Source organism: Serinus canaria, chromosome 1, assembly GCF_022539315.1.
Source record: "Serinus canaria isolate serCan28SL12 chromosome 1, serCan2020, whole genome shotgun sequence".
NCBI lineage: Eukaryota > Metazoa > Chordata > Aves > Passeriformes > Fringillidae > Serinus > Serinus canaria.
Genome location: NC_066313.1, coordinates 33540407 through 33684585, shown reverse-complemented (window position 1 = coordinate 33684585; position 144179 = coordinate 33540407). Strand labels below are relative to the sequence as shown.

At 42.1% G+C, this 144179-nt stretch overlaps 1 protein-coding gene across 1 annotated transcript; it reads left to right on the top strand.

Annotated features, from left to right (window-relative positions):
* The first annotated feature begins 26599 nt into the window (after positions 1-26599).
* On the top strand, positions 26600-143921 carry ME3 (malic enzyme 3). Its single transcript, XM_050978644.1, has 14 exons — positions 26600-26794; positions 90292-90425; positions 91761-91910; positions 108758-108833; positions 112519-112680; positions 115548-115651; positions 126848-126957; positions 137937-138034; positions 139218-139331; positions 139995-140100; positions 141281-141423; positions 142132-142305; positions 142738-142836; positions 143649-143921. The coding sequence occupies exons 1-14, from the start codon at positions 26600-26602 to the stop codon at positions 143808-143810; spliced, it is 1827 nt and encodes a 608-aa protein (XP_050834601.1). The 3' UTR covers positions 143811-143921.
* Positions 143922-144179: the final 258 nt, after the last annotated feature.

Below are 144179 nucleotides of genomic sequence, written 5' to 3'. Positions count from 1 at the left end.
TCTGTAAAATGAAATGGCAAACAGAGCTTCATTAAAACAAAGCAAGACACTTCCTTGGCTGGCAGGTTTGGAAGAGTAGGAACCGAGTCCCAGGGGCTGCATTTCCAGCTTCATCTATGAATAGATGTATGGGGGAAAGAAAGGACAAACCATCTGTACCTCAGTCCACACATTCATGGAGCAGGGACACACACTGCTGCTCAGAGTCATCTTAGAATGTTATGGAAGTGAAATACAATTTATAAAGCAGTCTGTGATGCTGGGTGGATGCAGATACCAAATTCTGGTATTCCAAAACCATCCAGATTAGCTTTCAAAGCTCTAAATGTTTTAATTGGTTGCCATTATTTATTAGCGATACCAGGACATGGGTAATAAAACCAATATCAATCAATTAATTAATTTATCATCTGAGAGAGTACAAGGGAAAATATGCTCTCAGGTCTAATCCAACACATCTTGGCTTGCCCAGATTCCTCTGCCCTGGCTGTGCACCTACAGCTGAGGCAGCTACTGAAGAATTTAACACCCAAGTCTTCCACTGCAGAGAGACATACAGACACCTTCAGGTGTGATTGAGACCCTGGCTGGGCTGACTCAGACTCTGAAAGTGCCTGTATCTTCCCAGGCCCTAGACTTGGTCTATATTAGGAAGTTAAATGTGCCCAAGCTCTAGGCCTGAGCCCAAAGTGCACCATAAATCTGCAGGAGGTGAATCTTCCTGCTCTCCTAACCCAGGTGTCTGTGCTGGGTCATGGCAGGTTCCCAGGTGGTGAGAGGGCACTCTTTGAACATGGCCAGTGCCCTCCACTACACCAGTGTCAAGGGCCCTTCTGACACTCCAGCAGCACTTCAAATCCTGGGCTCTGCTGCATTCCCTGGCTTGTTTAATTTCTTAGGGGAGGTGCACCCTTAGATGTAGGAGATAAGTTTCTGGAGTTAGCTGAGATGGGCTGGGACAACACTGCTATGTGAAGGATGGGCTAACTCTTTCCATCCTGTAGCCATGTGACAATCCTGCTTGTTAGGAGATTGGGACAGACCAACATCTGAGTTGTCAAGGTAAGTCTGTGCAAGCTAAATGCTTCAAAGGGACTGCAGAGAAGCTCATACATCTCCCAGGCTCTGCACACAGCTGGAGTGCGCTGTGTGTACCTGATAGACAGGTTCAGAGGATTCTGGGTACCTGGGACTTGTCCCTAGCCTGACTGTGAGTCAAACCCAGGAATGCAAGTCAGGATGTCTGAGCCACAGCCCCCTGCCTGAACCAGGAGACTGCAGTGCCTCACAACTATAGCCTGAGCTCGTTTGATCCCACTGCTATAACCACCCCCTAATGAGGACCAGATACATCAGCCTCCACAAGGAGACAAGGAAAAGGAGGGAGGATTTCCTCCCTAATACCACAGAAAGAAGAGTAGTTCCTGGAACATTAACCAAGCCACTGAACCAAAACTTTGTTTTTGTATTTTGTTTTTCAGAGCTTTTCAGCTCCTCTTTTTACTTGATAGCTGTTTCATAGCCCAAATCCTTGAGTTGTTCACTAGAAACCTGTGATGCAAAGGAAACGTGGCCACATCTGATGTCCCAGCATCCAAAAAGCAGCTGCTAGTGGAAAATCATATGAAGTAAGAAGTGGGGGAGTACTTGCATGTATGAGGCTAGTGTCCTTAATGCTCAACATTTAGAATACTGCTTCTATTTTGCCTTAAAATATAAAAAAAATAACTAAAACTTTACATCCAAGTAAGAAAAACTGCACTATATTTGGCCTGTGAAGTGCTTTGATTTGATTTGAATGTAACTGTTTGGATCACATGGCCAGGCAAAGGCACATGCCTCAGAGTGGCAGCTTTTATTCTTTTGGGGCAACCAGCATCCCCTCTATGCAAAGGATTAAATCAAAACTAAATTAAATGGCATACTACAGAGAAGGCTGGCTGTGTACTTTTCAATATGGACAAAGCAATCCTTCTCCTCACTGGTAAAAATTCATGCTAGTGCAGAGACCCAGCACAAAGCCTAGACACCACTTAACATCCTGCTGAGGGTTTAAGTGTTGGCTACGCTTTGTGCTAAGCCTCAGTAATGGATGGAATATCACCCACAAGAAAGAGCAGGGACAAACTGCTTTCAGATTTTGCCTGGGTCTGATTCTGTACTTCCAAACCCTTTTTAGGTGGGAATTTGTAGTCAACATGAGATATAGGATGTGGCTTTACATTTCATCTCATACCTGAAACCTGTCTTTGTAATGAAAGGGGCATACAGATATATTATCCAGGATAATATTTCTTCAATGCAAATGGACACTGTGATAATCACATCTCCTCTGAACAGAGAAAGGCATAGCTCTCCCAGGATTTTCCTGGGAATCCGTGAGAAGCTGTGGGAAAGCTCAGAGAAAGAATTAAAACAATTATTATCTCAGTCTCTGCACTTGGCAGGCAATCTCTGTTTGTCTAAGATGTTTACAAGGAGTTGTCCCTTTTTGACCAATAGATGAGAGAAGACTCCTAAAGGCCAATCGGGTCTTAGATCCACTATTGTTTCTATAAAAACTGTAGATTTCTAATAGCTTTCCAATAATAAAGTGCCTTTTCATGCCTTCTGATGATGGAGCCTCTGTATCACCTTTGTCTGTCCCCTTCGGTGCCAGGACACTGCACATAAAATATCTGCAGACCAACTCTCACCCATCACAGACCATCACACTCACCTTCAAGTGAGTGCCACTCACCTGAAGGAAATGGTGAGACATGAATAATTTTGGCTCAGGGTCTCTCATAGGAACTGCACATTCTCTGTCTACATTCCCACACTAAGAAGCATTGTGCCTGTACCATGGCCATGCAAAATGATCTGTGCATGCAATTCCCTTGGGATCTTGCTACAGGTGCTACTGGGAACTACAGCTCAGTTGCCAACACTGGTTCTTCACTCAGGTATCACTTTATTTTTTCCTCTAATGGCTATGTTTGTGTCCCAGTTTCTGCCCTCAGGAAAGAGGGCACAGATGATGTCTGTGGCTATTCTGAACTTCCCACAATCTATTGGTATTTCCAGCCAGGGCAGTCATGTGGGTTGGCTGCTGTAAGAATGAGTGACTGGGTTTGCCCATGGTGTCATTTCTGCACAGCCCCCTCTTCTACAGTGTCTGCTTCTCATGGACCCTCACAAAAGGAAGCTCAGCTGGAAGTTAAAACTCCCCAGCTCATCACACCACAGGCATGTTTGGAAGAAGATACTAGATACCAAGCTGAAACCTGAAGGCAAGAGAAGGGAAACAGAGGGCAAGCTATGGTATGTGAGCATGGGGGAGATTAAACATCTTTGTTCAGGCAGGTTTAAATAAGAAAACAAGAGAAAAAGCTTAACTGGGGGATCAGTTGCAGAACTGACTGCAAAAATGGTGACAGACACAGCTAAGATGTGTACTTCCCACAAGTATAAAGATATTAGGCAGCAAAACTGCCTTACAAACTCAATGCACATTTGTTTCAATGTACCATCCCAGGTGTGGGGCAGAACAGCTTCGCTCAGCAGGGCCAGTGCACTCAGGCCCCCTAATCTCACTGGAGCCCTGGGCAGAAGCCAGCTGTCAGCTTCCAGCTCCAGGATTTTCCCTGTTCATAGCAGAGAGTGAGCCAAGGAAATCAGAGGGCATAAGAGGTATTTTCTCATTTTCCCCATAGATTTTACCACAAATGTAACAGTGTGCAGCAGTTAGCACCAGGATTGACAAAGCAGAGTGGACAGAGGGCTGTTGTGTCCAGCATCCTCCTCCCAAAAACCTGCAGCAGCAGATGCTGCTAGGGAGGATACCAGAAACTCTGTGTAATCTGATCCCAGAAGAACTTAATACTTTTTCAGTTCCAAAAACCTGATTTTTGTTGGGTTTTTTTTTTTTTTTTGGCTTTTGAAATATTTTTCCCATTCCTCTAGATATTCTCACTGGCCATATAAATGCATTGGCTCTTCCAAGAATCCTGCTGAACTCTTGGTATTAATGGCTGTGTCTAGACCTCTAAATTAAACAGGGCCACGACACCACTTCTGACACTGCTCCATGCTTGTCTATGTTGTTTCATGGCCCCTTGACATGGATTAGCATCAGCCAGCAGAAAATACATACCTGTTAGCACAGTGTGGAGAACAGCACATTCTTGGGACCATTCCCAAAAGGTAGGCTGGGTGTGGCCACCCTGTTTTTAGGGGTAAAAGAGTTCAGTCAGGTGGGTATGAATCATAACATGCCTCTGGCTTCATGCCAGGCAGCAGTCACTGGTCTGTTGCATTTAGTACTACAGCTGCAGCCAGTGGGACTTCTAAATAACAAACTCCATGGACCAGTTCAGCACACTGGGAAAAGCAGCACTGGGTAGCTTTTGAAGAAATCTTATGATACATACATAGTAGCTTGGTCACCTTCAGGGGAAGAAACACTTCCAGCAAGGACTTGGTGCTGTGTCAAAGTACATGCTGTGCAATGAGGGTTTTGCCACACTTTTCAAACGTTATCAGCAACCTAAACACGTACAAAGAAGGCTTAGCACTGTCCCTCCCAAATACCTCCCATCCCTGTGGGCATGTTCAAGGCTTGTTCAAAACAGCTTGGCTTAAATCTGATCAGTCATCTTCAAGACAAACATAAAAACCTTCTAACCTGAGGTGCTTTTACACAAGTTTCCAAACGGGAGGGTTGGGATTGCCTAGGCCAGCTGCCACCCTGAACAGCACTCTTCAAACTGGCAGCAGACAGGAATTTTCACAGAGTAGGGAACACCTCTTGGAGTGCCACAAGGCTCCTCAGCCTGGTCCTGCAGTCCACTCTGAACCCAGTTTGAAATGTCTGCATCCTAACCACACTTGCACATACTTTTCTAAGAACAGAAGGAAATTGTCCACAAGGTCTCTGTTGACCTTAGTAACACAAATACAGAAATATTTGCAGTCAAGTTAAGTAGCAGAAAATGTGTCCAAGACAGTATTGAGTAACCCTCCTTGAGGAGGGGAGTGTCTGCAGAGTCACTGGGAATTGATACTGATGTCTCACAGGACTTGGGAGTACCGTGGACGAGGCACACCAAAAAAGGCATAAGTAAATATTTAACTGAAGACTGCAGGAACTTTCCCTTTTAGGTAAATCACTCTCCATATCTGAGTCCACCCCAAGGTGAAAAGGGCAGAGGGCAATTGAGTGGGCATCACCCAAATAATTCCAGAAACAAAGAGTATTGCTTATGGGAAAATCGTTAACTCAGAGTGAAAAATAAGCAGTTTGAAAAATAATTGGGAGATAGATGATGCTGTCTTACACAGAGATGAGAAGTGGATGTTCTACTAACCACATCTGACTTGAAGCAGTCTGCTCCCTCTGGCATGTGGCCCTGCAAGCACTTTTCACCAAGAGATAGAGATAGGTATGTTTGGAAGAAAAGGTCCTAAGACATACATCCAAATCCGGTTCCTCAGGAGATGACAGTGAATTTTGCCTCCTGAAATCAGTGCACTGAAACATGCATCCATTTCCATCCATCCATGGAATTCTGTTGGGTTTCTCTTTGGGTTGCATCCAAATCCAGGCCCCCACAAGTGGATGGAGCACCAGCAGAAGAAATAGGAAGCCAGACAGGTAGATCCATGCCTTGCCTTGATTCAGCAACAGTTGCAGGCAGGTGAGCAGTGAGTTGTGTGGCCATCTGGAAAATCAGTGCTTAGTTTCACTCATCTATTAGGATGGCTTAGGAAAAACATCTGTGACTTATTTATTCACCCTTGCAAGAGAGTGTGGTTAGTATGGTAGGTACATAGTTCTTCCCAAAAGAGTAGGATGGTGATAATTCAAGACTCCAAAAAACCAAAAAGTGAAAAAGCTAAAAGATGTATCTCTGTCTAAAACTTAAGCACCACTGAAATCAATTGGAAGGTTATTGCTACCTTTGATAGGAACAAGAGTTAACCTTCTAGAGACCTATTTCCTTTTAAAGAATTTCAGATGGCAAAAAAAAAAAAAACCTTATTTTTCTCCTGCTGGATTTAAAGTTTCACAAATGACACTTTTACAAGAACTTATTTCATTACAGTGAAAAACTCTTCTACTTCACTTTAACATAAAACATTGTGCAAACTCATTCTGGCTAAAAGGGTGGTCATTTTTTATGTTGGATAGTTCTTATGACAAACAACTAAAATATGCATCTGGAGCTCTTGGGCTTGTGGGACTTAAATCATTAAAATATTTTAATGTGGAAAAATTATGAGTGCAAGATGGAAAACTACACTTTTGTTCTGAGGGAAAGTTCATTCAAGTGTACAGTATTCAGGGCACACAGAGCCACTACTTAAGCATACATATGCCTCAGATGCGCTACTTAAATGTACATTTCCCACATATTGTGAGTGTGCTTGTGTGTGCAATGTTTCCATGGCCTCTATTGCATTTGGCCACATTTACTTTTTTATCAGCAGCCCAGTTTGAACTGGAACCCACTGCTTTTTGAATATGTAAGGATCAAACTCCTTAGATAGACAGAAGAATGATAGAGCCTTTTTCACACCAGAAAGTGCCATGTAAACACAAAGATTTTTTTAGCCATGAGAAAGATTACTACTGGGCATCCTGCAGCTTTGGTGCTTCCCTAAACTGAGGAACAATGCAATGATGATTTTTAAAACTACCTCTGCATAATGAACTGAATGAACATGTTCAAAAAAGGCCTAGTGACACTTAGCTGCATTCTTGGCTTTGTAGCCTACATTTCTGCTAGTTCTTGCTAACAGAGTGGGTGAGTGATCTCACCATACACCAGCAATGCCAATGACTGCTTCCTCAGGATGGAGGGTATCCATAAGGCTCATGAATGTTGGAAAACATCTGCTGGAATGGTTTAGCTGAACTCAAACATCTGCCTGCAGCACAGAAAAAAAGGAGGTTCCTAAACTACTCAGTGCACAGACCCTAAAGGGAAAGGTTAGCAGTCCCTAACTCCTCCTCCACCTAGGAAGCCTAAGATTTATTTACATGGAGTGTTTTATAATACATGAAGGGTGCCTTGTCATCTGGGCTTGGATTTAAAAAAAACCCTGTAGCTATTGGTATGAAACTCAGCCCTCTCTCTTTTTTCCAGGGCAGTTTAATAATATTCTTACTTCTTTATAATACAGGGTCCGAGAAAGGAGAAAAAAACAGTTTTACAGTGTGTCTTATAAGAAAAGTCCATGAAATATATGGGGAAACCACTGACTGCAGACTATCAGTGCCAAACCATGGTAACTTATATGGCAATCTGAATAAAAACAATGTGAATACTGTGACTGCCATATGTCCCATAACATCACCTCAGGTTTGGTTTAAGTCATCTGGGTTTAAGTCATTAAATTTCAGCAAATGCACTCAACATGCATTTGCTGAAACTTCTCTCACAGTGCCTTGGAAGGGATCCACCTTCATCTCAGAGTTAGTTCACACATTTTGGCTGGCAGATATGAAAGGTGAAGATGTTTTATGTCGGTGTGTACAGCTGATGGGCAGTGATTCATCAAGCTGTAGTAACACAGCCCTCTTGTTGCATTCCTGCACTCTGGTTTGGATGCCTGAAATGGCAGCCCCATTTTCCCTCCCAAAACCCAAAGTTCAATGCCTCAGTGCTGTTCTACAGCATGAAACCATGAACTTTAGCCTCTCTGCAAGGATGCCCAGATGATAAAGCCCTTAGTACCACCATTATCTAAGTCTGTCCTTCTCTTTTCCTTCTCTTTGCCTAGCTATAGGATGAAGCTGCTAGATTGACTGGTCTTTGTCCGCTTGCTTGCACTGGTATCAGCACTTCCAATGCCTTACTCCTCTTTAAGATGTTTCTACTGCATTCATCAAGACAATATGTAGAAACTTACTTTCTATACCTTTATCTGTCTTTTTTTTTCCCTCTCCATGCCTTCTTCCAGGCATGTGTCACCATCCTGTTGTTGCCATACCCTTTCTCAATAGGTATCACAAGCATTTCTCCAGAAATAGTCTCAGGCTCAGTGTGTGGTTTCATCATGAGTTCAAATAGTGATGTTGGAGTCAGGAACCAGTAAGAAGGAGCAAGGCATGGAGAAAAGTAGAGGTGAGGACAACAACCAGTGACTTTCAGCAGTTGTGAAAAAAGGTAACCTATGCTGCACCAAGCTGTTTGCCTCTGTGTAAATCATATCTTAGGGTTTTAAAGCATGCCATGGAGCTTGCTCTTTATAAGTAGGTAACAGGAACCCAGGAAAGCATCTATTAAAATGCAATCTCAGTACCTGCTGGTCCCTTTACCCTGAAATCTCTCAGAACAGATGTTCCCTTCAAGCTGTAGTAACTTAAAATTTCACCACATGAATGAACATGTGGCTCAGAGAAAGCAGCCTCTAGAACACGGGATAGTCCCTGTTAGCTGCTGGTTTCATAGAACTCTAACTCAGAGTTCAGGTTCCATCTGGTAGGAGTTGGTGGCCTGGGCAAATGTGGGTAGATTTGCACCAAGAGGTTAATCATTGGCCTGTTTTACAGTGACTCCTAGTCTTTGGAAGAAGAGGAGCAGTCACTATTAAAGTAAATATTGTTTTCTTCAATGACCTAAAAAATATATTTTCTTAATTCTTATCTAACGTAGGAAGATCTTCAAGTGCATAAATAAGGCAGTTGGCTTCTGCCAAGTTATCTTACCAAGTACAAAACCAGCCCATTTGTGAATTGAATGTATTAAACCAGAATTTTCTATAGTGTGATTTTTTTTTGAGAGATAGTAACTGGTCCAGTTTAAATTATATGATTTATCATTTTCCCATGCATATTCCTGATGAGTGTACTCTGTCAAGTCTAGCTGAAACTCTGACAAGGGATGGAGTTTCCTCTGGTTCCTATGGATAATTGTTGAGCTTCTTGCATGAGAGTGAATTTTGCTATTACTCATTTTTGTTATTCACCACTGATCTATATATTAATCTTTATTCCATTTTCCAGTAATACATTATGCAACAAAACATCTGGCATTTGGAATTTGTTCTCCCATCCTTTCCCTGCGGGTAAAGGTGAACACACCTCAGCACGTTCCAGTGGCAGCTGGGACTGAGTATGTTCAGGTTTTTGGGTTATTTTTATTTTCTTATAAATGTTAATAGTCCCATGGATTTACATGATTCGATGTTTGTGCTTCTTTTTGTTTCACTCTGTGACATAATACCAGTTTAATGTTTCTGCCTTTTGGACACTTGTGACGTTCAGGCCTTGTTCAGTCAATGGGAGAAGTTCAGCATCTGCAACCAGCGAACAGAGGTGGCTCTGGCTGCTGGGGCTCCTCAGACCATGCCCAAGGTCCAGCTCTGCCACATCTTCCTACATGGCCATGGAAAAACCACTGTGTAATGGGAAGGGATAGCATCCTTCTCCCACATGCTGCTTTATACTCCATAAGTTTCAGAGGACCACACCACACTTAATTGCCAGTCTTATCTCAGGCATTTGAGTTACCCTCAGAGCAGGACAGCAGCAATGTGTTTTTATACATGACGTTCACTCTTTTAAGCTTCTTGGGACTCTCTTCCCTTCTCTTGTCATCAGCTGCATCTTCCACTATTTACCATTGCAGTTTCCAATGCACTTACCATTCCTGATCCCAGCATTTCTTCCCAGCACTCTTCCCCTCTTTGTGTAGAGATCCATTATGAGGTTGTGGCTCAGCTTTAGGAAACTATTCCCATGTGAGTTTTGTGTCAGTGTCAGAGAAATCCTCTGGCTTTCCCAGATGACACACACATCGCTGACACACTCAAGAGCAAAGCAAGCTCAGTGTGAACACAACTCACAGATGCCAGGCCAGGTTACTCACACTGCCCCGCATTTTTCTCTCCCTGTTGGGGAGATTAGAACCTGTCCCAGTGACAAAGTAATCCAGGAGAAAAGGTGGAAAGGACAGAATAGCATGTGCCCACTTCTCAAACAGCTTTGCAGAGTAAACAAAAAGGCCTTCTTCCATCTTGATTGTTTCTCGATGCTGGCCCATAAAAACAGGTGTGATCTCTCTTGCTGTCTCTCTGCCAGGATTGCAGGCAGCACCAGCCATCACTGAGAGTTGTTTTTCTGGATATAGCCTGTCAAAATGGAAGGAATGAGTCAGTGTCTTGCAGAGTAAGAACAACACAATTAACACCAATTTCATGTGTGTTCCTGCCTCTTTTTGCTGCAGATGAAGGTCTTGAATTGTTGGGGTTTTCAGCACTACAATTCCTGGGTGTCCTAGCTGTGCAGTAGCACTGATGGGATCCATACACACACATCCTGAGGTGCAGACTGTTCCTCTAGGGTAGTTAGGAAAATTCTCCTTGTTGGCACCTCTTCAAAGGTGCCAACTGTCACACCAACTTCCCAGCCCCAGCTTTGGAAGACAACTAAAACTGGCTGTGGGAGCGAGCCCGTGACAGCCTCCTGCTGCTGCCACAGGTTTGTTTTTAGAAGCTGAATGTTGGTGTCCTGCCAAGCTGGATACCTGGCAGTGGGAACGCAGATGTGATCCTGCCCCGGGCGATGTTTATGCACTACAGGCTGTTTCCTATAGGTGGAGTGAGTTGTTTAATGCTCTGTGGTGGTTCTTCACATTTGCAGCGTTATTTGGTAGGTACAGCATCACCCAGGGCAGTCTGACAAATTCATTTCAAAACAAGTTTTTGACATATAATAATAATTTAAAAATGGTCTCCAGCCTTCAGAGAATGGAAGAAAAATTTCCTGTTGAAGGAAGTTCTGAAGACAGTGGGATTGTTACAGGATTAATTAATAGATGTTTAAAACAGTATTTCAGCTGTTTCTAATCACTCATCTCCCTCCAGTATCCCAGGGACTCAGGATGGGCAGACTGTGGTCTCAGCTTTGTTTGTTGTTTGGAGGGGGAAAACATCCTTGCTTTTCAGGCTTTCAGCATTCTAAGAATCTTCTCTTCCTTTAAAGCTTGTCTCAAAACCCACCTACTGGCAAAGCCGTTGCTCCCGCCCTCTGTTAACATCCAAAATCTCTCACATGACAAGAACACTCTCTACCTGATGCTGAAGAGTCCCTGTTATTGTATGTTGCAGATTATAACTCTTGTGTTTAGGCCTGTGAACATGTTCTTGAGGGGTTAATTGGGACATGGGTTCACAGAGCATCCGGTGACTACTGGAGCATCCCGGTAGCCACTGGAGCATACTCCATGGTCAGTGTGCTCTGATCCAGGGAGCTTGTTCCTTGGCGCCGGGGGATCAGGCATGCACAGGGCTGTTTCCACAAAATAGCTGAGGTTTTGTAAGTTCACATCTAGTGAACCTTCCTGTCAGATGTTGATGAGACCATATCCTGTTAGTGGGCTCACCAGGATAAGTCTCAAATATTCAAGTAGGACTCTTATCAGACAAATAAAATAAAAGTTATAATTATTCAGAGATATGTAATGTTCTGGAATTAGTCTTAAAAAGGAATAGTTTATAAACAAGGCTGTGTTTTGAAACTAACTTTTGACACAGAGAAGTGACTCCGATGTAGTTCTTCTGGGTATGGATATAAAATACCAAATCTGGCTTGGCTCTTACAGACCACTGAGTGTCTACGCAAACATCCTTCCCATATAGAATCATACAATGGTTTTGGATTGGGCTCTCAAAGATCATCTAGATTCAAACTCCCTGCCATGATCCAGCTACTGAGAGATGCCTCTGCCCAAATTAAGGTGCACACAAGACCATATGTGGAAGTCAATAATGCAATTTTATTTTACAATAAATGTGAGGTAGAGAGAAAGAAATAGAAGAGCAAGAAGAAAGAGAGAGAGAGGGATCAAGCAACAGATAGTCTCAATGCATGGATCCAGCAGCATCCTGTCCTGTTCATCCTTCTTCACCCTGAATTTCTTGGTGGTGGAGGTCTCAAGGCCATTCAAAACTTTTCACTCTTTATAAACCTTAGGAAACAAAGGAATTTGTTCATTGGCTACACAGTTCTCTTATTCTATTGGTGAAATTATTCCCTCACTTCTAATACTAATTAGTCCACATGCTCTGTCTTTCTCTTTTTTTGAGTTCAGTTTCTTGGGTTGCTGGTCTGTGAGTTGGGGGTTGTGATCTCCCCCTGCCAGACCTACCTTTTACCCCATCCAAGCTGACTTCAGCTGAGTTGGTTTTCCAGGTGGACCAAATAAATTCTGCATTTTTTTTGTGTCCATCATCAGTCATACATTCTTCTCCCCCAGCTTTATTAACCTTCCCCTAGGTCTGGGATAACACCTAAGACAATAGTACCACCTCTAGCTTATCCTTAAGGAATAAGGATAAGTTATTCCTTATCCTTCTGTGGCAGCTTAACTTACAGTCCAGGTTCCAGGTTATATTCAGGGAGCTTTGGTGGTCATTGGTGGTCACAGATGCCATCTGTCCTATTACTTGGAGTGATCTTTATCTGACCAGTGATATCCCTACAGGCAGTTACTTCTTTACACAGTTTACCACAATGTAAATTTTAGTCTGGATGTGTTATCCGGGATGTGCTAACCAGATCTCACCTCCACCAGGACTGGAGTTAGTGTCATCCTCTCACTCCCTTCTGTACTTATCTCATTGCAAAGTCCTTCTGTGGCCTTCACAGTGTTTGAGACAGGCAACTGCAGTCTGTAAGTCTTTACACATAGGCTGGGACCCTTTCACTTCACCAGGTTGCTCAAAATCCCATCTAGCCTGGCCTTGAACACTTCCAGGGTAGGACATCCACAATTTTCAGTGCCAGTGCCTCGCCACCCTCACAGTAAAGAATTTCCTCCCAATATCTAAACCTGCCTTCATTCAGTTTAAAACCATTCCCTTTTGTCCTATCACTACGTGCCCTTGTAGAAAGTTCCTCTGCAGCTTTTTTGGAGTGTCTTTTCTGAGGTGTGGTTCATGGCAAGCTAAACAAAGGTACATGGGCAGATAATGGCCAATGTTTATTGGCACGAGAAAAGAGCAGCTGAAAGGGCTCTTAAACCAAATCATAACAAACTGTTAGATTTTTTATTAATCTTGCCTGCTATTTTCTGTATGCAGGTTTTGCTGATGATCCTCAAGCGGAGCCAAAATATTTGTCATGAATTATTCGAACCTTGCTCAGAGGAGTTTTATATGTTTGCACTGGTGCCTGTAAAAAACACTCCTGCATAACCCACATCTGAACGTTGCCATATGCATTTGCCACATCATAAAAGTGTGTAACATCATTCACCTCTGGTGATTAAAGGCAGCACTGTTTAATGACAGGGACTGAATGTGCTGTCCTTGATCACAGTGGGCCATGCCCTAAGCACTCCGTTAAAAGGATTTTATATCACCAACAGTGGCCCTAGATTAATCAGAAAATAAATAAAAAGAGAAGCTGCAACATCACAAGCTTCCACACAAAACGAAAGTGGAAGCCCTGTCTGCAGCAGGGATGTACCTTCTCTTTACAATCCCTACATCAGTCCCTTTGCTGCCACTGTGCTCAGTGCAATACACCAGTTTAGAGTCACCTCTTGCTACTGCATGTAGCTTCCCCAGTTTCTTGTTTAGTGCCACAAGAATTATTTCTATTTGCATTTACTGCACTTGCAATCAGAAGACCTATGGCACTCAGCATTGTAACAGTTTGGCAGAAAAAAGGACTATACCTGAGAACCTCCTGAAAGATGGCTTTGCTCTTAGGCCACTATGATGGACAGGTGAAGCTCCCCTGTTTTGACACACACTTCCCATGTGATCCTAAAAAAGACCCTGTTCAGTTATGGTGCTGGTTTTCTTCTGAAAAATGGGAATCACAGGAGACTGCAGCAAGAGCTGCGTGTCAGAAGATGGGAAACATTTTGACACCATAGTTACAGAGAGCTCCCCAGAAGGAGCAGACAGTTAATGCAAATAGGACCATTTTGTGCCTCAAGTTGTTCAGTTACATACCCTGGGACAAGAGACTGTCAGAAATAGAGCCAAGTTCAATGTATATTTGATGTGTCACTGCTGTTTTGTTTGGCAGCTGCTCTGGTGATCAATACACCGTGGAGCAGGACTGTCACTCCCTCTTAAGAGCCATTAGGGTAATGCATGACTCTGCAATCCTCCCAGAACCTCGTGTGCTGCATAGCTCATTAGCAGTCACACAAGTTCCTTACTCTTGCCTCTCCAGAGTTAAAGCTGAAATACATTTTCTGCTGGTAAAGGTCAGGGAACCACTTTATATGCAGACTTTGGTATTACAGTCTTCAGGGGATTTGAACAGGTTGAACCAGCTGATCCTTGGGGTCCCTGCCAAACTCGTCTGTCATGGTTAAAACAAAGTTTTAATTTATTTGTTTGGATGGAAACTTACTGATGTACTGATAGTTTTTGTTCACAGTTATGCAATTTAGTGTAAAAGATGGGTAATTAATCTCTGCATTGCAGACTGGACCATGAGAGGAGCAGATATGCTGGTCCTTGACTACTGAAATTTGATCAATTGTAATTGGTGGAAAAAACATGTTCAGAAAGAGAAACAGAGTTAACAGGACTAATGAGGACTTACCTCCTCCCTCCATGCTTCTATCTGCAGTACCTCAAATGGAGCCCACTGGAGTTTTCCTTCCAGGACTCTTGTTTCTCAGCTAAGGTAATGGCATTGTCTTGTTCCAAAATAGGATATCAAGGTCAAACTGCATGTCACAAACCAAGTAGGATATCAGAGTGCCACTGTCCACATTAATTTCATTAAATCTGTGACTCAGGGGATTACTAGGTATTCAATAGCCCAGCTTCAGCTCCAGTCCCTCCAGTTTGTCTGCCAGCTTTTCCTACACCTGCCACTATGTTTTGTGCCAAGCTGTTCCAGCTTGCAGGTGGGCAGGTGGTCAGGAGAGGCATCTCATCTCCCTTTCATCGATTTTATACTTCCTTCATACATTTCACTCTTTTGTAACTACGTGACTTGAAACCACTTGTTTTGGCATTCAATAGAGCTATGTAATCCTGTGGGATCCTATAAAATTTCTTTTCTTTCCTCTGTTCCTCCTGATTGCATGATACAATCACTTTCTGCAATCTTCCATAAGTCAGAGAGCAAGGCTGTAAAGGACAAGGGTAATTTCTGACTTATTCCTTTATAGATCATTCCCATGATACACAGAGCACCCACAGGCTTAGGCTGGGTGTCACATCACGCAGGGTATGGTTGGGTAATCTTGTCTGTCACAGCGCAGAACATCTTAGCAGCTGTTCTGCCTATGCAAAGTAAGCAAGAAAAAAATTTTATACTTTTAGAGTTGCTTCTTGTACTGTAAAAATAAGATTTTCACATGTAGTTTGGCTGTATTGTTCTGTGAACTTACATATTCTCACAGAGAAGACCAGCTCAAAACACAGGGCTGAGAGATCCTTAAGCAAGTCCTAAATGCTGGAGCAAGTGCTGAAATCAGTAGGAGAGACTTAGGCATTGTAGGTCCCACTGCAATTTTTGCAGGACATCATAAGGAGATGTGCATCCAGTCTACCTAATGGAAGCAACCTGTGGTATCCTGAATTGTATCCAGCTAAGAAGTAATATTTTAAAATTCAGAACCTCAGAATCTATATGGTCTGTATGGTCAATGAAAAGAGGGAAGTGTCTTTGGAAGCTTACAGTGCCTAAATGGACACCTAGCCTGTAATGGACAAGAACTGTTATACTCATTTTGGGAAATTTAGAGTGTAAATTAGTTGCCTAAATTACCTAGATGTAACCCCATCCAGGCTCTCAGTGATCATGAGACCAAGGGCAAATTCTGCCCCAGGTAAGTATAATTTACAGTTCCTCTTCCCATCTGCATTATTAGTTGCAGGCTCTGCTGCAGTGCAGATGTAGTGCTTCGTTAATATTTGATGCTCAACAACCATAAAGTGACTGCAGATCAACAGCAGGTGACTTCCTCTGTTTCATCAATGAAGTCTTACAATCATTCATGACAATTATACATATAAGATATCTTTTACAATTTATTATTTATTATTATCTCATATCCTAATCCTACATCTAGCCATGTAGAAAAAAAATTAGTGAAGTAACTGTTTAAAATTTCTTCTCAGTATGAAAGTGAAAAAGACTGTTTTAAAGTAGAACATCAAAAGAGTGAAGGGTTCAAATGATTACCAGAATTAATGAACAGAAATCTGGGGGTTTTATACTCCGTCATATCACCATACAAAATGTCATCAGGGTGTCTCACCCCAAATGCCTCAGTTTCTCTTGGGGAAAAAAGCCTTTATTTCTCATGCTAGTGTGAATACTAATTGACTAATATTTTCAAAGCACTTTATGCTGTTCAGATGAAAGACTTTTCTAAATGCGAAGTATTATTACATGGTAAGTTCATGACTGAAGCAAATTTTTAAAACAAACCATATGAAAAGCAGAATTAAGAGTGGAAATGCTGATCCAGCCATTAATTGCTTCACATCAGAGTGGGCAGAGGGTCTCCTTTTATGTTGTTTATTTCAAACAAACAACTCTGGGAATCTCCTGTGGAAATGAAATGCAAAAACCAAAGCTGTGTCATGGGTATTTTTGGTTTATCTCCACATGAATCTTAGATTCATCATGTGGAGAGAATGTGGAACACATTTTTTTCCCCCTGTATACACTGACTTTCCCACAATGAATAAAATCCATTTTCTTGCACAGTTTGTCTTCTCGCTCACCCTCGGCTAACAAAATAACCCAGAAAGCAGGAACACCCTGTCCCTGAACCCTGTTGAAAACCAACTAAATAAATAAATAAATAAAAGGAAAAGAGGGATGACTTGGAGGGTTCCCAGGGATGACTTGGAGGGTTCCCAGGCAAACCTGCCCTATTTAACATCACATCCACAGTGATCACTGACACATGAACCCCGGAGCTCCTAATTCCTGAGTTATTGCTCAGCAATGAGTAACAAACCCTTGCTCAGTGACTCACACAGGCTCTGAAACACAGCCAAGTGTCAATAAGCATCCAGGTTTTAGGGAATGTGAGTGGGAAGGGGAAGGTCTCTTGTGTCTGCCTGTACTGGGACGGGGGAGAAGCCTGGCAGGCTGCAAGGATATGTCTGCACTTCAGTTGAGGCTGTTGGTACACAGACTGTCATACCAGAGGCTCCAGCACATTTAGTACTCCAAAGCAATTTTGCTTCTGTTTTTTATCTTCTCTTCCTCTCTCCTTCCAACACACACATAGACCTTCTTTTTCAGATTTAATCTTTCAGTTATCAAGATGTCACTGCATCTAACTGGAAGTTAACTGTCAGTAGAGATCCTTCTCTTTCTTCAGGAAATGTATAGCTTTTGTCAGGGAATACTGATGTGAATACACAGTAACGGAGGCAGCCAGCTTCAGTGAGAGAAAAAGAATTGTTTATAAACTGTTCATAAACTGTGCTGCACAAGGCATACAAGCTGGACTCATTACAGGTGTATTCTAAGGGTTAATCCTAGTTTGTTTTGCATGTTTAAATATTAGACAGCAGCTTGAAGATACACCTCCATTCTCTAGGATGAGAGGAGTCAGGCACTTCCCAGCTGGTGATTCACAGCCCCTGAGGTACTGATCTTAGGATGGAGAAAGTGGCCTCTGGTGATATCTGTCTCTGTTTGCTCAAGATTAGACTCTGCTCACCTATCTTAGACCACCCCTCCTGTTTTCAGCAGTTAACCAACATCTAATGTTTTAGGAGCATTTTGTATAATTTTGGGCTTCAAAGGTTCTTCATTCTTTTTGTTGTGTTATACAATTTTTTATTACACTTCATTGGGAATTTGACACTTGTGCAAGTGATAGTTTGTTTGTGATAAAAAGATGATATCCACTTCCTCTTTATTATTCTGGTGGTTCAGTTTTGAGAATCTGTCCCACTGACACTCAGCTGCTTCCTGCACTGAACTCTTACATATTCTGCTGTAGTGGTAAAAGAGAGAGCTCTTAGGAGGGGTCCATGTTAACATTCACAGCTCCATTTCAGTGAAATATGCACTACTGCATAGCCTGTCCACCCACACACTGCTGCTAGGTGCATGATGTATCCTGTGTAAATGTTTAGGGTTTTAGGAGCTCTTCAGATTTTAGAGATTAACTATAATTTGTGTGTGCACTTTGAACTGGGAATGTGTCTACCTTTCTCCCCTGCAATTCTTTCCATTGCTGTCTTTAGTGTTGGTGGGAAACAGACAGAGTTTTACATTGATTTGGATACGAGTTTTGGACATGAAGTTATTTTGTTATCAAATTCCCTTCTGTGATTCCTGGGAAGCGTCTCCTCACCAATAAATGGCTCACTGCAATCTTTGCTGCTTGCACATTTCTCTGTATCAGTGATGGATTGTCTCCACTCAGCTCTAGAGAATGAGCTTATTCATCAGCATTGCACATGCCAATAGGTGTTAGTAGAGTTAGTCTGAGCTCCCTAGGGATGGGCCTGTGGCTTGCTATATCCTTCCCTCCTAATTTAGAAGCAACACAATTTAGTTTGCCATTAAAGATTCATTAAAACATACATTATGTCCACCATTACAATGATCTATGTTTTCCCCCTGTATTAAATGGCAATTCAGAAAGAATTAACTTTCAAATGTGGCATTTTCCATGGGTTAAAAAGCTTTTGAAAGCCTCCTAGACTTCTGCATGGATCCAATTGCCTGTATAGATGTGCTGGCAGCATTTACATATTACAGCTACAAGTAGAGACTCTTCCTACTTTGTCTACTAATTCATTTATCCCCTTTGCAATGTCACAATTCCCCACTGTGACCTAAAGAATGTCTATTGCAAAAAAAAAACCCAACTCAAACTCATTGCTGCCTAGTTCAATGTTATAATTGCTGTCTTCTCCCTCCTCTTCAAAAAAAAAAAAAAAAACAAAAAACACCAACAAAACCAACAAAACCAAAAGCAGCAACACCCCTCTCTGACACGCAGGGCTGGCAACTTGTGCTGCAGAAGTTTACAACATCAGCAGAGCCAGCTGCTGTCCACCTCCTTTGCCAGAAGTTGATTTCTCAGAGCAGAGTCAGCAGAAGCACGTGTGCCCAGCTCCCAGCAGCCTCAGTGCAAAGCTGGGCTGCAGCTGGAGCTTGGCAGGCCACTGTTTATAATGACGGGCAGCAGTTTTGATTAAAAAATGAACACACTGATTAAAATTTCTTTCTACAGCTGTCTCATGCATGCAGGTTCCATGAAATAAAGTGTATTACCCAAACTGCCAAATCTTCTCAGCAGAGTATCTGAGAGATTTTTCTCAGTGAACCCTCTAATGTAATTTACTTTAAGCAGGGCAAGTTTTCCTATAATTTTATTAAATGACTTTTTAAAGTGTTCATTTCCTACTTTCTGGTTTTCTGGTCTCTGCAATATATAGGTACTTCTGACTACAGTCACTCAGGAGAAATGCAGTTTGTTTGGAATTAAGAGATAAGGTCAGTGATACCAGGCTGCTAAGTTTCTGCTAGTGTGCAAATAAGAGAAATGTCAAAAAATATAGGCCCATTGACTTAAAAAATGTTAGCCCTCGTTTATTTTAAGATGCATAAGAGACTCAAAGTCTCCTAAAATCAGACCCAAAGGCTCTTTGGAAGATTTTTTTGGAGGTTTGAGAATTACCTGAAGGCTTGATGAAGAGATAGAAATTTTGAAAACCTTTGTATTGCCAAGGAAGAGCACTTAATTGAGAAAACCAGCAAACATTTCTGCTTTACTTATGTAAATAACATGTTTTTATGCCACATGATTTTAAGCCTGTCACTTTTTTAAAAAACATTATTTTATGATTGCATAGGACTCTGCAAAACTGGCCTTACATACACTTTTTAAATGGCAGCAAGACTGAGAGCTCTGCTCCAGGCAGGAGAGAGTGCTGGCAGCTGAGTACATCTGTACCTGTTCTGTAAATGACCTTTCAAGCTACTTCTCACTTTCAGCTGTTTACTTTGCTTATCAGCCCTGTATTTCATCCAGAGAGCTCTGAAGAGCTCTGTCATGCATAACTGGATGCACAGCAAGGTCAGTGAGAGGCTGCTGCTCTCTGTGAACTGGTTATCACTCGGAATTTTGTGCCAGTGTTTTCCCTCTCCCAAAGAGTTTAAAGGAGGCACGCTTTTGGATGCAGCACTAATGAGATGATTTCACCAGGAGGCCATGGTTGCAGTTTCACTTGATGGCTCCTGATTGTTAAAATGGCTGAGCTAATACAATTATACAGAGGCCAGCCAAGTTAAAGCAGATTTCTAAGGGGGCCTTGTACCACACCAGCACCAGTTTCTCTAAGAGCCTGAGAAATCTTCAACAGATTAATTCTTCCAGTCTTTCTCTTACTATAGTTCTTATTGGAGACTTGCCTGCTAAGGAAGATACTCTTTGGGATAGGGATGAGTATAAAGAGCATTATATAAATGTAGCACTTGGAGAGTGTTCCACCTAACATTAGCAAGCCTTGTCTTCTAGGAATGACATTCAAAAAATGAAGGTTGTAGAAGATGAGTAAAGAAGTGCTTTGCATGTAGGCATGCAGATTTCTTCACAATATTTTTTTATGATATCTAGGTTTACCTGGCTCTGAAGCCATTTTCAGAATGTTCACTTATACACAACCTGGTATTATTTTCTCATTTTGCAATGTTCAAAAATAGCTATTTTTAAACCTTGCCTTTTCACACCTACAATTAAAACATTTAAAAATCCCATTGTGAAAGATGCCAATGGGTACACTAATGAAGTAAAACTATGCTCTCTGATTAAAAGCTTCTTACATAGTTTTGTCCTTTCATCATATAGACTCATACTGCCTTAGAACACTTATGAATGTCAGAACATAACCTGAAATAAGTAGAATTATAAAATGATAAAACATTTTAAAAGCCATCTAGTAGCAACAGCCCTGCAGTGATCAGGGACATCTTCAACTAGGTCAGGCTGCTCAGAGCCACGTCCAAACAGACCTTGAATGTTTACAGAGATGGGGCATCCAACACCTTTCTCAGCAATCTGTTCCTTTGTTTCACCACCCTCACCATAAAAAAAAAATTTGCTTATATTAGTCAGAGACTAATAAAACAGTTAAAAAAGTTAAAGCTCCTCTGACCAAACTGTGGTATGAAGATAAATATTTTGTTTCTTTACAGCCAGAGAGGACTGTTAAAACTTTATTGGACATGAATTGTTAAACTTGCTGCATATCAGGTACACACATACATGTTTCCATACCATGACAAATGTGAGCTATTCAGAAACACCTTAACTGTCTATCTGTTTGCCTCAGTCAGGCTGAAGGGAACACAGATCACTGTAGTGCACTTTCAGTTATAGTTAACCCATCCTGAACTGCCTTCACAGCAGCAGTAAGAGAGGATGTGCATGGGTGGACCAGTTGACACAGTCATTTTATCCCTCAGTAACTTGTATATCAGCTCCTTTCCATGTGCCTGAGTATTGATCACCTTCTTGATTCCTTTTATATCACAAGACATTATTGAGACACCTCCATTTTTTTGTTTGTTTGTTTGTTTGTTTGTTTGGGATTTTTGTTTGTCTGGTTTTTTGTAAGCTGCAAAGCCTCACTTGGCATCATTTTAGAGAATCCATATTGTTAATTCAATCTCTCAACTGCTCAAAGTTTTCTAGTAAAAGAAATGGTCCAGGTCAGACTTGCGCCACATTATCAGTTGGATGTCAGTCCGATATGCTCCTTCAAATAACAAGCAGACTTAAAAAAAAAAGATTTTTCGCCTCTTTTTTTGACTTCAGAATCTTCTGTTTATATATGTCCAGTGTTACTCAAAAATAGTGTTATCATGCTAGATTAAAAAATGCACTGTATATGAACCATTTTTAAATTTAAAATATGGCTAAAATTTATAGCTGGACTATAGCACTATTACTAAGTCCTGTTGAAGCCAGTTGTAAAATCTATGCCACCTTCTATGGCAGGAAGCTTGAAACCTATGCACATTAAAAATTATTCTTTAAATAAATAAACATTAAATGCGTATATATCACTATAAATTGATTGAGGTGTTTAACAGTGCATTTTCTTTGCTGTTCTGACCTCTTCAAAACTTTGGGCACTGAGGATCATGCCTGTGCTCTACAGGGTTACTGCAGCAGTGCAGTAACCCTATAGAGCACATATATACTTTACTCCCAGTAAGATGGGAGTAAAACAGCATAAGAGCAACCAAAAGACAGCATTTGTATTGGAGAGGAAGGGAGAATTTATTGACTGAAGTATGTTTATTTCCATCCTCTTTATTCATTTTAAGAGGTGTAAGTCTAAACCATCATCATTATCACTTAAAATTAGCCAAAGACAAGAAAGAGGTCCAGGAGTCTGATTAAGGCATCACTGGAGTGATTTTTTTATCTGGATGACAGTGAAGTCTCTCACTGCTGAAGAATAACACCATGAAAGCAAGGAAGTAAATTGTGACAAAGGCAGCCTAGTGATAGAAGACAGAGTAAGCAAGGGATTGACAGCCAGGATGTATGGATCCTGTTCCCAACTCCATCACAGTCTGACTATTTGACCATGAACAAGAATCCTCTGCAAGTCCCTCCATCTGTAATGTGTATGCACAGTGGCATTAACCCTACCTATATTTTAAAAAAACTTTGAACTTCACTGCATGGGACAGGCGGCAGTAATAAGGATTTTTAAGACCAGAGAGGCTTGCTCTCCCATTGCAGGGGTCTGCTATTTTATGGCAGCATCTCTGGCATTCTGTCTGTAACACTGGGTCCTGTGTTCACTAAAGATGAACAGAAGGGTTCTGTGGCTGCTGCATCCAAAACAGTCTTTTGTGAATCTTTGTGGATTAAACATCAAGTAGATAATTTCTTGCACAATGGGGTAGGTTGGCACAATGATCCCTGTGGTGTCTTCAAATCCCAGCAGGACCAGGGCAGTGATTGTCCCCCTGTACTTGGCACTGGTGAGGCCACACCGCAAATTCAGTTTTGGGCCCCTCACTACCAAAAAGACATTGAGAGGCTGAGGCATGGCTGGAGAAGGGCAACTGAGCTGGGGAAGGGTCTGGAGCACAAGTCTGATGAGGAGTGGCTGAGGGAGCTGGGGGTGTTTAGCCTGGAGAAAAGGAGGCTCAGAGAACACCTTATTGCTCTCCACAACTACTGTAAGGAGGCTGCAGTGAGGAGGGCTCCGTCTCATCCACCAAGTAACAAGAGACAGGAGGAAATGGCCTCAAGTTGCACCAGGGGAGGCTCAGATTAGAAGCTAGGAAAAAATTCTCCACTGAAAGGTGATCAAGCACTGGAACAGGCTGCCCAGGGAAGTGGTTCACTCACCATCCCTGAAGGTATTTGGAACTCATATAGATGTAGTGTGTAGGGACATGGTTTAGTGGTGGACTTGGCGGTCCATCACTAGGTTAAGGCTGAAACCCGATACTCTTAGGTCCTTTCAAATCTACGTGATGCTATGATTCTATCTGTGAATCAGTTGGCTCCAGACTCTTCTACAGCACTTAGAGTTTTTCTAGCCACTATTTATTGTACAGAGGGGTCTCAACCAAAACTCATTACTCCAGTTGTGTTAGGCTTCTCATGTCACAATGAATTTCAATTAACAGTCTGAATAGTATATAGTCTGTGCAAAATCTAATAAACCACGGGACACATGGCTGCACAATGCCAGGAATTCTCAAGGTATCTGATTTGAAAATCACTACAATGAAAGTTTATAACTGCAGCTCAATTCATTTCGTGAGAGGAAAGATAATGCCATAGAAGAATAGACACTATACAATTCTGCTTTATATGTCAGAGATTCATTCTCTGTTAAGCTTAAAGAGTATTTCATTGGCATTCTCTAAGATGCCAAACAGTTAAATGCAAGGCCACAGCACAAAGAGGTTTCTTAAATTACTGGAGGAATAAATTGGGTCTTGTAACATGCTTTGTAATTTCAATTGCATTCTGCAGCAACTCTCAAATCCCCAAGTGCATATGGAATCCCACTCCACAAACCATTGTTTCCTTCCTGCTGCTGAAAAATAGCTTAAAAAAAATCCTAAGACCTCAGTGAGTGTGCATTTCATTGCTTTTATAGCTTTTTTTGTAATGTTCTTTCTAGATTTTTAATCAAGAAATGACCATCTCTTTTATTCAATTTGCATTCAAGAGAGGTTTGCACACCAGACGAAGTAAATTCATGTGCATCTGACAGAAGCACTCTGCAGCCTGGAGATAATGAATCTAAATCAGATTCAGGCTTTATTTTGCAGTGCCAGGTAAATTTTAGAGGCCCAGCATTTGTAATTTATTTTTCACTAAGATGAAAAAGTCAGTTTGATGGCTACTGTCAGCCAATAGGAGATAAAAGATGAGATGGCCCCTGCAAGGCACTAATCAGTGGCTGCATAAAAGTAGGGAGACTATTTGTGGCTACAGAGAAAAAATTAATTTTACACCTATAAATTTATAATACATCCCTGCTCTGAAAAGCACATAAGCTAGAATTTTAGAATTAAAGAAATAAAGTATGTGAAAGAGTCCACACAGTAACAATTAAGTCAAAAGTATACATATGTGTATATATCTTCTTGTTGCAGTGTGTGCATAAGCCAAAAATGCTTATAATCCTGTGCACTTGTTAAAAACAGACCTGTCCAATAACTTCAGCAGTCATATGCAACCATTTCTGCAGCCCATTTAGAAATGAGACACTACAGATACAGCACTTTCCTTACTCCCCAATCCATTATAAAAGGGCTGTGTAGGAATTCCCACCTTTGCCATTTGACCTCTTGAGATGTTTTCTCAGTGTAGCCCAAGGCAAATGATTTCTCCCCTGCCTACATCCCGGGCTGCATCAGAAGCAGTGTGCCCGGCAGGTCAGGGAAGGGATTCTCCCCCTTTACTCCACCCTACCCAGAGTTCTGCATCCAGTTCTAGACCCACACCATAAGAAGGATATGGACCTTTTGGAGCTGGTCCAGAGGAGTCCATGAAGATCTCAGAGGTCTGACATGATGGCTCTGGCTGGGAAGAGGAAGAAAGCTTTGGCAAGCTGGCATGATATTGACTAGGCTTTTATGCAAATTGTTCCTGAGGTCAAAATCTCTAGATTTTTCCAGTTTATAGCTACACAAAGTAAGAATAGTGGTATATTTCTTCTTGTGTCTTCTATGCACTAACAAACTCCCTGATAATATTCTGGCCTCAGTGATGCACATACTTCTTTTCTCCACTGTCTGGGTCTCCCCAGGAGTGTATCTCCATTTATGACCAATTTTTTAGGGAGAGACCCAAAGACCAGACAGACAACCCTACTTCCAGAAGTCTTTTTCCCCCCATAGTAGTTATGAAGTTGCCACAGTCCTCAAGTATGAGGTTTGAATATAATCATTGCCTACAGCAGGGGTGTAAATATCCTAGAACAATGCATGAAGCCATGTGCTCTTTAGGGAGAAATCATAAGGTTGTGGAATCAAATTGCAACACCCTATTCTTGAGTGCTTAGAGGCAAGGCAAGGAAAAACAACCATACCCATCTAGTTGCCTTTTGCTCTGCAGTCTGCTCTTTTCTGCATGGACTGTATAATTTATCCACAAATACATTAAAATATATTAAAAAATACACATGCAGACAGCAACACTAATAGAAAGATAAGCTGAAGAGGGTCCCTCTAGCAAAGCAGATGTGAACTTCATGAGAGGGATGCAGGTACAGAAGTAGTGTTGATCTTAAGATGAAATTGAACACAAATCTTCCAGTGTTTTGTGGAAGAAATGTTTCTCTGCAATCAGAGCACTGGTTTTTCCACAGAAGTGGTTGTGGCGATGGTAATGGTTGTGGTGATGGTAATGGTGGTGGTGATGATGTTTTCACCATTTTCAAGGATAAAAGAGCTAATTTAAAAAAAAAAAAAAAAAAAAAAAGGTGCAGGGACCTGACTTGTTCAGCAAATTTATCATTACAACTTAAATACAGAAAGAAAAAAAGGTTATATACATTATATAACTACCTGCACAGTAAATACATTATATGTACAATATACGGTGTATATAAATTTCACATAGGGAATTTATGGATTATATGCGGCTTGAAATGCCTAACCAACCACGGCTTTTCACACTCCTGGACTGAAAAGTTCTTTGAAGATGCTCCTTCAGCACTAACAACTCCTCCGAGCAGCTTTGCTCCGCTGCCCTGCTCCATGTCCCGCCAAGGTCCCGTGTCCTTGTCCAGGGTCCCCAGGCTGCAGGTCCCAGGGATCGCCTTTATGGCGGCCCACGGGGATAGTGCGGGCACAGAGGGCCGAGCACCGCGGCCGGGCAGCCCCGCTCCCACCGCCGGCTGCCGGCCCGGGCGTGCCGCTGTCCCCGGCGGGGGCGGGCCCGGCCCGGCTCCCCCTCCCCGCCGCCTCCGGCTGAGCCTTAACAGGTAACGGAGGAGGGGCGGCCGCCGCGGGGCTGCGGCGGGATCTCCTTCCCGGTTTTCCTTTCGCTTCGGCGGGTGCGCCGCGCCGGGCTCACCTGGGCAGGGCACGCCTGGGCCGGGCCGGGCCGCGCCCGCCCAGCCCCGCCGGGCTCCCTGTGGCAGGAGCAGCGCGGCCATGGTGCCGGTGTGCGGCGGGGTCTGCGCCCGCCGCCTGCTGCGGATGGTGGGGGCCGGCCGGGGGCCGCTCCTGCTCGCCCTCACCCGGGCCCGCAGCAGCCAGGCAGGGTGCACCGCCCCGGCCGGCCCCGGCCGCGCCCCTGTCATCAAGAAGCGAGGCTACGACATCACCAGGAACCCCCACCTCAACAAGGTGGGTGCCTTGGGCGGGGGTGATGCCGGGGCGGGCGCGGCCGGGCCTCGGCGAGGGCTGCGGACATGGGGAAGGCCCCGGATCGCAGGTGTCTCAGTCGGTGGGGGCTGGCAGCGTCACCCGTGACCGTCCCCAGGGAGTGGGGACAGTCCCAAAGGGTGAAATGCTGCGGAGGGAGAGCGGCCCTGAACGGAGCGCAGGATGTGTGATGGGTGCCCCGCTGCTGGCTCGGTGCTGCGGCCTCCCGTGGAGTCGGGCACCTGCCTCCCCTCCGACCGCTGTCCTGCTGCCGCAGCGGCTCCCACAGAGCCAGAAGTGCCCTTGCCTGGGAACTGAAGCTGTTTGCCTGAAAGAACAAACAATTGGGATGGAGAAAATACAAATGCAACTTCGCTTTGAAGTCCAATACCAAAGTCTGGGTTGTTTTTATGTATATATATAGATATACATGTGTGTGTGTATTGTTTTACACATGTAGCTGTGAACCAGGTCATTTACACCTTCCTGATGAAACAAGCATGTGTGGCTGTTCTTGTTTTCACTCTTCCTTTCATAGCATATCCATAGCTGTGTGTGCTCCACCACCAAAGCAACATCTCGCCAGGCTGAAGATGTGTTTATCCTCAATACTGTGGAAACATTAACAATGCAGTTATAATAAGAAGAATAAAAAAATGCTTTTGGAGAAATTTTTAGCAGAGTCTACAGAGCATGTGAAGTGAGATCCCATAACTTAACTCTACACTGCTTTTCATAATTTGAAGGGAAAAAAATAATCTGGGTGCCAATATTGGGATCAAATATGTCAGACTCAAAAATGTTAGGTTCTACTTTCTTGTGTTAATATTAGTAGAAGTAATTCCAAGTGCATTTTTTACCTAATATGAGCAGGTATATTAATATTAATTACTAATATTAAACATGGTATTGAAATTGATTGATTCTTTGATTGATTGGGCTGTGACTATTTGGCATATGCTTGGTACACAGTTATCCAGTCCATGAGCCTCCTATGTTGTCTTCCAGACTGGAGACCCTTTGGATGACCACTTTTGCTTTGTGTAGGATGCTGTACATTGAGCTGCATCTTCTGGTGCCATTTCAGCATCCACAGAGATGAATCCCAAAGGACCAAGGCATGTGATGACACTGGATATTACTCAATATGCAACAACTTTGTAGGCAGTCTGGTTTGAATCGTTACACACAGTGCCTGTGTGTAAAGCTGAAGAGAGAAAGGGACTGCCAACTAGGTCAAACAGTAATTTGTCAGCATTAAGAGGTTTTGATGGGTGCTTCATGGTAGTTAGAAAGAGTGGCATAGCTAATGTTTCTTGTTTTCTTGCATATATGGATTTGAAGTGAAAAATTAATACTTTGATCTTTCCTCTATGTAATGCAATAATAACCCGCAAACAGTTGAATCTGGCTGATGCAAGAGTAGATTTTTAATGTCCTGTTTTATAATTTTCAGAACGGAGGCTTTTCTTGAGTGTTCTCCCTCCTCCCAGGGAAATAAAGTATTATTCTTGACATTGAAATGGAATTTTTTGTCCATGCGGAGAGAAGGGTGGACAACTGTTCCTGTTAGAGGAAAAATGTACTGCAGTGTGCGATGTTTAATTGGCCATGAGAAGTCTTCCAGCTGGTCTCCAGCCTGTGTGTTTGCTGTTTGTTACGTTTCTTAGTCAGTGCAGACCTTACAGTCACTGAGATAAATAATCTACAGAGCATCCAAGTGAAGACAGAGATGGCTTACATCTGTGGTAAGAGATAAGAACTGCCTGCGTATGCACCAAGGTAACCCATCATTACTAAACATTCAAGACCTCTTTCCAGACTTTTCTAAACAAGCCTCCATTTTCTTGTGGCTCTTAGCAGTTCATTGTAGCCTCTGAAGAATTACCTGTGTTCAGCTGAAATGGTGTTTTTCAGGCAGTTCATGTCTTGTCAGCATGGGATTGGTGGCCCTTTGGTCTGCTGTGCTGCAGCAGTGTAAATCAGAATTAGAGATCCCTAAGTTAGGTAGGTTTCCAGCTGTTGTACTCTCCTCACATTGCAGTGCTCTATATCCCATTGGTAACTAAATGCAGACATGGGGTTATTGCTGTTTTTCTGCAGTGGATCTCTCTTTAATATAAATTTTCAACTGATTGCAAGCAGCTCTGCAAGGAATAGTCCTTACATCTCTTCAAGAACCTCTGAAAAAAAATGTACAGAAGTGAGACTTTCTGCAGCAAGTGTTTCACTGCTTTCTTCAATACCATGGGTGTTTTATAGCTTTTGGATTGAAGTTTAAGCTGTCAGTCTGAAGCTGTCAAGTATGTGGTATTTATTCAATGAAGAACACTGTCCCTTCAGCAGAATTGCAGACAGATTTACAGTCTGAGGTTATTGATCCAAGTTTTTGCTTGCTTACTAGGCTGAAGGTGCTTTGAAGAGGAAGCAGACTCAAAATCCACTGCTGGCAGGTCCTCTTTAATATCCTAAATATTAGTAAAAGTGATAGCAGGCTGTCCTTTGAGAAGTTCCCCTAGTTTCCGGAGCTGCCTGAGAAGAAGAAGAAAAATAAACCCAAAAACTAGTTATGGATTTAATAAATTTGCAGTTGTTTCTTCCCTTTGGTCTTTGTTTACCATGTACTACATTTCTTACTACTGTGGTATTCAAATACTGTTCTTCCTTGTGTTGTGAAGTGTGACAGTCCATGTTTAATCCAAGGACAAGACTTGGGAAACATCAGCATTCTTGTGAGAGGTACTTGCAGCTTTAAAAAGCAATAGCACTTGTTGTTATTTGTCTGAGGAGTCTCAGAAATAACAAGAGGGTGAAGAAGAAATTGTCACATGTTTTTATGAAGTGCCTCATGAAGAAGTTCTTTTCCAGATCTTGACCACAAAACTGGAAAACCTAGAAATGTTAACAATGTCAGATAACCACAGAGCACTGGTAAGAGTGTTCTGTGGTGATCCAACGAAAACTGGACTTGCTGAGAAATAAGTCTGTTCTACTGTGGGGCCTCAGCCTTGTGAAAAGCTGATTCAGTGCTCAGACCCTGGGAGGAAAGATGGGGCTTCCCTTACCCACTACCTTGTTAATCAAAGCTGCCGTGTGTTTGATGTGGTCAAGTCCATGTCCTGTTTTCTCTGCTGAACTGACACTGCTGTCAGTTCTTAAGATTTGTGCAGTTCTGTTCATCTCAGATGTGCCTTCTATGATTCCCAGTTTTTCCAGGGACTCTTGTCAAATTCGTATGCCATTTCTGTATTTGAACAAACACAGGCTGAGCTGGACAATTTCCACTTTCACCACACCTGCAGGGACTCAAAAATCTTGTCGTGTCCAAAATTCACTGTAACTTTGTCCATGACATCTGACTGGAAGGTTGATGACACTTCTTGCATTTTTCTGGAAGTTCTAATTTTGAGATAAATCATGCCTGCTTGGAGATCTGCCATCACAAACACATGCAGCACTGGAGGTCACAGTTTGTTTTCAGAGTGGCAGGATATTGCCCTACTTGAAGGGTTAAGATAATCCATTGAACTTTCCTGCAAGTGCAGTGCAGGGATCTGACTTTGCGGTCTCTGAGTACATCTGGATAATACTCTCTGCTCCTGCGATGTGCATGCATGTTCTCCATTGTTTTTCATGGAATGTCATGATTAATTACACACAAAAAAAATCCCCAACAAAACAAAATTACCAGTCTGGATCTGTAAGAATCAAACCTTAAAGAACTGCTGTAGGTTTCTGCAGCATTTTTGAATGTACTGCTGTATACATGATTAAAATGCAGAAAGGTTGTTTGTCCTTCAGCTTTGCAGGGGTTGGAACTGAGCTAACTGAGGGTTCTTTGAACAGTATCAGTAATTTGCCACTGCAGCTGAGAAACAAATCGTGTGATCTTGCACACGGCTGCACTTGGCAGCTGTGGTTAAAGAGAGCTAAAATTAGGTGGATTTGTAAAATGCTTTGATTAAAAAAAATAGTACTGAGCAAAAGAGCAGTGCGTCTGAAATTAGTTGGCAAGATCAAATCATGGCAGAATTGTGTTTTCAAAGTAGTGAATCTCTCTAAATCCACAGGATTGAGTTCTTACAACTGGAGTTTCTCTTGCAGCTGGAGTTTTCAGTTGGCTAGCTTTAGGTCTGGATAGACACATAGCAACTGAGTGATGCATGGGGCTTTAAGTGTGTGCATTCCAGCGTTTGTTAACTTGTCATCTGTTCGTGTTTTGCAAAGGAAGAGTATGAGGTAGGCAGAGTTTAGAGGTTCCCCTCATATTTTTTCAGGAGCACGAAACTATTTGAGCAAGGTTTGGGGGACAAATTTTAGATTGGACAAGTTAATTTAGGGGGGAAGAAATCCACTGAGGGTTACTAAATACATTAAAAAACCACCTGGCTTAGAAAGTCCCCAAGCTGAAAATGATGAAAAGATGGGAGAGTGCCGTGGAAGAGTATCCTATTAATCTGTGTTATTTACCCTTCTTAAGGCTTGGGGTTGCTGCAGGAGGCTTCTCATGAACCGACCTGATGGTACTCTTGAGTTTCTAAGGATATCAAACAAGACACTTACGTAGCCAAGCCTTGCAACTTTAGACCCAAGTAAAACTATAGCTGAGAGATGACTTTTTATCAAATCAGGTTCTAAATACTCTAGAGTAGAAATGTGAGTGAGCTAGAGCACTGTGGATTGTGATGAGCCTTTGATGGTGCCTGGAGCACCATCAAAGGCTCTTTACATCTTTGTGCTTCATTACATCTTTGTGCTTCATTGTGCACCTTGTCTTGAAGGTGCGTGCCTTGGCACGCACCTTCAAGCCAAGGTGCGTGTATCCCCATGACTTCAATTTGAAACAAACTCTGCAGAGGTGAGCTTTGGCCAAATATTTTGGCAAATGTGGTGGAGTTCTGGAAATATGATTGCTCAGTTAGATTTATTTTGGCCATCATCCTGGCATGTGAACTTTCATTTTTATTTGTTTGGTGTTAGTGTCAATCATAGATCTTTCTGAAGCTAGACTGTCTTTTGGCAAGGACATTTCCTAATGTTTTGATGCCAGAGAACTTGTTGTTATGGTGTGGTCAGCAGACTGAGCCCAAACTAAATCTGTTGGTGCTTCTGGTATTAGAAGCAGCCTGCAAAAGTCCCTTTACTTCCTCCAGCTTGGATTCCATTTCGTCTTCCTTATCATAGCCAAACCAAGGAGCCATCTGCCTCCCTGTCTGCCTGCATAACCTCTTGCCAACACTGTCACTCTCCCCTTCAAGATGCTGCTGATGCTTTGGGAGAAGCATTCCCACAGAAAAACTTGGAAGTGCATAGGATATCTGTTGCTATGAGGGTCAGAGGGGTGCTGATGTAGACCCTGCCTCTATGCTGTACTAATCCGCTAATATGTTGGTTCTTGTTTTCCCTTCAGCCCATATAAATGAGATTCAGAGGTCTTGGAATTGGTTGGGCAGATTTTATAAGTGCTGACTTTATGCTTGCACTCAGTATAAGATTTTAATAAAAATAAATTGGTTTTGGAACAAAACACTTCTTTCTATTTTCTGAAAATGTTGTAAAAATACCTTTAAAACTGCCTTCAAGTTGAGGAAATTCATCAGTTTGGCAGCTGTTATGTTGCTTTCTTTTTATCATGCCCTTTCTTTTGGAGAAGCCTTAATCTTTACATCAGGCATGTTTTGGTAAGGCAGAGCCAAGAATGAATGTAGCTCTGGTTTCATAGGATGGACTAAGCTTTTCTGGCACTTGCATAGAATTTGCACTTAAGTAACACAAACTCTTTGGTGAAGAATATGAAAATTGATATTGTTGCACTTAGAATGGATTTAGTGCTGAATATTGCAGCTTGTTCACGTTTCTATTCCTTCCATAGAAAGGAATATGGGGTAAGCTACTAGTTGATTACTTTGGAACCAGTGTAGATGTTGTCAGGAAGACTGATCATATTATGTGTGGGGTGAACAGTCTGTGCTCCACTGACCTCAGCATGCTCCAAGCCTTGCCCCTCATAAGTAGCATGACATACAATGTCACTGATGTTAGAGACTGTGCTGCTCACTCTGTAAAAAACTTTTTCCTGATATCCAACTCCTATTTCCCTTGATGCAGTTTGAGGCTGTGTCCTCTGGTTCTGTCAGCTGCTGCCTGGAGTAAGAGACCAATGCCCACCTGGCTACAGCCACCTTTCAGGGTGTTGTAGAGAGTGATAAGGTCACCCTGAGTCTCCTTTTCTCCAGGCTAAACACCCCCAGCTCCCTCAGCCGTTCCTCACAGGGCTTGTGTTCCAAGCCCCTCTCCAGCCTCGTTGCCTCCTCTGGACGTGCTCGAGTGTCTCAATGTCCTTCCCAAACTGAGGGGCCAGAACAGCTCTCAAGGTGTGGCCTCACCAGTGCCAGGTACAGGGGAAGGATGACATCCCTGGGCCTGCTGGCCACACTGTTCCTGACACAGGTCAGGATACCACTGGTCTGTATGGCCACCAGGGCACTGCTGGGTCATGTTCAGCTGGCTGTCAACCAGTATCCCCAGGTCCCTTTCTGCCTGGGCACTGTCCAGCCACACTGTCCCCAGCCTGTAAGGTTGCAGGGGTTATTGTGGCCAAAATGCAGGACCCGGCACTTGGATTTATTTAACTTCATCCTATTGGGCTCTGCCCATCCATGCAACCATTCCAGGTCTCTCTGCAAAGCCCTCCTACCTTCCAGCAGATCAACAGACGCTCCCAGTTGAGTGTACTCTGCAAATTTACTAGTGAAAGACTCAATCCCCTCATCCATGTCATCAATAAAGATGTTGAACAGAACTTGTCCCCAGCACAGACCCCTGAGGACACCACTGCTGACTGGCCCCAGCTGGATGCAGCACTGTTCACCACCACTCTCTGGGCCTGGCCATCCAGCCAGTTCTGAACCCAGCAAAGAGTGCTCCTGCCCAAGCTGTGGGCTGCAGCTTTTCCAGGAGTGTGCTGTGGGAAACACTGGCAAAGGCTGTGCTGAAGTCCAGGTACACAACATCCACAGCCTTTCCCACATTCACCAGGCAGGTCACCTGGTCATACAAGGAGACCAGGTTGATCAAACACGAGCTACCCCTCCTAAACCCCTGCTGGGTGGCTCTGATACCCTGGCCATCCTGTAAGTGCTGTGTGATGACACTCAACATAAACTGTTCCATCACCTGACCGGGTACTGAGGTCAAGCTAACTGGCCTATAGTTACCAGGATCCTCCTTCCCATTCTTTTTGTGAATGGGGGTCATATTGGCCAGCATCCAGTCATTTGGAACCTCACCACTGAGCCAGGACTGTTGGTAAATGATGGAGAGTGGCTTCACAAGCTCATCTGCCAGCTCTCTCATCACCCTAGGATGGATCCTATCTGGGCCCATAGATTTATGAACATCCAAGTGGTTCAGCAGTTCTTTAACTGCCTCCTCCTGGATAACAGGGGGACCATTCTGCTCCCTGACACCATCTACCAACCCAGGAGGATAGATGTCCTGAGGGCAAGCCATCTTCCCACTATAGACTGAGGCAAAGAAGGCATTAAGCACTTCTGCCTTCTCTTCATCTGCAGTTGCTAAGTTCCCTCCCTCATCCAATAGAGAACAAAGGTTGGTCTTACCCTTCCTTTTGCTATTAATGTATTTGTAAAAACATTTTTTATTTTCCTTTATAAAAGTTGCCAAATTTAGTTTGAACTAAGCTTTGGCCTCCCTAATTTTTTCCTACATGCCCTAGCAACCCCCTTAAATACTTCCTGAGAGAACTGACCCTCCTTCCAAAGATGATGCATCATCTTTTTATTCCTAAGTTCTTTCAAAACCTCCTTGCCCATCCAGGCTGGACATTTGCCTCATCAACTTTTCTTTAGGCACACAGGCACACAGTCTATTCCTGTGCCCTCAAGATCTCTGTTTTGAATCACACCCACCTTTCCTGGACTCCTTTGTTTTTAAGGGCTTCTTCTCAAGGAACTCTCTGAATAAGTCTCCTAAATAGGCCAAAGTCTGCCCTCTGGAAGTCCAGTGTAAAAGTCTGATTGATGTTCCTCCTGATTTCACCAAATATTCAGAACTCTATAATTTCATGATCACTGTGCCCCAAGTAGCCTCCAACCACTACATCTCCCACCAGTCCATCTCTACTTGCAAACAGCAGGTCTAACATAGTCCCTCACCAGCTGCGACAAAATGTTGTCCTCCACACACTAAAAACTTCCTAGACTGCCTCTTTTTTTACTATATTAAGTTCTGCTGATTAAGAGAATGTAAATTGAATTCCTCTTTGCTTCTGCACAAGCCACCTCCAGAAGAACACTTGGTGCTGTCACTGACCTTCATTCAGAGATGAGAAAGGAAAGGTATTCTTTAATGAATAACTGTGGTCTCTTGATACCCCTTGCTGAAGGTGGGACAGTTACAATTGTTTTATAGTATTTATGCCCCTCCAGGGCTTTGGGATAGTTTTCTTTTCTGACTTGCTATAAATGATGCTGATCTACCTTCCTGCTCTGCCTCACTTGCCTGGCTGATGGGACATCCCTTTTGGCAGCTCTCCTGTGCTTCAGGTGTTTTACTCATTCTGCACTTCAAAGAGAGCCTCTGCCACCACACACCCCCATGCAGGCAGGACTCTGGCATTTCTAGCACTGAGTCCCTGGCAGAGGTTGGGCCTCAAGTTTGATAGGAAAGCTGCCAGTGCCCATGGCTGCTGTAGCTGAAAGTTGGATGCTGCCCTGCATAGGAGGAGCCTTGCCTCTAACCTCTCTCTTAATTAAATGACATGCAGTTCTATAGATAGTCTTATTTTGCTGGGGGTTTTTTTAGGTTTTTTTGTTGGTTTGGGTTTTGCTTTGTCTCTTTCTTTTCCTCTGTTACTTATTTTTTTATCTTTTTCTCACTGAAATACAGACCTGCTACCAAACCTTGAATAGCCTATTGTAACACTCACCCAGATAAATTCTTTTGGGACAGACATAGCTTCAGAGCTGTTGTAAGCGGGTCAGGCAGGCCTTGGTGCTTGGGGGAGAATAAACACTGCTGAAATTCCCTCTCTTTCAATAGAAGGCTTAGCACAACAGCAAACTTGACTACTTTGAGTTTAGAATGTGCTCTAATGGAGATGATGAGCATGTCTTTGATTTTTTAACCTCCTCTTTGAGGCCCAGAGGTGATGCTATCTGTCTCTCCAGACAATGTGACATTTTGATAAATGACTTCTGTATTGTCAGCCTAATACAATATCATTCTTCTAAAAATGTTTTAAATGGCAAAGCTTTTTATAGTTCTGCAGCTGCCAAACACGAAACTAAGACAGGGTAACTGAGCAGACTATGGTTCTGACAAAGAAAATAAGGCCAATGCAAAAGTTTTCTGCATATCAACATTTTCTACTTAGCACCTCTCTGTTGCACACCTTTTTCAACATGTGGACCCATAGAACTGAAAGAGATTTTCAGTACCTTTCTCTATTGTATATATATTAAAAAAATAGCTCCAAACCTTAGAGAATTCTATTCTGCATGTCTAGCTTAAAAAATTGTAAGTCTATTTTATAATAGGTCCATATGGATTAGCTGTGTTCAGCCTCAAAAAGCATGTAGTTGATACTTCAATGTGTTTCTAAATATTGGAAAAAATAGGTTACTTCAAAAACAACAGTGCTGTTTTCTCCTGGACAAGATGTCTTGAATGTTTTCTCTTTGGCTGGGCCAATGGATTTGTCACTTTGCCTAGTGGTTAAATTCATTATGGAAACTATTAAATGCTGTCTAATCTTCATTTGAATGGCTTGATGCAAAACCTGCAGGTGATTTCAACTATGATTATTTGCACTATTTGGGATTATTATAAATGAAAGAATGCATTAAACTGCAAAATCTTGTTATTTTTTGAAGTGTCCAGATTATTAAGAGTTTCTGTTGTCAAGATGGTCTAAGCCAGTAAGCAGGGCAGAGGCTGGAGCAAGAGATAATCTGTTTTATTGTGCCTAATGATTTAGAGGTGAGGGAAAAGGGGAGAAGTAAGTCCAGGGATTTTCATGTTCATTACCCTTCTTCTAGCAACTAGTCTTTCGTATCCCCAGTCCAATAAACAAGGAAAGAAAAATCCAAAGAAAAAACCTCAAACAACCATCCCACCACCCAAGCCAAAAAACTTCTCCCTTTTAGCCATTTCTTACCTCACAGGCAATTTGATGTCTTTATGTTGTCACTTGTGTCTGTAGCTAATTTCTGTGATAAAACAGCTGCCTCTGTAAATCAGGTTCCTTGATCACAATTATTGGAGGGTCAAGTCCCTTCTTTCCCCCAGTACTATATGAAGGCTTCTAGATCTAGCCGTTAAATGAGAAAAGTAACAAAAATTATTTGCTGAAATCTGACTACCGGGGAAGAAAAAAAATCTAAAAATTGTATCTCCCATTGTTCTGGATTTTATTTTCCTAGGACAAAACCTCTTTAAGATCTAAAAAAAAAAAAAAAAACAAAAAACAAACTGCTGCAAGAGAAAGTAATTTGCAATAGTGGAGTGTGCATAAAGTCTGAATTCCGGCAGAATTCAGTCTCTTTTAGGGAACTGTATTGTAAAATGGTTGCCAAAGTGTGAAGACATTTGCACTAGAACAACTTAGCAGTTCAGGTGTTTTCTGGGTGAGAGATACACCGTTTGTGGGAGAGGATCCCAAAAAACTTGATGAGGATATTGGGAAGAAGAATTGAAAGCTTCTCTTTTCCCCTGATGCCTGGCAGATACATCATGGCTTGGTGTCTGAAAGCCATGAAAAGCAATGATAGAGGTGACCATTTGCTCCTGGTAGGCAGCATTACAGAAAACTTTCCAAGTGGAATTCACTGCTGGTCTTAATAGAGAGGCTCATTCTGCAGTTTCTGCTACTTTATACTCACTAGTGAATTGGCCTGCCATCGGTGGCTCATGAGTCTGTAAATTATATTCAAACACAGAAATACATGTTCAAAGGTAAAGGTAAAATAAAAGAATTTTTTCTGTCTCAAGTTGTAAGGATTTTCAGTGGATATACCACTGTGACTTGTTGCTCATTGCACACATGCAGCAGATTCCTCTTAGGTTTGGTAACTTGCCCAGGTTGTGATGTGCAGCAGTATTTATTCGAAGGAGATGTGGAACGTGCCTTTCACTCCATGTGCTGATGCCAGCAGCTTTTCCTGGCTTTTGTCTAGGGGGGAAAAATGCTTGCAACAGCAGAGCCCTGCCTAAACATTGCTCTTTGGTTTCCAAGGGGCAGCATAGTCTTAAGTCATTGGGAGGGTTTCTGTTGACTTCAGTCAGCTTTACATTGAGCCTTTTTTGAATTTAGGAATAAGCAGCTGCACCATTCAAAACACAAGGTCATTTTCATTACAAACTATGAAGGTTAAAGGTAGTAGATTGTCAAATTTCATCATCTTGCTCTGTTAATAAATGGTAATTAAAATGAAAGCATATGTAAAAAATTGTGCTTACTGATTGTTTAAGCCAGAGTCTCAAAGCAAAAATGGAATTTATTAATAATACCAATTTCTACTGATAGATAATCCCATGAAGGCTCCAGCTACTCCCATAGTTGTGTGTCCTAAAAATCAAAAGTGCATGTTAGTGTTCTTAATTTTAGTGTGATTTGCCTAAACTCATTCATCTTCTATAAGAGCTTTGGAGTGACCCACTCAGTGATGCCTTTCCAATGCCAGAAGCTGTCCTCTGGCATGCAAGCAAGAAGAGCTGGACTTCTTCACAAGATCTGCTGGAGGAAAAACGAGGGCACTAAGTGAGATGCCTTGGAGAGCTTGAAGCCGTCCTGCAGAGTTCTTGTAGCTTAATAAAATTTACAAAAGTGCCTTTGAACTGTGACCTTTCAAATGTCCACCAGTCAAGGGTAATGGGGTGGGGTTATGAAAGCAGATGAGTGCATGACTCATGCTTGCTGAAACTGGGCCACTCTTCCTAGGGGCAAGCAATTGTTTTGTATTTAGCATATTAACTGTATTTGAAGTTATAAGATAACAAAGAAATTTCTCATATAAATAGAAAGGAAGTGATGAGAAGGTGCTGGAAAGCAGCAGTGAGACTCTGGCTGCTGCTGTAAAAGGGGTTCAGTGTTGGCCACTTTTAAAAAGCTTATTACATTTTAAAGATAAGCTTTAATAGAATTGGCAGTGACAGTGAAACTGTAACAAGATCTTGTTGTTTTGTACAAGTGCCTTTCAGGTTTCTCTGCAAGGTCGAATGTCCTATTGACAGGCAGCTGGACTGTTTTCCTTGTAGGAATGTTACTGGTATTTGATGGAGTTGCAAAATGAGTTTCCCACTGAAGCCAAATATAAAAGAGTATGAGAGTCCAGCAGTTTCACTTCCTGCAACGCTGGAAACCCCTGTAGCATTTATTAGGATTTCCTGCAGGGAAAGAGGGATATTAATCTTGTTTGACTTACAGAATCATAATATTTGTGCTGCAATTTGTAACACAGAGCAAGAAGTTTTCAATTAGTATTTCCTGAGAAATAGCAAATTCAGTAAAGTAGATGCTTTTAACTTTTCGGGTTTTGTTGGTTTTTTTTCTTTTTTTTTGTCAGAGAATAACTATAACATAACTATAACTATAACATAGCAGAGGATCTGTGGTGAACGTGGCTACAGATCTGCTAGGACACAGTGAGCAGCTGGAACCATTCTCAGGTCTTTCTCAATGTCTGATTGGAACCACCATAATGTACTCTGAACTGCAGCACTCTATCTAGTGTGCAGGTAGGAGGCAGAGACTCCTTTATAAAAGAGTCAGTTCATCACTGGTGTTAATTTTCCTAGTGTTGGAAGTTTTTTCTCAAACTCTGAGCTGACTGCAGCGAACCCTGTTGGGGCCTGAACCAAACTGGCTTGAAGTACTGTGAGTCTCTTTCCTTTCAGATTTGTTGTAATTTTATACTATGGAAAGCACTTTCTGGCTCTTGAAAAGAGGCTTCAGCCTTTACTCTGGGGAAGCACTGCATTTTCCTATCCAGGCAGAAGATTGCTGCTACGAGAGGTGAGGCTGAAGCTTGGGCTGAGGAGCTGCAAGTATGTGAAAGTTTCCAGATCTGTGGGAGGCATGGTTACTAGATCATCTGGACAAACTTTGTGCATTGTAGATATTCCTTATCTCCATTCTGGATGAGATGGGCCATGTATCTGGGGCTTCCAGCATCTCCTTTGCATGTAGTCTGTGCAGATGCAGAGGCTGGTTGTATTTGGGATGCATTGGATTTACTATCCACTTGCAGACTAATTCATCATATGAGACTGAGGCTCTGAGCCAGCTTCTGGGCTTTCAGAAATCACAAGGCAACAGCCAAAATCCTTATATTTTTTCCCCAGTAGAAAATCTAGGTAGAAACAGAGGGAATGCCTTGAGATACCTGTACAGGAGAATACAGCTCAGAGCTCATTCTTTAGGAAGAGCATCTCTATTCATGTTTTTTAATTAACCTGACAAATGAGAGGTGAAAAGAAACTATACTGGAAGTCATAAAGGTACTTGCTTATTGCTCTGAAAATTAAGAGATATCTTAATTGGCTATAATGCATCATTTATGTAGAATTTTCTCCAACTTGAGCATAAAATGGAGTTACAGATTACTTTTTCAGTCCAATGAGACTGTGGTTAGACACATAATCCCCAGCTGTGGCTTCTAGATTTTAGCAATATATAGGAACAATTGAATTTGAACATGAAGACTTGGGAAAAAAAAAAAACATAAAAGAAAAGAAAAAAATGTAACAGAAAGAAAAATTTGTGGCTTATTTCTTATTCCTAATTCTTAAGACTTTCAATGCATATATCATTCACTTTCTGCTTTTCATTAATGAGATTCATTCAGACTACTGGAGCCCTAACACACTGCTGCATTACATCAAGCACTTTTGAACTCTGTCCCATTTCTTATCAGTTATGGAGGACAGTTTCTGAATCACTGATAAGCATTCCAGAAAGGATCATGCAGTCATGGGCATCATGTTGTCATAATTTACATTTGGTTTTGGACTACTTCAGTGGGGAGCTGAATTTAGCTTGCCCAAGGTAATATGGGACATTTGTAGGTGAACATGAGTCTCTCAGAATAAACTTGCGCACCATTCAGCCCGCAAACCTGTTTGTTAAGTTGTCTTTTTGTAGCGTCTATTATCTGTACCAAAAAGAATCTGTTAGAAACACACATGAGGTATCAACTGCTATATCCCATACATGGCATCATATATGTATTGTTGTATAAAATGAAAAACACTTTGTGAAATATTTCCCAAAAGCTGTGCACAAAGGAAGTCAGTGCTAATAGACAGCTGTTACAGGTTATTGTAATTCTGTTTAGCAGAACTCACTTCATTTCTATTTTTATTTAGTCACTTAAAATTTCTGGCTTTATTTCGTAATAGTTCAAAACTTTGAATCAGAGTGTGTATAAGTTACAGATACTTATACCTGTAAACTTGAGGTTATTCCCTTGTCTGCATAATTAAAATAGTAATTCAAAGAGAGAACCAAAATAGACTAAATAATTACACTTCAGCTAGTGGGCCAGAAAGTGGGTTAGTGGGTGTGATGTGTGGTCCTGCTGTGACTGCTGCTCAAGTATCTGAGGAGACAGATGTAACAACCAGTGATTTCTTAGAAATCAAAATATTATTGGCCTGCCTTTCCTCTCATTTTATTTAATAACACTTTCCATCAAATGTCTAGGACTTTATCCAAAGCAGATTGAATTTTATGGGAAGCAAATGAGTATTTACAGCCCTTTGCAGTGAAGTTATAATCTTACTGGCTTTGTATTGTTTAAGGAAGTGCTTTGCTGAACTAGGGCATAGGTTTTTGATTTAGTATCCCACTGCTGTAAGACTCCGGGTGTCTTCTGGCTAACGCCTATCTGAGGAGTGGATTTATAGGAGCACAGCTGGGTTGTAAACAAATGATGATGCACTTTGCTCTGCATTCAGAAGGAGGGGAAGCAAAACTACAAAACAATAATCTGTATTTTTGAGTACCAGGCAGAAGAGAACCAACTGCAAAACTGAAATGAACTTGCAGGATGAGCTTCAGACAGTTTATGATGTCTCCAGTTGGCATTAGCAGTGTTAAATAAATGAGGAGTAAAACACAGTCACTTTGAATGTGTACATCTGCCTTCAGCCAAAGTTACATGGCATTTTTTCACTGAATCACTTTTTTTTTAATTTGAAAAAGGAAGAGCTGAAGTGTAGTGGATGCATGGAAGAAGAAATCCTGAAGTGGTATGACAGACCCTTATATTATAGTGGGTTTAGATCCTGGATTCTCTAATGCTAGTGTAGGAGTTTGACCTGTCATCCCCATGTGCTATGCAGTAACTGAGCAGTAAGAATAAAGTATGATTGGTAAAATAGATACATTAAGGGTGTTTGGAGCCAGGATCTGACTCCATGCCATGGAGAGCAAACCTTTCTAAACCATTCTCCTCAAATAGTCAGACATTAAATTTTGGTTCACTTTGTCTTGGTGTGAAAGAACATACTCTGAGACATTTGCTATCCTGGTTCAGAAATCCTATGTCCCAACTCTCTTGTTCCTGCTTTTGTAAAGCTGGGGAAAGCCAAGCAAAGTGTAGCAGTAAAAAAGATCATAGTGAGAATTGCCTATAAAGTATGATAAAAGGAATAAATCCTTAGTCATAGCAAACTTGGGCTCTCTTCTATATACCAGGCACTTTGCAAGCCAAAAGTCAATATATTTTTTGGAAATAAAACAGATCAACATCTTTGTGTAAATGTTCGGGAATTGATAATACAGATCCTTAGATACAGTTGGTTGCAGTCAGGAAGTGAAATCTTATCTCCTTGATCCACATGGAAAGACTTTTACCAGGTAGTAGGTTCAGGATCATGCACAGATTCTGAGATTTGATGAGAAAATTCAGTTGTAGGAAGATTGGTGAATAATATGAATGTGAATGCCTAGGTCTTGCAAACAATACTCCAAGGCATAGATTTTCAGTAAGGACAAAAATAAACCCAGAATGTTTGCCTCTTGCTGAGTCTTAGCAATGTTGGTCCAACATAAACAAAGCTTAGAAGTTGTTGGCTTTTAGGAAAAACAATTTTTTTTTTTAATGTCTCTGAGTTATTCAGGTAACCTCAGGCTTTGCAGAACCTCTTTATATTGTCTGGAGAGAAAAAGGCTTGTAGAAGCATCCAGTTAGCTTTTATGCAGAAGGTTTGACTGAGGCCAGCATAATGTAATAATAGATTCTGTATATTTGCATGTAATATGAAGTGACTTTAAAATGTGCAACTGCAGGGGAATCTCTTTGCATTTAACATAACTTCTATTCAGCAGTAAGATTGTCATAGATTCAAAATACTCCTAACAGTATAAGATTTGAACAACTTAAATATAGTGTGGATGATTATCAAAGTAGAATTTTACATTAAATTTTTCTGAAACTGTCCTTTTTCCCCCCATAAACAATCCCATGCATGTGCCTAGACCATGGTTTTTGGTAGAATCTGGCCTCTTTATTCTAAGTTCTGATTGACTCCTGCTGTTGTCTGAAATTCTCTTCTGATTGTCATGCAGGCAGAGGCATTGCTGCTGCCATCTGCAGTGCATCAGCATCGACATCACGCTAAAACCACACTGACTCTCAGCATATGGTGAATTTTTAAGAATGTTCAAAGGCATATCCTTATCTTATGTCAAACAGGGAAATTAAGAGACTAAGTGTGTTTTGTCATGTAACCAAATTGGTAGGTGAACATCAGCTTCAGTTTGTGAGTTCTCTGGTCTACAAATGATGTGTTTATCTACTTTGTGTTAATCCATATTTTGTATTTTACTGAAAACATTTCTCTGAAGCAGTAACAGCTTTGAATAACATCTTCTACACATATTTGCAAAAGCTGTCTCTTTTAGAGCTCTTCTTCTCTTAATATTGTGTGTAGATTGTGAATAGAAATGCTTTGAAAATGCAGGCGTGACTTCAAATCTGAAGCTGCATTCTGTGGAGAATCTGTAGCACTTTTGAGAAAAGTGTGAAATGTTTCATGCTATTAATACAACCTTATTTTGAATATGACATGTCAGAAAGCAATTTTAATGTAACTAAGGGGATTTTATCATCAGGAATACGAGATAAGGAGATGAAAAACAAAATCTCTACCCTATGATAAAAGCAAGACCGATTACAAAAGTGACTTGATGTTTTGCCTGTGTCTATACTGTATTTGGGCTAGTTTGGAGGAGCCCAGATCCTGGTTCTGTCTGTCCATTTGTCTTGGTGAGCAGCTTAGCTTCATCTTGCTCATGAAACGGAAACTCTTGTGCAAACCTCTTCAGGAAGAAGTAAATGTGGTCCAATCTGTTGCCATCAGTGACCTGATGGCAACAGATGGATGAGAGAGGGCATATCTGTGATCTGCTGCCCCACAGGAGACAGGCATATGCTTGTGTACTGTAAGGCACAGACTGTACTTGAGACCTTTTCTTAGGTGTAGCAGCCTGATCATCCTGGTAGTGTCTCATGGTGGGTTTTTGAGGGTGAACAAGATGGCCAAGCAGTGAAACAGGCCTTGAGCCTGGCACTTTGAAAGACACAGTAGAAGTTGGTGGTGTTCCTGTTCCTGAAATCTTGTATAACATATATTTGTTTCCAGTTAGATTACATTTCTATATCTTTAAGCAAAAATAATCCTCTCAAAATGACTAAAACAAAATTCTGCTCCTGTACAGGGGGGAGGGAAGGGAGCAAAGTCTGCATAATGTAGTTTAGAGGTATAAAGTATCATATAGCTGCAGCACAGAGCACTTTGCCTCCTCATTCTGTATCAGTAGCTCTCTGAGTTTGCAGCACCTTAGCACAGAGATAGGTATCTGGTGCCCCCCCAAAGTCAAGGAGATTATAATTTTTTTTACTTTATCAGTATGTCTCAGGAAAGCAAATGTAAAATGGATATATATGCCTCTCTCTTGCCTTTGAGGACTTAAACATGTGGTGAGAATTTGCAGTCAAGTTTAAGGTTTGCAAGATTTTATCTTCTTCTTGAAACATGATCAACTACCAAGAAAAGAATAGAGAAACCATTTTTTCAGTTTGGATGCTTTTTGCTACAAATTCATTCACTGGATATAAGCATAATTGCCCACAGCTTATGTAAGCATAATTGCCCAGAGTTTACTTAGCTGTCTGATACATCTAGAAAGATTTCAGGAAAACATCTGATTTCAAATTAAAATTTACATTTCCCTTAGAAATACCTCTTTGTCTTCACTGTGCTTCAACAAACATCAGGTTTTGGTGATAATGATGGTGTTGAAAGAGTTGTACTATTTAAAAGGGCAGGTGTTGCAGATAAGCTCTTGGGGCAATGGTGGCATAAGCTTTTTGAAAGTGATTGGAGGTTTTTCTGTGGGTGGTATCCAGAAAGGTTGTAGCTTCATCTCTACAATCAAAATCAAATGTGATGTATTATCCTTCTCAACCTCCAGTAATCTGCCAGCTCTCAACAGTCTTATGATCACTACCAGACTTCTTTGGACTACTGATTAATCAGGACATCCTGATGCTCATTTAAAACCACTTTGGGCTACTTTGGCATCTGAACTAGTTTCAATGGCATAATTAAATGTTCACATTTATAATCTGATTACAGTTTCTTAATGCAGGCTTTATAGCTCAAGTTCATCCCTGTCTCAGGGGAACATGCTGGTCAACACTTTCTGTGAATTGGTCTGCTTTCAGTTTTGTGTTGTACTGGATTCCTGCTGATGTAAAAACTCTAATGACATACATCAGATGTAAGCAGTCTCTATACTAACAGATTCCGTATATACAGCATAAGAACTGAAGCCAGCTGCAGGGTCTGCATGCACACTACTAAAGCCTTAATCTTTGTAACAGCAGGTCTTTATAACTGGGTCTGCTCTGTGACCCATGGTTACTCCCAAATGGCCAGTCTAGGAATCACTGGTCCTATAAATAAGACTGACTGCTACAGAGGTTTTGCATCTTCTGTTACAGGGGAACATCATGGGTTTGTAGGTAAAATGCTGTATTGGTACTGACGGCATTCTATATACATGTATTTAATTATTCTTCTACACTGTTTTCAACTGCACGTCTACTTTTGAAATAGTAAAAATAGTACAATTCAGTTTTTTTAATCAGTTTTCTTTAAATCTCAAAAAACAAACTAGGGTTTAATGTCTTTCATTTTTTTAGCCAGGGAGACTTTTAATTGATGATGTTGTTTTAATTTGAGGGGTAGGTGTTGTGTTTATTTGGTTTGGTTTGTTGGGTTTCTTTTTCTTTCCACATCAGTGATGACCCCAGGTTTTCATTTCTTTTGTTCCATTCTTTCTACTTAGGGACGTGAGTCCCCATGTGAAGAAGCTCTGGATAGAAGTAGAATTTCTTTTTGAAGCGGAATTTAATTCTAATTTTAGTCTTAAAATACAAAGACTAAAGCACTTCACATTGCCTTATTATTCTTGATGAGGGAACTCAGTTGTGATGTTGCTTCTGTTTTTTTGCTTAGGAATAAGGTATGAAAATTATGAAATTTTTTTTCTGTGTGTGTTTAGTGTCATCTTGCTTTAATGGGACTTACAGAGTTGTGGCTAAAAGCTTAGACAATGGAAAAGGACCCTGACCCCTTAGAGTGTCAGTGCAGCTCTGCTTGCCCAGACCTCTCTGCCTGCACCTTCTCAGTGTGAATCCATTGTGGTGTCTATGACAGCTGCTTGTGGATTGTTATGCTCATCCACAATAGAGTCAAGGACCTCTTGTGCAGCAAACAGGGATTTTCCACTCACATTTTTAAGAAATTCTTTGAAAATTATATTTCTTGTGGGCTTCCTTGGTGTTGGTGAATCATGAGGCATTAAACCCACAAATTATAGCTTGGTTAAATGGTCTAGAGTAAACAAAAATTTCCAGTATTTGAAGAAGGATTTGTGACCCTGAAAGCTTATCCATTACTTTTTAATCCACAACTGTATTTCATTGCCAACCTAAATGGCAATGATGGACATATTCCAGGGGCTCATAATTCTGAGACTGAGAATGGCAATGCTTATGGTTAGTGCAGAATGGTTAATACATTTGCCTGGCATTTCTAATTGGAAAGCTTTTCATTCCCCTGGGATGGTACTTTTCTCTTGGACTAATTTTTCATCATAATAATTAATATGAAAGCTGAGAAAGCAATTACAGATAATTTTACATAGGAGAATTGATCTTTTTAGTTTTCAAACTAATGTTTTAAATATTTCGTTTACTAATAATGTCTTTTAAACCTTGGGTTCTTAATTGATTTGCATTGAGAGTTTATGGTATTTTGCTTGTTGCTTCTCACCTAAATTGGATAGCTGTTTTAGAGAGGAATGAAGAGCTGGAGCCCATTTATAAGGTCTCTTTTCTGGAACAGGGTTGCTTAAAGCCTCACAACTTCTGGGCATTGCCAGTACTTTTGGGGTTTTTTGGCCATTGAAGGAAATGCTCTCCTACCTGCAGGGCCTGTAAGGTTGGAGGGATTGGAATGTACGTATAAAAGGCTTCTCACAGAGATGCCTGTGTGAGAGAGGTTCCAACACAAGGCAAGCAGTCTGATGGACCTCTGAAAGTACTACTTTGGGGTTGATGAAGTAGTACTTCATCAACCCCAGAGTAAGTGGTGACTTGTGTTTCAAATACTACTAGAAAAAACGATGCCTGTCAAGGGATAAATGGTGTTCAGTAATTAGGTAATGGGTGTGTGGACTTAAAGAGCCAAGGTCAAAGGGACCTTCAAAATTTATTTATATCTATTCTACTCCACAGGTGACCTTTCATCAGTGGTTTAGACTTGCTGCTTCATGCTTTATGTGGACAGTGTCTTGCTCACCTCACTACAGCAGCAATCACCTTAAGCAAGGCTAAACAGTCAAATTGGACCATTAAAGGCTAAAAGACTTTAAATCACTGCAGCAATTATCTTCAGGGCCTTGTGACACACATTCTATCCAAAAGCCAGTGTTCAAGCCTTGAACAAAAAGCTTCACCACCATAGCAGTTCACAGACCCACAGAGGACCCTCATCACTGTTGTGGTACAAAACCTTCTATGTGGGTGTTTGGCTTCTGAAAGGATCTGCTGCATCTGTGAGCCCTGAAGAGGTTCTGCTCGTTTCTAGAGTGTTGTCAAGTCTCCTCTCTACAAATATAGGTCATTTTTCTGTATATAAGGGCAAAAAAAATTGGGGATGTTTTTTTGCAGGCAGGTCTTGTTTTCATTAAATATGAAGAAAAGCCTACTGTTGGTATGCTGAGCAAGCTTCAGTTCTGAAGCACTGTCAGGTGTCAGAGTGATATTTCAGACAGATCTGGCACAGAGATGGGATCTAGCTGAATAGCACATGCTTTCTCTGTGCCATTCTTCAGCACTTCAGAGAAGCATTCAGATTGTAAGTATATTTAATGTTTTTTGAGAAGCACTACATCTTAGTTTCTGACTTCGCAAACTTGTGAGGCATGGATTTTGTATTGACTGCTTATCTGTGGGATAAATCCTCAAAGTACTGCCAGCTGGGTACATGTAGACATGTTAGTAGTAGAGAGCATGTGATGGGGTTTATGCTGTTGTTCCAAAGGATGCTTGTGCCTTGCTATTCTTTCCAGTGACAGATCATAGTCAGCTTTTCTGTGAAGGCCTTTCACAGCCAGAGAGCAGATGTTTGAGAATCACCTTATTACATTTAGGTGTGTACATACAGGAAAAAAAAACCCAACTATGGATGATATAGCTTCTTAATCTTGCTCTTGATATAGCTTCTTTAATCTTGCTCTTTACAGAGTAAAATTTCCTTCTCAATACGCTTGCATTAACAGCAGTGTTACATCCAAAGAGTTTTAAATTGCAAAACACTCTTGCATTTTTTTTTCTTTACAGCGTATTCATCTAAAGCTGTTCATGTCTGTTTCACTCTGTCAGGGTTGCTGTTTCTGTAGCACTACCTATATCTTGTTTGTGTTTATTTCAGCATTTATGCCTGACTGTCGTGGCTGTAACTACATGTACCTCAATTGCAGAAGCCCTACAGTCAGTGTTTGGCAGTGTAAGGCTTTTTGGCCAATAATGTGCTGGATGATACTTGGCTTTGTCAGCAGAGTCTGGCTGGTCAAGCTGACTCTATTCTGCTCTCCCTCCACCCACCCTCTGATTAGTTTTCCCCTGTCCCACAGTTTGGAAAGGAAAAATATAAAAGTGAAGAAATCTCAGAGGTTCCCCTGCTTCATTCCCAGTTCTCTGTCATTAGGAAATCCAGTTCAGCCATGAATCATAACCACCCCAGTGTGAAGTTTACTGTTCAGAAAGTGCAATCTTGTGTTGGTATTAAGAATGAGTTCCACAATGTCCTGCTGCTCAAGTTGTTCTTAATGCTGTTTTCAATCCTTTATAAAGTATTAGAATATACTTTTGCCTTTTTAAGGGATATTGTTACAAGCCACTACTTGGTACTTGCAGAATTTTGGTTTCTGCACAAACTGTGTGGTAAGATCCCCTGACACATGCCTTGGCTCTGCAATGAATTGGGTTTGGACAGTGAATGCTAAAGATATGTGTGGAGAGCCCCACAGCAAGAAATAGTATGGAAAATCCATGAGCAACTTCAGCTAATGTGGGGGCTTCTTGTATTCCTGTCTTTCCTGGATCTCAAGTAGATTAGTAATTTCAGTCCTTGGGTATGTCTACTTGGCTTTAATTAGACCACATGGTTTATGCCAGTGTTCTGTTCCTGGAGTGGCCAGCAGCAGATGCTCCAGGAAAAATAGAGGTAGGCAGGCAAGCAGCAACAGTGTTTCCTGCCACCAGCACTGTCTCAGGAACCTACAAACTTAAATAATTCAATTTAATAGCCTTCAAAATATTTTTCCCCTCCTGCTTGTTAAATGCTTTTAAACTCCATATTAAAAGAAGTAACATCCAAGGTAATGAGTTGATAATGACTGAGATTTGTATAAAGAAATGCTTCATTTATTTTGAACCTGCAGTTGGTAGAATTGTTTGATGTTCTCTTGCCCTTCTCTTAGAAGAGACTGGGAATAATTGCAGATTTCTTTGTCCCTCCAGGAGAAATATGATTTCCAGCAACTTTTCAAGAGAGACAGCTAGAGAGTCTCAGAGCCTGAGGTGCTGATGGAACAAAGGCATTACTAAAGAAGGCCTTGAGGTGGTGGGATGAAGGCTCTGAAGTAGGACAACATGTACCAGTCAAATTCAATTTCTCAGTCTTGGGGACCTATTACTGGGGCTAACTAGACAGAGTGGATCTCTCTTCTTTACTTTCAAGTTTTCTGCTTAATATATTACATTATTAATGCTCAGATATTGATCACCTCCTCAATCTCAACCCTGTTGGTTTTTTTCCAGTGTGTGCAGGGAGGAGAATACTGAGAGTCAGGAAATGTGAGTTCCAGTTGAAGCAGATTCATTTAGAGTCTCACAAGGTGAAAAAATAACAAACAACAAATAATAATAAACACCACAAAAAATATTACCAAAAATTAGCGCATCTTTTTTAAAGTAATTGGTTCTCAACCAGCTGCTGAAATTCCCATGGGTGAATGAGTGAAAAATTCAAAAATAGGGTGGAGACTTGATTTTTACAAACCCTAGTGTGTTGAAGTAGAGCTAGGAAATTAATTTGAAGTGTGCATTTATAGAAAGTAATGTTTCTCATTTCATAAGAAAATAGGAGTTCTACAGCAGTATCTAAAGTACAGCTCTGAAATGAAAATTACTACCCTAATCTGAAAATGTAACTTCAAGTGCAGCACATAAGAACATATTTTACAGCCTCAAAGCATATTTAATAAATCGATAGGATAGAATCTCACTACAAATTCCTCTGTGAAAGGGTAAACACCACTGTGGTGGTAAAGCTGTAGAGATAAGCCATAAGGGTCTTTACAATAGGTTTTTTTTGTGTTGATTTTCTTTAAAAACAAACCACTAAAATACACTTTTTCTTAAGGAAACATCCTTGCCCATTTTATGTAATGATTTGATCTGAACCTAGCTTTAGTTTATAGAAAATACCTATATTGTCACAGGCTGGCCTTGAAATTTCCACATATTTTGAAGTCATCTGCAGCTCTGAGGGTTCCTTATTAGCTTGTAAGGGAACGAATGCAGAACCAGCAGGTTCATCATTGCAGCCTCAATAGAAACTCCCTAGGGATGCTCTGTGGAGCTGTAGGAGCAGATCCCAAAACTCATTTCTGCTCTCATTCTCATCTGCTTTATCTTACTGGGCACTCCTATCATTCACTGAGAGGTTTCTCTGAGGATCTCACACTGGGCTTCAGTTCTGCAGAGAATGTGAAAGAAAGTAAGTCTGAAACCTAGAACCAAGGAAAAATTGTGCTGATTGGAGAAATATGGAGATGGAAGGCCCTGTCACTTTCTTCAAAACTGTGGGGAGATTTCTGCCAGTACAGTGCTGGAGATGACACATGAGGATAACCTGAGGGAAGTCAAGGCAGCTGTGGACTCAGCCTTCTGTATTGTCCTCAGAAGGACTGTGTGCCCTTAGAGAGGCCTGTGAGGAGTGGCATGGCCAGGAGTGCTCATCTCTCTGGAGAGGTGCAGCTCTGCTAAAGCATTCCTCTCAACTTTGCCTCTAAAATTCTTTCCTGACCACATCATTTGTAGCTTTGTCAACTTTTGTACCCCCAGGTACATTAAGCAGCTCTCCTGGCATCAACTTCCAAGTTGCCACTGCGGGAAGCCCTGCAGGTCTGTGCAGTTTCATCTGTCCTGGCTATTTGTTCAGCAGTGTGGTTGGGTTTTCTATTAGGATGTTTTGCTTTTTTTTATTTCAGACTGTTATTGAAGCCTGTGTTATAGTTGTTATAATTCACTTCACTTGCATCCGGGGAATTTGACCTGGAATTCTTTCAGCAGGTCTCTGTTGATTTGTGGTAGAGTGCAGGGAACTGAGCTGTTTTGTCCTGAAGTCTAATTAGAAGTTGGAGATCAGCTGAAAATTATTAATCAGCTTTTCCAGTAGGGCTGATAGTGCTGGACAAGGGGTTAACCCGATCTCTTGTGAATAGGAACAAAGAGAAATACAGAATATTTGGGGTTGGAAGGTACCTTTCAAGTTCATCTAGGCCAACCCCCCTGCCATGATCAGAATTGCCCAGAGCCCTGTCCAGCCTGGCCTTGAATGTTTCTAGGGATGTGGCATCTACCACCTCTCTGGGCAACCTGTTCCAGTTCCACCTTCATTGCAAAAAAATTCTTTCTTATAAGTAGCCTGAATTTACCATCTTTTAGTAGAAAACCAATATCCCTTGTGCTCTCCCTACTAAAAGGTCTGTTCCCAAGGTTCTAAGATAAGAGCTTACTTTGAGGTTTCATTTATTTGCTGTTTGTCTTTTCCTTTACAAAAGTGTCATTCAAAATTTTTTGCGGAAGGCTTTTGTTAGAAGTTTTCCATTTTCTAATAAAAATGAAATATTAAAACTCTCTTGTTTTTAGTTTAGCCTTTTTTAGATTTTGTCACTAAGTAAAATAAAAGTCTACCTGCTGTTTTTTGTTTTTCCTCCTGTTACCATATTGCAGGGGGTTTTATTTTAATAGCTCAAACTTAAGGAGCTAGAATTAGGAAAACGGAGTTTAAAATGTGAAAGAAGGAAATAACTGAATTATCTTTTTTCAGAAAGACAAAACAGGAGAGTAGGAAATAAGATTTGAGTAACAAAAGCCAATCTTCTCCAAGGGTCCTATAGGCACTCAGTGAACACAATCTCAGATGAGTTTTCAGTAATTCTTCTGAGAAAAACTGAGGCAAAAGGGGAATATGCAAACAAAAACATTCTTAACATGAAAATATTTGTGTAATTATATTGTTTAGATCTGTACAGCATGTGTGGCCTGGGGTCTCACTGTGCTAATTAGGTTAATTCAAATAGTGAGAAACACTGTTCTGTTGTTCTCTGCCACATGAGAGAAGTGGGGAATGGGAGAGGAGCAATTAAAGATCAAGAGGCATTTGGCTTTGGTTCCTTCAGGCAGATGAACAAGGATGCAGATGCTCTGTCAGTGAAGAACTTCAGAAGGATGAGACAGTCTGGCATGCCTGGTTCAGGTCACCTTGCACTGCATGCCAGGTTGGGACAGCAGGAAATACTTTGCTTGTCTCTGTTCCTGGTCATTTTCTTTAAAACAAACAAACAAAACCCCACACTACAAAACTTGGTTTACTTTGGGGATCCAAAACATGTTCATTTTTCTACTGGTTCCATCTCTTTTATTCTGAAAAGTTTCTGAATTCTAAATTATTAGGTCAGTGCTGTGCTCCAGTCACACTATTCTCTTTGCTCTGTCAAATCCACCTGGTTTTTGCAAACCAGTAAGAAGGCATGATCCTGAACAAGCTGACCTGATCTGAGCAGGGCTAGATCTCTGGAGGTCCCTTTCTGCCTAAATTAATTTGTGGCTGTGTGACATTCATGTTCCTGAGGGAGATTGTACTTCAGTAAATTTTGTCCTTGGAGTTTTGCCTCCACTGCTGACCTGGACAGCAAGAAGAGTAGCTCTGTCCTTGTGGTTGAAGCCAAGAGCTTAAGGAGTTGAAGACTTTAATTTCTAGATATTAATTTCTAGATATTAAAAACAAATGGGTTTGTTTCTTTTTATTTAGCTTGACATTAATTGATGCTTTATTGCTGCCCAAGGGACACAAAATGTAGAATTTTAATGTTCTGTAAAGATTATTTTTTAAGTGAAAGCAAAATTAAACTACAACTTTTGGCAGAAGGTGTATTTTTTTTTAATCTGTGCTAAGAGAATTGTTGTTTATTTCCCCTTCCCTATTCCTCAGCATAGAGCTTTCAAAGTTAAAAAACCCATGCACATCCATACACAGCATCTGAAGCAGAGAAGAGCAAGGACATTGCTCTTGCCAGGTAGGTCTTAACAGATTACTTAAATGCACTCTTGGATGACAAGGAGTACTTGGACAACTTGTTTTCATGCACGAAAGTCTCTGGCTCATTTAAAACTTGAAGCCAGGGCTTGACTTGTTTTCCACTAGAAATATCTGTGCCATTGCTCAAGATGAGAGGCCGTGTGCTTGGTATAGTGCTACAGGGATGTGGAGAATAATTCTGAGAATAACTTTTGCTGTGGGTATGTGAAAACCAGGCAGACAGATAGCTGCTGCCATCTCATCTCTCACAGGCACCGATCTAAAATCCTTACAAATAGCAGTTCCACACAAAAATTAATCCATACCTTGCAACAATTTTTCATACTCTTTCCCTTGTTTGCTATTAATTTTAAAAAAGATTTTTACATAGACCATTCTTTCTTTGAAGGCCATCAGAAAACCCTGACAAAGGTTCATTTGGGAAATAAGAGAGACCAGAACAACTGTACTTCCAGTGTTTTGATATCATCTGTTTGTGAGTGTGAGCGTGTAACTGTGTGTGTAACTGTGTGAATGAGTGGGTGTGAGTGTCACCTGCCATCTGGAAGGACTTAATTCACAGTAAGGTGCAAGTCTGGACATGAATTTGTAGCACTTGAGATCAGTCAAAAAAAAATTCTGAATAGTTTAAAGGTCATATTTGGTAGCAGAAATTGTTAGGAATTTTGTTTCAGTCTGGGCTGTAATTTCATTTTCAATAAGAAAATAACATTAGATCTTTAGTATTGTCCTTTCTACCAGAACCATAAGTCTAACTGCATACACAGAGATGACAGGGGCAGAAAATACTCTTGTGTGTGGAAAATCCGGTTACCACCATAGCTGTTGCCTCACATCTTGTCTAGGATTTGCCCAGAGGTAAAATGGGCAGACAGTGTCAGTGTTTGTTTCCTGCAGCAGCTAATCAAGGTGCACCACAAAAACAAAAAAGAAAAAGCCTTGATTTGACACTAAGTAAGATGCCAGATCTGGCTGAAAGTTTTGCATTTTAAGTGCAGCTCATACCAGTGACTACAGCATCCATTAGATTCACTGTCCCTGCAGATTAAAAAGGCCAAACATCCACTGCAGCTCTGCTCAGCTCTGTAAGATTAGGTATGTGTGTGTATGAAGAAAATTGATAGAAGCACATTAAAATAGGTTTTTAAGAGAATTAAACACCTAGAGGAGATAAGGGGCTGCTGAATGATACCCAACCAGAATTGTTAATACATATCACTCTCCAACAAGGGTGGAAAAAAAAGGAAATGGTCAAAGGGAGCAGGTACAGGCTAAACAGGAAAGTAAAATAGGTTATGAAAGATGGAAAGGCAGTTTTTAAAAAGCTAAAAACATATCCAAAGATTGAGAAGGATAAGGATCCTAATCTCCTTGAAGAGATATAAAGATACAAAAATATAAAGCAAAAAGAAGGACCAATTAGCTAAAGAACTCAAAAAACCCATATTAATTCTTCAAAAGCGAAAAGCTTACCAGAAAACTGTAGCATCATTTTATGATCATAGTTTAAAACTGAGCAGCTGGACATGATGGACACTCCATTGCAGAGAGGCCAAATTTATTATCTGCATTGTTATTCACTATTGAAAAAACTGGTGAGACAGAGAGAGCATTTTGGGGTAAATTCTTGGCTTGGTTATATCTGTAATTTAAAGATAAGAAACAAAGCTTGGTGTGAATGGAGTTACCAATGACATCCCAGAAGAATCTGTGCTGAGGTATGTTCTGCTCATGTCATTTGTAAATGCCCTGCAAAAAGGGATCTCCTGCCAAAGGTCACCAGAATGGCAGCAGGGCTTCAGCAGATAAGGAAGAACTGACCATATTTGGATTATTTGGGTTCCAAAATTGTGAGTGGCATGGAAGGGATGGACAAAGATGACTTTAGTTTTCCAAGCATGTATGAAAAGTAGGATATAATTTTCAGGCGTTATCTCTTGAAAGAAAACCCCCAGGAATTAAAACAGTGAGCTGGAAATGTCCCAAGTTCCATCTGCATTTCTTAGCACTTTCCTTAACTTCTCAGGTCTAAAATTGAGACATGAATTTAATTTGATTTGTTTTAGTCTTTCCAGTTTCATTTTGTTTCTGAAGTCCTGGCCTCTCCAGAGATTGATAAAGCTATGTCTTCTCCTGGTATCTAAAAGTCCGACACAAAGTGCTTCAGCGTGAGACCTGAAGTCTCAAATTAGTCACAATACTCAAATTCCTGAGTACTGCTTCGAGGATATTTTGTAAGACACAAGTTTTACCTAAGGAAATGGGTCTAGAGAGACTTGATTTGACTTGATTCTGCTAGAAAACTGGCCAGTAATAACATAGTTCCTGTTAAGAAGACTGTGGCCACATTAGTCACTGCCAAAGTGGCCTGCTGCTTTGTTTCCAGAGCAGAGTGGCTCTGGGTTCATTTAGATTGGAATGTGAGGACAGTAAATTCCTGCTCTTTCATGTAGGTGTATGGTACAGCCCCCAGATTGTTCATAGTCTTCTGAAGGATGTTGCCAGAATAAAAAGGAAAGAGGAAAGTAATTTTTGAGTTTGTCTGTATTGGGGGGGGAAGCATTCACTGAGTAAATAAAAGATTAGAAGATTAGAAGCAGACAAAAATATTCCAGTGGGTGGTTTTTCAACTTTACTTGGGTACTTCTGCTGCATTGTACATACTTGTTTTTCATGAATATATGAGAGTTAGAACAGCCAGGCTAAGCTAGGGTCCAATATAAACAGACACAAAACTTTTATTGCCTGTGGTCCCGAGTCCTTATTTTCACTTAGCCTGATTTTACCCCATTGTTATGTTAGTAACATCAGTAGAGTTGCTCCAGGTATTGCTGATAAGTGCTATCAGAATCAGATTTTTAATGAGAACTGGGCTCAGTGTTTCAAGGGAAAGCTGTGTCCTTAAACTGTTGCCAGAAGAGCAGCACTCATTTCCAAACCAGACCAACTGCTGCTGACATTTATTTTCTATGAGAGTCATTGCAGAAGTTTTGGGGTTTATTCTGATTGATAAAGGGACTCCTGTAAGCCAAAGTACTAAAGCTGTTAACTTCTTCTCTATGGATCACTTAAAAGACTTCATTACAGAGAGGAGTGGACATTAAATCACTGCCATGAGCATAAAATCCTGTTATGTTCACGTGCAATACAATTAAAGGTTTCAGGCATTCCAATAAGGATCAGCCCACGCTGATCCGAATCACTGAACAGGAAATGCTGCTAGGCAAGATTGTGAGCTTAACTATGTAATTTTAATTTATGTATTAAAGTGTTGATTTAGATAATGCAATAATTGCAAATGCTTGTGTCTGAAGACCATGAAAATTGATAAAAAATGAAATTTTGTAATCATCAGACTGTGAAGGTTGGTCACATTGGGCAGAGAAATGTTTGTCTCATCCTAGGGCAGTGCATCTGTAATTACCATACAAGTAAAGACACTTGGGTAGACTTAGGTGTCTGAAGCACGTACCAGCTTTTAGGGTTGCACATGGGGTCACAGAAGTGCTTTTTTTTGCAAGATGCCCAGTGAACAAGTTCAAAAACCAACCCAAAGTCATGAATGCCCAAACTATCTGTTGTATACTGTGTCCTTCAAATGACTTATTTATTCCCAGGACATTTCGTTTAACCATATTAATTTCTGAATGATGGAATGAGACAGTGTTTTCAGGGTCAGTGACTGATTTACACTCCTGCTCTTTGCCTTCAGGTAGTGGATTTTCACCCACTGAAGAGACCTGAAGACCTCTCTGTTGTTCCACCAGTCCCTAAATCAGCTACTTCCCAGAGGGTGTAAAGGGTATCTCCAACTTTAGAGAACCCATTAGCTTATATCTGAGACAATTTGTCAATTCACTTTGCTGCTCCCAAAGGTTCCCCAAAACTGTCAGATCACTGGGAAGTTGTTTAGTACCGGCCATAACTCAAGGAGTTATGTTTGACCTTTATCTTCATAAACGTGATCATAGGCTACAATTGTACTGCTTTGAACATCTAAAAAGAAATGATAAGAAAATGTCCTTCTAGGGGGTATTTAGCCAATACCCTTCTTTTTCAGTAGGAGTGTCTTGGCCCACTGAAGCTGCTTCCTCTTCCAGCCACCTGAGGCTGCTCTGCCAAAGAGCTGACATGACTTTGTGGGTACTCTGTGGTCACTCAGGGTGAGACTTTGCCTTCTGTAGATGGGATGGTGTTTCCTCCTTTCCTCCTTTCTCTGTCCTTTTAGGTTTCTTGTTTTGGGCTTTTTAGTAGTAAATCTGCTTTAGGACTTGATTAAATGTATGTTGAAAATTTCTTTCTTTTCCTCCTTTTCCATCTGGGAGAACACTGATCCCTCATGCTGCTTCTAGGCTGGACTTCTCTCTGCTTTCTGACCTTATGTGACTAACACTATCCTGGGATCCTCAGATGCCATATCTTTCCTGACTTCAAGCTGATTTTCCCCGTTTGCAGCATTCAGAAATCCCAGGGTGCTTAAACATACGTGTATCACATTGGATTTGCCATGTGGAGCTTGCTGCAGGCATTTCATGCTTCACACACAATAATATTTATGCCAGATTTGGCACAGAGTCCTGTCCTAAATTACTCCCCCCACCTGCCCACTCTTGCTTGGTGTTATTTGGAGGATTTTGCTATTACAGAATCCTGTGCTTCCAGGTGTTTTGTTGCACCTGAACATATTCTCCTTAAGGCATAAGAAGATTACGTTCTGCTAGTTCCAAGGTTTGTTTCCTTTTCAAGCTGTAAATGCAGATGCTCAACATATACTGCGAATGTTAAATTTACATCAGAGTTGCATTCAAAATCTCCAGAAATGCAGTTCCTGAAGGGACCTTAAAATGTAGAATTCTGTTGCCTGTACTGTGTCTTGCCTGTGATTTGTTGTCACTTTGCCTTCATCCACTTTGGCCATGTACATTTGATATGAAATTATAGGAGGACTCTGATGTATGAAACATTGAAAATTTAACTGCTTTAGCGCCAAAAGATCTAAAGGTGATGTATCTCTAATGTCTTCTTTTTGTGGTTTTTATTTACAGGCTATATAACTATTTGTAAAACATTACCATTGAGAGAAAAAATTACCAGCCATTAGCCAGCCATTTTTTCTAACTCTTGGAGAGTTTCACAGTAAATGTGTTTCCTGCCCACATCCACTTCAGCAGCTGTACATGTGATGTATACAGTCTTGGGAAGAAAACTACTTATAGTAGTTAGAACCCGAATGAGACATAAACTGTGGTGTCATGTAAGCATGATTTCAGCTCTGCTGAAGTTGATGAGAAATTAGTGTGTGCTTCTACACAAGTGTTTCCTGCCTTTGGGGGCGTCCTGCATATGAGTACTGCATATTCTGTGAGTCTAATATAGGCAGGGCAACTCAACACAGAGCTGTGAAAGAAGAAGAAGAGTTCAAAGAAAGGAATTACTGCAGCATGTTATAAAATGGGTGTTGGTTGTCTCCTTTCCATCAACTTTTCTCTAAGACTGTTTACTTAAAAACTCATCTATTGCCAGGAATGCAGCTATCCTATTTTAGGCTATATCTACTCAATAAAACTCAGAGCATGAAGGAGCCTTTGCACTGGTGTTTTGATGCTATGGTCCACCAGACTCTGTAGGTATTTAAAATAAACTTCTTTTGTCTGAGGTGCTCAACCTCTCTGAAGTAAAAAGCAAACATTTAAATGCAGCTTTGCTGCTGGGCCATTTTTCTTTTATTTGTATAAACTGAAGCTCCTAAAAGTTCATGATGTTGATGCCTCCAGATAATTTACCAAAATCACATGCAGAAAGAGAGGTAAATGAGAGAGTCTAAATGAGCACAGGGAGTATGCAAGAAACAGAAGAGGCCATAAGACAGATGGAAAGGAGGAACTGATAGAAATTTAGCCTCATTTTATGTGTGTTGCCTATTGCCAATGCTTCTGCTGAATCATCAGGTCTTGTGCTTTTGAGAACTTACCCCCTGTTATGGGGGTGAAAATACAGCAGATACAGTGAAAATACAGGAAATAAGGATTTTATACTTCTATAACCTGCTGCAGAAAAGTACTTTCTTCAGCCTGATAAGTTATGGGGGTCATAATGCCTTCATTGCTGTGTCTGTGAATTTTTTTGTGGTCTCTGAATCCAAACAAATCAACTGAAGCAGCCCTGTAAGTGATCTTGATTCAGTCTCCCTGACAGAAAAGGAGGCCCCTCACCTTAGCAATTTCAAATGGAGCAACTTTCATTTGTCTGGCCTGTGTTCTTTGCACCAGGTCTTAATTTTTCTAAAAGGTGGAAAAATAGTAGTAGTTTGGGAGTGTGTGAGAGATGATACAAAACTAGTCTTTTAACTGCTTGGATCAGATTCAGCCTGGCAGCTGAAGTGCAGGGCTGAATTTGGCATTATCAGACACTGCTCCATGGCTGATGGGGTGCATTTGTCCTGCCTGGAATTTGAAAAACAGGCTGTTTCTTGTGCTTTCTTCACTCTGATGCTTATTAAGAATTTGACCTTTTGGGAGGTCAGTGTGTTGGTGCACCTAAGAGTCTTGTAGGTGAGTGGGTATTTGAGCTAAATCTTCAAATACAAGTCAGCCCTGCAGCTATCTTAGGGAGAAGCATCTTCTCATCTGCTTATGATGGACAGGCTGCCACATTGCCATGGCTTTCTGTGTTGCACTGTCACTCCTTTCTGTTTGAGGCTTTTTGCTGGGACCCAAAAGCTCATGTCAGATTTAAGTTCTCAATTCTGTGCTTGACTTATGTTGAAATCTTTGTGCTAATTTGCCTCTCTTCATTCAGGTGTTCATCTGACAGTTATTTGATTTTTCTCATTGCTCTCTGCTAGGTGAAATGGAGCCATCAATTTACAGCAATGAGTTTTTCTACTAATTTTCTTAGACATCAGCTCACGACCTGATGTCAATGTGCAGGATTTAAGAAAATCTATTTTGGCTGGCATAGCAGGCTGTCTGTCTGTGCACATGCCTAAAGTGATCTCCTGCTGGGGGTTGGGAAGGGATTTCTGTGTCAGGAGAAGCACACAAAGAGCCAGAAGCATTTCTGAAGGAGCGAAAAGCTCACATTCCTTCAGGGCATCAGCTACCTGCAGCTTAGACGGGGACATGCCAAAGGGGACCTGCCAGCCTTTTGCTCAGGGGACCAGCTTCGTTCTGGCATCTGGGTACTCATCTCTTTGACTTTCTGTGTACCACAGAATTATTCAACAATTATTCCACATCCTCCAGAAGGAAACCCTGACATCCAGTTCCTACCTGCTGTATTAAAGCCCCTTAATTTTATTTCTTTCTGGGTGATTCGAGGGCACTGTGGTCTGTAGCTCCCCACAGTGGGAGATCTCTGGAAATGCTTTAGGCTCCAGTGAGTTTGCAAGGATGGAGGAAGGGTGACTGGGTTTGCTTTTTTAACTATCTCTGCACTTGGCCAATTTCACCCTTTGCAGGAGGTAATATATGTCCCAAGTAATGAGATTTTTTTTTTTCAGTTTGTCTGCAAGGTTCAAAAGAGTAGAGGTGCTTGGTAGCTTTTGTATCCCCTTTGGAAGAGAAAAATGCAGCCCTCAAATTCCTGTTGCACTGCTGGAGAGTGAAATCCAGGGTATTTTGCTGAGGGCAGGAAGGGGAACATCTCTCATTAGACCAAATACAAGCATACAGTCATCTGCAAGCCACATAGTCACAAATTGGGAGTTAGGGGATTTAAAAGCAGGTTCTGGTTTATTTGGGTCAGGTTTGACTCAAATGAGGTGATTAACTGTTGTCCTATGTTTCAGTCTCCTTCTCTGAAGAGCAGTGTGTGCTCTTCACATAGGGGTGGCTGGAGAGCTTCCACAGCTCTGCTAGTCCCTCCTGGGAAGAATTGTTTGGGATGTCAGTGTCTGAACTGACTCCTCAAATAGGTATGGGATTGGTTGATGGCCACAAGAGAGAATAAGGGCAGGAAGACAGGATGCAGAATTGTGCCTTTGTCAAGTCCCATCTACAGCTGCTGGAAGTGGGTCTTAGATTGAGACTGTTCTTCAGTGCACTCAGTCTGTGTGGAGGGGGAATGACTCTCATGGAACAACTTTTAGCAGCAGCAGACCTTGTCTGGGATAAGATATTGATCCTCTGAGATTAAAACTCAGAAAGATGCCCATGGCTGGTTCCATAATGTGCAGATTGTGGGAAGGACAGTGGTGAGCACTGAACCGTGGATGGATTCCTTGGCCCTGCCGCATGGACATGGGTCACACCAAGGAGCATGAGCCACAATCCATGACTCTTGACCAAGTGTGTGAGCTGGATATTAAGTTATTTCAATAAGCAATCACTTAAGTCAGCATTTTCCCAGCTGAAGCAACACAAAACAAGACTTGTCATAGTACTCACACTGGCTGCCTTATAGGTGGCTGTCACACAACACAGGACAATGCCATGTTGAGTGTCCAGCTTCACAATTGTTCTGGATCCTGAGCCAGTCCTAAAGAACAGAACAGGATATTCCTTTAGATCTTCACCTCATTATATTACTGTGACTCTTTTTTTTTATTGTCTGTATCTGTGGATAATGCCTTAAAATGGGCTTGAATATTTCTTCAAAAGTATGATTTACATCCTATATTTGATGTTAGCAAGCTTAGTTTACGTGTGTGGGTGCTGCCACTTGCTATGAGTTGCATTTAATTCAGCTGAAATAACAAGCATCTACACAGGTTAATCTTCTGTTCATAATCTGTTTTGATTCCATTTCACTTCATTGTGTGTCCCAGCACTGGGATTCCAGCTCTCCATCCTTTACTGCACCTTGTAAACAGAAGTGATATCTTCTATCAGGGCTCTCTAGGAAAGGAGATCTGTCAGGAAAATTTGAGAACCAGTGCACTAGTTTAGCATTGAAAACTTTTGCACTGCAAACTCAACAGAAAGATAGGAGTAGTCTGAAAACATTCAGACTTTTTGGACCATTTCCACTGGGCTGTTTGTTCAGATCTGTTGCAAATATTGTGTGCCTCCAGTCAGTATTTAATTTTCTTTTTTTCTTATACCTATATATGTACTTCTCCTAATGTCCTTTAGGAAGGACAAGGAAGGAGGTCAATCCTTCATAAGGATACTGGCAATAACCCTCTAGTAGCTCCCTTCAGGACAGTCCTGGCCTGAAGGAATCGAAACTGTTTCTTAAATATATTTTGTAGTGTTTCAGTCAGCTCTGACTTGTGCCCTATGTTTTTTCCACAAAAGCGATAAACTGAAGGAAACATAAGCACAACACATCTTTATTTTCAGTTCTGTAAAATATGTTACATCTAGCAATAAAAATTGCTGATTTATATTATATGATAACTTATGAAAAAACAGATAGTGAAGGGCTAAACTTCAAAGGGTTTGAAAAATTTATCTAGAGGAATGCTACCCGACTTGATTCACTATAATCATATTTGAGTAGCACCAACAGGAGCAGCTCATGGCTTCGGTGGGGACTGTGCTTCACACACTAAGGGTTTTTTATTACACTGAGTCATTTCAAGAAGGAATTTTATTTATAAGCCTAAATAAAAGCATGTGAAGTTTTGTTTTATAAATTTATCATCATTGCATCTGTGCATTTAAGCAGTATTCCTGTGCACTGCAGTTGGGAATTGAAAACCTGATTATTTCCAGGCAGGTTGTGATCTGTACAGTTCTGTGTCACTGCTCTAATTCTTGACAATATTTTCCATAGTTCTAAAAGTCAAACCCCAGTGCCTTGGAAAATACATTTTGCTACGGATGCAGTTTAGTAAGGGGTTTTCCAGGGAAGAAAGTTCACGCAGCACTGAGTGTCCAACCATTCCTGTCTCATGAACTCAGTGCTGTAGTGGAGGGCTGCAATAACAGCTTTGCTGCAAGCAGATTTACACAGATACACCCAGAACAAACATTTCCTGTCATTTTTTATCTTCTTTGTTAGATACAAACACAAATGTCTCCAAGGACAATCAAGTGGGAACACTTTGAAATGAACCCAAGCAGTGAGCAAGTGCATTAACATGCAGGGTCCCGTTTGAGTTTTCTAATTAAACTCAATTGTGTTCTCTGACCTGCATTTTAAATACTGAATATTTAGTGAGATTCATACTTTTTTCCTCCTAGCCTGGCTCCTTTCAGGCTTTGTTCAGCATGTGAATAACTCCGTTAAGGAAGTGTGAAAGCAGTGGACTATGCATTGAGTTTCTATTTTGACATTCCAGAGGGAGATGCTACTAAGCTGTAAATTACAGAATTGGACATCATTGATTTGAATTCAGATCAGTTTGGCCTGAAAAGCAGGGTTTAGCTATTTGACCTGCCGTGACCCGTTTCTGTCCTTTGTTTAGTAGGTACCTGAGTTGTTTGCTAATTTTTTCCTATTCTCCTGTGTACAGAAATCTAAAGTATTCAAATGTTTTAGCCCAAATCCCTTGCTTTGGTGAAATAAAAATAATTTTGTGCTTCATCATAACATGAGATTTTTAAACATTTTTGGGGCTGCCCTTTTTCTCTTTTTTTTTTTTCTTCCCAGCATGCCACTGTTTCAATAGTGTAGTTACAAGAAGAAGAAAATTGCTTATGAAACCCATCAAATTCTGGACACTGTTGAAGCTAACATTTAATATAGTATTTACAGTTACCCAAGATGAGACCATAAAGATATACTTGGCTGGAAATCTGGCCTCCAGGAAGAAGTAGAATACTCTCTGCCCGAGCCATAGCCTAATGCAGAGTTCTCCTTGCACGCTGGAGAGATGGAGCTGGGGCAGTAGGACCAGGATGCTGAGTCTGTGCTGTGCTTGAGATGGATGCTGAAGAGGCAGCAGTAGCCCCTGTGAGATGGAGGAAAAGTGGAAAGAAGCAGTGAAGTGAGGAGCATCACCCATTTTTTCAAGCGAGGCTCACAGACAGGTTGAGATTTAAGAGACTTGGTGTTGTAGTTCCCTGGATTTTCCTGTTATTTACTGAATTAACTTGAAAGTTTGAAGCATTGCAAAATCATAATAAAAATACAGGTCTTTTTTTCTACTTCCAAAGCCTCTTAAACTGAGTGCACGAACACCTCAGCCAATACATATGTGGGTGCAGATACGCTGTTCAGGCAAAAGCCCCAGACCTTCAAAAGGAAAAACACAGGATGCAAAGCAGATCCCCATTTGCCATCTTTGCAAATAATTTCCCACTTTTTCAAGCAGCTGGTGCTGGCTGTTGTCAGAGCCTGCTCTCCTGAGCAGGTTGCTTGGGTCATTGGTCTGACACCATTACTGTTCTAGTTGTGTTGCTGTGGCTGCTCTGCATCCTGCCTGTACCTCCTGCCTTCCCTCCATCCCATGCATTCCCACACTGCAGAGTCCAGCTTTTCAGAAACACAGAGGCTGGACTTTGGAAGTGCAGCAAGGTGCTGTGGTGGAGGGGAACTTGCTGTGACATGCTGAGGTTCTGCTGCTGCCGTGCTCTTCCGTGGGGTTAATGTACTTCCAAGCCAAGTGCTCCAGCCTCCACAGCTTGCTGTCTCAAACTTTTGAAAAGACAGATGTACTGCAGTAGGATCACTTCACCAAGTTGTTTGTTTCCTACTCCCTTTTTGATATGGCCTTTGGAGAGGCTAGGAGAAATGGGAAAACACAGCTTAACATTCTTACGTACTCTGCTCTCATGGGGAGGCAGGAGATGCCTTCTTGGTTATTGCCAGTTTTCCTTGACTGCCTCTAGATTATTGTCCAAATCTGAAAGAGGAGACCTTCTGAGGCTGAATTATGTTGTTTATCCTTCCTGGCTGTACATTAGGGAATGGGGAATTTTTTGTTTTCATTCCCTCAATGCAAGTCATGAATGCAATGATACTGTGCCTAGCATTTGGTCTGTATGTTGGCAGATGCAGGATCATAAAAGGCCTGCATACTGGGCAGATAAAGCTGATATAAAAGGTTTTTTTCAGTGAAGAGAAGAACTGGCACCAAGCCCTCTGCATCTCTCTCCATTTCAGTGCAGAGGATTTGCAGGAGAACTGTAAAAGTCATGGGCTGTGAGTGGCATTGCTGGAAGTGTGCCGTGAGGAACAAGTCCTTTAGCAGACTGAAGCAGCCATGATCTGGCTCCAGATGTGAGCTGGCAGCTACTTCTGCCTGCAGCCCTGAACTGTTCCAGCTGATTGCAGCCACAGCTGAGAGCTGTGTCTGGAGATGGACAGTCATGCCAGACAGCAGTGAGCTGCCTGGATGCTGTGCACAGGGCTGTGATGTAGGACATGGTAATGTGAAGGAATGATAATTCAAGAATGCTCATGACTGTGATGTAGTAACAACTATGCCTAAGCTTAAAGGAACAGGAAGGAGAGAACAAAGGAGGGAAACAAAAGATGTACAAAACAGAGAAAGATGTACATAACCTACACTTCCTTTAACCATTTTTTGCTTCATTTCATGCTTTTGGAGATATTTTCCCACCTGATTGTTACACTTTTATAACAACCATGGTATACAAATTAAACAATTGGCTTGTTCCATTTTGACTTTTCCAGTCTTGCATTGTTCCCCCAAGAAGCAGAAGTTCTCTTGGCTGTAGCTGCCAGGTAACTCATTCTGGTGGGGGCCTGCTGCTCTTTGAAGCATCCAGTCTAGGAGTTTTCTCCTGAAATGTGAGGTGCAGCAAACATTTCTGGTAGTGGCAGTTGCAATGTTTACTTTCTATTTGCCTGAACAGCTTGTGCTTTGTGTGGTATTGATAGAAATGATACAGTAAACAATAAAGAAATGATACGGTCAGATGACTCCATGGTAATGTTACCTGCTTGTTCACCATACTCTCTGCTCCCTCCAAGTTTCTCAAGGACTCAGGAGGCTTGAGCAATCTGCATTTATCAGCTGCTGTTTGAGACCATGGGAATGCTGTTGGCACTGGGAGCAATGATCGCCCTTCCTGAGTTCACTGAGACCAGAAGAACCTTCCATCATGTCCATGCACTTTGCCATGGAGAACACAAAACTGAGAAATCATTCCTTTAAGCTGGCTGTTAGAAATTTAGATGCCAGCAGTGATACAACAGAGGACTCTATTTTCTGTACTTTTTACTGCTTTCTGTGTATTGTAGGGTTGGAGTTAGCAGTGATTTTAAAGCAATGCAGTTACAGTATTTATTCATTACATTTGCTGATGACAAGAAGCTATGGAGTGGGCACATCCATGGCAGAACTAGAACTCAAAAGGATTTGCACAAATGGCAGGAATTAAATGAAAAAGCATATGTTTGTAAGGTTGATTTGCAATAATCATCAGTGCAAACACAAGCTGAGTGGAGAAATCCAGCCAGGGAGCACATCTGCAGGAAAGGATCCAAAGAGGCGTTGGGGGCATTGTGTCGGATCTCAAACCAAACAGAAGACAACAACCTCATACTGTTGTGAAAAAAAATCCAATCTTCATATGATTATGTATAGATTGTTCTTTGCAAGATGTATTTAGTGAACCTTCTCCTACCTTTGGCCTGTGCAACTGAGCAGGGTGCCACACCCCATCTAGCACACAGCACTTCCAAAAGAGAAGTGGCCCCTTGATCAGAAGCTTGAGGTATTGAACCATAAAGGACAGTGGTCTTCACATATCTGAAGTGGGGCCTTAACATAACATCTAACATGGGAGATTTTTAAGACTAAAGAGAAGGTCTGTCCAGAGAGATGCAGGTGTAGCTCATCTCGCCTTATGAGCCAGAGGACTTCTTCATGTCCCCTCCAACCCCTCTTCTTCTCTGTAACTAAAAGAAAGTTACTTTGTAGCTGAGCAGACCTTAGACCCAAAGGATGTATTGGCTGTGTGACATTCTCATGGAAGCTTGACTGAGTGGGAAGGAAATTAATACTCTCCCAAGGCCACTTGATGGGAAATGTAACCTCTTCAGTCAAATCAATAATCATATGTTTTCTTTCCCCACCCCAGGAGAACTAATAGGGGAAAGAAGCATTTGGCAAAAAAAAATTAGCTCATGACTACATAATTGGACATAGAACCTTGTCCAGATGTATTTCCTACCCTGTGCCAACATGCAGTGTCATTATGTGGGCTATGTCAGCAGGACATTGGCAAGGAGAGAGGAGCTGGATTTGCCCATTGAAGCGTTCAGCTGGGGAACAGCATGCACAGGAATTCACTTTCATTAAAGTAGCAAGTTCAGCTGGAAGCACAAGATGTGCAGAGGCTGCTTCTCTCTGTGGATTTATGTTGGCACTGTGAGCACAGCCTGGAATCAGAATGATGGAAATGCAGTATCCAAACCAGCAAATTCCTGCTCATTGGTTTTCACAACCTTTCTTGGTACATCTGTAGCACATAGGCAACATAGGGAGTACTTGCTTTCTATGTCCTTCTGTGCAACAACCAACCACTGTTTTAACTAAGAAGGAAATTGAAATTGGGTCAGAATTTACTTTAAAGAGCAAAATTACTATTTATGCTGAGTATGAAGCAATTTGGGCTTCACACAAAAGAGAGTAAGATGGTGATTACAGTTAGTCATTTTTCCATCACTCATTTCCAAAAAAGAAAGACCAAGATGAATAGGGATTTATTTGGCAAATCTGACACCAATGCTTACTTCTTGACACTAAAGGGGGGAAATCAGATGGAAAGTTCAGTCTCAGAAAAGAAATATCTAGGAATATAACAAACCGAGATGCTAATAATTCCGTGATGCCATTATAGTGTGTATAAGCTTGAGTAGAGTCCAAGGAGCTTTAAACTTCTGGGTACTGATTCAAACATGTTCATATAGAGTGGATGGTGTGTCATAATCATAAATAACAGGGGTGAGGGAAGAGTCCTGGGGGTAGTTTTGAAACGAACTTGCTTTTAATGATGCCCCTCAAAGTTTTGCCCTTAACTTCAGTCAGGTCAGATTTCACCCTTTGGAAATGATCCTCTCTGGAACAAGAAATGGACCAAGCTTTTATATAGGTGGATGGGGTTTGTCTTCAATTCCTATGAATTTTCCAGGTTAGCTTTGGGAGTTAAGTTATGCAAGTAAATTAGAAGAAATGGAAAAAACGTGCATGTGGTTTTAGAAAAACATGTTGAATACATTAACACTGAATGAGAGCAGAGGGAATTCATAAAAAGTTTTACATTCTACTAATTCCTGAGCTACGCAACAGATGTAAGAGTAAACCAAGTGGCACTGGTGGAAAAAGCTTTTTTGCAGAGTTCAGTGGACATCTGGCTAGAGTTAAGGGATGCTTTTCTAATACAAAATGAATACCCTGTTAAAATACCCAGTCCTATAGGTTTGGCATTGGGAAGGGCCTGCATTAGTCAAGGGCACTATAAACAGAGATGCACGCTGTTGGGGGAAATGTTCAATAAGCACCATGTTGTAAGTGTTCAAATTGTTCTGGCTCGGGATTGGAGAATTGCCCTGATGAGCTGCTCAGGATTCAGAAGGAATCAAAAGAGAAAGAGAGAAGGACCCCAAGCTGTGGGGAATCTTCACTCTTGACAGCTGTCTTCAGCTCTGATGTTGGCTGCAAGAGATTGCTGCCTTAGCTTAAGACCTTCCTGCAGATGCCACAGGGGCATCCCCAGTACTGCTGCAGCTGGTGGTGTTGCCCCCTTGGTAGGCTCCATGTAGAAGTGGATGCTTGGACAGGAGCTTTTGGACAGGGCAGGTTCCTTGGCAAGGTTTTTGAAGGCTAGTTATTAATTTCTAAGAAGTGCAAGATTTCATACCTTATGGGTATGAAAACCCTTATGGGTTTTAAAGCTGATATAAGCTTTTCACATCAAAATGTTCAACCTGTTTTCATGGAACAGGAGTTGTGCACTCAGAGATATTGTCATTCCATTGTCTCTACTTTACCCCTTTTGAGGTCTTTTCATGCAAGTTTCCCCCTGTCTCCTATTTACAGCTAAGCTGTGGTTTTAGAAAGTCATAAATCCCTTGCCTCACTTTTTTTTTTCTTTTTCAGAGGAAACAGTTATGATATCAGGAATGAGAAATTAGTGGGGTAGGACCAGATCCTAGTGATATGGAAGTTTCTTCTTCTTCTTCAATAAAAGTTCAAATCAGCATTTCTCTGTGGTCTAAATAACGTCATGGTACATACTGCACATTCCTGCTGGGAGAAACATTTCTAGTGACAAGATCTCCTTGTCTTAGGAAAAAAACTGACTCAAAGACCATATTTTACACCCTTCTTTCTATTCCAATCTCTGCCAGCTTCAACAAAGTCCATGACATCTCTGTTTTTGAAGTCCCATCTTCCTTTGCCATCTGTGGCTGTTTGCCTCTATTCATACATCTCTCATCACATTTTTATTTTCTGCTCACTGGAAGACTTCCTGGGGAATATCTCCTGCCGTTTGTCCCTTTCTTTTCCTTGACCTTAACCATAACTACAAGTGCAACTACCATCACCTGTGTGTGATGTACATTTTATATTTGTCCACATGCAAATCTCTTTCCAAACTATAGTCCTTTCTCTACAAACTACAATTTAGCCTATTCCACATACAATTTTATCTGACCTTTCTTAAGGCTATTTGGCTATTAGCTCATCATTGTATACCTAGGATGGTGAACTTGGTATTTCATTCCCTGCCTTTTGGGATCACTGTAAGCTGCAGCAGCCTCCATCCCAATGTAAGAAGGCACTGTGTGTCTCTCTAAAGGTTGTACTCAGTATATCTGCATGTTCTCAGTGTCTGTTTGCATAATATCTCCAGTGCATGGTCTTTCTTCTGCTGAAATGTCATATAGCTGTCATTTCAGGCTTTTAGAATCCTGTATCTGGATTTGCCTGAAGTATTTTTGCTTCGTTTCTGGCTTTTTTGTGTGCTGCTGTTCTTTCTCCACTTTTCTGTAATGAATCTAACCAGTCTTTGTGGTCAGAGCATTTCACAGGTGATTCTCATTGCATGGCTTCTTTTATTTATTGTCAGATGTTGACTCCTGATTCAAAGCAGCCTGCAACATGAGCCTCTGTCATTCCTTTGTAATATTTTCTGCTTTCTCTCATTTTCTCTACATCAGAAAGAACTTCTTTGAGTACCACCAAAGCTGAAACACTCAACCAACTTTTCAAACAACGACTACCTGACCAAGCTACTGATACAGAATCATAGCATTGTTTAGGTGGGAAAAGATCTTTAGGATCGAGTTCAGCTGTTAGCATGCCATTGCCAAGTCCATCACTAAACCATGTCCCTAAGCACCACGTCTCAAAATCATTGCTTATCTTGCAGGTACGCATTTGTGCCCTGCTGTGTGCCTGGACCTGGACTTCCTATGCTGTATTAGTCTATTTGGGCAGGATTTGCTCTGTTGGTACCACCTCCAAAACAACTGCTCTGGGTCTTATTAGAAGAGATGTCCCCCAAAGGTGCCATGGTAGTTCAAGGAGAGAAGGAGGTTTATGAAGAACTTGGTGGATTCCATCTGCTTACTGCTGAGCCTGGCCTTTGAGTCTTTCTTTAACTTTTTGTCCAGTATAGAAACAATGACTTAATTCCTTTCCTGTTTTAGGTAAAGTGCTGTAAACCTTTAGCCTGTGACCTCCCTGAAGGGCTGTGCTGGCAGGAGCATGCTTTGCATGTGCTTCTCAGCCCTTCCTGTGAGGCTGAAACTAAACATCCATGTTTGACTGCACTTCTGCAGGCTGGAGAAACTTCCCTTTGATGCAGTTAAACTAAAAAGCCATTTTGCACATGTCAGACACAGACCACAAAATTCAACTTGTGAACTTTGCATGGCAGCAGTGCCAGAAAGCTGAAATGCCTTTGTGTTTGCAGTAAAATATATATGGGAAGTGAGCTATTGGGAAAATTAGTTCATCTTTTAACTTCTTATTTACTACACATCAGATTTGTAGGATCAGTGATGTATTCACAAAATATGTGAAAGAATGTAAAAGGACTCAATGCAAGGTCCCTGGTGAGAGACTATTCCTAGGAGCCATCTGTACTCTTTGCTGTAGTGCCAGCCCAAAATTTTTCTTTACAGTCTTCAGATGGGGGTGATCTAATGCTGCTCCTGAATGGTTTTAGAAGGAAAACATCTCATACAGTGTCATTGTCTAGTTTCATTCTGCCCTTCCTGGCTCACCCAATTAATTCTGAGAGCAAGAGTTGCCTATTAGGTAGCTAATGATGCAGTAATTTATACTGGTTACATACCTCCTGCAGCTGGTAATGCATCCCAATTACGTGAAGCAAGACAGAAATCTGGAGCATCTCTTCCTCAGTCTTCCTTGCTTTTATAAGGAACAACATGCTCTCTTTTCCACTCTGCTCTATCAATCCATAGGGTCTGTTCAGTGTTGTCTCTCCAAGGAAGCACCCCTTGACTCTGTTATGCTATAGGAGATTGTCCTGCTTAGCCATGTCTGTCCTCAGCAGGCCTGGTGACTGCCAAAGCTGGCACTGTGAGCTCCTCATTTGCACGGCATGCCCAGCTGGGTGTCATGCAGCTCGATGGGAGTAGCCTGATTTTCTATGCAGACATTTCAATGGGGCCATAGGCAATAAATCGGTGTCCTATGGCGAGGGGTTTTTCTTCGTGTCACTCACAATAAGAATTCAGCCAAAGATCCTTTGTGTTTTACCTCCGAGACGAATGTCATCCTACACTAAAACCACTTGCACAGAGGATTACTTTAACATAACAAATATTTTTGAGCTGACTTACTGACTTGGCAGCAGGCGTGCTGAGAGCACTGCGAGGCTTGTGCTGAGGATGAAGCTCATCATGCTAATCAGTGCTGCTCCTCTGCTGTCTCCTGCCTCTCTGTACCAGTCGGGTCTTTGGGACGGAGCCCACCTTTCTTCATTGCTTTGTTTTGATCTCCTGTATCTTTTTTTACAATGTGCTTTAGACCCTAAGGCTGTGATGCATGACAAGGGCTATTCTAATGTGAATGTTTCTGAGGGTTTGTTCATAGTCCAGAACAACAACTTTGTATTTATTAAAAGAAATAGGCTGCTTTTCTTTCAGTCAATCTGCAAGTTACAGTCCTCTCCTGGTACCTGGAGTGCATTGAACTTATGTGTCTGTGCTGTTGGTAAGCAAAGCTTGCAAACATAGTTGTCAATACTTAATGCTGCCAGGCTGATTCTGTTAAGGGCTGTGTCTCACCACAGTGCTCTTTTGGTTTAGTTTGTTTTTTTTCATAAGGAGATTTTATGTTGGTTAACTACTTAAACCAAGTAATATGTCAAAAGGCTATAAATGATAGTGCTTCCACCTTATTTTCCTTTTCTCAGTAAAGGAGTTTTACTGAGAAATGAATAATATGATACACCCCATATTTAGATAATAATGATGAAGGTGATAAGTTAAATGGTAAGAAAGCAGGCTTAGGAGTCCCAGTCTATAAAGAATTATGTATGCACTTGATACTGCTTGTCAGATGGAGGGGAAAAAGCATGTCCAAAAGCCTCTGTAAAAACAGAAGGCCTTCATTTCTGGTGTTTTGAAAAGAGTAAGTCAGAGGAGGAAGGATGCGCAGGTGAGTTTTCCATGGGAGAGACAAAGTTAACGAAAATCCAAAGAATGTAGATTAAAAATGTAGTGGATTTGGCAGTAGAGAGATGTTAAGGTCTCCTGAACACCCAGGACCCATGGACTACCAGACTTTACACCTTTGCAAATACCTTCCCTGCAATATTCCCACTCCTAATGCTATGCTGCTCAACAACCTTTAGATCAGAACCTATGGACCCCATTTATGTATGGGTCTGGCACAGGCAGGCATCAGTCTTTCTTGGAGGCTGCAGGTGCTACCAGACTCCACGGTGGAAACACTCTGGTCTGAGCTTGTGAAAGGGGAGGGAACCAAATCCAGAACTGCTAAGACCCAGTGTGATAAATTACCTGTGTATTTTCTTTATGCTCTGGTGGAAGCACCCAGCTCTGGTTTCAGCTGAAATCTGGGAGCTTTCCCACAAACTTCATAGCACAGGACATGCTGCAGAGGCAGTACATCAGGAGCTGAGCTTTGTGCTTTGTGTGTGGGCAGACTGCAGGCAACAACCAGCACTGAAAGTCTGCTATTGCTTCTGAGCACCCTGCCATGTGTCACAGAAGGAATAAAATATTGTTCATCCCAGAGGTGGCACCTCTGTATTCTGACCATATGCACAGGTCCCTTTCCCTCTTCACCTGGAGGATCTCCCCTTCTGGAGTTGGTTCTGGTCTAAAGAAGGAGCAAAGGAAAAACAGTGAAGTGGTAAAAAGGCCTATTTTTATTGCCTCTGGTGTGGGCATGTCTGGATGAACTCCTGGTTTGACCTGAAGACTTCCTTTTTTTTACTTTTCTTTTTTTAACCAGCAGTAGGGAATTCCTCACCAGCTTGTTCTTGCAGTAGCCAAGCCAACAATGACAAGAATGTGGAAATCAACTAAGCAATTATATTCACAGTGGTGGTTAACAGCATCCCTTCATCTGAAACAAATCAGTTACAGTCCAGTGAAACCTGCTGTACCTACTGCCTGGACATAATAGAGCCCTTGTGCATTTTCAGAGTGTGCCAGACCACTTAAACAGGATCGATGAGAGGCAACAGGAGAGAAATGCTATGTTTTGTTAACCAGAGACATGGAAAAATGGATATTCTTTCATTCAACCCTCTTTCACACAGAGAATCTGCCATCATATTTATAAAGGCATTTCTCAGGGTGCTGCAAAATGTTGTAGGAATGAAGTCTAGGAGTATAACTTGAAATTAGCGGTGAACAAGAGCCATGAGCAATTGCCAAGGTAGGAAAAGTTATCTAACAGACTTGAAATTAGTGGTAGTTACTGTGATCTTGGTCACCTCTGAAAATCTGCATTATTTTTTGTACCACTGGTGTTTAATCTGTGAGCCCCAGGTGTCCATGAATTGCTTCTAAGCAAGTCTGTGAAGAGTGCTTAGGAACACAAGTGTGCAGCTGCTGAACAACACTATACAGACATTTCTACAAGAGCATTTGTATCTTGCTTGAAGATTATCAGAGACCTACGACTCAAACAAGACTACAAAAATGCACTATGTTATGATAGACTAAAACTTCCAGAAATCAGCCAATGTTCAAGAGGCAGTTTGGAAGGTGTGCCCTAAGGTACACTCCCAGTAATGCGAGCCCTCATATACAACTAGAGAGAATTTGATCCTTGATGTTTCCTGACCTAAAGAATTGACTCCTCTCTCTCAGAGGTGAAAGATATTCATGGTCCTAGGCTGTGCACCATAGAAACTCCTTGTTTATGGTGCTTTTATTGTCTTTTTGTTGAAATTATTATTCAGTGACTTAGTGACTGTTAGCAGGTTTGGGAGGATGCTGCAGTGGAGTTTAGCAGTGTCCAGCCAGCAGCCATACAGTTAATGCAGCTAATGCCTGCTCTTGCTGAATTTGTTGTTTGAATTACTCTTTAGTCTGCACAATTATCTTGAAAGTGAAAACAAGCTGGTTCAGAGCGAATTGAACAACAGGGTCCTAAATGGGAGGGCATGTGAACCAGAGTAGCAAATTTTCATGGATTAATGGCCAAATTGTTGTCTCATTAAAGTCCAATGGCAGAATTCCCGTAGGCCACAATAAGAGATGGGATTTGACCCGAAGAAAAGATTCCATTTGAAGCATTTGAGTGTCTCCCAAAAGCCAATTATTAAATCAGAGGCGCCGTAATAACTGAGCTCAAATTTATTTCAGGACCAGGAAACACAGTTGGGAGGTCAGTACATGCTCATCATGTCATTTCTATGGTGACTTCATTGCAGAACTCGGCACTGGGCTGTGTACAAGGCTGACAATGAGGCTGAGCTGAGAAAGAGCCTGAAAGAATCGCATTGTAACTGATGAAAAGAAGCTGTTTCCATCAGCCACGTTGTCAAGCAACTTGGCAAAGCACAAGCAAAAAAGGTCTCTTCTGGTGACTGACTTCCACCGTGTTCCTCTTCTTTCAGTGCCACCACTAGTCACCACCTGGCTCTGCTCCAGGCACTAAAGAAAGCTCCAAGTAATCAAATGTTTGCTGACAAAACCACACTAACAGTGTATGTCTGTCTCCTCGGTACAATTTAATACCTGCACCTCATTGTTTTCTCTCCCTCTAAACAAAATACAAAAAAAAAAAAAAAAAAAAATCAACTGAAAAGGTTCATTTACATGGCTCCATGTGAAAAATGTGTTGAATATTCACTTTTAATTTCTTTTTTTTTTTTTTTTTGTTTATTCATGGTTAAATAGAAGAAATCAACTGATAGAAGCTTTCCCAAAATGCCATTCTACCTTTAGCGCTTTTGTTAGGGACACTAACCTCCTACTGATTCTGGGACTCATTAAAAAAAATATCAATACCATGCATGTGCACATTCTTTTAATAAACTGGGATGTTCTAAGCCTTAGAAATTGCAGAGAAGCTCTCAAAATTAGAAGGTGAGGAACTTGGCTATCCAACAAACTGTTTACACATCTAGAAAAATTCATGTAGCCCCCTCAACAAAATGAACCCCTGTAGCAAAAGCAACTCATGAGTTAAAGCACTGTGGTACAGAAACAGCATCCTGCTGGAGTAAATGATCTGGAGGGAAGTACTGGCTGTAACAAGAAGGAAACCTAATTTTGTATTTTGTCTTTATTTTCCTCTATGTTCTTTCCCCTTGTCTGGCAATGCTTATGTACATGTATGGTGTAAGCAAGTTCTTGTTATCAGAAGGCAGCCCCAAGACATTGTTTTTAGCTGAGCAGCCAGATAAGCTTGTCTAGATCCATTTATATGTATTATCTTTTCCTTTCCCAGATGCCTTTATTCTAATTTTATATTAGGGCTATTTGGCAAGGTCTCTCTTAAATAAATTTTTATGGCTTCTTTTTGTGTGTGTGTGTGTGTGTGTGTGTGTGTGTGTGTGTGTGTATGTGTGTACCCAGCCTCGCAGGATAATGTTATGAGAAAACATAGTTTATAAAATAAATAAAATACAGCCAATAGAGAATGTTGTTTCTTAGTATCTTTCCAGTCAGACTTGTGGAAGTATTTAGACAGAGCTGTTTCAAATCTCTGAGATCTGAACATAATGCAGATTAGAGACATACTTTATTAACATATCTTTGATAACCCAAGTAGGTATATTTATGCATCTACAAGTACCTAAATGCACCTGTAAAGTAGAACTCTGTTTTCATTAAGAAAATGAAATTTTGTTTTCATTTCATTTTCATTTTGACTAAGTGGATTTTATTTATGATTCATTTTCTTGGTAAAAGAATGGTGAAGAAAAACCAGTTCTCCTTTATCAAATATAAGTTGACTTTCCAACCCAAATGGAGAGAAAATATTGTATCTGCTAGCTAAATTCAAATCCAAAGACACAAAGTTGAGGGCATTTTAGAATAGCAGAAATTAAAAGATTTATATTTGAAAGAGTGCACTTCACTCTTTCACTCTTTCAGTTGTACCTGATACTGAATTTGGCTCTGTTGATTCTACATAAATGAAAAAGCATGAGATTTTCTTCCTAGACATGTAACTTAATAATGCAACATTTCTTTTGCTACAAAGGTTACATTTATTTTAAAAACCTTAAGTCTGTAAGATCACAGAATTGTATAATATCTCTGGCTGGAAGTGACCCATAAGCATCACTGCGTCCAACTTCCTCCTCCTCACAAGACCTTGCAGGTTTAGATGATTAAACCTTTCTATGTCTTGCCATTGGTTCAGCTTTCACTTAAAGGAGGCTTTATTTTTTAATAATAATGCAGTAATTGTCATTGTTTACATTTATGTTTTTGTCTAGCAAAAAAAAAAGGCTTATTGTATCTGATCTGTTCTGGATTCAACATGACTTTTGCTGTGCAGCCAGGGTTTTACCGCTGGAGTCCAGTTTCTCTTAAGCTGAGAAGAAGGGCTAGGCTAATGGCTAAGCCAAACTCTCTGGCTAAGGAACAAAGGAATCTTATTCCACTTTGCTTTCTGTTTCAGTACATAGAGGGTTTGATTTTGCTAGGCCTAAATGTCAGCTTCATAATTTGCACCCTAGCCTGCTGCTGAGTGAAGGCCTGCATTCGGCTCAGAACAAATTTGCAAGCTTTGGACAGAAGAGATGGCTTTCAGAAAAAAATCCAAATTGGTTTTAAAGTTTTAATTTTTTAAATTTGTTCTAGCAGAAGGATTAACTCATTGCTTTTGTCTTTAGACAAGCAACTGCTAATCTTTAGACTTCATATCACTGATGGTCATTCTGGGACTCAGACATGGAAACACCACTCTCTTTCCCTTGGGGAGTCCAGACTCCATCTGTGGTTAAGCTCTCTGTTGTGCTTTGTGGTTTTGAAGAGTTGAGTTGACAGGGCTTTAGGAATAAAAGGTTGTTTCAAATTGTTAGGGACGTTGTTGCTGAAGGGAAAGGCTTTTGGTTAGTTCCAGAAGGTCACACCCAGGATCTTCTTGACATTCTCTGAAAGCTTCTTCCAGAGCTAGATATCTTTGACAACATGAAGCATGCACAGAGTTTGCCTTGGGATGCGGTGTGTGCCCTGTCTCAGCACACCAGACATTGCAGTGGTTCAGAGACTAAGCTCTATGTCAAAATTCGATCTGTATTCAAGGCCTTGGTGCACTAAATCTTAATATGGGTTGGAAGCAACTTGAGAGATTGATTTATTTAAAAAGCAAGGTTTAACATTTTTGGCTGAAATACAGTGTGTACACTTGAACAGAAGACTGTGAACTCACAACAGCCACTGTCCCAAAGGGAGCAGGTCACCACTGTATGCCAGCAGGAGTGATTTTGTGATCTCTATTTAAAGTGTGTACCAAGTTGCCTAACACAGCCTAGAGAAGTAAATGTGTAGGAACTGTCTGTAGGATTATCTTTTGTTATTACTGACATTATTTGTACACAGAATGCTATCATGAAAGTACTAATAACAAGTTACTAATAACTGTGAAAATAATCAACTTTTAGTGCAAGTTTTTTTTAATTGTGTGCTGAAGCAGCAGTCAGGTTCATCCTGCACATTTGGCACTAATGGTGTTCATTTCCTTAGCTTCTGGCACCCATACATCTGCTATCAGCTAGAAAAAACAAAAACCTTGCTTCAGGAAGTCATCAGAGGAAATGCAATGAGTGTGTCAGTACTGCAGCCCAAACAAAATGTTCACTGACGTTCTTGAAAGCTCTGAGTGATACATCCTGGAAATAGCAACAGCCACGAGATAATCTGGCATTCGTTATCATCTCTGCCACGTAAGTTCTTTCTGTGAAAGAAAGTCAGAAAAGAGAGAGAGGACAGAAGAAGCATTCTACATCTGTGTTGTAACAACACAGTAGAAACTGCTCTACGAGTGGAAATGCACCTGAGCTTGGAAATGCTCGTGTCCAAGTGACTGGGAACTCCCCTTAGGCTCTGGAAAGAGTCAGCCCCTGGGGCAGTGCTGACCCTGCTGTAGGGGCTAAAGTATCCTACTGGCTTTCTCCTCACCATTGCATACTATTAGAGAGCTACACCAAAAAATCAATTTCTCTGTTTGCCCACACCAGTATCAGGACTGGGATTCCATCTCTCTGGCTCATGGGCCTCTGTCCAGCCTAGGGCTTTTATTTACTGGAGAGGTTGCTGATGCAGTTTTATGCACATTCTTAAAAAACTGTTCAGTAACTCCCTGGGGTGCTGCTCAGCTTAAGGTCTTCCCTCCAAGAGAAACCTTAGTTCATCAAAATCAGTGATGGATCAGTCAGTCAAAAATGCCAACCTCTTCTCCTGAATTTGGAAGGGATGCTGCTGTGTGGCAGCAAGTCAGACACACTGCTGGAAAGTAAGTGATGTTGGTTAATGACTGACATGGAAAAGTCAGCACTTCTGTGTACTGATGGGACAGAAAACAAAGCTTTTGTAAACACACAAAAGACATGCCATACGGACACATGCTCTGACAACCATGCTTTTATTGTGAGGAGTAACAAAGCAGAGTGTGACTTGTTATGTTTTGTTCAATGCTAAACATAATGGTAACCTACAAGTTCAGGAGTGCTCCCTCACTCAGATTTTATAGATAGTGTGGTAGCTTCTTACATCTGAGTTTCAGGCCCAGGAAGAAGATGCTGGATATGATAAAACTCCACACAGGCATTGACAACTGCCAAAAGCGTACTGATGGTGAATTGTAGCCTTGTTTTCCCCAGAACACAGACTCGTGGATTGGGTTGGTGGGGACCTTAAAAATTATCTAGTTCCAGCCCCCTCTCATGGGCTAGGACGTCACCCACTAGACCAGGTTGCTCAAATCCCCATCCAAAGTGGCCTTGAACATTTTCAGGGATGAGACATCCACAGCTTCTCTGGGCAACCTCTTACAGTGTCTTACCACCCTCACAGGAAATAATTTCTTCCCAGTATCTAATCTAAACCTGCCCTCTTTCAGTTTAAAGCCATTCCCCCTTGTCCCATCACTACATGCCCTTATAAAATATTAATATTATTCTAAAATAAGTCTTCCTTATGTCCAATCTAAACCTACCCTCTTTCAGTTTAAAACCACTAACCATTCTTCCATCACTACAGGCCCTACTAAAGAGTCTGTCCCCATGTTTCCTAGAAGTGCCCTTTTTATTTTTAAAGGTCAATATAAGGTCTCCATCCAACTTTTCAGCTCTGGCTACCCAGACCTTCATTTATTTCAAACACTGAGAAGTTAAAAGTTATTTTACATTTGCCTTTCTCTGATGTTGCTACATTACTGTGATGCCAGCCAGAGGAGAATCAAAACCTTGGCCTCAAACCTGAGTTTGAGGGGTCTATTCCCAAAGATATGCCCTGCCTATATGTCTTTCATGGCAGGCCATGAGCAAAAATCATGTCAGCATTCCCAGTATTTGCAGATTCTGTCTCTGCTTCCAATGCTCTCCACACTGCAAAATCTCTTTTTAGCAAGGCAGCTGTTATTAAGTTGAAACCCCACTTTGAATAGCAGGTTTAGAGGTTTGATTGGTGTCTCTTGACTGAGGTGCATGAGTGAAATCAATGCTTTAACCATAATCTTTACCGGATCACCCATATATCAAATTATTTTGGGATAACACTTGTTTATTCAAAGACCCTGGACTGTTTGTTACCCTTACTGCAGTAACGCTTCATCTTTGTGTCATTTAGCCAAATTGTTTTGGGTACAGAGGAATGGATGTTCTGCTGGAGGAAGGAAGCCACTGCTTTAGCCTCGGACAATACTTGTTTAAGCTAGCTAGGACAGGCTGGAGTAATTGAGCCGAGCTGGACAGGCAGCAGCCATGCCAACAATAATATTGTTTGCATTTCAAGCTATAGCATCTAATGGGATCAAGAACAGAACCAATTTATTTCGAAACTCATGTGAAGGTTTGCCAGAGGGGTGATTTACAGCTTCCTAGCAATAATGAACAGCTCAGCTGTCTTGACCAACATGTGGTCACGCATGTTACAAACTGACATAAATATTTCATAACATCTTGCTGCAATTGCTGTCCCACAGAAATATTTGTCAGACAGCTCAAGGAATCAAAAGGGGTTTAATCTTCAAATTTCATCTCCGAGTAATTGTGCCTTCTCTTTTTTTTTTTTTTTTGTTCTGAACTTGGATAACTTATTTCATACTGTCCTTGATTAAAAACAGTTGGAAGAGGAGGATAGGAGTTTCATTTTTGAACTTTCTTTTTTAAAAATCTCAGGAACTTTATTAGGTATTTGATTTACAGTTTATAGAGCAGTGTGTGCTTTTGAAACTTGAAGTGGTTAAGCTCAATCTTGAGAAAGTGATAAAAATTAAAGCACTGGTATGAAATTAGTGGTATTTTGTCACCTGGAATATTTGGACATAGTGTACTCACACCATATGGAAACAATAGAACTGAAATTTTGAGGACAAAAAAAAAAGATGGAAAATAAAAGGACTGTATAATTGGAAGAATATTTAGAGGTCCTGAAGGGGAAGTTTGATAGAAAGGATGTATCATTTTGTATTGTGTTTCTGTAGAAATTGCAGCCCAGATGCTTCAGTGTCAGGGCCAAGTGTGCCAAGTGCTGAGCATTCAACTGCATAGGGTTTAGCAACAGCTCACATTGAGTTGTCAGTAAACAAAGCAGGGAGAGTGCACACAGAGGTGATGAGAGCTGGAGACAGAGGGTCAGACTGCATGTATGTGAGCACTTCATGCATCTTCCTTTTTCCTCTACGCATTAAAAGGAATAAAATTTTTGAAGTAAAGTATTCAGACAAAGAGAACAAGAAGACGGATCATAAGGTAGTTATGATAGGCCAGCTACTCTCCTGGTGGTGCCAAAAGTAGTTTGAACAGTTAGAGGGCCCATGTGTGCTTAGGAAAAACATGTGCTTGGCAAAGAGAAAGGCCCCTGAGGTCAGCGTGGAGATCATTTGGGACTGGCTGGAAGCTGGATGGGAAAAGAACATGCACTGGGGCTGTGTTTGTATATATGTATATACACATGCACACATGTGTATATACACATGCACACATGTGTATATACATATACACAAAAAAACCCCTTTTTAAGACTGATAGGTAGCTAAAGGTGTATAAATGCACACACATATTTGTGTATTAATGCACACATATTTGTGTGTGTGCATTTATATACCTTTAGCTACCTATCAGTCTTAAAAAGGGGTTTCATGAAATGCAGCTGTAGAAATGCTGGCGTAGAGAGAGGAAAGCAACTTGCTTCATGCCTTGAGAGAAAAAAACCACTGGAGGGTTGAATCTCTGGAAGGCTGAGAAGTGGGAAGAACAATATCAGCGTGGCAGAGTACAGCTAAATTTTAAGGTGAGCTGCCAGATGAGGACTGCACAAAGATCTCCAAAGGGAAGCTGGACACTCTTTATTGCTGTATGCCTCCGGTGTGTTTCAGTGTGATGGGCACTGCACTGGGGGATGGTTTCTCTGTTGAGCCTCAGCACAAGCTGCCTGGATTGAAGTCCATCAGTGACCTTGCCATGCAGGACTGCAGAAGCAGCGAGGGAAAAACAAAAGTTGTGCAATTTACTCACATAGGAAATGGAAGCTCACACAGATTTCCTGTGGGGTGCCCTGTGTTTACCTGCGTGTTTAGTTGCCTTTGAGTGGTGGTTGTATCATTAGATGAGAGCTCAGGGTGTCTTTTCCAGTGTGTTTGTTTTACTAAGATGGCAAATTTCTTAGTTAGAGCCTTGTCTGTTTCTCTTGTTCCTGATTTTTAAAAGACAACATTGCCTTTCTCTAGAATCCTTTATCTGAGAGGGTATCTGAATGTTTTGTAAACATCTCAAATGTTCTGAAGCTGACATGTGTTAGATCTCCTTGCACAGCTATCAAAATCATGGTTCAGGAGCCAAGCCTGCTTCTCCTGGATTAGACAAGGATGTGCAAAGAGCATCTGGTCATGCTCAAGAAGCTGCTGCTTTGGTTCCTTTCTACAGAGCTTTGGTAGAAGCAGCATGTCAAGGAGGACAGTGACAAGGACATAGGAATGCTACGGCAGAGAAAACATCTCTGGTACAGTCAGTAACAAAACTGCTTTTGCTTTCATTCAGATTCAGCTTGCATCCAAGCTGTTTTCTTGTGAAACAGCTAATTTTATGGCTGAAGCAATGTTTTTCATTGTTGTTTAACCAAATACAGCATCAGCAATCATCCGTGAACTGTAATCCAGCTGCAGCCTATGTTTGGAGCAGCCCCATTTGCTGGGGTGGCAGTAGCAAAAGAGATACAAATTGCAGAGAGGCTCCCACCCTCCAGACCTACAGCATGGTGCAGTTTGTGTGCAAGCAGTAAGGGCACAAGTCTCATTTTATGTGATTTACTTAAAAGGGACTTCAAAAGGAAGTTAGTGCTCTCAGTAGCACCAGACACAAATTGGATGCAGCCACAACTCACATGATCAGCTGCATGTACAGTCAGAGAAGTTTCCAGACATTGTAAAACTGGATTTTTAAACTGCATTTTCTTAATGTTTTGGATCACATTTAAACCTTAGAATTGCCTTGATCTTTCTTCTCAGGCATACTTGCTCTTTCAAATTGATGATGATGGCTGGTTTTCAGAGGCTTGGGAAAGCAAGCATTGTCATTTGTGCTGCATTCTTCCTGTCTAGTGGCAACATTATATTTGGGAGAAAAGTGTGTCTCCAACATCACAGTAACTGAAATATTTGGGTTAGTGCTTGGCAAACTGCCTGAAGAAACTGATTTTACCCTGCCCCCTTTCCTCATGAGAAGAAATAATAGCTTTCCCCTTGGCTGAGACATGGGCATGTGGACTATGAGATATTTCTATCCTGGACTAGCTTGTTTCACTCACTAATTGGCATGAAAAGCTGTGACAGTTGTAAGTGTAAAACTGATGTGGAATTATTTGGAGAATAAAGTAGGAGAGGCACCAGGGCGACTTCCTTTGCTTTGGATTTAGGAGGGGCAATCTCCTGAATCTGTGTGCCAGGATTACATGGGATACTTTTGGTGAGGAACTGAGAATTTGGAGTTTGCCTCAGGGTTCTGCCCAATAGCTTGGCAGCAGCCCAAAACCTGATGTCCTCATTGCTGCTTACTCCATCAGGCCACCCCTGCCTGCAATGTTTTGCTACACATGAGAGGGAAACCAGCAAGTGCTTCATGATTTAGGTTGATCCAGGCAGGAATGGTCTTCTGCTTGGTTGTTTGCATTCACCATGTGTCCCCCACCATCTGCAGTGGTCTATTGCTCCTCATAATTTCTCAGGATTTCTCTGGGGTTTTTCTTCTTCATGCCAACACATTTTTCTGTATATGGCAGTCTTGTTCTCCCTGAAGTGATTTTAGTTTTCTCCTTTACCAAAAGACACTGAAGCTTGTATTTAGACACATCATGCATATAAACACATTTGTGAATCTAGTCAAAATCAAAAGACTTATCTATAAATCCACAGAGCCAAAGAAATATTCCCATTAGCTTGGCTAGAACTTTGTGAGGATCTTAACATTGCTTTTGTGAGAAGAAGCAAGTGTGCCAAACAAGCTATTCTTTGGGGAATTTTGTGTCATTCATCTTTTAAAAATCTGTTTTTCTCAATGTAACAGAAACTTATTTGCAGACAAAACACATTAAGTCTATACCAAATAGATTCATTTATTTTTTTGATGTGGAGGACAAATTGCTGCCCTGGAGGCTGACAAACTGCAGGAAATCATAATGTGTTCTCTGCTAACTTTGGTATAGAGTTGTACCACTGCAGTCTGAAATCAGAGTGCAGGGCTTGAGGAGTTTAGCACTGCAGTTCTTCCTATAGATCTAATGAACAAATCCCTGAAGACATTTACCTTATGAGTTTTATTTATTGAAGAAAACCTCCTGCAACACATGAGAACAGCACAGCTTTGCTTTTTGCCTGGAACCCTGCCACATCTTGCAGCAGGAGTGTCCTCACCAGGAAAGTGGTTACTACTGTGAGATTAAACTGTGCAGGATCAGGTCCCTCTGGCATAGGGGCTTTGTCATCTTCCAGTTCTGCTCAGTCGTACATTGGTGTAAATCAAAAGTCACCGAGAAGAATAATAGAAATGTAATCCAGTGGAAAAAAGTTACTTGCACAGAACAAAAGAGTTACTGGTAAAACCTCATTAATATTAGGGACAACTTACATTGTAATTGAATTAGAGGACCTCATTAAAGATGGTTCCCCAGGAACTAAAATGAACACAAAGTTGAGTTGCTTAATTACCTTTGTCTTGGAGTTTTTAATAGTGTTCCCAGGCTCTGTGGGGGAGGAAGGATGAACAGTATGAAAGGATTAGAAATCCACTCTCATATCATTTTGTGGGAAAGGGGATGGCTGAGAGTGAGGGATTTTTCAACCAGTGACTGCAAACTCAGAAAGAGGAATAGGCAGTGTGAGAAGAGTTTGTAAATCACAGTCAACAAAAGGTTTGCCCAGCAATAACTGCTGAGAAGACACAGAGGGGATTCTTCTTTCCAGGTTTCAGAGATGTTTTCCCCATACCCCAAAGCATCACAGGTTTGAGTTTTTCCTAAGCTTAAGAGCACAAATACATTCAAATTAAAGGTAATATCAAGCTACAAGACTTTTAAAAGGAGAAAAGAAAGAATTGCCACTCTGATGTCCCTCCTTTTTTGCAAATATTTTCAATTTGCAAAGCTTTTTCCAGGGTGGATTTCAGTGCCTGTAAGTCCCTCCACACCAGGAAGAGAAGCTTGAGTAGCTGAGAAGGAACACTGTGAAGAAGCTTATCAAATCGGTTGGAGTCAAGGAGGTCACTGGAGGTTACTACAGCATCTGATCTCTGTAGAAGAATCTTTCTTCATGAAGAAAATGGATATTTTCTGCTGTTGCTCTCTGCTCCCCAGCCCATGTACAGTCTCAGTGGGGATTGGTTTAGCTTCTGATGCTGACTCCTTATTGGAGGAACTTCTGCTTGCAGATAGTCAAAGTACATCCCTACCATAAAACTGGGCAGGTGGAAAACGCATTATGGAAATATATGGAAAACACATTACAGGAAAAATCTGTATATAATAAACTTGTTAAGTTCCCTGACTATTGGGTCTTCCTTAGCCTGGTTGCTAACATACTAGTTGTTAGGAGAAGTAGATTAACTGCACCTGCTCTTGCAGCTTGCAGTGGTGATCCCTGTGTGTCTGTGTTTCCCCAGTGTACCCTTCCAGCACTCTGCTCTAGTCAGACTAGGAAGTTCCCATTTGCAGGGACTGTTGCCAAAGGATTGGAGATGTTCACTTGTTTACTCAGCTCAGAGACTGCCAAACCAGCTTTCACTTGCATGGATGAAGGATGTGGTCCCAAAGGTTTCCTGAGAGCTGCAGCTGGAGTCCCAGCATCACAGAGGGCAATGGCCTGGGACAGGATAAACTGCATGAACCCCTTGGCCTGGCCATCCAAGAAGTCCCACAGCCCTCCCTGTGCTGTGGCTGCTCATTGCTCTCTAGAGCACAGCGATATGGATAGATGCAGCAAGCCAAAGCTTTGCTCCAAAAAGATGCTCAGGAGCTGGAGATTATCAGAGTTACACTGGACTCTGGATGTTCTGCACCAGGTAAAGAATAATTCAGCCCTTGATGAGGCACCCATTACATTAAAAGTACTTTTCTGATACCATAGGAACTATCATTTGTGTCTTTATTCTCACCTACAGAAGGCTGATCTATAACCAGTAAATTATAAACACAAGCCTTGCCAGCATCCCCCCTGCTTGTATCCAGCCCTGAGTGAAACACCCCCTTCTCACTGCTATAAAGTGCAGGCAGTGATAAAACTAATCATTATCTGTGAATTGGCTTCACCCTTCAGTTTACAAAATAAATGGCTTTTATGGGATTGAACTGCAAAGAGGGACCTGCCATGTAACAGACTTGGTGCTGTCAGCAGTAAGAAAACAGAAGCATTTGAGGTTATTTGCAGCAAGCCTTTTTCAGAACAAAACCCCTCACTTAGCCTCTCTCTAGCGTGAAGCCTTGTGGGCAGCTGATATTTTTGCCTTTGTTTTTGGTTAGTGACATAGCATCTGCCCTCTCCACGCCAACTCATTTCCAATACATTTAAAATTGAATTGCAGCACCTGGCTTTAGCTCTGCAAGGTTGTGGCTCATCATCTAATCATTAGACCTTTCAAGACCAGAAAAAGAGAGGTACAATATGGCTTTCAGGCAGTCTTAAAAAAAAACCCCCAAATCTAAAAGCTTTAATCTTAAACATAGCAATCCCTCAATGAATTTGAGCTTTTGATCTGGGGCAGAATGTGTTTCCAGATTCATTTCACGCTGTGCTGTTTCAGTGAATATAACCAGCGCACCATGGGGTCTTACTCCTGGGCCTTCACAGAAACTTCAGAAAGCAGCCTTAATGTTAGAGCTGGCAATTTCTGTACCACTCCCAGCCCTGCCACAGAGGCACTGGATGATGGACCAGCTCTGTACTGAAAAGTGTTTTGGAGATTTAACTGGTTGTGAAAGCAGCAAGTTCCTCATCACACGTGTATGGTATATAGCTCATTCAGATAAATGCAGAGTTGCAATAAATGCAGTGAGTAGAGATGTTGTGTGTCACTATTGCCGTGCTTAGCCTTAGAGTACTAACAAGCACAACTGTGCTTGTGTTTAAACAGTTTGGGCTGTTGGAGCAGTTTGAGCTGCTCCTGCTCTTGTGGAATAGATGGAGATGTCATTTAGGCAGAGCCCAAGCCAGAAAACAAGAAAGGGTTACTGTAGTGGCCATTCAGGCTGTCGTTTCTGTAAGGCATCATGGTATTATTTTGAATAGAAATGAGCTGAAATACAGAAAGTTTTTTTTGTGTTGGATCTGTAATAATTTGATGAAATATTGAAACTTCTCACTGTTTCATTGTTTGGAAAACCATTGAAAGGACTTTATTTCCTATTGAAAAATTACCCCGAGAAGATTTTCAGTGGTTGGATGCAGAAATGGCTAGGATACTATGTTTCTGCTTTTTCTACCCTTTTCAGAGGAGGAACCACTGCTGGTTGACTGTATTTGCTTGTTTCATTTCGGGTCTAGGGTATGAGCAGGGGGCAGGTCTGAACCATGATTGGACAATCTTTGATGTGACTTTCTCTAGACAAGCAAGTAGAGTATTTACTGACAAATATTTCTGTCTCTCATTATCTGTCTTCCATGGGCAAAGGTCACTGGAATTAAATGGTTTGAAATAGTATTCTTTTTTACCCATTCATTGTAGATAAACTTTGACATTCACAGTAGCTGTATTTTCCCTGCTGTGGTCTAGTATTGGCAATGTAAAGCCAAATATTGATGCCAAGATGATGTCCAGTGTTGATCTTAGCCCTGTACTTCAGAAGTCTCCAGCCTGGAGAATGCAGATGTCTACAAGTTTTCTGATGAGAACTTGTTGCCTCTTCTCTTCTTAAATTCAGAAATGATGACGTACAAAATTTCAGACTTTATCTTGTGGGAATGGATCAGTTCTGCTATGAAACTCATGTGGGGGAAAGTTTCTCTTGTCCAGGAAGGAAATTTGTGTCAGAAATGTCAGTCATTTCAGCAGAAACAGATATGTCCTGGGTACAACATTCAACAATGATGGAGGCCTCAATGCTGTTTCTGTGCTTGGCAGCAAAATCCTGGCCTCCTGCCTCCCAGGCAGCTTCTGACTCCTCATCTGCTGGCTGGAAGAGGAACAGTTTCTCTCTGCTATGCTCTTACAGCAATTTTTGAAAATATTTGACTCTATCCTGTTTCAGAGCAGAAGAAAGTCCTATGAGAATGTTTGTGAGATAAAGATTGTTTTCAGCTATCCTGGAGGCTGAATAACTTTTCTAAAATATATGAAGACTTTTTTTTCTTTTAATTTGCACTAGCGCACATTTCACTAATGAAAGGAGTGTCACAGCATGTATGTACAAAGCATGAATCTGGCAAACCGGAAAATTAGTTTCAGTCCTTCCCTCTGTCCTGGCTCAGGTTCCTTGGCATTGCTGATAGTTTTTCAAACATTTTTGCCAGCATCTGCACCACTTGCAGGTTGGGTGGGAGGTTCATCTGGTGGAGGCAGGAAGGCTCTACAGAGGGATCTGCACTGGCTGGATTGATGGGCCAAGGCAAATTGTATGAAGTTCAACAAAGTGAAGTGCTGGGTCCTGCAAGGCCAGTGGCATCCTGGCCTGGATCAGCAACAGTGTGGCCAGCAGGATCAGGGCAGTGACTGTCCCCTGTGCTTGGCACTGGTGAGGCCACACCTCACATCCCATGTTCAGTTCTGGGCTCACCTCCAAAAAGTCATTGAGGGGCTGGAGTGTGTCCAGAGAAGGGCAGCAGATCTGGGCATGTGTCTGGAGCACAAAACTGATGAGGAGCAGTTGAGGAAGCTGGGGGTGTTTATCCTAGAGAAAAGGAGGCTTAGGGGTCTTGTTGCTTTCTACAACCACCTGAAGGTGGTTGTAGCCAGGTGAGAGTCAGTCTCGCATTGGAACAGGCTGCCCAGGGAAGTGTTGGAGTCACCTGAAGGTATTTAAAAGCCATGTAGATGTACTTATGGACATAATTTAGAGGTGGACTTGGCAGTGCTGGGTTAATGGCTGAACTTGATGAAGTTTGAAGTCTTTTCCAACCTAAATGATTCCATGATTCTACACATGTTATGTGATTTGTAAAGGAGTATGATCGCTGTGCTTCCAGGAAGGCCATGGAAACTAGTAGGCATGAGCTAATGAAGTAATATAAAAAGAGTATGAAGTGAAAAACACACAGAATATATGTAAAAACACTATAGAAATAAACCAAATTCACATGGCAAAAGGGTGTGAGTCTTTACGGCATTACTGGTGTTGGACAGCTAATCCAGAAGCTGCAGGTCTGGGTGGTCTGGACCCCAAACTCCCTGTGGGGCAGGACTGCATCCAGGCCCACAGGGGCTGCATGCTGTTGCTTGCTTTCTTCTTGGATATCCTAGCTGGTAGTGCATAGTATGCCATTTGAATGTGCCTTCATTTTTTCTTCCCAGGGAATGGCTTTTACACTTAAAGAAAGGCTACAGCTGGGAATTCATGGCCTCCTTCCTCCTTGCTTCCTGAGCCCAGACGTTCAACTCCTTCGTGTGATGAAAAACTTTGAAAAGCAGTCTAATGATCTGGACAAGTATGTCAAAAACATCTTATTTCCTCTCCCTTCTGCCTTTACTTTTCAGTTCTTTAAAGCCTTGAGGAAAAATTGTGGATTCTGCTTCAATGTTTCCCCCGAGTCACTTTTTTCCAGCTGTCCATACTCTCCAGCAGCAGAATCATAGAGTAGTTCAAGTTTAAAGGGACCTTAAATATGATCTATGCCCAAACCCCCTGCCATGGGCAGGGACACCTTGACCAGGTTGCTCAAACCCTATTTAATCTGGTCTTGAACAGAGCTGGGACAGGGCTGGGACTTCCACAGGTTCTCTGGGCAACTTGTGCCAGTGCCTCACCATGCTGACACTCAAAAATTTCTTCCTAATATCTAATCTAAACCTACCCTCTTTCAGTTTGAAGCCGTTCCCTCTTGCCCAGTCAATACATGCCCTTGTAAGAAGTCCTCCTCCAGCTTTTATTTGGGCCCTGTTTAGATACTGGAAGCTGCTACATGTCCCCAGCACTGTCCCTTCTTCAGGCTGAACAACGCCAACTTTCTAAGCCTGTCTTCAGAGGAGAGGTGCTCAAGGCCTCTGATTATCTTCATGACCCTCCTCTGGACCTGTTCCAACAGGTCCACTGATGTTACATTTTTGTACCACTCCATTACTGGAGAGCTCTGGTGTACCTTGGCTGCAAGAAAGAAGCAGGGGACTGAATGTAGAGTGAACCCATGTAGTTCATGCACCTATCTGTATGCTCCCCAATACATTCACTAAAACACTGGATGGAAGAACAGAAAAAAACTGACAGTGTGTTAGGAAAAAATAAAAAGGAAACAGAAGTGATATTGTATTGGCTAAACTAACCTTTCTGAGTTTTCGTTGCATCCAGTATTGTTCAACAGGGTTACTGATGGAAAATGTTGTTTGATTCCTGCTGTGATGGACACTAGGGTTTGCATCTCCATCTCTCTCAGTGATCTGAGGACTGAGGCAGTAGGACTCTTACTCTGTAGACCAATTGCACTGACTTTTCTGTGTCACAAATATCTATGTTGATCTTGAAAATTCTGTATTGATAGCTGTGTATGATGCCTTTTGATACTAATTTCAAAATTCTAAGGTTGTGCATGGGTGTGACATCCAGCCCTGCTGAGTCATTGTGAGTTGTCACTGGGAGATGACCAGGCCTTCTGGGAAATTTTGCTCCAAGTACCTGCTCATGATACTTTAAATCAAGTACCAGTAGCACAAAAGAGTGTCAGGGCTTGGGAGAACTGAGTGCATACTGAATGAACCAATGACTGCTTTTTGTGAAACTGTGACCTACCATAAATACTGATATATAACTTTTTTTTTTTACTTTAAAGGTATATTATTCTTATGACATTGCAAGACAGGAATGAGAAGCTTTTTTACCGACTGCTGACTTCTGATATTGAGAAATTCATGCCCATAGTTTACACCCCAACAGTTGGCCTGGCTTGTCAGCAGTATGGTTTGGCTTTCAGGAGACCACGGTGAGTGAAGAGACTGCGTTTGCAATTCTTTAATTTCATGTGAATGTTTCTTTTGTATCGACACCATCTTTATGTGGGTGGCCCAAAACATCTAAAACTCAATCCCTCATCAAAAAGCGAACCAGCCAGCAGCTTCGTGTGTGTACATTTGATGATGAGTTGGGGAGTCGAGAATAGCCCTGACTTCTTCCTATAAACAGTGAACAGAGTGGTTTTGTTCTCAAACAGTGCTGTACAGTCCCCAAAGAGCTTGCTGAACTTAGGGCTGCACCCCTCCCCATCTGCTGTCTCAGGAGCACCGAGTGCCCTCTGCAATGCTGTTTGAGTAATTGTTGGGGTTTGGATACATTGTGCTGATTTTGAACTTTTGTATGTACTTCAACAAACTACCCCACTAGAATCATCTTCATAGATGATGCTCTGCATCAGTGCCTCCCTCTCTGCTCAGAACAGTCACTGTATAAAGTCATGCAACATTAAGCACTCTGTACCATGTTGGAAGACCCCATTCTGCATAATTCTTTTTTAATGATTAATGCTTAGATAAATCCCTTGTTAGCTTTTTGAAGTACATTTTAACCTAGCCTGAAAATTCAATGGTACAGTTCAGTTTTCTTTGTAGGCTTTTAAATATTTTGGTCCTTGAAATGTACCAGTAGTCAGATGAACATTTAAGCTTTTGCAATAGAAATTTGCAAAGTACAGGAATGGAATAATACCATTTTCAAAGTATTTCACAAGCATGAGGTTTGACTGCAGTTTCAGTTGAGAGTAGTGCTATAGATGGGGCAGCTGAGGCAAGTTCTACTGAGTCTAGGTCACGGCGGGTCCCTGAGGCACACCTCAAAGACATAAGGGCTGTGTAGACAAGATAATTAATAACTTTTATGTATAAGATTATCTTGGCAAACATGCTTGCTTCCTGCTTGTGATGAAAATTCCGAATAAAGCCAGTGTATTCCTTCATATGAGCTGCTCCTCATGATTGCTTTTTGGCTTGTGTCTGCGCCAGGTAATTGTGTTCTGGGCCTTGATGTGCAACTTGTGGATCTGCTGGGCTGTGGTAAAGTCATTCATCTATCCAAGCCTTGATCTTATCCCCTCCTCCTCCTCAGTGCGTATGAGGAAACCAGAGAAGGATCTGCACTTTTTATAGGGGGAGGACACTAATTTCTTCTGGGCATGAGTAAAAGGTAGCAGAGATAAGACAGCCCAGATTGTGTTTCCAGGTGTTGAGCTGTGAGCACTGTCAGGCAGAGAAGAGCCCACTGCTAGTTCTCAAGTAATCAATATTAATGCAGCAGCTGCTGATTCTCAGGTAATCAATTTTCATGCAGCAATTCCTGCTGTACACCCACTGTGTCTTTGCCTCCTGGCTGCCTTTACCTTGCAGTAAGTTAAAACAATATTTGGGAGCTTTGCTTCTTGTATTTTCCATCCATTGTTATCTTCAGGAAAGCAGGGACATCTTTCCACATGCTGAACTCTCTGCAGTTGTTTCTGTTGGAGAATTCCCCTTCCTGTAGCTCCTGTCTTTCTCATGTTTTAAATCCAAATTATTTTACTTATGTGATAGGAATGTCTGTTCTCATAGTCCAACAGTTTTGCTGCTAAATTTGGGCTGGGTCTTTTCTGGATTCCAGCCTATGGCTTCTTCAGGAAAGAGCAAATGGCCATGTCCTTGGTACACTGGATTTCCTTTGGTGGGGAGTCTGTTTCCCTGAAGATACAGAATGAATTCCAGCCTAGCTTCAGATTTGGATGTAATCAAGGCTGTTTTAGCAGACTAATGTTTTTATTGTGAAAATAAAAGAACTGTTATATTATGTAAACTGATGAGACTAAAATGGGAAGTATATATATGTGCTGTTTTTTTTCAATCTGACTCTTACTGTCTTGGAGGATATATTTTCTGTCCTGGAGCATATTATGTACATTAGGAGTTGGCCTGCAAGATGCATAGTTCAAGGTAAGATGCCAATACTTCTGCTAAAACCTCCATTTTAAAGCCCCACATTGTGCTCCAGCATGGATGGATGTGCCCACATAGCACAGCTTATTGTGCAGTCTGTCTGTGGCCACAGCAGCAGCAACCTTTGGATACAGTTAGCTTCTTCCCCATGCTGGGATCTTTCTCAGCCCCATTAGTGCTTGGCTTTATACTTGAAGGCTGAGCCTGGAAGGATCACAGTGCACGTAACTTGCTTACAAAGCAGCTCTTGTACAACAGCATCTAAAAACAGTCCCAAGACGTCCAGCAGGGCTTCTCTCAGAATCATTTATCAGAGCACATTTATCTATGCTCACATGCCTGCAGGTTTTGTTTGTCAGATACTGTTGTTGTAATTGCAGGACTCAACGCCTCTTTTCCCTTTCTTCATCTTTATATACAAACCCTTAAAGGGTAAACCTCTCTAACCTGCATTTTTATGGGGCCAGTGGACAGAGTTCTCCTTCCAGGTCAGGCTCCAGCATAAACTCCCTGCTAGCAGATTTATCTGCTCCAAATGGAATAAGACACCTGGTGTTCCTTTCTTTCAAAAAGCTATCCAGCCAGCAGTCTAAATGAACAGCTCTTCTATATTTAACAGTAGAAAAGAGCTACTAGGAACAAAAACACTTGCAAGCATTTAACTGTTCTCAGCTTATCTATGATGCCCACAGTTTCCCCACTTCTTCTGGTGGGCCAGGCATAGCTCCTAATGCCCCAGCAGGTTCTCTGCCTTCCCCAAACTCCTCCTGCCTTTCTCTTTACTAGTTGCTTTAAATCCTTCAAGCAGGATTTTTTTTTCCCATTGACCTCAGACTTCTTCCAATGTGATTAAGCCCCAGAGATTGAAAATGACTGAAATAGAGGTGGGGCCATAAAATTTATAAAAATTACATTCAGGCACTGTTGCCTAAGAGCTATTAAGTTTTTGCTGGAAGGTGTCTATATTGAATACATTTTTCCTGTCTTGTTTTCCAGCCAGCTCCCTGGTGATTTAACAATATTTGTTTATTTAAAGCATGTAATAAGCATTACAGCCTTCTGGCTAAAGTACAGTTTCATTTTGTATTTTGAATTTTTGAAATAAGAAATATAAACTATTATGTAATTTATAAGTACAGGTTAAAGTACTAAGCAATAGCACCTCTTCTGCAGTAATGATTAAGAACCCTGTCAAAATCTCTTTTCCATGATCAAACCATGTTAAAGAAGCACAAAAGAAGAGTAACATGTCCAAAGAGGAGTCTTCCTAAGCATAGGTCCTGTCTGCAGCTGTGGCCAGAAACAGGAGGAGTACAGGACTGGATAGGCAAACACACTCACTTCTTGGGGACTTCTCAGGTTGTGCTCCTCCTCATCTTGTGTCTTGTGGTTGCAGTTTTGTTTCGAAAATCCATTGCTCTCTTTGATTCACCAGTTCTGTAAAGGTGGTGAGGGGACCCAGATGTTTGCACATTGTCAAGGCCAAAGGATGTGACTGAAAATAAGAGTCCCAAGGTGACAAGACTTGTTTCATATAAAGAATTATCTGTTGCAGTGTATAATGATCAAAGGTGATTCAGAATTAAGGGAGATTTCTTGCAGAGTTGTACAGCTTCAGTCCCTATGTCTGCACATGTGCAGCTTTGCAGACTGTCTCCTGTAATCCAGCCCTGGCATCCCTTCACTCCTCCCTCCCACCACCCCTCTGCCTCTACAGATGTCCATGCTGCTGTATAATGATGGTTCAAGGATAAATCTGGGTAGATCCAAGTCCTTTTTGGGCCAGGCTGGCAGTAATCCAAATTGCCACTGCCACCTGGACAGGAGCTGTGCTGCTGCACTGAAGCAGAAGCAAGCTGCTCAAGGCATGGGGAGGGCAGGTTTGCTTACGTTCAGCAGCAGTGATAACAAAACTGGCTCCAAGCAAAGGACAGGCTATCCTAGGGTATCCAAGGAAGATGTGCCTTGAAGTGTTTGCTTTTCAAAGCCCAGGAACCCCTTATACACATCAGATGTTTGTTAGAAGGAAAGAATGAAATGTACCAGAGCAGGGCTTGCAACTTTGAGACACTAAATGAAGGAAGGAAGGAGGGATCTTGGTTCTTTGATCCTGCTAACAAACAGAGTCACCATTTCCTTAGGAAGGCTTCTACAAGCCCTATAAGCTTTCAGACTGTGCTTGAGAGTCCTTTTTGCTTTAGAGTAAGGACACAAAGCCTCTACAAAAAAAAAAAAAAAGTGCATAGTAGTATTTCGATTTTTTTTGCTCTTTTTTTAATGTAAATGCACTTAATGAGTACTGTGGGGGTCCTTAGGGAGCACAGGAATGAACCTCTGCAATGCTACTTAAAAGGTATGTTTTAAGCCTGAGGATCTCTTTTAATTGTGACAGTATCTTTGAAATTATCTCTTTACTATAGTCACAAAAAAGATAGTAAAGAGGAAGTTTAGGGCATGGAATCAGGGTTTTATTTCTTCTGTGATGGTGAGGGGTAGGTTATTACAACCACAGCCTCCCAAGACACTAGTTAATTCATAAACACAGTGGTATTTGAAAGTATAAAGTTCTCAGCTGCTCCTGAAAAGCTTTTGGCATCCCCTGAGAGCAGGGCTGGAAGAGGTGGTTGTATCACCATTGGAGAACAGTTATGGGGACTGAAAAAAACTTGCCTAAGTTCACTTTTTTTCCTACAAATGTAAGTATCCTTGAGAACTGCTTGCAGAACAATGCAAAACATGTTGGGATTAAGCTGAACCTGGAGAAAGCTAACAGGATGCAGATGGTGTGAAAATTAGGTCTGACAGAATAATGATCTGCGTCTCTGAAGAAAAATGAGTAAATGAAACATCAGTCAATCTACAGAATTGTCTTGTCAGCAGGTCTGGCTCTGATCAGTGACTTTTTTTCGTGGTGTTGTGCTGTCTGAGCAGCAGACGGGAAAGGAGGGAAAGAGGGAAAGTTACCTGCCATTTCTGGACACATTAAGACCAAATCAAATGGAATTAAAACAAAAGTGATGATCCCACAGACTTGTCCCTAACCACAGAATTGTCTCCATTCCCTCTTCTATAAAACACTGGAGACCAGAAGTGAGTGGGAAAACTGGGGTTTAGATTATTGTCCCAAAAGTTTGATTGTAACCCCTTTAGACAATCTCTACTTCTTGTAAAAACATCAGTTGTCATAACTTCTCTTGTTGCCACCAGCCTGGTTCAGCCTTCTTCTAGAGGCAGCTGAAATCAGTGCATGAGAAGAGGAATGTGTTCAGCAGTGTGTTTAGGTAACATGGCCACAGCCAGCCAAAGACTGGTCTTGTGACTAACTGAAGGGAAATGTCTGTGGAAAGCCTCACAGAGACCCTGTGTAGCCAGAAAGCCCTGAAGAGGCTGTCAGGACACGTAGGTGGGAGACAGTCATTGGTAAGGGACAAGATTATTGAATGAGGGGGTGAAGACCATGGCTGGAATAGGTGAGGAGAAAGTAGTGCAAGCAGAGGGAGCCCAAAGCTGCTGAAAGTGGCTCAGCCTGTTTGGAACTTCTGAGAGCTGGCAAAGTAATTCAAAGGTTCCCACTGCTCTCTCTCCCCCCACTTTCTTCAGGCAAGCCTTTTCAGTGTGCTGTACCACTATCCTTGTCCCTTCTCTGTTTCCACTTCACTGAAGTGTTTTTCAAAATGGGAAGACGAGCACAGATTTTTTTTTGTGGGCATACAGAGAGAAGAGCTGGTGTATTGGTCCTGATCTGAGATTCCATGCAGGCTGGGGAATGGGATGGACACTCTTGGTGTTGTGAGGCTGTAACACAGTTTCTATATTGCAATGAGTGAAAAAGGGAGCGAAAAAGGACTTAGCTCCATCTTTTCATTAGAAAAACAGTCAGTGCTCCTTATTCCATGTCTCCAGTCTTCTCTCTTTCCCTCTCTCTCTTTTCCTCACATTTCCTAAGAAAAATGTGTATGCACTGGCTCTAATAACCATGAGAAACTTTTATGGGCGTGAGGGAAAACGTCAGGCCTACAGAAGTTAACAGCAAATCTCATGTTAATTTATGAAGGTCAGGCTTTCCGCTCCTGTCAGAGGTGATTTAGATTTAAGTCTGTTGAAATTCTCTGATTTACCAGGAGAAGCTCGAAGGAAGAGGTGGAGTTGTCCAAAAGAAAGAGGTTGACCTAGTGAAGGAAATACAAGAGAATGTGTTCTCCTTTGATCTGGCATAAATCTGTGCTGCTGCCACAAGAAACAACCCCACCTCAAACAAAAAATGCCAAAGACAGGGAGGAAGGAGAAAAATTATTTAGAATAATGAATACCAGGATGTGAATTTGAGGGGAAATGGTGCTGACTGTCATGAAAACCTTGCACAGCAGTATCCATTGGGCTGTGGAACAGGCATGAATTGTGCTCAGAAAGCCAACCGTGTCCTGGGCTGCATCCAAAGCAGCATGGCAAGAGAGGTGATTCTCCCCTCTATCTTTGGTGAGACCCACCTGGGGTGCTGTGTCCAGCTCTGGGGCCCCCAACACAAGAAGGACATGGACCTGTTGTAGAGAGTTCAGAGAAGGCCACAAAGACGCTCAGATGGCTGGAGATCCTCTCCCGTGAAGACAGGCTGAGAGAGCTGAGGTTGTTCAGTCTGGAGAAGGGAAGGTTCCAGGGAAGGTTCCTTACAGCACTTGCAGTACCAGGAAAGCTAGAGAGGGGCTTGCACGAGGGCATGTAGTAATTGGATAAGGAGCAGTGGTTTTAAACTGAAAGAGGGTAGGGTTAGGTTAGATACAACAAGTTTTTGACTGCGAGGGTGATGAGGCACTGGCATAGGTTGCCAAGAGAAGCTGTGGATGCTCCATCCCTGGAAGTGTTCAAGGCCAGATTGGATGGAGCTCTGAGCAACCTGTCCCTGCCCATGGCAAGAGGTTTGCCATGGTTAGATTATCTTTAAGGTCCCCTTCAGACCAAACAGTTCTGTGAGCCTAAGATTCTGTGACCTGATTATGGAAGAATTAATATAAAAGCTGCTGTTACTTTCTGTATCTGCTGCAATTTATGGCAAAAGTTAATTATTTTTTTTTTAGATGGATTCACTGAAAGTATACTAAATTATATTTCAATTATCTGGAAGCTAATTTCTCTAGTATTGTCAAAATAATCTTTCTTTTCTTTGTCAAACTTTGTTCTAATTCTGTGTTCTTTCTTGGGGCTCCCTGCAGTGTACTTTAAAAGGGAAGATATGGGTCCTGGAAGAATTTGCACAGCACAGGAAGGAAATATAATCAGGGTAGGACCTAATTTAACTTCCCAGGGGTTTTTGGTCCCACCTTAACCTCTGCACTATCAAGTAAAACAGAAAACATTGTGTGCTTAGCAGTGAAACAGATAAGGGCTCCTTGGTTAAAAATCAACTGAGCAACAGCACTGATTGACCATCTCAGTGTTTCTCTTTGTGGTCCTGTAATCTTCCAGTTACTGAGATACTTCCAGGATCCAGCACACAGTCAGGTGTAGGACAGAACCTCCAAAAAGGCAGAGCAAAATCAGGGCCAAGTCAAATTTTCCTACACTCAAAACTGGTTTTGAGCAAAGAATATCCAGCCCCTTGGGCATGATGAGCTTAAATGCAGCAAAGGTTACTGAATTTGGGAAATACCCAGTCTTGCTGGTTAGTGGAATCCCTGGAAACTTACATCTCACCTCAATGCCTGGTCTTTACCCAACTGCATCTGTAAATTTATTTGTGGGTGACGGAAGGCAGTCTGGTCTTTCCCTCTCCCTCCTGCACATTAGGAAGAAGGGAGATCTGGGGTAAGCCAGAGTCAGACCCCATACTGCAGACCTGCTTGGCTCTTACCCAGTCCTTGGCTCCAGCAGCCTGATCTTTACACAGACAGACCTCCTCGGACGCCCTCCTAAACAGAACTGAAACACCACTGCCAGAAAGGACACTAGGAAATTTGGGGTTGTCAGGTTTTAAAATGCAAGGAGGATTTAATCCCCAAATAATGCTATGACTTGGCAGTTCTCTGGTTCAACCAGAGAATCCAGTCCTGAGAATACAGTAGGGAAAAGCAGCTCATGACAAGATCTGCCAAGATCAACATGGGTCTGCTTGCCTCTTGCCTTAATCCTAGAATGTGGATAGCAGAGATCCACTGGGGACCTGCTTCCAACCCTCTTGCCTTTTCACATTGCTGCATAATGACCAACAACAACAAGTACTGAGTGGTTCTTTCTCCATCAGCTTCCCCCTGGAGATGAAGAAGGGATATTTATTCTTTAGGCTGATGCCTGACTAGAACTGATAAATCTGGGATTCCTCCTGGTTTCTGTCCACTGTTCCCTAACATTTCATATCTGTGAAACCTTATGTTCCTTTCCACATCCCCTTCATTCTTTTTTCATATCCACCTGTGCTTCACCATAGCCCCCCACAGCAGTTTGTGCTCCCCCCCTTCCCTCACCTCCTCCTTAGGGAGCAGTGAGCACAGCTTTCAGTGCTTGGCTTGCTGTCCTCTCTGATTTCCTATCAGTGCCTTTTTGATCCTGTCCCATAACCTTTCTAGTTTTTCATTTGGTTTCCTCTACAGTCACCTTTTCTCTCCTTTTCTCTGCCTTCTCTTTATTCCTGCAGCCCAGGAGAGATCTAAGGCTTTGTTAGCAAGGGCTGAGTAGGTAACAGGTAGCACATGTTGTGTGCAGCTGCAAACTGTGTTTTTGGGCAGCTGTCAGGATAATTGTCATTGTAAGGTCTATGTTCTCCTCCCCAGAGTGGTGAGGACATGAACTCCTTTATCTTTTCTCTTTGTCTCAACAGTAATTTTCATAAAAGGGTATGGGAACAAACATCTTTGAGACCTTTGCCTTTCTGATAAATTTGTTGAAATTTATGAGCTAGCAGGTAAGACAGGACACAGTATAATTGCTCGTTTCCTGGAAAAAAAAGCCCTGCTAAAAATAGTGGTGGGTGCTAATAATTTGGCAGATAGGAGATGGATCCAAAAGCTTTGCTTTAGGCTATGGTCTGGATCTTCCTGCTGTGGCAGGGGGTAGACTATGCCAGAGCATGGGGACAGTGACAATTTGCCCTCATATGTGCTCACTTAAATCTCCCTGTTCTTGATCTTTGGCAGTTTTCTACAGCTTAGCAGCTTTCAATCCCTTGGAATCATGGAGATTTCCCAGTGTGGGTTTAGGGGGGGTTGTGTGGATAGTCAATCTTTCATTATTGTACCTTGGAGCCTGCATCTTCTGGCTTCCAAACTGAATTTTGGATTTCCTACCTAAAATATATGGTGATAACATTAAGGACATGTATAGTAGTAATGAAATTATTTGTGTTGCAGATCATTTGAAATTAAATCTCTTAAATTATAAATTATAGATATATTGCCTTATAAGTCTCTGTATAGATTTCACAAATAGTTAATTGTGCTTGGTTTCTATTATTTTTTCATTATTACCTCAGGGTACTGGTCAGCAGCCTACAATTTACAAAGAAAATTACCTAAAACAATGAAAATTTTTTGGCCTTAATAAAAAAATCTAAAAAAAATATAGATGATGAATCATCACAGAGATTTTGTCCAATCTGATGATTAATTGTACTGTATTTAGACAAATCAGTGCATGCTAGCACAAAGTTTCTCTCCAAAGTCTGTAGCCCACAGGCATTTGTAATCTCAAGCTCCCTAAAACAGCCAAACAATTTCAAAGTTTATTTTGTTGTTCTGAAGCCTTTTGTCCTATTCTGGCAGAGACCAGAACCAAAAAAAGTCAACAAAAGTGGGGGTGCAGCTGGTGGAAATATCCCTAAATGTTCATATTGCTCAACCTGTCAGTTTTGTATATGAGTTTTGAAAGTGAAAATAAACCAAATGTAGGCCCTTACTGTAACCACATTTTATTTCATCTCTAGCACAGACTGGCCTTAAATCCAGAGTGTCTCCTGCAGCCTGTTCCTCTGGCACAGCAGTGAGAGTTTTCTGTGGTTAGTACACAACAAAAGCCAAGTCCATCAGCTGATCCCTCCCTTGCATGTGTCCCTTTTGCAGCCTTGGGCAGCCAAAATACCTACCAGTCAGCTGGGCTGGGGGCATCATTCAGCCAGACTGCAGAGAGCACAGAGCAGCATGCAGTGGCTGTCAGCAGCCCTCCACCCTGACAAGCCAACTTGGGTTTTCATTTCCTCGGTGTGAAAAGAATTTTGACATGTGGATTTCAGTGTTACTCTGAGACAATCTTGCTCCAGTTTTCTGAGAGCATCGTGCCTTTGTGTAAGGAATGGCTGTGATCACTGCAGAAGGTCAGCTTGTGCCATGTTTGTCAGAGCTGTTTTCTGTCCAGCCTAATAACTCACTGTAGGTTTCTGGCTGCTGTCTCAAAACTTTCTCTTGACTGTCCAATGGCAGGTCCTGGTGCAGGCTGGGATGCTGGCAAAGATCTGACTCATCTCTTTTGTTTGTTGCTTTTTTAAGTAATGATTTCCCATGCACTTCCTTATGTCTTCTAAGGGAAGTCCAGGCCAAATTAAGTTAAAACACTCAAAGACTTTTATGTGAGTAGAATTTCATCACCTTCAGGTTGTAAGTGGAGATGCTTAACCTTTATTAGTATTCCAAGAATGAGCCATTCCTATCCAGATAAAAGCACTTGCTCATGATGCCTGCTTGTATGATATAAGTATTGGGAATATGTGCATTTTCCTAACGTTAACTTTCATAGTCATTTTTATCATCTCCTCACTTGTGGAGCAAGTTCCCCTCATAGCACCCAGACTAGAAGGTCATAAGTGCAAAGAAAATCAAGCAAAACTTAATTTTTGTTACCTTTAGTCTTGCAGTTCACTGAACTGCTATGGCAGCATACACACAGGAGCCGACTCCTTGGAAGGACCCTTCCTTGGCTGGCTGAGAAGTATCTGGAGAATTAGGGACCTTAGCTACCATTTTAATCTACTTCTCTTCATCAGTTCCTCTTCTCAGGAACAAGTAATTATATAAGGCAAAGCCTGCTATCCCATTAAAAAAGACACCTCTTTTCTGAATAAACAAGGCTGATGGACTGATCTCTGTGCAGAAAGCATGTGGAATTTGCAGCCAAGGTTTTTTGTGTTTTTCCTGCTGTACACCAAACCCTGAGCAAGCCTGACCATTGCAGTGTCAGTAAATATTGGATAACACTGTGCAAATACTGCATATCTTATTCTGCAGAGAGAAGTCCTTTGGAGAAGAAGGATGAAGCTGCAATAATTGAGTGGGAGGGGTTGTGTTTTTCAACTCTTGTAAACTTAGGAGTGTTTTACATGCTTCTGGTGGTTTCTCTTTTCCTCCACAGATCATAAATATGCAATCATCTTCAGTCTCAGCTAGTAAGGGAAGTTCAGGCAAATCAAAGAGTGATGTCCTTTTGCTTCATGCTAGTATACATATCAGTGATCAGTGCCATCATTTGTTCTGCTCTTTTGTGGCTTTTGGCCAGTGTGATGTGAATACTGGTGGGTACAAATGCTGAGTAACATATATGGTAAGTGTAAAGAGGCCATTAATTTTATAGATGAAAATAGGTAACTGAAATCATAGGAATGCTGCCCAAACCCACAGCACGGGACAAGACTAGAAGAAGAGCACTGCAGTGGCCAAAGAAATGTTGCACAGAGCTTGATGAAGCAAAGGCATTGGTTGCATTTGATTGCAGTGGATTTCTATTTGATTTCACCTCAGAGGCAGCAGTGGGGCAAGACTACACCAGGAGGGTTGCCAACATAGCCACAGGAGCAGTGGTAATTGCCAAGGAAAAGCCATTAGGAGAGGGAGAGAGACTTCTGGGTAGGAGGAAAGTGAGGAGAGATTTAGAGCTGTGAGGATGGATTGCATAATGTTTTTCATTCCCCTCTGTGCTTTGGGGAGTGAACATTCCCTGTAAACAAACAATAGCGCTTTAGAGATAGCACTGCTGGCTCCACTGTTGTTTCTAATGGGAAATAGCTCACAAGTCAGCATTACTAACCAGGACTGTCAAAAAGGAGAACACTACTTAGCCTTTTAAAGAAGTAACTTCTTGCTGAATGAAAGGATTAATGGATATTTCCTTTTTCTAATATCTGAGACCTGTTAAAATTAATTCCTTCCTAAATGTCTAAGAGAATCATAAAACCATGGACTGGTTTGGGTTAAAAGGGGCCTTATTGATTATCTAGTTTCAACCTCCCTGCCATGGGCAGGGACACCTTCCACTAGGTCAGATTGCTCAAAGCTCCATCCAGCCTGGCCTTGAACACTTCTAGGGATGGCAAGTCCCCAGACTCTCTGGGCAACATGTTGCAGTGCCTCTCTGTCTTCGCAGTAAACAATTTCTTTTTAATATCTAATCTAAACCTGCCCTCTTCCAGTTTGAAATCACTACATCACCTTGTAAAAACTATAAATGTTATTCCAAAAAGCCATCACCAGTATCTAGTACCACTTCTTCTAGGTATTAAATGTGCCATGTTTTCTTTGTCTCTGAACTTTTTCTATAATGAGCCTTGTAGAAAGGGATTGTTGTCATTGTGGGACTTCCAGAATGCCATCAGGATGGCCAAGATCTAACCAGTACTAGGGCTCAGAGCAGGATTCTTCTTAAGGCTCACATGGTACACTGTGTAGCTTTGTAAGTCCTGGAGTACTGCCATGAACTCAGGATAAAATCAGAAAAGAAAAGATAATGGCCCTGGCTCAGGGATGAGAAAAGGTCTTGTGGGTGAATATACTCAAAGCCTTTGATGGATTCTGCAGTGACCTGCAGTTTTTTAGATCCTGCAGTCCAGTTCAGGCAGTTTGACTGGACTTGCTGACATCCAGACAGAAATACTGCCTCAGTGACAAATTAAGAAGCTGTAACTCTCCTTGAAGTTTCCTGGATTCTTATAGACGTGCTCAGTGGCACAATAAAATCTAGTCTGACTTCCACCTTAACCAAAGACAGCTGTAGTGAAACCTGTGACGTTAATGGACGGAATATGAGACTGCAGCTCTGAAACCCTAATGAATGCAGGCTGAAGCACTCCCCACTTTTAATTACCCCCACAAAGCTAACAGCTCTCTGAAGGTTACTATTTAACCAGAAATAATGGTACAGCATCTACAGTCTGGAATGAAATTGCTGAGGTGGTTAATTTTTACTAAGCCCTAGTTCTTGTAATTTTGTCCCCATGCATGACTAAGCCCATGTAGAATGGCAGGTTCCTGGGCACAGGTGAGTTTTCTGGTCTGGAAAAACATTGTATCTCTGCCCCTCACAATGCCTAGGTTATGTGACTTGATCAAAATTACTTTCATTTTTAGCTTTACATTTTAATTGAATCCTTGTTATTGAGTGCCGAGGAGATTAAAGGAAAACTGCTTAATTTCTTTTTGTTTCTCTGAAGCAATTTATCAACTGTAATCCCAAGTGAGTTGGAGCAGACATGATGATAAAGGCAGAATAAAGATGATAAAGGTTGCTGAGATTTCATTTCTCCTTCAGAAGGCTTAGGCTGCATTTTTTTCCACAGAAAAATTAGGTTAATTTATTTTGTTGCCCCTTGGATATTTCTTATTTACTGGTCCACATAGGCCATTCTGTTCCTCTTAGTATTCAGAGCTCTACCTTGCTATTCTCAAAAGCACAAATAAGCTTTTGCTCCTGTTACCTCTCCTATTATCATGGAACCATGGAATGGTTTGGGTTAGAAATGATGAGAGATCATATAGCCCACCCCCTTGCCATGGATAGGGACATGTTCCACTAGACCAACTTGCTTGAGGCTATCCAGCCTGGCTTTGAATACCTCCAGTGAAGGTGCATCCACAGTTTCTCTGGGTGATCTGTTCAAGTGTCTCACCACCCTAAAGTGTTTGTGTGTCCTTGGGACAAACCTGGCTGCTACTCTTTCCTGTTCACTCATCAGCAAAGATTTTGCTGAGTTTGGTTTGTGGACCTTGTCTGTTCCTTCTGCCTGTCTTGAAGAAGAATTTTTGGACAGATACACCCTCTGCCAGTTTGGAGCATGTTTATTTAGCTAATTGGCCAGCTCATCTCTGTGGGTAAGGTGCTGTCGGGAGGGAGAGCACAACTCACCTGGGGATCATACAAAATGAGGACATACCTGTGACCCCTGACTCTAAAGTCTGATGTGTCTGTTTCCCTTTGCATCTCAAAAATAGCATGAATTTGCTCAACTGCCTGTCAGAATTGGTCATTGCATATTCCATCTGCAAAGGAATTTCCACCTCACTACTACCAGGATCCCTTTCTGAGTGCTTGAACACCTAATGGGAGGCCACAGAGCCTCAGCCAGATTCAGGGACTTGCTTCAGCTGATTGCCCAAAGGCATTGGAAATGTAGGTGTTTTACTGAACCTGGGCTCTTGGCTCTTGGATTCAGCATTAGTGAAATACAAGGCTTGCTTAGATACATGCCCACTTCCTGATGTGTCATTGAGAGAGGTCACTTTCCCCAGTTTTCCCCATGGATCACCATTTCTGCTCCTCCTGATAGTTTCCCTTGCAAAGATGGTAGTGCCATTAGGGTGTTAGTCTAAAATAAGCCATCAGACTTTTCCTGAAGAAAAGAAAGGAGCAATTAGCATCAAATACACAATATTAAGGAATGAAACACAAATTCTGGAGGGCTGTCTCTCCATGCTTGGTTCTCAGTTACCAACCAGGCTTTCTAAGCCAAGCCAATCCAATGTCAGCTAGGAGAGTCCTACTCCCAAGGAGCGCAGTGAGAGTAGTGATCAGCTTTTGGAAGACCCAAGCTGAACTCTCTCTACTGGCAAATCCCAAGCAGGGACTGAAGACGAGACCACTGCCCTACCAATTCAAGGGTCAGAATCAAGGGGCATTGGGTGGCTGCTCTCTCCACTTTCATATGAAACAACTCTCAGTTCCATTGAGCTGCATGACCAGCAGTAGGTAGACAGTTGGGTTCAGCTTCTGCTGTGAGCTCAGGATGTTTTTAAAAGGTTAAATAGCTGGTGGACTCCCTTCAGTACTGAAGAGATGTTAATGTATGAGGCACATAGCTGGACACTTAATAGGTGTCTTCATTATGTATGGAAAATTTTACCTTCAATCAATAGCATTCTTCCTGAAAGCATATTACAACTGAAATATTGCAGGGATGTTACTAATTTGCACTTTTAATTCCCTCTTTATAACTGCTTTCTAAACATAAATGGCAGCAGTACAGTACTCCCTTTTTATGAAGATTGACATCTGTGAATACTGCCTTTGAGGCAAGCCATGTGTATGTGATTAGTTCATTGGTTATTGGCACAGTGTTAAAGAATTACACTGAATAAATGAAATGTTATTTTCCTTTTTTGCCTTTCTGATCTGTCTGTGTGATTGTGAGTTGATCAGTGTTGAAGTCAGCACTTTTTATTTTTCTTCTTTTCGAAGTAAAGGGCATTTTCATTAGGAATCCCACAGTTGACTGTGGGAAGATATCTGTCCCCTAGAAGAGTCATGTGAGATAAGCCCTTGCCAGAGTGAGTAGCCCAATTATGTTTGATTATCCATCACTCATATGGCCTTACAATGGAAGTTGTTTTCAAGCTTCTTCTCCCTAATGTTTCACATTAGAAGCCCAAACCGTGACCGGATCTGAACTTTCTGGGGCTGAGCAATAGTTGAGAGATGTAAGCAACAAAAATCCGTTTTTCCAACTGTAACTAATTGCTGGCACAACTCCTGCTTTTGTGAGCAGATAACAAGGCAAGGAAAATGGCTGCATCCTTCTGCCAAGGGGACTCCTCGAGTTAGAGCCTTTGATTTACACTGATTAGACAGCACTGTGAGCAATGTAAGCAATTTTCCCTGACATAGGTGTAAAGGACAGGTTGCTTCTTTTGGCTTAGTGCAGCTTAAAAGGAACTTCAGAAAAATCCCAGAGTATCAGAGCAGAGATCAGTCAATGTAAATAATATTGTCCTAGGTATTGAAAGAATCTCTCCTACAGATACTTTTTTTGATAGCAACAGCAGAGAGGCAAAAAAATAAGCCACAAATCTAAAACATGTTTCAAAAACAATCTCTTCCAGATCCTAATTTTATTTAAAAAGAAGGCACTTTTGTTTAAACCCTGAAGACCTTTGCATTGAGAAGTGATTAACCTTAGTGCAATCAGCAATGTTACTTTCTATATAAACAATTCACACTGAAGTTACACCCAAACATTTAATTTTCTGTTTCACTTCTCATAATTTTTCATGGTTTTCACTTGGTGAATGTCAAAAACTAGGATCAGATGTTGGTGGAGAAAAAAGAAACACTGTCACAAGGGCAGGTTTGGCTTGATCAAAGCAAATGTCAGGGAAGTATTGATCCAGTTGGACTGGAGTTCTGTGGACTAGAGAGGTCCACAGAACTAGCTCTGGAGTAGCCATCCCCATCATTGACCCTGGTAATTGGGTAAGAAGGATCATGCTTTCACTGTCTGGATGCCCAGGTGCTATAGGCTCCTCAGGAAAGAATTAGTAACAAGGCTTATGGTAAAACCATCAGCCTCCACTGCATTTATCAAAATTGTTTTAACTAGAAAACTCTTCTGCACTAAGGCAGAGTTTGCTCCCTGAAGCAAAGATGTTTCACAAGTGTTAAATGGTCAACACTGGTGGCTGCTGAATGAAGTTGCCATTAAGGATGTTGAACCTTTTGGTTTGAAAATGAGAATTTACCTTGCTATTAGCAGTCTCTTGAGGTCTCTTTTTTGTGTCAGTGAGTTGCCTGGTTTTGTACTCAGCAGCTTACATCCCTCCATTTTCAAGTTCACCTGTTTTCTTTTATCTTAGAGTTACTAGTTTTATTACAAGGCTTATTTTTCTTCTCTTTCTTTTCTTTTCTTTTCCTCTCTTAGGGGATTGTTTATCACCATCCATGACAGAGGCCATATTGCAACAATGCTAAACTCTTGGCCTGAAGAAAATATTAAGGTATGTGGCATGTCTTCTGTGGACTGGGAAATTACAGGCAGTTTGGTGCAAAAGGGGATATTTAGTGGAACTGCTTGGCATCATTTACAGAACTGGCTGTTTAAAAGGACAAGCAAATAATGCTTTTCTTCCTAAAACAATTTTCAGGCTGAACTTCAGTTTTAATTTCCAGTCAAGTTGGGACTTCAGAGACTCTATCATGTAGGTATGCAGTCAAGAACAACTTTTTCAGAGGTAGCAGGATCTTGGTCAATGAAAAAAAATGTGCATGTTAATAAATTTGTACAGAATAGAGGCCCCAGTGAAAAAGTAAGATATGTGTATTGAAGAATAGTGTGGCTAACTTGTACCAAAACTCTTTACAATACCTCTGTAATTAACATGCTTGTAAGACTCCTTCCCAAATCCAGTGAGTCATGCAGCATCAAGAATACTGGCAGCTCTGCAAATCATATTTGATATCCAGCAGCTGAAAATATTACTGACACCCCACCCAAAATGTGTTCTTGTGAAGTGTTTTTCACTAGAGCTCGGGGCTGGGCAAGTCCCTGGCATGAAATAAAGTCAGCACGTAAGACAGGTCTTGCCAGTTACCTCACCTTATTCTATCAGTCTGAAAGTACATCTTCCTGGGAATTTCCATGGCTATTGACAGAGTTTTGGTCCCTTGTCAATCATCTGCTTCTTCCCAGAACAAAGTTTTGGCAGCTGAGAAAATCTTGCAAGCATTTTCCATTTCTAAGGGGAGAAAAAAAAAAGGATATTTAACATATTTTCAGAAAAAGTGATCACAGTCATACAAACTTGTGTTTGGAACCATGGAGAAGAGAGGCAGGCTAGGTATTTTGTCCTTGTTCTGTCCAACAAACTCAGTATTTCCATTTGTTTCCAACTCAGAACTGTGAGCAGAATTCATTATGGCTAATAGAAATGTTTTTGCAGATGGGGAAACTGGCACAGAAAGATTAGAGGCTGTTGTTGAAACAGCCCCTCTGGCACCCAAAACAGACCATAAGAAAGGCAATGGTCCATGAAAGAGATTCAGACTATCTACTTTCCAGGTTTGCCTGACTACAAAGGCAGCTCATTTTAGCAGCACAGGTTCCCCTGTGTCTTTGTGCAGAGACTTCTTCATGCCTGAACTGGTAGGCACTGGAACACTCAAGATTTTGAGATAAGCAGGGAGGCACCTGGACTGCTCCTAAGTCCCTGGAGGGACCAAGGTATTTTTTTTTTAATACGCTGAATACTCCCCCACCATTGAACACCACCCAGTAAAGACAGTGCAGAAACACCTGGAGATGCTGCCCACATTTTGCTCATTAGATTTGGCTCATTAGGACTTCATGGCAATAGTGCTGACTGTAGAAATGGGAAATATGGGCCAAACCCTGAATCCTCTGCCTGGAAGGGCTGGAAGGGTGCTGGTGCTCTGCTTAGCTTAGCAAAGCTTTAGCCAAGCTCTAATGAGCCTCACCTTCAACCCTCCTGTCAAAGCTGGGCTGGCTTGAAATATTCATAGTACCAGAAGCAGAACAAGTGAGAAGAAACCATTTCTGGTCATACTTATGTGGGAATATGGGAGTTATGTGTCTCTTCCAGGATGGCTAATGAATCCTGACATGAAGAAATACTGGATGAAATGCTGGCCATCCTCGTCCCTTCCCATGACAATTTTCTCTCTGGTTCCTTAATTTTTTACTCTTTTCTTCACAATGGCCCAGCTAAAGCAAAAAGAATGCAAAGAATATTACAGGCTGGGTGTCATCCTGGCAGCTGTGAATTCAAGCCACTCTGAAGTGAGGATGGTGAAGAAACAGTATTTTATTCCAAGACAAGTGTGCTGCTATGCAAGCTACTGCACTGGCCTTCCATCCTGCCTTGCCTCCCTTCATTCCTCCCTCTTTCTATGGGATGCCTGCCCTAGAAATGCACTCAGGATTTTGAACCCCCACCAGAATTACTGCTGTGCAGGGCTGTACAAAATCCCTCCCATGGAGTGTTTTCTGTTGGTTCACTCAATGTAGAGTAGCAGTTCACTCCGTAAAGGCTGACCTCGTGCAATCAGTGCAGAGAACTGGGAATTCCAACAGCATCACTTGCCTCTCTGCATTGCATTGACAGCTTGGAGATCAGCATAGCCCTCTGGATCACTCTGCTGGGCCACATGCCTGCTGTTAAGGCACTGCAAACCTGCACTGGTTAACTGGGTGCAAACCTGAGGTCCAGAGTCATCTCAGTCAGTATCAGCTGCTGGGGACTTAGTGCCTACTCTGTTATTGTAAGTACTTCTGCAGTGCCAGTGAAGAGGGAACTGAGCTTTTCAAAGAGAAATAACCCATTCATCTGTTCCCAAAACAGCTGCTGGAGAGAGGAGATGCCTTCTGGAGGTTTCTGTCTCTCCGCATCAGATGTCAAATGAGTTTAGAAACCATTTAGATGGCTGTCATAAACTGCACACCTAACCTTTTTAGAGTGACTTCACTAGAGTCATCAAGACAATTTGTATCATAGATGGAAGTAGAAAACAGGTTCCTTACTGTTTAACCTGTAACCTCCTACCTTCAGGTAGAAGGGTGTGCTCTGCTCAGCCAGAGATTTAGGTCCTATTTGTTGAGTTCTGATCATATGAGCACGAGCAAATAAAAACATTACTTCAACGTCCTTGTGTTTCATGTGCTTACAGAAACTGTGCTCTTTTTTGGAGTGTTTATCAGATCCAAAGAGCCACAAACAAATGTGAATCTAGTTCCCCCTCTCTTACAAATAGCAATAAATTTCTCCCATGCTGTATTTTCTGTTCTGATTCCTTTGTCAGTGTTTCCTTGAGGAGCTTTGGTAACTATAGGGTGCTGCAGCCCATCCTAGGCGGAATAATTTTTCTCTCTGATGGATATCTAAATGCTATTGAAAGGTTTTTAGGTGTCCCTGAGAACACATATTTGGATGAAAGGGGATCAGTGCTCCAGAGAAATATTTTGATTCATTAGGACTTAATTTTGTTTTAATATTCTCTGTATAGTTGGAATATTAACTCCATTTAATTTCAGGATAAACCTGTAGCAGTGCATATGCTTGCTGCTTTCCCTATTCCCATTGCTGCCTCTCAATCCCAACTGCATCCTCTGGGCGTGGTAGAGAAGTGAGCGCACACCCAAAACCAGATGGAGCCCACCCAAAAAGAGACTTTCTCATTGCTAACACTTCACATTGACTCAAAAGGAAAAGCAAATAGCAAAAAGTTCACGTATAGTTTATGTTGAATAAGAAAGGACACTGAAATATGTTTCTTCCACAGATGTAGTTCCTAAGCACACTTTATTCTTCTAGAAAAAAAGATGAAAAAAATCAAGGCCAGATTTCATTTGCGATACTTCTTGTAGAACAGCTGGGGATGTACAAACAGCCATGCTGCTTGGGCTCTGTTACAGTGAATTGAAGTATTCTCCAGCAGAGCTGCAGTTGTCCCATACTGTGAGCTGCTCCCTGTTAACCACACTTTCTCTACCCCCAAAAATGAGCAGCCCCCTGTTGCTGACAGCTAATTAACATGCTGTCATGGACAAGGAGCAAATCTCCATTGCACAGTGCATCTGCAAAGCGGCATCAGTGTGGAAACAGTGGAGCTGGTTTTGCTTCTAGAGCCTTGGCAACCCCATACAACAGTCTCTTTTGATCCTCCTAGGCTATCGTGGTGACAGATGGAGAGAGGATTCTTGGTTTAGGAGACCTAGGAAGTTACGGCATGGGCATCCCAGTTGGAAAGCTTGCTTTGTACACAGCTTGTGGCGGTGTTAACCCACAACAATGTCTCCCTGTCCTACTGGATGTTGGCACAGACAATGAGGTAAGCCAATTTTTCCTAAATGTGACGTGGGGGAGAAAGAATCAAGATTAGCGCTTAACTGGGGCCAGTTCCCTGAATGTGGGGACAAGGCTGGAGACATCCAAAATGAGATGATGGCTGGACCAGCACTGCAGGAAAGTGGGAAGGTTTAATTCCAGTTTGATGCATGAGAACCTTTTTTCCTTATGGGGACCTGAAATAAACACTGAATAGACTCATGGTCCCCTGGTGAGAAGACTCAGAGTCTCAGAGTTACCAGCTGGAGCTGAAAGCTCAGCTCCACCTTTCAGCATGGCAAGGTGAGTTGACAGGCTTTGTACAGGAAGTCCCAGAAGGATTCTTCCTCTGGTAATTGTGAGGGAACAGGCAGATATTCATGTCTGTGTCAAGATGACTATATTCCAAAAATGGAGAATCCCTGGTGAGTGGTTTGGGAATGATTAATGTCACTGTTTTGTTAGATTACACATGTTACTGCACATGATAACCAAGCAAGAGGACTCCATCTGTTTGCAGATTCTTGCCTTATGACTCTGGCTCAGAAAGGCCAAAGTGAAACATATCAGCAACGCCAGAATGGACATCTGTGAGGATGTCTTTTTAAAATTAATATCCTATAGCAATTTGTGATGGCCTGGGCTTGTCCATTTTTGTAAAATGTACTTGCGCTTCACATGACCCCAAACCAAACACACATTTCTTGAGGGACATAAAAAATCTGGGGTATAAGAGCTTTGAGTTTGTGTAAAAAGACAAATTAATGCTGACATTTCCAGACATGCTGATGCTCACTGGACAGATTTTATGCACCCCTTTCAGTCCTGCCTCACACTGGACCCTTGAAAAGAATGAAAGAATGCAAAATCAGTGCCCATAGTTGACATCTGAGAATCTCAATTACCTCTTTGGTCTCTGGCCCCAGGATTATGTTACCCCTTTAGCATAGCGGCCTGTCATGGACTTGTGGAATACTGGGTGTGCTCATCTCAGCCTGATTCATGGTCTTTCCTGAAAAGGGATAACTCTGAGTTTGGACCCACTGAGGCTAAAGCAGGAATTAAGTCTCAGTCTCTCACTCACTGCAGTCTCCAGTCAATAGAACATTGTACTTGATTTGGGATCCTTCATCTCTTCCTTATCCTCCATGCTGATCTGCATGCCACCAGTGCTTTGAGCCTCCCAGCTGAAGCTTCTCCTAGAGGGACCTGGATAAAAGTGCCCTTCCCATGAAAAGCACCTGATGGGGCATGTCCATCTTGTTTCTGTCGCAGCTGACAGGGGACACTAAAATCCTTTTTAGGCCTCTGCAAGGGTCAGATGGCATCAGAAGAAGGGACTTACAGAATCAGTCTTGGACCCTTTTTCTTCTGCCCAAGATTAGATGTAATGTATGTGTTTAGAAACTTCTCTGTGGTGGCAGTTTCCACATCTGGGGTTAAGATATAGAAGCCTCTGTTTTCCAGCAATATGAACAGTGTATTTCCTCACAATATAAATAATTTGTTTGCTTATTTATTTAATGGCTTTCTCTTGTGCATAAACACAGATTAACTGAACCCTCAGCACATCCTAGGAGCATCCTGTCCCACAAGTAAACTTGTTTATCAGTGCATTAATAAGATACCTCTTAGAGGCATTCATCCTGTTCATCTCTGCCCATTAACATCTGGTGAGCCAAGGGTGACTCTGTTGCTAACACATGAACCTCAGGTAAATAAAGCCGTTGTATTATATTTTTAGCATCAGTTGCCAACTTCTCCTCCTGACAGTCCATAATACTTTGTGTACACTTTCAGCAAATCAGTCTCTTTTCAGAGCTTGGCATTTCTCAGCTTGTCTTTGGCAGAATTTTGTGCTCCATGAACAGGGCCCAGAGTACACGGTGCTGTAGGAGCAATCAGAGAAGTGACACAAATGGGTCTCCTTTCTGTTTCATGGCCCTGCAGAGCCCTAATGTATCAAACTCACAGCAAAACCTCTTTCATCTTTCCGTCTAAGGGAAAAGAGCTGTGGCTGTAAAAGCAGTTCTGATATTAGCATACCTCCAATATTTAGGCCTATATGGCTGTAGGACAATAAGTTTGAGGTGGCTCATCCTCCCCTTGTGTGGAAAGTTTTTTTCCTGAAATTGGAAGGGAAGTAGAGTTCCTTTGCAGTGACTCTCAGAGGTGTTGGTCCACCTGTCTCCTGCCAGTGTTTGTCCTGTAATTTTTGCACTGACCCAAGCCTTTTTAGGTGGCTTGTGGATGTTGATTTAATACCTTGGAGGAATGGCCTGATTTTATGTTCCTATTGGGAACCAAAATATAAATTCATCTGTTGTATGAAAATATCTTGACTTTATACCTGCCATATAACTGAGGTGAGTGCTAGGCAGGTGCAGGTCTTGGGAACATTCTGCCATCTGATCACTGATTGTGGTCACCTCTGTGCTGTCACCTAAAAGGCCTAAATGACACATCATTTCAAGTAATAGCAGGTGGTCTTCATTGCACAAAGCACTGTTTGTGGTCAACGGCTGTCCTGCCCTCAGTGCAGAATTAAGCACTGAATGCACAGTGAACACCCCCACACAGGGTCAGTTTTATTCACTAAGAGTGAGGCACTTTGGCAGAGATGTTCTGGGGATGCAGAGCTCCATTTCCTATAGCAGTCAAGAGGGGTTGCATCCCTCTGACTTTATTTATGCTAAAAGACTGGCCATAGCTTCCTACAGAAACACTTCCTGCTTGGGAGGAGACGTGTGAGCTGGCATAGTAAGTAAAAGTAATATGACTTCATCAGACAAAAATTTTTGGTACGCTGGGACATAAATCTCTGTCCATCTGCAGAAGAGAAGATGTCAACAGAATTGCTTTGTGTCCTAGGCTCTCCTGAATGATCCACTGTATATTGGACTGAAACACAAGAGGGTTCGTGGGAAACAGTACGACGAACTGATTGATGAGTTTATGCAGGCAGTTACCAACAAGTAAGTGGGGTTATATACATGGCTCCTCTGGGCTGATTCCATTTAAGAACAAATGTTGCAATTCCTGAAATAAACATCAGTATAATTGATCATCCAAGCAAAGGAAGGTCATTTCAATGCAAGTCTCCTGGGTGGTCTGCAAATGACTCTTTGTGCTTGAGCACTCTGTGTCAAAAATATTTGTCTCCAGAGAACTGAAATGGGACTGACTATTTATAAGCATTTCCTATCCACATAGGCCAGAGGTGTCGAACATATGTCCTGTGGGCTGGATCTGGCCTCTGTCATGTATTTATGAGCCTCATTCAGCATAGTCAGAACCTAAACTTTGGTTTGTTTACACTTTAGAAAGGAAGTTTCTAGCTCTTGCCGTTGTGAAGGAAATCATCTAAATGGAAATGGCATGTTCCTTCACACAGAGTGGGGTATGCAGACTGCCTCTGTAAGGCTTTGTCAAAAATAAGAATTTTCCTGCTGACATTTAAGTCTGTGGAGTGAGAAGGCCACGATTATAAGCACTGTCCTTTTACCAGCTGCATACTTCCATTCATACTCAGTAACAGGGATAGATAACTGATGTACCAGGAAGTTTATTATGGAAAGAGCAGAACTACCATCTCAGCCCTGTGCACCTCTCTCTGAAAAATAATAGAAAATGTATTAAAATCTCCATGACTATCCAAAGAGATTATCCTAAGAAGGAACGTGAGCTCAGTTGTTCAGGAAAAAAAGACTCATATTTGGAAAACTACAAGCTCCTAAGCAGCTTTTTTTTGCCTTTTCCTAAAACCACAGATGATACTGATAAGGAGCAGCAGAGAGCTGCAGTCTCTGCCTGATTGCCTAGCTGCTGCCTGTCTTTTCTTCCCAGGGAAGGAGCTATGTTTGATCCTCCCTGTGGTCTCCAGGCAGCTGTATGTGTGTGTGTGTTCCTGCACAGAGGGAAGGGAGCGGGTGCATGTGTCATCACCTCACAGTTCCCTGTTTCCCTGGAGGTAGGAGGCACCATGAGTAGTGTCTGACACAGCACCTGCCCATCCACTGAGAAGGAGGGGTTTGCACATGGTGTGACTGGCCTGCTGGCTGTGGGTGGAGGAAATAGGGACAGAAATCTCGAGAACTGAGATCCTGAACAGCTGAACCTTCTTTACATTTGATAAAGAAGGTAAATTATTTGATAGGACAAAGGACATTTGATAAATGTAATTTGGTTACATTTTAATATTATGTTAGATGCTTTGTGCATTATCTAGTAGGAAGAAAGTCTTAGGGGCTAGAAAACTGGTAAAACACAACTAAGAAATCACAAGAGACAAGTAGAAATTATTTAAGAGTCATCAGGGTTGATTTGTGGGGGTGTTGTTTATTTTCATTGTAGTCACTAATTAATCCTTCAGGGAAACCCTATCCTGCTTTTTTTCTGGCTAGAAGACCATGGGGGTATTGCAGTGTTGGTGTTGATGATAGGATGGGAACATTGGAATGAGAAAGCAGATGATGGTCTCAGCCATCATAAATTTGGCTCTGAGATTTATGCTTGTGGTGTTAAATGCAAAGCTCACTGCACCCACTAAAGACAATTTGCCTTTTCTGTGCTTGCTGTTGGAGAGGAAGGATTGGCAGTTATTTTCCTGTGTTTAGTTTACATGAGCTAATCTCCACATTGACGGGAGAAGACCATGAAACAATCAACTCTTATCTTGGGAGGCTGTGAAGTCATGTCTAATGCTTTCATCCAAGTATTGGTAATCAAGTTCCTGGGGCCCCTGTCCCTGCTTTTCTATTTCCCTTAACCAGGATGAATTCCTTGAACACAGTAAGGCCTCTGAAAGCTCTCAGCAAAGTGGGGCTGAGAAATTCTGCTTTGCACTTCTCCATTCACATGTGTAAAGTATTTGGAGATCCTAGAGTGAAAGGAGCCATTACCCTATAGTATCATCCTGACCACCAACATACTTTAAAGCATTGTTGGGGTGTGATCCTTATGCACTCTGGGCTAGTGAATAATCCTGCTATCAGCCTGGGTTTGGCAAACTCATATGAAGCAGGTTCATTTGGTCTCCAATTTCCACTGGAATTATTGGATTCAACCCAGTAGGAGCTCTCACTTCTGTTACAAAAGGAAGCAGAAATTGTTCAGAAGGTCAAGAACATGCTGCTTTATTATAGCCTGCTTCCACTTTTGAGGCAAACTGTGAGTATGAGCTGCTGCAACCTCTTATGCAAGTCTGCAGTGTCACATGCAAATTCAGTTACTTGGGGAGGAACCTTTTGGTTTTTTGCCACAAATCCCTTGCAATTTGGGGGTTTCCTTTTTATTTTGATATTCATGCAGAAATTCTGTCTACTTCCTGAGGGTACTTTAACTTCCCATGGAAACCATTTGTCAGCTCCTCTGCAGGGGTACCTCCCACCCTGTCAAAGCACTGCTGGCTCAAGGGACATTTGTCACCGAAGTGGAATGTGTTTGAGCCCACAAAAAAGCCAAGGGAGTGAAGATTTAATCTTGTAATGGAATAATAATATCAAACAGATGTCAAATTTCTGCTGCTAGAGACCCATAGAGTCAGTAGAAAGGACTCCTGGTCTCATAGTACCCATCTAGTAATGAAACAAGGCGTGTGCCAGAGGCTTCAGAATGAGCAGTTCCAATATTTTGAAATAAAGTGTGGGCACCCTGGGCAATTTTAGGAAGAAAAGCTCTTTCTGGAACAGCTGGATAAATTTTTTTGTTTTCCTGCTGCCTAAACCACCATTCATTACTCTTTCACCTACAACATGTGAAACATGTAAAATGACTAAGCTCTTTAACAACAGCTCTAAGCTATGCCTTTTGCTCCTCTTGGGAAGCAACTACATGCAAAATTTGGCCCATTGAGCCTACCTGTGTCTGAATGAAGCAGCCTGAAAAATTGCTGTTTTCTCACAGTGAGCAGCAGTATGCTCCACATGGGAAAATGCACTGCTTCAGTTTTTCATCTGCTCAGTTACTGTGGCAAAAAGTCAGTCTTGCTCTTAACCTGGTACATTTTTTTAGGCTGAAATAAGCATTCACCTAAAGTGTCCAAGGATTGTAATCAGAATAAACCACAGAGTTTCTGGGGCTTGAATATCTGATCAAATTAATGCTTGTGTAGCTTTCATCATGCTCCAAGGGGCCAGACCTGTCCCAGAACTCCAGCCTCCATTTAGAGCTCTAGTCTCAGTCACTGGCTGGCAGATGTGGAATGTGCAGCCTGAGACTCTACAAGATGCAGTTCCCCACGCCAGCAAACCGTGTCACAGGAGCCTCATTAGCCTGTCATAACTTCACTCCCCTTTCCTTTCCCATCAGGGCTTATTAACAGAGTGACATGGGGAACAAGCTTTCTGTGTCATAAGGCAGAGCACAGGAGGCATCAGGAGATCAAGTGTTCTGTTTCTCAGATGGGAAAAGAAAGATACTTCTGCTGAGTTTCTTTTTCCTTGTGGATGTTGCATACCTGATTTCTCTTTGCCTAATGCCTTCCCAGTACTTTTACCCACAAACATACCAAGTCAGGTCTCAGCAGAACCTTTTTGAAAAGAAGCCACTTCTGTTTCAGCAGTTTTTGTGGGTCATGGATCACAAATTCACCAGCACTTTCCAGAAACAAAATCACCAGTACAGGTAGGCCCCCATCGTATTTCTTCACATGCTCTGGTTAACTTGGCTAATTGATCCTGAAAGATTAGACTTTATTTTCTAGGCACCAGTATCTGGGCACTGATGGGCTTCAAAAAACCCTCACACATGCTGATACTCAAAGTCACTCTCCAGCGTCTGTGTGTCTGTTAGGAGGCCTGCACACCATCACTAGTGCCCTGGGCATTGTGTAGACCAGATCCAGCCCTCATGGAATACAAGGTGGATATTCTCCTTGCCCATCTACCCAGTTACCATGGCCAGATGGACTCTGACAGCACTCATGAGGTAGAAGTGATGGAGATGGGAAGAGCCACCCCAGCTGTCTATTGTCCTGGCTTGATATGAGATAAGATCATCAGCCAGCATCTGTAATCTGCTTTAAGACACTGGATGATATTTTGAGTCAAGGAACAATATTTAGGTTTCATTAGCTTGATTTTCTGCTTCTGAGGAATGGCTGAGCTCCAGATGTGCTGCTAGGGATCACTGTGGCTTTTGTTACCCCGAGTTCAAATCCATGGGGTAATGCAGTTACAGATGTCACAAAGCCCTCTGCTCTGGGCTTTTGTCTGGGCTTTTCCACCTATGCCAGATGTACCACAGCAGTTTCAGTAAAATGCAGCTGGAGAAGCTCTCTTTGTGCTGAAGGTACAGGGTGAGGCTCTCCTCCTTGTAGTGTGCCAGAGGGTAGATCAAGGCTACATCTGAGGGTCAGCACTAATATGGTTGCATCTCCTGCTTTTGGCCTGCTCCTGAGGAGCCTTGTAGCTCCAGCTGCAGTGCTTCCTCTTGCCAACTACAAGCAGGATGGTGTCATTTTGCATAAAAGCACTAGAATGCTCAAAGCAGCCATTAGTGCTGGTCTTAGTGCTTTAATGTCACAAAATTGGATGTGCAGAATAGTTGTTTGGAGGTTTTTAAAAAGAATATCATGAAAGTTGACTATGAACTTTCAGTATTCTCTTTTCCCCAAGAACTTGGTAATCTATCTTAATTTCATTTTGCCCCTTATCTTGTTTCTAACAGTAGCTTATAGCAGATGCCCTGCTAAAAACAGCAATCCTTAGCACATCCCCAAGTTTCCAAAATGTACAATTCTGGGATTTCCTGATAGGTTTGTGCTGCATGGGGTGCTTTTATTGACACAGCATTCCCTGAATGCACAGCAGGCTCTGTGCCTCAGAGCATGGTGCTTATGTTTATGTTGGCAGAAACCCAGTGAGACTCCAGCCCAGTGTTAAAAATGATCTGTAGCCTAAGATGGTGGTGAGGCAGGCAGCGGGTCCTGTTGGGTTTGTGATGCAGCTCCCTAGCATGGGATTTCTGAACCCAGGACCCAGAGTTCCTAAGTTTGTATTGGCTCCAAGGTCTCCCTGGAGCCTCCTCTCTTCCAGGCTGAGCAATCCCAGCTGTCTCAGCCTGTCTTCAGTAGGAGAGATGCTCCAGCCCTTTGATCATCTTCAATAGCCTCCTCTGGACCCACTCCAACAGGTCCACATTCTTCTTGTGTTGGAGTCCCCAGAGCTGGATGCTGGATCCAGGTGGGGTCTCAAAAGGAACATAATCCCTTCCCTTGCCCTGCTGCCTGCATTGCTTTGGATGCAGCCCAGAACACAGTTGGCTTTCTGGGCTGGGAGCATATTCAGTTCTCCATCCAGCAATACCCCCAAGTTCTTCTGCACAGGGCTGCTCCCAGCTGGCCTCTGAGGAGGTGCCTGACCAAACAGTGGCCTGTGGCCAGGATTTGTATGGCAGAGTACTGGTCTGATGAGAAGCCTCACAAGTATCACAGTAACAATTCAATGCTAAGATTGGCTTCAGGATACCAGAGAGACTCAGGTTCTAGTCTTGTTTTACTTGCTTGAGTGGACTTTATTTTTCCAATCTTAAATGCTGAGCACTTGTCAAGCATGATATTTTTCTGATGATGGGCTTCTCTACAGATAATTTAGTTTTCATTGGAAATCTGAATTTGGTTGCTGGTGTTTCAAGCAGCAATAAGATGATAAGGGCAAGGACAATTTGTTTCTTCTCTGCTTGGTTTTATCTAAGACTATGAAAAGGAGTTGCAGCTCCTCAAAGCAGATTCCTTACATCATGAATGGCTGAAAACAGTGCTCTAAATTTTTTTAATTCAGACAAGGACTGGAACTTCTTTCTTATGATTTGGAACAGGATCTTCTTACAAATACCTTTTTTTTTTTTTTTAATGCATGCATGCATGTAAGAATTTATTATATTCCCTCCTCATTGTCAAAAAAAAAAGCCCTTTTGATGCTGGTCAGCAAAGGCACTGCAAAGGTCCTCAGGCCACCCTTGAAGTTCTGACTTGGGCAGTTTCGGTTAGATGCTTCTCAAATGGTAACTGCTGCCTCATTAATTTTTTCCTCTCTGACCTCATGGCTTATAATGAGTCTGGATGAACTCAAAGAGGTACATACAAAAGAGGATGAAAGAGAAAATTGCATATTGAGATTGTTTAGGCAACTGAGAAGTCTCTTGAATAATGAATCTAAAAGCAATGTAATCATTGCTCCTTTTCTGGGATTCATGCTCTTTTGTTCCACATTTTTTGTTCCACCACTTGTTCCAGGTGGTCATCCAAGGGAAATGTGTATCATTCACTGCAGGGGATACAGACTTTGCTGAGAGCATCTTTTCTCTTGGCACAGCCCAGGGGTTCTGTGTAGATCTAGCTGGATAGTAACAGTACCAGAGCAACAATACAGCGATAAACAAAGCATGAATCCGATGTTTGTGTGTTTCCCAGGAAAAGGAATGAATTCTTAACAAAGATTTTCAGGTGATAATTTTTACAATAGGCTTATTATATAATATGTGTTTAGCTCCTAGAGTTATCCTTCATTAGGGTGACATTAGTTTGTACTATTATTTTAATCAATGGTGTATTGTTTCATTGAAAGTACTGTTTGTACAAGGTCTGCTAGGCAAAGGCTGGAGAATGGACTAAAATGAGTGTATGGGACCATTCTATAAAACATTTCCCAGTGAGGCTATTTTCACAGGAAGATTTTTGCAAGGTATGAGAGCCAGAATTTGGGTCATAATTATTTGTGGCACAAAACCATGAAATAAGCAAACTAATGAGACCGCAATATAATCTTTTCCTGAAAGCCTGGTGAATTTTTTTGGATGAGGAAGAACTGACAAAGTGTATCTTTTTGTTTCCAATTCTGTAAAATGGGTAAATTAATTCCAGAGGTGGCAGAGAACAGGATCCCCCAGATGGAGGTCTGGCAGCCAACAGGAGACATGGTGACAGTATTAAATAATGCCTCTTGTAGTGTAACCAGTTACAAGTTTCAGCATGTCTGAATTCTTTCAAAAACACCTCTGTCCAAGGATCCTTCTTGACAGCCTACAGATGTAAGAATGACTCATGCTGAGGGGAAAGCTCCAGTTCCTCAAGGAGACATAGAACTACAGAGATCCCACAAAATGAGAACTGCAGTGTGCCCAAGAGGAATGGCAACACTTTGAGCCCAAAACCATTCAAAAAATACAACTTTTCCTTTTTTGAAAGGGAGATAAAGGACTGAGAAATGGGAGAAACCACACTGGACCATGGCACTTGCTCAGTTTCAATGCACCTTGTCAGTCTGAAATCCTGATAGTGTACATTGAAGCTTTCCTTTTAGATAAAGGCAGTCAGATCCTGGCTGTTTAACTACTTGTGTCCCATGCCAAGAAGATCATACAATGCTCTAGAGAAGATGAATCATTGACAGTCAGGATGAGATTGCTGGAGAGAGCCAACCTTAGCTGGCTGTGCCTTTCCTGGACTGGAAAACATTCAGTCCTGATGTGACCTGCTGATCTGCTTCCAAGTCTCCTTCAGGGCTCTCAGCTGAAAGTTAGGAGATGAGTCACATGGATCAGTGGAAGAATCTGTGAGAACTGACAACAAGCCAAGCAGACTGACCTCAAGAGTCTCTTCCTATCACAGCAATTTTGAAGATCTCTCTGCAGGGCCAGCATCAATTCTTGCTTCAAATTTAAGAATATTTAAATGTCTTGGAAGGGATCTTCAGAAATCCTTGTTCAAATGCTAACTTTATGAACACTTTTTCTATTAAAAGGTATCCTGCACCTGTAGACAGCAAGTATGTGAGTAATAACTGGGACTGCATTCATATCAGATGTCTCATATTAAACAGAAGAGAAGGTTCAACAAAATCCTCATTAAAGATTATTCCTCCAAAGGAGTTAATTAGTTTTGGTTTCTTAGTGGGAAATACAATGTTTCCAATTAAACACAATTTTGCAAAATCAGTTTTTATTTTAAAACATTATGATAGGGGAAGACTGGCCAGTATAATTCACTTCATCAAGTACTTCTGTGCTTGCTGACAGGGGACCACTTGGACACAGTACACAATGGATGGAGCAGGGCAGTTTCTGCAGACATCAACAAAGAAATTGCAAACATTGAAGGGCAGCATGGTATTGCAGTGAAAGGGTGATAAACCAGTGACCTAAGATGCATGACAAATATTTAAGATGCTCCCAACCAGATCTTCCCAACTGTGATAATTAGATAATATTAGATTACCTCTCCTAATTTAGGTGTCTAAAGTTAGATATCTAAATTTAGGTTGGTCATCTTAGTCTGCCTTCATAGACACTCTGAAGAAAGACGCATCACCAGAGATGTTATCTACTTCCATTTTTCACTCAGACTAGTTGAAAGAAGTTGCTACTGGATATGCCCTTTCTCTCCATGATCTGAGAGGGCAGTCAGAATTGTCCAGCTGGGCAACACACAGCTGGGCATTACACAGCCAACTTTTAGTTATGTAAAGGTCGTGAAAGAAATCCCATTCTGTACTGCATTTTATTGGCTGGATTCCAATACATGTAGCAGCGCTTGGGACACCCTTTTCCTTTGCTGTACCAAGTATTCTCCACCATCTTACCTGAGCTGGACCTTTTCTTAGCATTGTTGCATATTAAAGGACTTCTGTGCTCCAGTGCCAAGTTGGCTACATTTTACTTTTGGGTGCAACCCAAACATTCTTTGTAGAAAGCTCTGAATTCCTTTGGGATAAAAAGAATTACACAAATATTGAGATGCTGGCTGTGGGGGACAGTAGAACTGACTAATAATGTTGATGCTCACAAAGATCTTACTGCACATGGCCCCAGCAGCTGGTTTGTTCAAACTCCTTGCTCAGTTCATCCTTAACCTGCTCTGGTCACCCTTGGATGGAGCACAGCACGCACTAGAAAAGGGCAGCAAGATCAACTGGTAGATTTCTAATTTCAGTGACTTTGGGTAGCACAAGTTCTTTAAATTTCTCTCAAAACTTCAATAAGGTGAGTAGCCCTTGAGGACTAAGATCATGATCTGAGATTCCCATCTTTAGCTGTGAATCCGAAATACTTGGTTATTTCATTTAAAGCATCCAGTCCTTGGATCTTATCATGACCAATTTGTGATCTTTATTAATGAAAACTTTAGTTTTCATGTTATTCAAAGGCTGACATAAGGTCAAAAATGGAGTTGATACTTTAAAAAGCTCAGTAGATGTATTGCAGTGAAAAAGAAAACAATCTTCAAAAAATACCTTAGTGAGAAGAGCAATGCAGTGCAGCACTGTCCTGTCATACTGAGGGGTAGAAAGAGAAATGAAGTGTTTATGGGCTACCATTCTTCTTCTGTGCTCTGCTTAATAAAAAGAGATCAAAAAGATGAAAATAGAAGTAACTTGTGCACTGTCCCATGCTGCAGACCACAAATGTGAAGTGAGGAAGGAATTGACAGAGCTGGTCACACATACATTAATGCTGGCTGAGATCACTGATTTTGTTAAGCAAGTCAGTAATGTTACTTCCTCAGTGATACCAATAAATAAGACTGATGTTAGATAAATAGTTTCTATAGCAACTGAAGTTGCATAAAAATTTGCTAATTATTTGCTGTGAGATATTGGCAGATGTTCTGGATGCTGTGTCATCTCCCTCTTACACATCCAAATGATGAATAAGAGGAACATCTATTAGTAAGCTGATCTTCAACCAGACCAGGTTGCTCAGAGCCCTGTCCACTAGCTCTCTGAGCAACCTGTGTCAGTCTTTAACCCCCTCACTGTAAAAAATATTTTCCTTACATCTAGTTTGAATTTACCCTCTTTTAGTTTGAACCTGTTACCCCTGATCCTGTTGCTACAGGCCCTACTAAAAACTCTGTCCCCATTGTGGTCCTTTTCTAAAAGCAAACACAGAGAATGAGAAGCAAGTTAGAGCCAACCCTTGTCCCTTTTTGAGACCAGGGGATTTATCAAGTGAGAGATTCTCAGGATGGAAAAATAAAGGAGCATAATGCATGTGCCTATCCTGTCTCCTTACTGACAGATATAATTGAAATAGAAAATAATAATAATAAAAAATTCAAGGTTCTTCTAGCAGAGCTTGACTGCCCACACTGTGAGTGCCATGAAAAGACCTTTTCATGACAGAAGCCTCAGTTCTCAAATGGAGTATGTTTTATCCAGTATCAGTTTCTGCAGTAAAGCAGGGTTGTTCTGCCTCAAATTGGCAAAGGAGGAAAGTCTGAATAGAAGATATGTAAGGTGATGCTACATCTAACAAAGTGCAGCTATTTAGAGCCCCTTCACCTGCCTGCAGCCCAGAGGTTGCTAATAGTTGTATTACTCATTCCCTGAGTTTCTCTCACTGCCCTATCACATTTATGTGTGAGAAACTAGTAATTATGATCCTTTTAGATTCTATTTGCAAAGCTGTAGTGCAGCCTAGAGTCACACAAACTGCTGAATGTGTATACATATGGACCAGTCTGAATATTACCCAATTTATAAACTGCACACTTCTCCTTGAAATTGCTGGAAATTACTGGACAATTATGGAAAGTTTGCAATTATTTCCTGCCTTTTCACTCTACAGGTCACTAGCTGTCATTGCCTGCTGGTTGCCTGCTAAACAACTCAGTGGAGAAAAACATTTCCAAACACAGAACTGTGGCTGTGAAATCACACCATGAATCACCCAGTCCCACCGTGAAACACTCATTCCATGGGATCCTACAAGCAGATTTTTTTTGGCCACTTAGAGTTGAAGTGGGCCCCTGGTGGTGTCCCTTCAACTGGTGTCTCCTTTGCAGTCAGATTTGCTGTGATGCAATGTGGCTGCTGCAATACAAAGAGTGTCTCCTTTGCCTTGAGAAGCTCCTCTGCAAATACACCACTGAAAATTTCTCATACCAAAAGTCCAAAGATGCATGTACATATAGGTATATAAGTACACATATCAAGAAGCCACTTGAATTATGAATGCAATTTAAACCTGGTGTCCTGGTGACTCCACAATTCTCAGTGTGTGGACCTTAGGATGAGTGTGATCCTGTTTGCTGTTACTGTGCTGCATTTCTGTCATGATACTTTCATTTCTGCACTACAGTGTCTAGCTACATTGCCTTGGTAAAAGGTGTATATCTTGTCCTAGGTTGTATAAAAATATTTATGCATTTTAAATTGCCCTTTAACTTGCAGGTATGGCATGAATTGTCTGATCCAATTTGAAGATTTTGCCAATGCTAATGCTTTTCGTCTCCTCAATAAATACCGCAACAGATACTGTACATTCAATGATGATATTCAGGGTAAGTACTGCTAGGAAAATCAAATTTAACCTTCACCTCATCATGAGAAGTGGTGGTTAATATCACAAGACTATTTATTATACAGTAGTCAGATGTCTGACAAATTTCAGAGTTTACACAGAAGCATTTAAAAATATAAACAAAAGCTCAGCCATCTGAGTTGAAAAGTGAGTCTCCATTGTTTATAGGAATTTAGCTGTTCGTTGAAGAAACATTCAAGGGAGAAAATGGATCATATGCTTTAGATTACACAGGTAACTTAGAGAGCTCCATTAATTTTCTGTAATTTAGCTAAAACAATGATGACGTTTTAACAGTTATGCAAGGCTTTCCGTTTTCATGAGCCAGGTAGTCATTAGCTGATCCTGGCATTTGCCCTCTATTGTTATACTCTTTACTGCATGCACAAAAATAAAGGTGAACCAGCTTCTTTCCTCTCTGTGGATGCTAACACTGCAGTAATCTGAGAACAGATCTGTTCTCCCCTAGCGTGGTTAACATAATTCTTCCAGTGTCACAGAGAAGTGACAGCAGCAAAGCTGGGGTTATAGCAAACAAGTCTCCAGGCCCTGAGAGGCTCAGCAGTCAGCAGGATTGCTCAATGTCCACAGGGATGCACTCTGCATCCCAGTCTGATGCTGACTTTGCTTTAAACCTTTGGAAGAGCTGTTTGCCCATTTGACAGGGACAGGATCTTCCCAAGTGTCTACAAACAACCAGTTCTCCTCTGAGTCCCTTCATCTTTTCTTTTGTCTAGTCCTGCTGGAAACATGCAGAAACTTCCAATGTTTGATTTAATTATTTACAGTCAGTTGGGCTTATCCTCACTTGTACTTGAACGAGACTGAAAGAAACATCAGTGTTATTTTTAACACAATGCTTGTTCTTTTGTGAGCAAACTTCCCAGTGCTGTTTCTGCATCTGCTGCTTATCTAAAAATATTTGGCAATGTGTATAGCAGCTTCTTCCTATCTGAGACAAGGAGTAAGATCCTGGTTTGGGGAAATGTGGTTGGTGTAGTGGGATGCATGGACCTGCTCAGAGACATTTTCATGAAGAAGGTTTAGAAGCACACAAGCTAAAGGCATTTCAGTGAAGGGCACATGGATACTCCTGTACAAGAAGACTCATCAGGGGGTCTTGCCACCCCCAAAAACTTCCAGTGGAGTTGCTTGGAGAAGCACAGGAAAAGAAAACCCAGGAGACACATTTTTGAATTGAAGTATTGAATAGGGGAACTAAGCACTCAGAGTTTTATGAAGATGGGCAGATGAAAGCCATAATAAGAAGCTGATATTGTACAAATTTCTTTTGGATTAGTTGCTCTCTCTGAAAGTGGAAGGGGACTCAGCAGTCAAAAAGAGGCCAGGTGATATGGCAAATCACACATCAGGGGCCAGGATGTAGGTTTTCTTGGCAGAACTGGAGTGAATAGCAAAGGTTTCTTGGTGAATTTGAAAGGTTTCTTTGATAACAGGAGAAAAAGAGAATATTAAAGCTAAACTGCATATTCTGAGTGGGAAGCAGCAGACTATTTTTATTGTTTTCTTTTGGTCATAGGTCATAGCTGAATGCCTCAGACAGTTCCTGGTGATGACTGCCCCAGAGCAACAAACCCCATCCAGGAGGATGCTGTAAAACAGTATTGTCATAAAATGGACCTTATCTGATTCTCCCCATTTAGATGCATGTCACAGTGCATAGATGTCAAGTCCCCCAAAAATTCTTTGAAGTCCTGCCTTTTGAAAGAGTAGGATTTTACCTCTTTGTAGTAAAATGTAGTTATATTCTCAAATAAAGCATTTTTCTGGCACTGGTTTATCAGTAGTAGATAATAAAGAAATCCTGCTGAGCTTTTGCCCAACAAGCAATGAGTCGAAGGAAGCAAGCACCTGTTTAGGCTTTTTTATGGAGATGTCAGAAAGAAAAGGGAAATCCAAGCTAGGGTTGTAGTCAGAAATCCGTTTTGAGGACCTTTGGAATGCTGAAGTAACATGGATCTACTCAGTTAACTGTCTTGGAGTCATGTCAGAGATAAAAGAGTTGAATCTGAGATGAGTAGTCTGATTTAGCCACTCTAATATATCCCTTTGTATCCCCAGATGATACGAAAAAGGTAGGAAGTGGCATTTTCTCCCTTACACCCTCCTGTTCTTTGGGTTTACCTTAGACTTTCTCTTTTCTAACATGATGATCTTTCATGACTCACCTACTTAAAAAAGTGTTAGACTTCCATGTAAGTAGTGTTTAAATGATTAATGAGAATTATACAAAGCCTTCTTAATGCAGGCCTGATTCATTTTACTCAAGCGAGACAGGAACAGACCTTCTGAAGCCTGAATTATTCCAACTCTAAGCTGGCAATATTTAAAGTATGTTGAATTTAACACATCTTAGGCACAAGCAGTACAGGGTAGATGAGGCCTGAGCTAAAGTAATTAAACTCATTGACCATTGGTTAATGGCACTCTGGATGCCGTGTGCTTACACATACACACCCAGCTGAGATGAGGAAAAAGGGTATAAATTGCTTCCCTTAAGATCCTTTAGGTCTCCCTGTTGCTGCCCCATGGCCTACACAAAATAAAAACAGTTTAAAATATTAATACCTACTTTTTTTTTACTTTTTTTTGTCCTACAAATTACTGTATTTCTAAATCCATCCAGAGAATGAAGGTGACTCAGACCCCTTCCAGCTGGAGCCAGCCTGCTGATGCTGAGTGGGATGCCTGCCAGGTACCACCAACTGGGATGAGGTGATTGCTTATTCTGAAAGCCATCAGCCTGGGATCTAGGCAGGAGCTGGCTCACAGTGCCCGTGTGTGGGAGCTCCCATTGAGGGAGTGCTTCTCCTTCCTCTAAGGGGGTGATGACATCAGTCCTTTCCCAGCTCTGTCTGGGTTCATGAAAGGGGCAACAGCTTCAATTACAGCTCTGAGGGAGAAAATTGATTGTCACTTCTTCCTCTTTCCCAGTAAAGTACAAGGGCAGGCTCTGAAGCACATTAGAGGTACATGAGAAGGCTTTAGCTCCTGCTCTTTCTCTTCCTCCTCTAACTTTGCTCCACTTAATTGTTCACAGTGTTAAACAGAAAGTAGACAACTTAAAAGTCTTACAAAGTTGTCAAGTCTGGTGAATCCTTGAAGCAGGCATCTCTGGATTCCTGCTTCATACAAGAAATGACATAAAGTCACTGAAGGGATTAGTTTGGAAGGGACCTCTGGACATCAGCCAGTCCTCACTCAAATAAAGGGTGACTTCAAACTTAGATCCAAGTTTTATATTATTTCAGGTTCCTCAGAGCCTTGTCCAGCCAAATACTTTACAGTGTATGCAAGGATGGGTATGCACAATCTCTTTGCACTACCTGTTCCAAAGTTTTCTCATCTTCCTTGTGCATTTTTTCCCCTAATATCTAATTGGAATTTTGTTAGAAGCAACTTGTGTTTATTGCACCTCATCTTTTTTTGCTACACCTCTGAGAAGAATCTGGCTCTTTACAAACACTCCAACCAGTACTTGTAAACAGAAATTAGATATCCTCTCAGTCTTCTCCAGCCCTTTCAAATCCAAGCTCCTCAGTCCTTTTTGTATACCCTGGTCATATTTGTGTCCCTCTTCTGCACTTGCTCCAGTTTGTCATTGTGCTGAAAGCCACAAATGGGATGTGCTTGTCTAGGGATGACCTCAAAAGTACTGAAATAGAAAAAATGATCACTTTTTTTGACCTACTGTTGACACAGTCCAGCAGCCTGTTGGTCTTCTGTGTCACAAGGGCTTTTTGCTGGCTCATCTTCCACTTGCTGGCCACCATGACCCCAAGTTTTCTTTACAAAGCTTTAGGACTTAGCATTTGCCTTTGCTCATGAGGTTTCCCTGAGCCCCATTTCTCCAGCCTGCTGAGATCCCTGTGAATGGCTGTCATACCACCACTGTGTCAGTCACTATCCCCAATCTGTAATCATCCATGAACTTTATGGACATGTACTCTGTTTTATAATCCAGGTTGTTATGAGAACTTAAATAGCATTGGTCTCTTTGTATCACTGACCACAAACCTTTGAGCCTATCAGCCCAGCCACTTTTTCACCCACTTGTTCAGTCTGTACCTCTCCAGTTTGGCTACAAGGATGTTTTGGGAGGTTATGTCAAAGGCCTCTTACAGATCAAGGAAAACATCCAGAGTTCTATTTCCATGATGAGATTTTCAGGCATGCAAAATTACAGCATCTCCATGGACTTCTGCCTATTTAGCAGGGATTGTTCAAGAGACAAAGTTCATGAGACCTGATGAGATACATCTAAGGATTCATCTTAGGTATGTGGCCAACAGCATTACAAAGCCACTCTTTGAAAGGTTATGGTAATTGAGGAGATCCTAATTCCTAAAAAAAAAGACAAATGTTACACCTATCTTCAATTAAGGTACAAAGAAAGATGCAGGGAATTTTAGCACAGCAACCCTTACCACAGTGTCTGGGGATGACAAAGCAAGAATTCTTGAAGTGCACCTAGGAACATGAAGGTGAAGAAGAACAGTGGATCTCCCAAAGCAAATCATACTTGACCAACTTAGCTGCCTCTTGAGATGTTTTCTCAGTACTTAACAGCAGAAGTAGTTCTGCAAGTTTAGTCAGAATTGCAGAAAAAAAATGAAGAAATCTTTACTGAAGAAATTAATTTTGTTGGATCGTGTAATCCAAAAGTTTTTCATACATACATGTAGGGCAAAGAGAACAGTGCAGAAAAGCATAAAGCCTGTTATCTAAAGTAGTCTGTGGGCAATGCTCAGGGTCCTCCCTTTCACAGAACACCTCTGAGACTTTTCCAAGTCATTACAGCAATGATTCCCCTTGGTTGTAGGATGTGTGACTGCTAATGATCCTCAAAATATCTCATGACCCACCAACCACCTTTTCTCATTATCCTAGCAGATAACCTTTCCATAACCTTCCCAAGACACTTCAGGAAGCATTGCCTGGCCTGAAGCAACAGTGCTCCAGATCTCAGCAGAGGCTGGGAACAGGCTGACTGCAGTGTCACAAATCTGAGCGGCTTCAAACACTTGGGCAAGCTGGAAATCAATCATGTGCAAAGGAGGCCTGTTTCACAGGCACGTTTCCATGTGCTGTGTGACACAGGCAAAGTGAGAGTTCTTGGCTCAGCAGTAACTAATTTCAGCAGATTAAAATGGTACAGTATCTTATTTTGTTGTTTCAGCTGGCGTGGCAAATGCATCGGTAATTATCACAGGAAGCTAAGGAGGGGGAAGCACAATAGGAAGGGAGTGCGGGACGGTACCGTACTGTGGAACAAAGCAGGCGGTGTCTTGCCAGGCAGCTCCTGAGCAGCACGCTTTCCCTGGAGATTTACCCAGCCTGGAGATAGATGGAGGTGGAGGTGTTCTCAGCCCTGTTGATATTCACTATTAACAGACCCTCTGGACCTGCTGTGCTCTGCAGCAGAAGAGGTGTAAGGGCCAGCTCCTGGGTTTGTGTTGAATTTACACACTGACTGCTTCACAAAGCAGGTCAGGACAGTGTGGACTCCAGGCTGTAAATGGGCCTCAGTTTCTTGGGCTTATCCGTGTAGCACTCTAAAAATCGGGTTCTCATCTTCTGTAACTTTTGGGAATTGTGGCGTTTGTTTCCCTTTCTTTTCCTGCTTTTCTTGTTTGCTGTTTATCTCGTTCACTGGATGCCACTGCCAAGTCCTCCTCTGCAGTGAAGAATAGGACAGGTCACCTCTGTGTTAAGCTCTGTCATCCTTTTAGTCCAGGCTAAGGAGGCAAAAGGAACAGAAGAAAGGGCTGTGCTCTGACCTGGTTCAGCTTGCTGGTGTGCAGCAGTCCCCAGTGCTGTGATGGGGATGGGGATGCTTCCTTGCAGAGTGCAGGCAGCTGTCTGACAGCCTCTGCCCGTGTGGGTGCACGAGGGGGCTCGGCCTGCGTGGACACATGGGTGCAGGCTGGCACCCAACAGGCAGGAGGGAAGGCACTGCTGCCATGGTCAGAACCCATCATTAAGGTTATAGACAGTACAGTCCAAGCACTTGACAGTGGAAGGATTAAAAGCAGGAACCTAGAGATGGCCTCATTAGGCTTCTCCATTGTCAGGCAGCTCTTCTCCGTGCCACCAACAATTCTGGGTCACCCTTCAGAGAGCAATTTACATCCCTGTGCATCAGTGCTTTGCATTTTACTACTCTTCTTGTTGACTAACTCTGCACCATTTCTAAGTTTATTTTCTTAATGTCTTACAGACGCCCTCTGGGGGAAGGGTAACACTAGCCCACAGCCATGGAGGGGAAGACTGAGCTGCAAACACTGTGGCAGTTTTTTGCTCCAGCTTTGTTGTGTTTGACTTTTGAGTATGCATTTGGAGTGGATCTGGACAAGCTCCACTCTGCTTTCCAGTAATGGGTGGAACTGCTGCAGGGAGTTAATGTGAACCAGAATTTGGAAAAGCCCTAGGCTTCCTCCTCATCCATAAATTTAGATATATTTCCTTGGCTGCCCTTTGCTGGAGCTGTTAAACTAGAGTTTGCTGTTCCCCGGGCCCTCATATTGGCATGGTTTGACAGAGCGAAGTGTAAGCAGGCAGGTCAAGAGTAAAAAATAAAAGATCAGGCTGAATTTGGACATCTTTTCCACCAATGTACTGTGGAGAAGGAAGAATCACTCACACAGGTGTTGTGTGAATAAGCAGGCAGTGGTGTGGCTGCATATTCCCATTGGAAGGACTCGGCATGGTGGTGATGCTCAGCTCAGCTCAGTCAGCCCTCCAGGACAGGTGACAGTGCAGTGTGAGCCATCAGCATGAGAGGACTCCTGCCCCCAAGCACTGCCATGGTCCATGCTTTCCCCCATGTTCCCTGCTTAGCCACCAGCTGCTGGCAGCCACGGCACAGCCTTGACCTCGGCACTGGGCAGCGCTTTCCCCAGACACTCGTGCAGTGCTTCCTGTAACTCCATGTGCAGAGCTGCTCGCCCCTCTCCCCACTCTGAGGAAGGGTCAGGTCCCCGGGAATAGGATCCTCTCTGCTGTAGCCTTTCCCATGCGGTGCTGGGGAGCAGATCCTTTCTCAGGTTATGCTCCAGTGAACCTCCACTGACACCTACTGGGGCTTGTTCTCACTTGCAGTAGTACAAGTAGAACATCAACCCCACAGGGTTTATGTTCAACCCTTTCATGTTTTACGATATTCTGAATGTGCCTGAGTGTCAAAAATTGATTCCTGAAGAGATTGCCATGTTCCTGACTGTCCCTTAGTTCTAAATGCCTCTTTTTTGTACTGGTTCTGTTGCTGTAGACTTGCCAGAGAAGTCCCGAGGTCTGCTTGCTATTTTGTGATATCAAGTTTAGCACTCACTTTAAGTCTTGGATAGACAGGATGGTTTGCAAGAACTTTCCGTTCTTCTCTCTGAATCCCTCCATATCTCACCTCAGATACAGACCAGCCAAGCTGGCTCTTGCTAATTACTTAGGAAAGGAGTTATCTGCAATAGCAGCACTCATTCTCTTTGGAAAACAGATAGACCAACGTGTTGAAGGATGGCTGGTTTTTCTTGCCATGCTGAGGAGTTCCCTGCCCCAGTCTGACTCTGTGATTCTTTTAGAACTGAAGCACAATGATTAGCCAGTTCTTTACATGAACCAGCTGTGAACCCTTCTCCACAGAGATACTCTGTTGTTCTGTGCTCAGAAATTGTAATTATAAAAGATAAATATTGAGCTAAGGCCAAGGTACAGTAACTTTATTACTTGAGTAATGGGGGTGAGATGCAGTTTGGGAGACTGGAGGGATTAGAAACACATTGGAACACGAGAGGAGGATTAGGAGTGGCAGAGCTGAACAGAGCCCTGCTGTTAGTCAAAGCTGCAGTACAAGTGCAGGGAATGAGTAATGGCACACCCAGTCCCACAGGTCTCTGCTCTGCAGACTGAGTCTGCCCCCTTTCTTTCCATACACACCACTTGTCAAATTCCTGCTAGTGACACCTTAAAAAAGTACCTCAAGTACCTCCCTCTGTTGAAATCTCTTGAGAGCATTTCCCACTTAAATGGGTTTGCAAATACCAGCATTTGTCCCATCAGACTTCTTGACAATCGAAGGGTATAAAGCAGTTTTGCCTGGGTCAGAACCAAGAGAAACAAGATATTTCTCCAGTTACATTTCAGTCTTTTCAATACTTTCCAGGCATCTATCACTCCTAATGCTATGACCTGACACTTACACCATCACACTGTAATGGTTTCACTTCCGGTTTTTTAACTTTGATCAGTTCCCCACTCCCACCCACAGAGGGGATTTCTGTGCAAAGTAGGCCTTGGAGATAGTGTGTGAACATGTGTGAGTGCACACACAGATGTTCATACTCTACTGCATGTCACAAACTTGGCATTGCTGACAACTGGGGGACCTGGTCTCTTCCCATTTCTTTGCAGTTCAGACTTACAGAGTGGAATCTCTTCCTGCACAGATTAGATGTCTGCAGCAGAAGTGCCTACATGTATTCCAGTTACCTTGTCTCTCTGAAAAACATGTGGTAGTGACTCTTCTAGGGTTTATTTCATTTGACCCAGTTCAGGTGGCTGCTTTAGCATAAGCAAGATCATACACATTTGTTTAGAGGAGTCCCATCCTGCTGATTATAGACTCACCCTCAGAGAATGAGCATGGACTGGTTATGTGACACCCATAAAACACAAAATTAGGCAATTATCCAGTGTTCTTTTAAATTTCCTGGATGTTCATTATCTTCCTCTGTAATTTTGCCAGTCCAGAGGAATTTCACCAAGCAAATACACTACTCTAAAGAGAGCATTAAAAGGCAGAGATTCAGTGCAGGAGGAGCAAGAGGAAATCCTTGGTACACTTCCTTCAGTTGTGTGACATGTTAATACTGAAGCAACAAAGTGCTTAGTGGCTGGTTCCCTCCCTGTCATCTCCCTTTTTGACTGAGTTCGGATGGTCTGGGTCTGGAAATGTAATGGTAAAAACTTTTCTGAGAGAAATTCTGAAGGGAATTCTGAAGAGAATTCTGAAGGGAATTAATTCATCCTTGGTGCTGAAGTGTGTGTCTCAAGGGATTCACTGCAAGAAAGAAGCTTACAAAGTTATCAACCATCCATCTGCTTTGTGTTTAAGGCATGAATGCTTGCAGTGATGGATGCCTCATCCGTGGAAGTGTTCAAGGACAGGTTGGATGGGGCTTGGAACAACCTGATCTCGTGGAAGATGTCCCTGCTTGTGTCAGGGGAGTTGGAACTAGATGGGTTTTGAGGTCCCTCCCAACCCAAACCACTCTATGGTTCTATGAAGTGATGCTGCCATTCTGTACCACTGTGTCAGTGTGGACCCCACATCTGTTGCAGAAGTGTGGCTGCTGTCACCTCTGCTAAAACAGAATCACTTTTAAGAGAGGCTAATTATTAGCTTTTGGAGAACTGAATTCATCTGAGTTATAATCACAAAATGTTTCACATTGTACTGACAAATACTTCTGGTCTGGCCTATAAAGATTTTCTTTGTCAGAGTATGTCAATAAAAGTACTTCTTTGACAGAGAACTTGTGCTTCCACTATATTTTCTGCTTGATAGGAAATTATAAGAGTGTGACTAATTCCCCAGTTATTTACCAGCAGATTCCTAGCTTGTCTGTGGCTTTTGCACTAAAGAAAAGGAGCAGGTAAAGCTGAATTTGTTTTGTGGGTCCTTCAGAGATGAGGCAGCTCCATCTGCTGGTGTCTCTGCTCGTGCTCATGTCTGCTCAGGAGCTGCTGTTTCTCAACCAGACTGTTCCTGATGCTTTGCAGCACCCCAGGCCCTGCAGGGTACCTCAGTGAAGCACTGGCTACTTGAAACCCTGAACCACTGGCTGATTACATGGGAAGCAAAATTGGAAATGCTGGAAATTTGCTGAAATCAAGTGTATTAGCCTAAAAGTGGTCACTGCCTTCCCCAGCCATGACCACCTCCACAAGACTCGTTACTCATTACTATCAGGTCTCCTTGATTCCTCACAAAGCTTCTAAAGATGAGAATGGAGAGACCAGCACTAGAGCTGGGAACAGATTGAAACTAGGGCATATCCAAACTGATATTCTTTCAAATGCTAAGGAAGAATACTAGTCGACTTTATGATCCTTATGGGTCCCTTCCAACTTTCCATATTCTGTGATCAAGCTTCCACCTTCACTCCCAGGTCCCCTTTAATGTTGCATTCAGCTTGCCTAGCTGGTGAGATACCAGCTGTGCCTGAATCCCTATTGGCTTGTGCCTTATTTATTTCCATCATATTTCTTTACCTGGGACGGGACATTAGATGAATGTTGCATGTGATTTATGTGTGAGTTATGTGGGGTAAAGGCAGGTTATTCAGTCTGGACATTTTGCCCCCCTTAATGCATGGCAAGCTGTAGATATCACAGTGGCTGTAACAGCAGGACTCTGCTCCATTTACTGCCTTGTTCCTCACTAATCTGGGACCAACTCCTGTTCCCAATGACTCCTTAATGTTTAGCAGCAGGATGTGATGGCTGTGAGTCAGGGTGTTAGAGAAGTTTAAAAGATTGTGATGCTGGGCTGTGAAGGTAAATAGGAGAAGAGGATGGCAATTCCATAATCACAGAGGATTTTTTGGCAAGGGGACCCAAGTTCAAATCACTGCTCTGCTACAGGGGTCTTATGTGACCTTAGAGAAGTCAGGTGCATCTTAAACCCTTGCAAGTTAGGTATTAACTTCTTCTGACATTCTAGGGTTTGGTGTCCCTTTGACTCTACATGGAGTAAAATTTGTGTTCTCCAGCCTTGCAGGAGAATTTGAATGTTTCTATTTCAGCACAGGGAAGGCACTCTGATCCTTCAGTGACAGAATCTAAGAGAATGATTCCTACCACAAGGTTTCTGACAGTATATCTGCAGGGCAGACAGTGCATTTGCCAGGATGTCCATCTCATGGTGTTTCTCTCTTTCAGGCACAGCATCTGTTGCAGTCGCTGGCCTCATTGCAGCCTTAAGGATCACAAAGAACAAGCTCTCTGACCAGAAGTTTGTTTTCCAGGGAGCTGGAGAGGTAGGAATGTTCCTGAGCTTGTACCTTAATATTCTCCATCTTCAAATTTAGAGAGTGAAAAGTCAACTGTGAAACTTCCTGCAAGGCTTGGCTTCCTGAGGATGAAGCACAGAAGCAGGTTCCTTGTCACTGGGCAGGATTTGGCCCTACAGGTGGACCTTGCTGCTATGTGGAAATTACCAACAGTCTGTCAGTGATTTTTTGGCCCATGAGTCCTGGGCAGACTCTGTGGACACTATGAGACTGCCCATGTGTCAGTGGGGCTTTAAGTACCTTTAAGGAAGTTCCTTATGAGGCAGGAATGTTAAGGAGGCTGGTTTGAGTTCTCAGGGTTGATGTCTAGGGTAAACCAGAATTTCTTAAGCAGCAGAGTCCAAAGGACTCAGACTCAAAGAACTGTAAGAACAGAACCTTCCTATCTGGAGTCAGTCATAGTGCTCCATGGCAGAAGCCACACTGCCTGTATGGTACCTTGCTCAAAGAGAGAGGAAGAAGAAGAACCCTCCAAAGCCTGGTCCATGGACTAAAGGTGTTGGTCCAGGACCTGTCTGAGCTCTCACCCACCTGTGAGACTTTGGGAAGGTCTGTTATTTCTTGTCTAACCCTCACTGAGACAAAAGATTGCTCTCTGTCTCTCCACCCCTGCTGGCAGATATGTCTGTGCTGGTCACCATCTCTGTGGCACAGAGCCCCTCCTACCTTGTTTAGTCCCCATCTGGGCAGAATGGGCATGGCTTAAAGGACCACAAACACACAGAATGTCCAGGGCTGTTTTCCAAGGCAGGAATGGGAGAAGACTTTCCTCATGGCCCTATTTCAGATGCAGCAGTCTCACTTGGATTTGAGTTCCTCTGTACTGGCATTGCCACCAGCATTTTTTAAGTGTCTGCCTCTCTTCCTCCCCTGCAGCAGCTGGTTTAAATTATGGAGACAGCCCCTGCTTGTCAAGGTACCACCTCTGCTTCTTCAGCCTCTCCTGCAACCTGCTCTTCTCAATGATTGTGAGGGTTTTGATTTATGGCAGTACCTACAAAGCTAAAATCAGCCCCATGCCTTGGCACTATGCAACAGAAAGTCTTCCTGCTTTGTGCAGTGCTGGGGGATGACCCAACCCACTTCTTATTTAAAATCTTCCCCCAAAAATGACAATATCCCAATGAAGTGTGTATCTACTGTGTTCCAGGCTGCAATGGGCATAGGTCATCTCATACTCATGGCCATGGAAAAGGAAGGAGTTTCACGAGAAGATGCCCTCAAAAAAATTTGGATGGTGGACTCCAAGGGACTGATTGTGAAGGTAAATTTGTCTCCAGAGCTGAGCTCCACTCACCTGCCATCCATTGCCAGTTAGAGAGGCCAGAGCAGGCAGATACCTTGGACCCCTGCTCAGTCCTGAGGTAAAGGCTGCAGTTTTATTGGCATCAGCATTGCTGACACTCCTGCTTTCAGAGGTCTTATGGTGACAAGTGTGCCAGCAGCACTGGCTGCCCTAAAGGCAACGCTTCAGGCTGGGTCTCTAAAGTGGAAGGATACCCTGCTGGCCATGGCCTCAAGCAGTGCTGGCAGTCTTGCACATCATATGGGACATTATCACAGAAAAGTTCTGCCCTGCTTGGTGACCCAGCCTGGTCCAGCTCCATTCTGCACTCCCTGTGTCCCCAGAGTCTCTGCCCTTGTTCCTCCTCAGACTGGAGGAGACTTGTGCTTTATGTACAAGTGAACAGCAGCCAGGTCCTTCCTCCACACAGTCATTGTATTTTGGTGGATGAGAGGAGCAGAGGCCAGCCCAGTGTGACATTACACCAACTGCTTGATGCCTGACTGGCTGATGCTGAGGTCCTGCTATGTGGAATCTGCTTTAGGTAGAGAGCTGAGAGACAAAGTGAGCTGAAGATGAGTAACTATGTTATGTGTCCACCTTTTGCCAACAGACCAGAGTTTGATTCCTTTTTCCTCACAGGGCAGGAGCCACCTGAACCATGAGAAAGAAATGTTTGCTCAGGACCACCCTCGTGTGGACACACTGGAAGAGGTTGTGCGGAAAGTGAAGCCTACAGCAGTTATAGGTGGAGTTCATTTATTATGACCTTGTTATGTCATTTCATTTCTTAGGAAAGTTTCTGTCCTTCCTCCAGAGTCTCCCTTTGTTCTCATAGTCAAAACAAAATGAGCTTTTTTCACCCCTATTTTGTCGGTTGAGTTCTCCATATCTTCTTTGTGTTAACTATGGAGCACAGGTTTCCTCAGTTTTGGAGCTGTAGGAATTCTTTCAGACACCTGTAGAGGGAGGTGCTGGGGGAGGCAGGATTTGGGGCTCTCAAGCAACAAACTTGGCCCTGTGAGGCTGGGCAGGATGAGGATGACAACAGGCACCTCAGGGAGGTCTTTGGGAATCAGAGTGCTGCAGTCAGGCTTGTGGGAATCCATAAAATGAGAGGCTTTTGGGAAAGCTGCAAAAGGCAGGTCTCAGAGACAGCAGAACCAAGCAGTAGCCATGAGATTGGTCAGCAGAAAACTTATGTAAAAGTAGAAAAGTAAGAGCAGATAGAACAATGGTCTGTGTATTAACGCTTGTCTAGAATAACTCCCTAAGCTACAGAAAAGGATATCTAGTGAGATATTAGGAAGTTCTGAGCTTAATAATGGAGCTCTCTGAATTGTATTTTAAGGCTTACAAGCAGGTATTGTATTCAAAATAAGCAAGCATTGTTTTAACCAAAGATCTGTGTGCTTATAGCGATTGGATAGAACTACTGTCAATATGCTTCTGCTTTGTGTGATTGGTCAAAAAACTTATAAAGTGAATTGTAACATTAAGTTCTTGGTCTGCTGCCTGAGATGTGAGCTGATGGCATCTTCCCATTGTCATAAACATGTAATGAGACTGATGCTGGAAAATAAAACAGCTCAAGGCAGTTCCTAGCAGTCCTGTCCCATTTGTGATTTGTACCCAACCCCTGGACGGCAATAAATGGTGCCCCATGTGAGGACTGAACTCATGAAATTCAGATTATGAGACTGAGGCCAAAACACTGGTGCCCACTCTGCCTGGAGGAGTGGTGGGCTTTATTTTGAGACAGGCTTTTAATCTCACTGTCATATGAGAAAGTAACATTGTCACCTGCATCTCCAGAGATGAAGCTGTTTCCTTCCCACAGTTCATTCACCAGTCCCAGAGGGAGCAGCGCGATGCTCTGAAGTTGCACAGTGGGAAGGCACCGCCTCACTCTGCTGTTGCTGTTCCAGGTGTGGCGGCTGTAGCAGGCGCTTTCACTGAGAAGCTGCTGAAGGACATGGCAGCCTTCAATGAGAGGCCCATCGTGTTTGCCCTGAGCAACCCCACAAGCAAAGCAGAGTGCACAGCGGAGCAGTGCTACCGCCTCACCCAGGTACTGCCTCACCCAGGTACCTCACCAAGGACACCACAGCAGGGCATGCTGGCAAAGCGACAGCCTGCAAAGTCCTGAGCAACCTGATCTGGTTTCACAGCTGACCTTGCTGTGAGCAAGAATTTGGGTCCCTTGCAGCCTGAATTACTTTGTGATCCTCTAAACAAAGTGCTTGCCTCCTTCACCCACATGTGTCTGAGATGTCCCATCCTCTCTGGTTTCTGTCCCCTGTGTTATGCCAGCCTAGTTGTTTATGTAACTTTTTAATCACCCAACTTACACCCAATGTCACTGAAGAATTACAGTCATGTGGATTGACTTGGCTTGAGAGAGGAGCCCTTGTCTCGCTCTTTCCTTTGCCTTCCCTACCACCTGCCTGTGGCCAGAGCAATCACACAGCCCCAGACCTTTATCCCACAAGTCTCTTCATACTCCATAGATGGTTGATACTCCTCAGCAAGATCAGAGCACTTGCAGTACAAACACATGCTCAGTGCTTGGTAGCCCTTTCCATGGCCCTGATCCTGGCTCTGGGGCTGTGGGTCCTCCCAAAGTTTCAGCTGGAGATGACTCTGGTGGAGATGCCTCTGCTGACTGAGTTTTGGCAACTTTGTCACCAGTGTCCCCCGAGCACAGGTCATGATGAGCAGAAGAAATCTAAGACTTCTCTTTCTGAACCTGAATGCTTTTTTCTCTCTCTTTGATCAGGGCCGGGGAATATTTGCAAGTGGGAGTCCATTCCCAAAGGTAACCCTGCCCAATGGACAGACCTTCTTCCCTGGCCAAGGAAACAACGCCTACGTCTTTCCCGGAGTGGCTCTGGGAGTCATTGCCAGCGGGGTCCGGCACATCTCTGATGAAATCTTCCTCATCACAGCAGAGGTTTCCAGCTGACATTTAACTGATACTGTAGAAAAGATGATAAGAGGCACACGTATCTACTTCAGGTGTTTTAAAGAACCAGGCCCAGGACAACGTGTGGAGGGGAAATGGCTCAGCCTCAGCAAAAAGCTGCAGCCTTCTCCTGGCTCGGGGGAAGCTCATGCTTTCATTACACCTTCAGAGGTGCAGGAGCCATGACAGGGTTCTCCTTCTCCACACCTGCTGCCCTCACACAGCACTGCCCCACTCTGGCTCCAGTCTGAAGTCTGTGATGAAATGTGTACACAAGTGTGTTTGAATGGGTCACAAGTTCCCACTCAGTACTAGTCCCAGCCCTGATGCTGCTGAGGTTTCAGCCACATACCATGTAATGTGAGGGAATGTGGTATGTGCTTGCAATCATCTCTAAAACTACCATCCTCTATTTTCTAGACTATTGCTGCCGAGGTGACAGAGCAGCATCTTGCAGAAGGAAGACTCTATCCCCCCTTGGACAACATCAGAGAAGTGTCTCTCAAAATTGCTGTGAAAGTGAGTATTTCCTTTCTTATTTCCACTTTTCGTGGTAGGAAGGGAAGGAATTGCCCTGGCATCATTTTTGGTTTGTGTTAAAAAAACACAATTTATTCTATAGTCTAAAACAATCATTCTCAGGAATTCTTCTGGCCATAATTGCTGCTTTGACTTCTTCCATCATTAAAACCCAGACATGAAAAATATATTCTGATTCTGGGTGCCCCACAGCTCACAAAGCTCTCCTTTATTGCTTGAAGCTGTGAGTCTTCATACTGCAAAAAATGAGGTTTAGAGTCAAATTCAAACATTACTTAAATTGCCAAAAGATTATAGGTCCCAAATTGCTATTTTGGAACCTTTCTTCATGTGTTTGGTAGGGACCTCAGTACACAAATACTATTCCAGATCTGGACTTGTCTAATTATGGGATTGGTGCCCTGTATACATCAGGTCTGTGATTCAGAGACACCCATTGAGAATCTCCTTGGCCTGCTCAGAGCTCCTGATGGATGCAGAACACAGCCGAGGAGCTTACAGGTGTGAGCAGAGCTGGCCAAAGGGCTGCTCCCCCTCTTCACCTGCACACCCCAACCATTCTGCCAGGGCAGGGCGGTGCTTTTCTTACCAGCCACTGCTTGCAGGCAGCTTACCTTCCCTCACCCAACTGAGGGGGAAGTGCAGCTGACTCACAAAGAGAAAAAAGCAAAAAACTGCACAAATCTGAGAGGAGGAAAGAGGGAAAACAGACAGGACCAAACTGCAGTTTGTTTCAACTTCATAATGTGCCAGCATTGTTTCAGCAGCTCATTTTGCTTATCTTTTTGCAGATTGCTGACTGGGCCTACAAGCATGGCCTTGCTTCTTCATACCCCGAGCCAGCAGACAAGGAATCCTATGTGAGACAGCTCATGTACAGCTCTGACTACGATTCTTTTGTTTTTGATGATTACAGGTGGCCCCCAGCAGCCATGCAAACACAACATATCTAATGTTTTGTGAGAATTGTTCTCTCATTTTTGCCATCAGTTCCTGTGGCCTGTGTCATTGCTGATAATAACGCACCTCCAGGCTTGCAGAATGATAAAAGTAAATTAATCCCAGTTGTTTTTTACTTGCCGCTGATTTTTGTCTGGGGGAGCTTGTCAGTAGGGAATAAAATGGAGTCCAGGGTGGGCAGTGGATACTCCAAGGAGAAAGAGACTGGCTGCAGCCCATCCCAATCAGTCAGCACTGCTGATTGCTGATTGCTTAACATGCTGCCTGCTCTCAGCTGCCTTGGAATAAGCTACCTGGGCCACTCAGAAGCACAGAATCCCATTGCTACTGGGAGTGCCTGTAGGAAGCTGGAATGCACATGG

Coding starts and splice junctions, on each gene's coding strand:
- ME3 (XM_050978644.1), top strand. CDS start 26,600: ATGGTGCCGGTGTGCGGCGGGGTCTGCGCCCGCCGCCTGCTGCGGATG. Junction 141,424..142,131: donor AGTGCTACCGCCTCACCCAG/GTACTGCCTCAC, acceptor CTCTTTGATCAG/GGCCGGGGAATATTTGCAAG. Junction 142,306..142,737: donor TCTTCCTCATCACAGCAGAG/GTTTCCAGCTGA, acceptor TCTATTTTCTAG/ACTATTGCTGCCGAGGTGAC.